The sequence below is a fragment of the Prionailurus viverrinus genome, chromosome B2, assembly GCF_022837055.1.
Source record: "Prionailurus viverrinus isolate Anna chromosome B2, UM_Priviv_1.0, whole genome shotgun sequence".
NCBI classification, from domain to species: domain Eukaryota; kingdom Metazoa; phylum Chordata; class Mammalia; order Carnivora; family Felidae; genus Prionailurus; species Prionailurus viverrinus.
The window spans coordinates 119886022-120030200 of record NC_062565.1 but is presented as its reverse complement, the minus strand read 5'-3'; the positions used below and the strand labels follow the sequence as shown (position 1 = coordinate 120030200).

At 38.9% G+C, this 144179-nt stretch overlaps 1 protein-coding gene and 1 non-coding gene across 3 annotated transcripts; both read left to right on the top strand.

Moving 5' to 3' along the window:
* The first annotated feature begins 39095 nt into the window (after window positions 1–39095).
* MOXD1 (monooxygenase DBH like 1) lies at window positions 39096–137024 on the top strand. 2 transcript variants are annotated; one of them, XR_007151997.1, is made up of 13 exons: window positions 39096–39426; window positions 62019–62165; window positions 63745–63912; window positions 64049–64132; window positions 108486–108665; window positions 109456–109558; window positions 111040–111206; window positions 112299–112490; window positions 113659–113718; window positions 117181–117323; window positions 128640–128808; window positions 129300–131728; window positions 137014–137024. XR_007151997.1 is itself a non-coding variant. In XM_047857718.1 (12 exons), the coding sequence occupies exons 1-12, from the start codon at window positions 39151–39153 to the stop codon at window positions 129468–129470; spliced, it is 1860 nt and encodes a 619-aa protein (XP_047713674.1). In that variant the 5' UTR covers window positions 39096–39150; the 3' UTR covers window positions 129471–131791. The 2 variants fall into 2 exon arrangements, 1 of the variants encoding a protein (XP_047713674.1); XM_047857718.1 differs by lacking the exon at window positions 137014–137024 and having other exon boundaries at window positions 129300–131791.
* LOC125166856 (U6 spliceosomal RNA) lies at window positions 98418–98520 on the top strand. Its single transcript, XR_007152565.1, has one exon. It is a non-coding gene; the product is annotated as a U6 spliceosomal RNA (small nuclear RNA).
* Window positions 137025–144179: the final 7155 nt, after the last annotated feature.

Sequence of the window (144179 nt, the reverse complement as noted above, 5' to 3'; positions counted from 1 at the left end):
GAAAAAAGGAAGGAAGGAAGGAAGGAAGGAAGGGGAAGGGGAGAGAGAGAAAGGCAGAGAGAAAGAAAGAGAGAGGAAGGGAGGAAGGGAGAAAGAAAGAAAGAGGGAGAGAGAGGGAGGGAGGGAAAGAGAGAGAGAGAAAGAGAAAGGAAGGAAGGAAAAAAGAAAGAAAGGGAGGAAGGGAGGAAGGAAGGAAGGAAGGAAGGAAGGAAGGAAGGAAAAAAGGAAGAGAAAGAAAAAGAAAGTTCGAGGACCCAGAGGCAGGTAGGAAGAAGTCTGCCAGTAAGGCGTAGGGAGAGAAAGTGAATGCCCACAGATCATACTGAAGTCATTATTTACCCCGTGAGTCTCTTGACAAGCCTGTGGGCATGTGTTTAAGGTGCTGGGGATCCAGGTGCAGCTGGCTTTCCTGAAGGCAGAGCATCAGTTGGTGCAAAGCAACCAATGAGCTGTCTCCAACTGCAAGCAGCACCTCTCTCTTTCCTGGAGAATTCCAGACAGACACAAGAAAAAAGACTGAGATTTTGTTACTTGATAAATTGAAGCTATTTATCTATTCATCCATCAAATGTAAGATTAGAAGTAACCATACATGAGATACTACTGTTGGTGGGATTTAGAGGACCGTCAGATGACATATTTTGAATTGCTTTCATACTAAGAATTCTCCAGGAAGAGTCACCTCCACTGAGAGTCACTGGTTCCTTCCAGACCAAGAAATGACCAGCGGAATGGTCCTGATTCAGCAGTTGACAGCCTCTAAAGAGTAATGAGGAGATGCTAGTGTCCTGTTGCCCACAAGAGTCTTCGAGACATGTGGCAGGGATAAAGGGTGCCTTGGTGCTCCCATTGGCTAGCCAGCAGAAGGAGTGAGAGTAACAAAGCTCACACCTTCTAAAGGTTGTTTTTTTTTTTTATGTTTATTTAATTTTGAGAGAGAGACAGAACACAAATGGGGGAGAGGCAGAGAGAGAGGGAGACACAGAATCTGAAGCAGGTTCCAGGCTCTGTGCTGGCAGAGCCTGATGCGGGGCTCGAACTCACAAGCCACGTAAAGCTCATACCTTCTAAACCACACCATCAGATAAGTTATCGCTAGGTACAGAACAATAATGGACAGGAAAATATCTTTACTGATCGTCATGTTTATAGAGATAATCCACGCTTATTTTTAAACAATGTGAAAATCTAAAAAACAGAAAACTGAAGGTTTCCAATTATCTCCCTTCTCAAGAAACGTTGTTTAACACTTTGATTTATAGCCTTCCAGAATTTTTTTTATATAGATAGATATTTCACATCTATACGTATGTAACTCAAATCTTTCTAAGTTTTCCAGGATATTGGGGTCACCTTTTATATCAATAAGCAAATACAATATCAGCCTAAGTAGTTTGGGGATCTGGCATTTTCTCCAGTTGTTTTGGCCATTCCTGAGGAGGATGCTAATATAGTGGGTGATGGCTACCTCTGGATCCTGTTCTGAAATCAAGTGATTATTGATTTGTATCGGCTGTTCTTTAATGCCGCTGACTGCTGCAGCCTTTCTCTTCTCCTTGTTTTCCAAGGCCCTAGTTAGACAGATACTGTTGTGTGATCTAATGTTAGTGAAGGTTTGGGGTTTGGGAGAAGGTATAGAAATTAACCCTTGTGTATGTTGTGCTTTACATTTAACTTTTGGTTGGTTCTGGTTCATGGTCCTGCACTCTTTGTGGGCAATTATTAATAATTATCATTACAATACACAGGATCCTTAATGGCTAAATTCAGATTGTGCTTTGAGAGGCCTTGCATCGTGTTAAGAACTATTATGCATTACCTTATTTAATCTTCACATTGACCTGAGAAGCAGCTATTACCACCATCATTATTTACAGATAGGAAACTGAGATCAAAGAAGGTTAGCTTATCCATGGTCACACAGCTAACTTAAAATATGGATCAGTTTTGAACCTGGGCAGTGGGTTCGCAATCACGGTGCTGTTCTGCCCCCATACCTTCGTAGTTATCATAAACAGTATCCATCCTAGTAATTACTACTGGTTTTCACAGATATCAGTTTCACTGAAATTGCATCCTACTTGGTAGCTATGGACTTTCCTGTGGTCTATATCTTCATCTTGCGAAACTTTTCTTTTTTTATTGTTACAATCTCCCTCCAAACCAATCCCCCTTTTCTTCAATGGTCATTCTAGCCTTAATGATCTTGAATGAGCTTGAATGTCCCTTAGTTTTCCTTTAAGACTCAACCTTGGCATTAAGGCAAATCAATGTCTGCATTAAACTTCCTCAGCTCTGGGACTTCTCGATCATCTCTTTTTTCCTTGTTTTCCAGGCTGTAAACCTTTCTATTTCTATAAAGGCAGCTCATTGGAGGACCCTAGAAATCAGTATCTGTACAAAGCATGAGAAAACCTCAGAAGCCACAGAAATACCAAATGGAAGACTTTATATTTGATGTACTAGACATCTTTGGCAGTGCTGTTGACAATGAATGGTGTCTGTGCAGTGAGCTGGCTTAGTGTAGACTCTGGACATGAATGCTTTAGTGCTTTGTCACAGGGCATTTGTTTTCACAAATACACACTTATCATAAAGTGTTAGCAAAGTTGCAGTTATCTAGTGTGATAGACACAAGCAGCTGGTCTGACAAATCTTGTTTGGTTTTTTTGCCCCCTCTCTTTCATGGGGCATAAGAAACATTTCTGACTTCAAGTGAATTAATCAAAGTGTGGGTCCAGATGGAATGATATTAGCTTTCCTTCATAGAGTCCCAGGTACTTGCATATTTTGAGAAATCTACTATAATGTCACAGATGCTTTGAAACTGGATCCCAAGACTTATGAACCAATGTCTTCCAAAGAGGATTTTTAGGACAACTCTTTTGGACTACAAATGGAAGCATCTCCTTGAAAACATGGGTCAGGCTGCATTTTTTCTGAAACAACTCTCACCATTTAGCAGTATGTATCAAAATAAACAAAAAGGCGTGTGCCATTTGGTCAGGATCCCAACCTGTATTCTGGAACTTGTGAGAATTTAGCTGAGGAAACAAGAGAAGATGCTGTATCACCAAAGATTGTTAATGTAACAGCAAAAACTTTGAAGTGATATACTATGCCAACATAGTGGAGTAGTTATTTAAATTATTGAAAGCCTGCGTCGTATTTTACGTTATGCAGAACAGAAAGATTTTTTTTAAGTTTATTTATGTATCTTCAGAGAAAGAGAAATAGAAAAGCAGAGAGAGAAACCCAAGCAGGCTCCATTCTGTCAGCGCAGAGCCTAATGTGGGACTCAATCCCACAAACCATGAGATCATGACCTGAGCTGAAGCCAAGTCAGATGCTTAACCGACTGAGCCACCCAAGTCCCCCAGAAAGATTTTATAGAAGCATGAAATGAGGTAAAAGATGTGATGTAAGTAAAAAAATAGGATACAAAACTGTATGTTTCTTTTGCCTACAACAATGTAAATCCTGTAGTCATATGTTCTGGAAGAAGGAATAGACCTTGAAAAGGTTTTTCTCTGACTCCAATATTCTTCCTGCCTTGCCCTACTGTCTTGAGTTAGGGGGTTTTAACTCAAAGAGTGAAGAATGGTTAAAGCCACCATTCAATGCCCATTCGGTCAGCTTCACAACTTCTGGAGTATATGGACCCACATACTTCTCAAAGAATACAGAAATTGACCACACAGTAGGATGAGGGCAGAAACTTACATATACTCTGAAAACTCTGAAAAAAGGTCAAGTCCATGCCTTGTTGCCAAAAGACAAAGGCAGTGAACCTCTGATCCCTTGCACTAGTGTTTCCTGAAGTGTAGGTGATAAATCCTGGATTGGAATAACCTCTGGTACTTGTTAAAATACAGGTTTCTGAGCCTATACAAAACCTACAGTGCTTGAAACCCCTGTATTTGTGGCCAGAGAATCTGCATTTTAACAAACTTCCCAGGAAATTCCACAGGACTGCATGGGTTAGACCATCATCTTCTCGGATTGCTGTCCCTTCACCTTGTCTCTTACCCCCGCATTACTGGCACTCGGGCTGCCTCTGCTCCCTGGCCCTGGGCTCCCTGGCTCCGCGTCTCAGCTTTGCTGTCTGAAGCCTGTGATCATTTAGGAGCCCTCGGACTTCCGTTTTTTATACTTCCGTTTTTCTGCATGCTTCATATCACCACTTGACTTTTTTAGGGAGGAGGGGTTTGTTGAGAAGCTTTTTGCTGTTGCTCAACAGCTCTGTGGTTCAGTGACTCTTCCCCATCCACCATTCTCTCCCTAACACTCTTGTTCTTATCCTCAGCCTACCCACCACTGGAAGAGGCATAAAGAATTAGAGAGGAACAGAAGCATTCACCAATGCTTTCCTTGCTCCAAATCACCAATGTCTACATCATATTCCTCTCATGACGTATGACTCTTGTTCTATATCACTTCTCCCCAGCAAGGTCTAGAAAAGCAAAAACAAACAGACAAATAAATAAGTTAATGTTAAAGTCATCTTTTTAAATTTTAATTTACCAAAAATGTTGGGAAGAATCATATAACCTTCAGAAAAGAAAGCCTTTCCTGACTCTACTGAATCACCCATCCACCCATTTATTTAAAAGAGAATGCCAATGATGTTTCACAAATTCCAAATTGGCCTTACTTTTAAGGTCCCCCTTAAAAAAAAGCCATCATCAATGATCTTTTCTATTAAAAAAAAAAAAGAGAGAGAGAGAGATGGGGCACCTGGGTGGCTCAGTCAGTTAAGCGTCTGACTTAGGCTCAGGTCATGATCTCATGGCTGGTGAGTTCGAGCCCCACGTCAGGCTCTGGGCTGACAGCTCAGAGCCTTGAGCCTGCTTCAGATTCTGTGTTTCCCTCTCTCTCTCTGCCCCTTCTCCGCTTGCACTCTGTCTCTTTCTCTCTTAAAAATAAATAAATATAAAAAAAATTTTTTTTTAAAGACAGAAACCACATTTTGATTTTTCTACATTTATCTTCTACACTTTCAGAAATAAAAATAAAAGCACAAAAAAAGACCAAGATAACACTATACATTTGGGCAAGGAAATACATATTAGTTCGCAGGCATGTTCTAATGCATACCAATTCCAATCCAAGCATAGACCTTGGTCTACTTCACTGAAAGGTAGCCCTGACCCAAAGAACAAAGTGACCAATTAGAGACTAGATTCTCTTATCTGGATCTATGCATATATTTAGAAAAGCACTTAAATTGATTATAAGACTGGATGATGAGATTTTTCTCCCCTTGCACATATCCCTGGGGGTTCTTTGTGGTCGCAGTGACTAAGGATACGCAGCTCCAAATTCTTCCCCCTTGGAACAAAGGTTATTCGCTCTGGATTCTGTCTTGAGCATTCCCCCATGGCACATTTTTTTTTTTTTAAATAAACTCTATGCCCAATGCGGGGCTTGAACTCATGACCCCAGGAGTCACATGACCTACCAACTAAGCCAGCCAGGCCTGTCGCCCTGCTACACATTTTGTGAATGGTACGTGTGGGTGTGTGGTGTTTATGACATCCTTCTTGTTTGTTGGTGCTTGATTGTGCTTGAATCTTCATGGGGTTCATGAACCATCACCTCTCAAATAATAATAATAGCAGTAATAACTGACAGCTGAAAAAAAAAAAAATAACCAACATAGAATCAAACGCTTTGACTTAAATGGAAGACTTGGTTCCAAAACCTCAAAAGAGGACTTTCTTCTATGGAACAGGATTTCCCCAATGAGTTCAGCTGAAAAAAGGGTAGCTTTCCCTTCTCAGCTTCAGTAGAGGATCTCCCAAGAATTAAACAGATTATTGGCTCAATGGAAAGCTTCAGTGAACAGTGACTCTCCTTTCAATCCAAAGACCTGCCTGATGACGTCAGTGCAATAGCTTTTGTGTCATGTTGGCCCGCCTTCATTTGAATCTCTTTGAGGTATGCTTTTTGGCTCCTCTAGAGGTACATGACTGTGGATACATTTGGCCACGCTTACAGAGATTCATTTATAATCTTAGCATTGAAAGATCAGAAAACTTGTTTGAACTGGTTTATGGTTTTGAGGATATTTGTGTGGTATTATGGTCCTTCAGTATATCTATGTTTAAAGAATCAAGCTTGTGGAAGAAGAATGGGATAAGCCTGACACAGAATTAATACATATTGTACTTTAGAACAAAGAAGGGATTTCACAGAAAAAAGTGAATTCGATGAACTAGTCCAGGAATAACCTATCCAAATATTAAAAAGCATATAAATGAATAAATAACAGAGATATCAAATATCTAGAATAAAAGCAAAAGGATAAAATATTAGAAAATATCAAATTTGCTTTCTAAGCTTTTAGTGATGAACCTTTAAAGAGAATAGAAATAATACATTTTCTGTTTGTAGCCTCAGATTTTGTTTAAAATAATATTGCACAGTGATGACTACTACACCATTTGGCTCCATTTGAAGAAAGAACATGATTGAATGAGCAACTTTTGACATTTGAAAATCAACACTGTTTACATTTAAGAAAATTCACCATAGGTTGTTTTTAGTGAACTTAAAGTGATTTATACACAAGTAAATTTTTTCTCTGTTCACATTACCTCCCTTCGATTATAGTTTCCCTAAAGTTTAATAACTATAAACACTCTAAATGAAGGCGTATTTCTAGAGCAGGCAATGATCATAATTCTTTTCCATTGTACTTAAGTTCAAACCATTTCCCCATTTACAAATGACTTGAAAGGCCAACAAAAGGTGAAATAGTTGATAGGTTCATAATTAGGAAACAATTTAGGAGTAGGGAAAAAGAAGGCTGTGAATTTATATCCAGGATATACAAAGAAAAGAAACACAAAAAATTTTTTACTCAGTTAACCTATATTGACTTTCTGGTTACAGAATATGGTATTAAATCTTGTGCACAACAGAATACATTATGGATACAGATGTTTTACCAATCTGAACTTGGAACTTTATAACTTCAAAACAGAATGAGCTGTTCAGTTACAGATTGAGATTCATGTTTATATTTATGCTTTTCACCCTTTATTCTTCACTTCCATCTTCAAAAAAAAAAAAAAAACAACCACCAAAAACATTTATTGAGTGACTAATATGTAGTCAGTTGGTGCATATTTATCATTTTTGGTTTGGAGGGAGCAGCTGAGTGAGTTGGTCAGTGATGTGTCTTACACACTCATGTTCCAGGACTCCCAATTTAAAAGTGGGGACAGATCCAGGAGTAATTGACTCTTGCTGGGTGCAAATAGAGCCGGAGTAAAGGACTGCTACTCCATGGGTGAGAAAATAAACTTCTTTCTCTTGTATTTCAGAAGATGCCCTAAGCAAAAACATCTTGAGCTTTTCTCAGGCTTAAGCTTGATGGAAGCAGTGGCCCAGAGACCTAAAAGGTATGATATCTTGATGTTAAGCATTTGCCATCCCACTGTACCTGTGGTCTGGCGTTGTCTTACAACCTTTCCCCTCTTCAATTGCAATACTCCATCCCTTTAACAACTTTGCTATCTTTACATATATATATATAATATACTTTATATTTCATTTTATTGAAATATTTCATTTCATTTCATTTATTTCATTTATTGAGTACATACTACTGTGTCATATCCAGCACAGGTGCACAGGGGAACTTTTTCCAGGAAAATTACATACATTTAGGTTTTATACAAACTAAGTGGAAGATGTTCCAAGTCTTTTTTTTTTTAATTTTTTTTAACGTTTATTTATTTTTGAGACAGAGAGAGACAGAGCATGAACGGGGGAGGGTCAGAGAGAGGGAGACACAGAATCCGAAACAGGCTCCAGGCTCCGAGCTGTCAGCGCAGAGCCCGACGCGGGGCTCGAACTCACGGACTGCGAGATCATGACCTGAGCCGAAGTCGGCCACTCAACCGACTGAGCCACCCAGGCGCCCCCCAAGTCTTGAAAACATACAAGCTTGACAGCTTGATCTCAGGGCTTTAGGTAGAATGACAAATGAAAGTTGTGCTCATCTACTCTCCCTCTGTCCATGCCTGTTCACACACATGCTTCCATTTGCCCCTGTGTATACTCTGAAACACTTCTCTTTAGTGAATTGGAAACAGTCTAAACTCATTTCGGAAGGGGCAAGTTGGTCTCAGTAAAACAAAATATGACTCTCTCAAAGAAAGGGGAATTTGAGATGTTTTATAGGAAGTCATGAATTGCAAACATGTTCCATTTAAATTGACAATCACAGGGGTGCCTGGGTGGCTCAGTTGGCTAGCTGTCTCACTTTGGCTCAGGTCATGATCTCACAGTTCGTAGGTTTGAGCCCCGCGTCGTGTTCTGCACTGACAGCTCAGAGCCTGAAGCTCGGATTCCATGCCTCTCTCTCTCTGACCCTTCCCACTGCTTGTGCTCTTGTTCTTCATACTCTAGCCAAGCAAATATTTCCTAGTAATATTTATGAAGACAATATTGCTTAAGTTAAAAATCAACTGTTCCTCTGTATTCTTTTTAATACAATAAGTAGGTATGCTTTGATCAGTGTGCTGGCACAACAAAAATCTGTAAGAGCGAAAACAAGGAATAAGTCTAATTAGGTCACATTCTTGTTACTTAGAAACTCTAGCATTCTTCCCCACTCTAATACTTACAATAACAAACACAACTTTTCCTTTTTTAGTGAAGAATAACCAAATAAACATAATCTTTTTATGGAATTTAAACTAACATAAAAAAGACCATTTTGGCTAAGTATGCAAGGAAGAATAAAATTCTTAAAAGCCTTTGCATTGAGCTTCTTGCTGGAGTTTTCTAATGTTACTTTGTGTAGGAGTCTGATTTTTTAAGTTCAATATTAAGAGGAACAGGGCTCACAGTGTCTAAGTTAAAAAATTAAGGGAGGTAACAGAGAAAATGCTGGAGGCAGATAAAAGATCTGGTTGTGAAATTTATACCCCCTTTCTCATTTTAGAGGTCTGAAAAGGGTTGGTTTCAATATGGAAGTTTGTTCTATATAAATAAGATTTCTCAAGAAGCAGGTAAGAGATAGAAAACTTGCATCAAAGCAAACCCTATCTAGAAAAATGTGAAACTCAGGGAGATTACTAGCCAAACATTTTCAGCAATTAAGAGTCAGATGAGTGCTACAGACATTACGAGGAATAGAAATGAATGGGAGGGAGAACATGGCATGCTCCACCTCCAGATCTGGAGAACTGCGATTTCATGGCTGATACTACTGGGGATTATGAAAGCTTTGAGGAGATAGCAGACTACAATAGATTAAGGTTTTATCAAGATAATGTGAAAGAAGTTCAGTCTAAAATTTCATCTGCTTCTTTATTCATTCTACAAATATTTATTAGACACTTACTATTTGCCAGGCACTATTCCTGGGTCATGAGCCACAGCAGTAAATGAATCTGGACAAAATCCTTGCTCTTAATAGAGTGTATGTTCTAGTTGTAATACAGGCAATTTTTAAGATATAAATGAAATTATTAGTGTGTTCAATGGTGATGTGTTAAGGAGGGGGAAGAAAGCAGTAAAGGAGAACATGAAGTTTAAACAATGGTCTTAAGTTTTAGATAAGGTGACCAGGGAAGAGATTAGCAAGTGAAAAAGCCTTGAGGCAGGACGCTACCTGTGTTTATTTCATAGCTAATACTTCTGTTCTCAGAAATATGATGGACTGAAAAATTGTGAGCACTCCCTTTAGAAACATCTTTAAATGTCGGATATGATACAATAAATGCCACCTGTATTAGATCTGTATATGTCTACGTAACAAATTACCTAATGGCTTAAAATAATAGTAAATGTTCATTATCTCTCATAGCTTTGGTAAACCAAGAATTCAGGCGCAACATAGCTGCCATCTGCTTCCAAGGTGGCTCCCTCACATAGCTGGAAAGTTGATGCTGGGTGGAAAGCCTCAGTTCATCCCCCATGTGGCCCTCTCCACAGGCTGCTTGAATGTCCCTATGACATGACTCAGGTTTGCCTTCGGGCAAGCCATCCCTGAGAGAGGCCAAGATGGCAGCTGCAATGTTTTTATGACCTATCTTTGGAAGACACACATTGTCATTTCCACATTACCCTAATGGGCACATTGTGGCAACAATCATGATTGAATGTAGGAAGGAACTATACAAGAATGTCAATACCAGAGAGAGATATCATTGAAGGCCATTTTGGAATCTAGATAGAACACCACTGCCTATATATAGGTGTACACTCAAGAAATAAAAGCCTTAGTGCTAAGCTGCACTGAATTAATAGTTACCCCCAGGGGATTTGCCTACCAGTCTCCATCTTCCTGGGTCTGAGGCGTAGTCTAATTATAGCAGTTCTTTCTTTTTTAATTTATTTTCAAGTGAGTTAACAGATAGTGTTGTCTTGGCCTCAGGAGTAGAACCCAGTGATTCATCTCTAACATATAACACCCAGTGCTCATCCCAAAAAGTGCCTTCCTTAATGCCCGTTACCCATTTAACCCACTCCCCACCCTAACTACAACAGTTATTAATAACTAAGGCTTAGATTCAGAAAGATTTTGGAATAAGAATCTAACAGTATAGCTGGAACCCTGAATGTGTTATACCCTTAGCAAATGGGGAACTAGAAAAATCTGCCCACTGAGAAAGGAAAACAGTAAGTGCCATTTTTACTGGGCTGAGTTCTGGTGGAAAGAAATTGTTTCATGAATTTATAGCCACAGTCAGACCCTCACATAGCTTGAGGTTTGGATTTCCACTTCATGTAGGCACCAAGAACGCCAGACTAAAGAAAAGTTACAAAAAGTGGTCTTGAGTTAGTAGTGTTGAGGTGTCTGGCAGAATCAATTCTTAAATCCTCTCTAGAGGAACTGAGGATCAAACTATGACCTCCATGATTCCCATGTAGTATATGCTTAATAGATATGAGCATACATTAAAAAATTATAAAGCACACAAAGAAACAAAGCTTTATGAGTGACACTCAAGAGAAACAAAAGCTACAAAATTGAACACCCAGGATTTCAGATTCAACAATTGTGACAACAAAAATCTAATGAACTATTTTTATTATAGTAAAAGAATTTTAAAATGAAACAAATATATAAAGAATGATCAGTCAGGGGTTCCTGGGTGGCTCAGTTGGTTGAGCGTCCAATTCTTGATTTTGGCTCATGTCAAGATCCTAGTCTCATGGGATCGAGCCCTGTATTGCCCTCCACACTGAGAGTGGAGCCTGCTTGGTATTCTTTCGGCCTCTCTCTCCCTTGGCCTCTCTTTCTCTCTTTCTCTTTCTCTCTCTCTCTCTCCCCTAAGTAAAATTTTAAAAATGATCAGTCAGATTTAATAAGAAATACAATACTGACAAAGCTTTGTTTCTTTGTGTGCTAGGAATAAGTAATAATAAACTAGGAATAAATACTAATAATCAAAATTACAATCTCATTGGCCTCCTACTTAATGCATGTCAGAGTGAGGAGATAAGCGAATCCTGTCCCTAGAAAGCAACCATAACACTGGAAAAAACACCGTATGATCATTTCAATAAGCACAGAAAAGGCATTGACAAAATTAATACCACTTATTATAAAAATATCTCAACAGATCATAGGTAGAAAAAAATTTTCTCAGCTTGATAAAGGACATTTATGAAACACCTACAGCTAACATCATATTTAGTGGAGAAAGACTGAATGCTCTTCCCTAAGAGCAGGAACAAGGCAAGGATATCCACTCTCATTACTTGTACTCAATACTGTTGGAAGTTCTTATAAGAAATAAAAGACATCCACCTTGGAATGGAGAAGTGAAATTGTATTTATTCAGAGGACATGATCCTGTATCCAGAAAGCCCTAGGGATGCCCTTAGAATTAATAAACAAGTTCGGCAAGGTTGGACATAAGATCAACACACAAAATTCATTTTGACTTCTATATTCCACCAACAATCTCAAAATAAAATTAAGAAAACAATTCCATTCACAATTTTATCAAGAAGAATTAAAAACTTCAAAATAAGCTTAATAAAAGAGTGCAAGACAGGGATGTCTGGGTGGCTCAGTCAGTTAAGTGTCAGGCTCTCGATTTCAGTTCAGGTCGTGGAACCTACTTAAGATTCTCCCTCTCCCTCTCCCTCTCCCTCTGCCCCTCCCATACTTGTGTGCCACATGTACACACATGCAATCTCTCACAAAAAAAGTACCAGATAGGTAGATAAAAAAACAAAACAAAACTTGGTTTAGAAAATGTATAGCAGATCTAAATAAATGGAGAGACATTTCACGCTTATGGATTAGAAGACACAGTGTTGAGATGGCAATTTTCCCCAAACCCTCCCTAGCAAAAGAATTGCAGAAATTGACAACCTGATCCTAAAATATATTTGCAAATGCAAAAGACCAGAATGTCTAGAACAGTTTCGAAAAAGAAAAAAAGGAGTTGGAGAACTTAGAACTCCTGATTTCAAAGAATATATAAAACTACAATAATGAAGACAATGTAGTATGGGCATAATAATAGGCCTGTAGATTTATGAGACAAAATATGAAGTCCCATAACAAAGATTTACATTTATGGTGAACTGATATTCAACAATAGTGCAAAGGTAATTCCTTGGGGAGAAAGGATAGTCCTTTCAAAAATTAATGCTGTGACAATTGACTACATGCACAAGGAAAATCTAGACCCTTATCTCACACCACACACAAAAAATTAATTCAAATGGAAATGGAATTCAAATGGCTCACAGACCTAAATGTAAAAGACAAAATTTTTACTTTTTGCCCTATGTACGTTGTTCACTTAGTGTCCTATGTATTTGTCATATATCTATCCTTAAATTATCCCAGAAGTATAAATTCCCTCAATACCTTGAACACATCAGGTACCCTGTCAGTTTCAGAGTTTTGGAGGTTCTTCTGGAGGCTTCTGTTCTGTGCCAATGTGGATTGATTTCCTTCTATGACAGTTGTCATCTCTGGATCTCTCTCCATCAAATTCTGGTGGGGGGCGGGGGGTCGCCCTTTGTCTCTCCCGTGTCTCAGATTCTGATTCATGGCTCCATAACCATCCTCTTTCTCGTTTTAGATGCAAAGGATATGAATTTCTGAGATTCCTCAAGTTGGTAGGTTCTTTCTTGGTACCCTCATCCTTAACTATTCATTTGTTGGGTCTAATTTAGGTGGGAAATAATCTTCCATAAGAAATTTGATGGCTTTGCTCTAATGACTTCAGGCTTCCAGTCAGCCACTGGGCAGTTTGAACCAATCTGACTCTCACCCTTTTATGCAATGCTTCACTTTTCTCTGGCAATTTCCTTTTCCTTTTTTTTTTTTAAATGCCTATTTATTTTTGAGAGAAGAGAGCATGAGCAGGGCAGGGGCAGGGAGAGACGGAGGGGCAGAAGATCCCAAGCAGGCTCTGTGCTGTGACAGCACAGAGCCCGATGTAGGGCTTGAACTCAGAAACCATGAGATCATGACCTGAGCTAAAGTTTGATGCTTAATTGACTGAGCCACTCAGGCTCCCCTCTCTGGCAGTTTTTAGATTGTTTTCACCCCATGTTTAGTGACTTCATGATGATGATGTTTGGTGTAGTTCTTAGCCCAGTGGCCCCATGTCTACAGTTCTCAGATATTTTCTTTTCTTTCTTTCTTTTTTTTTTTTTTTTTAAGATTTTATTTTAAGTTTATCTGTATACCCAACATGGTGCTTGAACTCACAACCTCAATATCAAGAGTTCCATGTTCCACCTACTGAGCCAGCCACATGCCCTCTGGGAAATTTTCTTGGTAATTCTCCTCTCCAATCAAATTGTTCTCCTTTCTATTTCTGGAACTTCTATTATTCATATAGAAACTTCTTTGCTGATTTGGTGTTCTTAAAAATAGTTATTTAGCATCTTATTTTCATCTTTCTCTCTTTTTTTTTGTTTTATTTTTTTTCTAGGTTTTTTTGTTTTTTGTTTTTTTTTCAATATTATCTTCCAAGTCTTCTCTTGAGCTTTTCTTTTATGGTATTTTATTTTTAATCTCCCAGACTCCTTTTATTATCTGATTGTTCCTTCTTAATGGCATCCTGCTATTATCTCACAGATGCTATATTATTTCTTAGCTCTCTGAGGACATTAATGATAGATTTTTGTTGTATTTTGTTTTATCAGGAATAGTTTCAGTTTCCTCAAGTTGCATTGTTTTGATGATTTGTTTTGTTTTCTTTTTTTTTCCCTCCTTTGGTCTCTTTCATTTTAGAATAGCAGAGAATTTCCTCAAATACCCTGTGATCCTTTGCATTTCACTCATACCAAAAGCCCTGGAGTTCAAGTTAAAGTTCTAGAACCTAGCTGGATTTGTACACCATGGTCTTCATGGTGGGGTGATCTGACTGGGCAGTTTTACTGGGGAGTCCTCAACATGAGTATCTTTAGGCTGAATACATTCTCCAGTGAATAACCTTCTGTCTGGAGGGTTTAAGTCAGTTCTCAGGGTTCTAGAAGCTAGTGGAAAGAGGACTGTCATCTGACATTCTGCACTTCACTTATTCATCCTCTTTCCTTCCAAGACTCCTGCCCTCAGCACCGCCTGGTCCCCTCACCCCCTTCCCCATTTAGAGTTGCTCTGCTACCCTTTCTGCAGAGTAAACCTTCAGTATGGGGCTGGAGCAAAAGAGGGTCCTTAGGCCTGGCTGAGTGGAAGAGAGGGGATGTGGTTGCCTCCGGCTTCCAGAATTTGCAAACACCACCCTTCATAGTTTCACTGTTCTCCCCACCAGTCAGCTACACTTGCAGGAGTAACTGAAGTCCGTAGGGCTAGGCCATTTGGAGATTCTGGGGTTTAAGTCACCTTTTTCCTGGACTTTCTCTATTGCCAGGTTAGGTTTTAGTTTTCTCAGATCTGCTAAGTCGTTTCCAATGATTTAGATGCTTTATGGCTTCCACGAGTTGCCTGCTCTTTTCCCCCTTTGCATTCTCTTTTCCTTTGGGGGTTTAGGGCTTTGAAAAATTTGTGTTAGTGAGTTTCAGGAAGGAGGGAGTCCAGGCAAATCAAGTGTTCAGTTGCCCATATTCATCTGAAAGTGTTTTCTATTATTCTTTGTCATTTTGTGTGCCAGACAGCTTTCATAATTTAAATTAATTAATTGGAAAGATTTCATGCTTAGAAATGGAGACGTTCAGGGCAAGACTGGTGGTGGGTTACAGGTAAGGGGATTTATATATTCTAAGAGTGACACTGTATTGTCAGCATACCATAGGAAGCCACCAATCTCTGCCACACAGAGAAGTTACGTTTCTCCTGATCTCCTTTTCTTGGCAAATATATAGATAATAAATAAAAATACTTTTTGACTTTTTTTTCTTGCTACACATTTTACTCCTTTTTTTTGAGAATAGGCATTGAATGAATAGTGATTTAGTAAGTTAGAAATTAAGAAGCAATAAAAAAATAACCCCCAATATTTGCATTTTACATTTCCAGAATTAATGATTAGTTCAAAATGATTTCCTAGGTCCATCGACTTGTATTTTAACTTTCTTATAAATGAATATCTATTTCAGAAGTCTCTCAGGAACTAGATCTTTCTATCAGGTCAGAGGGCGATGCGATGCTGCTCATAGGAAAGTGAGTGTTTTGCAAGTGATGTCAAAAGCCTTGGGGGGGTCTGCAAGTCTGAGAGGGGCTTTATTCATACAAGTCCTACTCAAGGGTCTCAAGCAGTCGTCACTCAAGAGACAAGGGAATGTAATGTCTATCTCTAATTTCAGGGTGCGCCTTGATCCCAGGCAACTCCACTTGGAGGCTCGTCTGCCAGAGTTGGTGAAAATTCACACTTAGGGTCAAAGCCGCTGGTTTGGTTAGTCTGCTGGAAAATTATGTTAAACCCAGCTCATCCAGGGAGGTTGGGTGGGGCCCCTTCGTCTCCTCGGTCTTTCCCTTTGATGTTCTTTTTTTCTGGAACTCTTCACCTCTGTATTTACGGTTAACGACATGCTGGAGTAGACCACTTCTCTTGTAACCGTGTTATTGGAGTCAGCTGAGGTCAACAGCACCCTTTGCATGCTTTTAATTACAGGGTTTTTCAATGTTTTTTTTTTCAGCTCTCCTGTATTTTACTTTCAGTCACTTCTGCTGTACTTTTCTCCTTTTCCCTGCTACTTCTCCACTGACATCTAATTCAGAAGGAATACTCCCTTTCATTAACAACCAATGGAATGGAAACAGTAGGTAACTTCTGGAGTTCTTGTTTACCAGTGTGAATTAAATAGGCAAAAAGGAATCAGTTTCAATTTCTTGAGAAAGTATATTTGCCATGCAAGAACAGGTGCATTGGACGACAGAAACAAAAATACTGGGTGGCTTGACTAACATTCCATGGTTTTGTTCTTGGGAAATTATTTTCAGGAGGGAAGAATAGTTTTGTCTTTAGGTCTGTGAACTTGTTTTATTTAGCATGTACTTATATCATGCTTCCTAGTGCCAATCTTTAAGGGCTTTGTAAGTATGAGCTCAATCCTATAAGATAATGATTAATTTTACCCACATGTTATAAGTGATACAAGGTGAGACACAGAGGGGTGCCTGGGTGGCTCAGTCGGTTAAGTGTCTGACTTCGAGTCAGGTCATGATCTCATGGTTCCCGATATTGAGCCCTGCATGGAGCTCTCTGTTGTCAGCACAGCACCTGCTTCAGATCCTCTGTCCTGCTCTCTCTCTCTGCCTCTCCCCTGCTCACACGTACTCTCTCTCAAAAATGAATATTTTTTAGAAATGAGATACAGAGGGGCGCCTGGGTGGCGCAGTCAGTTAAGCGTCCGACTTCAGCCAGGTCACGATCTCGCAGTCCGTGAGTTCGAGCCCCGCGTCGGGCTCTGGGCTGATGGCTCAGAGCCTGGAGCCTGTTTCTGATTCTGTGTCTCCCTCTCTCTCTGCCCCTCCCCCGTTCATGCTCTGTCTCTCTCTGTCCCCAAAATAAATAAACGTTTAAAAAAAAAAAAAAGAAAGAGAAGGAAGAACGGCAAGGAGAGGGAAGGAAGGAAGGAAGGAAGGAAGGAAAGAAGGAAGGAGACAAGAGAAAGAGGAAGGACTGAGTGAGAAAGAAAATCATAAATAACAGTGATCAGTCACTGTCATCACAAGATGGGTTTATTCAATTTGATTCCACACATTTAAAGTCTGTACCATTTACAAATGCTTCCAATATCTTATATATGCTGCAAAGCAAACTGTACCTGTACTTGTAAGCAGTGAAATAATACATGAAATTCTGAATCTGCTTGATTTATTTTTTAAATGCTTATTTATTTATTTTTGAGAGAGAAAGAGTGTGAGCTGGGAGAGGCAGAGAGAGAGAGGGAGACAGAGAATCTGATGCAGGCTCTGCACTGTCAGCTCAAAGCCCAATGAGGGGCAAAAACTCACTCGTGAACTGAACCGTGAGATCATAACCTGAGCTGAAGTTGAATGCTTAACCAACTAAGCCACCCAGGTGTCCCCTGCATCTGCTTTAAACCAAACATATGAATTTGCTGAGTAGACTAAGATTGTGGGGGAATATTTTTCAGGATGTTCAGAAGTTTCTCAACCACTGGCTAAGGGAAAAAAGTGTATATTCGAAGAAAGGTTTCAGTTTCTACTGTGTTCCTAAAAATTATATTCTGTTTTCAAATGTAGTATCGATAACAGAGTTTTAACTTTTGCAAAAGTGTGTTAAATAGACATTAGAAAGATGTTCTCTATGTGTGTGTATTTTCTAGGCACATAGAGCTATTCATAACATATACATATTCTTAAATATGTGGTTATCAAATGCATTATGAAATTAGAGATGCCCTTTGTGTGTGTGTGTGTGTGTGTGTGTGTGTGTGTGTGTGTGTGTGTAGGAGGCAGGCGGTCTGGAACAGGATGTCAGGATGCAGAGGAAATAAGAGTCCGGAAGGGAAGCTGGAACGCTGGGACCCGGGACCCAAAGAATAATTGTGTGTGAAGAGATTTGAGTAAATATAAGACGGGAAGAGATGACAATATTTATGGAACAAAGCTAATAATTCAAAATGTCATACCCAAACATTTGTTTGGTTGACTGAATTTGCTTCCTAATAAATGAACTTGATAATTTAGACAGCTATACTTTGAGGTGTCACATAACAAAATTCATTAGCGTTTTAGACCTCTGTGAACATTATACGCTAGTCCTGCTCAGGACAGCACATCTCCATTTCTTCAGACCTTAGACGCATTATTTCTTTATGGTGGTTTAAACTTTGTGTCTTGGCACCACTAAAAGTATCTTGATGCAGTTCTCTCTTATATAAATACTCTTCCCCCAAATTTTTGCTTTGTTTTAGTTACTCTTCATGTTCCGATAATTCTTACCACATGGAGCAAAACATTTCAACACTATTTACGTAGGAAAACAGAGGCCCTTATTTAGTTCTTTCTTTTGATAGAGCTCAAAATAAGAAAGTGATAGTATTTGAAAAATGGTTTTATATTAAAGAAAAATGTGTTCTATAGCTATCAAAAAAAGGGGGGAGCTTGTCCCATTTTTGACTACGTAGAATTTGATTCTTCTGATGCTTCCTGAGTTACTTAAATCACTAAAATGCAAGCTCCATGAGGGGACAGGTTTTGTTTTTTGTTTTTTGTTTTTTTGTTTTTATTAGTTTTGTTCAGCGAGATAGCACCAGGGTCTAGATATGTAGGCACACAGGGTCTCAAAAGTATTTGTGAATAAGTAAGTAAAATAACATCCTGGATGCAATCTAACTAAAAAAATCACAAAGTTCAAACAAAAAGTATTTCAAGGGATTAATCCCAACGAATTAAAGAAGTGTTCTCTGATAAGGTTGTGTAAATATGATGGTTTCTTAGAAAGGTTTTGCTTCTAGGGCACCTGAGTGGCTCAGTCAGTTGAGTGTCCAACTCTTGATTTGGCTCAGGTCATGATCCCAGGGTTGGGGGATCATGCTCCACATCAAGCTCTGTGCTGAGTGAGGAGACTTCTTGGGATTCTCTCTCTTCCTCTGCCCCTCTCCTCCACTCACACTCTCTCCCTTTGTCTCTGTCTCTAAAAAAAAAAAAAATAAAAATAAAATAAAGAAATAAAAAATAAAATTTTGTTTTCTAGTACGTGTGAGTTTTCTTTTTATGTTCACTTATTTAGAAGTTCTCAGAAAAATCAGCTGATATAATAATTAAAAAATTTTTTTTAATTTATTCATTTTTGATAGAGAAAGACAGAGCACAAGTAGGGGAGGGGCAGAGAGAGAAGGAGACACAGAATCCGAAGCAGGCTCCAGGCTCTGAGCTGTCAACACAGAGCCCAAGGTGGGGCTTGAACTCACAAACCGTGAGATCATGACCTAGGCCAAAGTCAGATGCTTAACTGACTGAGCCACCCAGGTGCCCCTGCTCTAATAATTTTTAAACATTGGTAAGAAGCTTCTAAATCCTGGTAGCTATTCACAAAAAGCTAAATAAACTACCTTCTCCATTATAGAATGCATACTGTGAACATTTCTTTCTATTAAATATTTGAGGTGTATTTCTTCATTTTTAAACTGTTCTTTCTTAGACTTTCTGATTTTGAAGTTCTGGTGCTCCCCAGACTAAAATTTGTCCTATACATAGAGATCATTCTACTAACCAAACTACAGAGGAGATTGCTCATAAATCTCACTTCATATCTAACAAATACTTTCACATTTTATTTTGATCTTTAACTTTCCTTTAGATAAGCTCTACTCCTAGTCTCGTTTCTTTGCACCAACTTGGTTTCCCCCTCATCAATATCGTAGTTGGCTGGGGGAGAGTAGTCTTGGATAATCTAGTTAAGTTTCTGCTTTCTTTTGGAACATCCCAAGGTTCTACTCTCTGGGTTTAGAAAGAAAGCTTTCTATTTGTATTGTGAAAAATCACAAACTAGCCAAATCCGGGCAATGGCCATAATCGATGGAGAGTTATCTTGAAATGGGCTATCGAGGGAGGTGGAGACAATGCAGGCAGAGGCCATGTGCTTGATGTTGACAGGACTTTGGCATTTCCCTATCACCCTGACCCTTACGTCTCCCACTCCTCTGACTCATTCAGTGGGATTCCATCTGCTGCTTTTTCTAGTTCTCTCTTATTCCACTCTTTTTTTTTTTAAGACTTTTTATTTTTTTTTGAAAGAGACAAAGTGTGAGTGGGGTAGGTGCAGAGAAGGGAGACAGAGAATCCCAAGCAGGCTCCGCACTATCAGCAAAGACCCCAACAGGGGCTTCCACTCATGAAACCGTGAAATCATGACCTTATCCCAAACCAAAAGCCCTACACTTAGCCTTGAGCCACTCAGGTGTTCCTCTTTTTCCACTTTTGGTTACCAAAAAAACCATATAGAATTCACACCGCCTTAGACAAACACTTTTCAGGTAATTTCTTCATATTAAAGGGGTCATTTGCTTCCTTAGGTAATTCAGAATTGACAATAAACATGCTTTAGGAAATTTCTGCCATATTACTTATCAGTTTTCCTAACTTCGGTACTCTCAAATAACATGCATTTTATTGCATGGTGTTTGTTCTTGTTCACAGTGAATTAGAGAATTAAAATTAATATTCTTTCCTCAGTATTACTTATTATTTCCTTGGGAGATGTATTGATCCAGGAATTTCTTTTTTTTTTTTTTTTTTATGAAATTTATTGACAAATTGGTTTCCATACAACACCCAGTGCTCATCCCAAAAGGTGCCCTCCTCAACACCCATCACCCACCCTCTCCTCCCTCCCACCCCCCATCAACCCTCAGTTTGTTCTCAGTTTTTAACAGTCTCTTATGCTTTGGCTCTCTCCCATTCTAACCTCTTTTTTTTTTTTCCTTCCCCTCCCCCATGGGTTCCTGTTAAGTTTCTCAGGGTCCACATAAGAGTGAAACCATATGGTATCTGTCTTTCTCTGTATGGCTTATTTCACTTAGCATCACACTCTCCAGTTCCATCCACGTTGCTACAAAAGGCCATATTTCATTTTTTCTCATTGCCACGTAATATTCCATTGTGTATATAAACCACAATTTCTTTATCCATTCATCGGTTGATGGACATTTATGCTCTTTCCATAATTTGGCTATTGTTGAGAGTGCTGCTATGAACATTGGGGTACAAGTGGCCCTATGCATCAGTGCTCCTGTATCCCTTGGGTAAATTCCTAGCAGTGCTATTGCTGGGTCATAGGGTAGGTCTATTTTTAATTTTCTGAGGAACCTCCACACTGCTTTCCAGAGTGGCTGCACCAATTTGCATTCCCACCAACAGTGCAAGAGGGTTCCCGTTTCTCCACATCCTCTCCAGCATCTATAGTCTCCTGATTTGTTCATTTTGGCCACTCTGACTGGCGTGAGGTGATACCTGAGTGTGGTTTTGATTTGTATTTCCCTGATAAGGAGCGACGCTGAACATCTTTTCATGTGCCTGTTGGCCATCTGGATGTCTTCTTTAGAGAAGTGTCTATTCATGTTTTCTGCCCATTTCTTCACTGGGTTATTTGTTTTTTGGGTGTGGAGTTTGGTGAGCTCTTTATAGATTTTGGATACTAGCCCTTTGTCGGATATGTCATTTGCGAATATCTTTTCCCATTCCGTTGGTTGCCTTTTAGTTTTGTTGGTTGTTTCCTTGGCTGTGCAGAAGCTTTTTATCTTCATAAGGTCCCAGTAATTCACTTTTGCTTTTAATTCCCTTGCCTTTGGGGATGTGTCCAGTAAGAGATTGCTACGGCTGAGGTCAGAGAGGTCTTTTCCTGCTTTCTCCTCTAAGGTTTTGATGGTTTCCTGTCTCACATTTAGGTCCTTTATCCATTTTGAGTTTATTTTTGTGAATGGTGTGAGAAAGTGGTCTAGTTTCAACCTTCTGCATGTTGCTGTCCAGTTCTCCCAGCACCATTTGTTAAAGAGGCTGTCTTTTTTCCATTGGATGTTCTTTCCTGCTTTGTCAAAGATGAGTTGGCCATACGTTTGTGGGTCTAGTTCTGGGGTTTCTATTCTATTCCATTGGTCTATGTGTCTGTTTTGGTGCCAATACCATGCTGTCTTGATGATGACAGCTTTGTAGTAGAGGTTAAAGTCTGGGATTGTGATGCCTCCTGCTTTGGTCTTCTTCAAAATTCCTTTGGCTATTCGGGGCCTTTTGTGGTTCCATATGAATTTTAGGATTGCTTGTTCTAGTTTCGAGAAGAATGCTGGTGCAATTTTGATTGGGATTGCATTGAATGTGTAGATAGCTTTGGGTAGTATTGACATTTTGACAATATTTATTTTTCCAATCCATGAGCAGGGAATGTCTTTCCATTTCTTTAAATCTTCTTCAATTTCCTTCATAAGCTTTCTATAATTTTCAGCATACAGATCCTTTACATCTTTGGTTAGATTTATTCCTAGGTATTTTATGCTTCTTGGTGCAATTGTGAATGGGATCAGTTTCTTTATTTGTCTTTCTGTTGCTTCATTGTTAGTGTATAAGAATGCAACTGATTTCTGTACATTGATTTTGTATCCTGCAACTTTGCTGAATTCATGTATCAGTTCTAGCAGCCTTTTGGTGGAGTCTATCGGATTTTCCATGTATAATATCATGTCATCTGCAAAAAGCGAAAGCTTGACTTCATCTTTGCCAATTTTGATGCCTTTGATTTCCTTTTGTTGTCTGATTGCTGATGCTAGAACTTCCAGCACTATGTTAAACAGCAGCAGTGAGAGTGGGCATCCTTGTCGTGTTCCTGATCTCAGGGAAAAAGCTCTCAGTTTTTCCCCGTTGAGGATGATGTTAGCTGTGGGCTTTTCATAAATGGCTTTTATGATCTTTAAGTATGTTCCTTCTATCCCGACTTTCTCAAGGGTTTTTATTAAGAAAGGGTGCTGGATTTTGTCGAAGGCCTTTTCTGCATCGATTGACAGGATCATATGGTTCTTCTCTCTTTTTTTGTTAATGTGATGTATCACGTTGATTGATTTGCGAATGTTGAACCAGCCCTGCATCCCAGGAATGAATCCCACTTGATCATGGTGAATAATTCTTTTTATATGCCGTTGAATTCGATTTGCTAGTACCTTATTGAGAATTTTTGCATCCATATTCATCAGGGATATTGGCCTGTAGTTCTCTTTTTTTACTGGGTCTCTGTCTGGTTTAGGAATCAAAGTGATACTGGCTTCATAGAATGAGTCTGGAAGTTTTCCTTCCCTTTCTATTTCTTGGAATAGCTTGAGAAGGATAGGTATTATCTCTGCTTTAAACGTCTGGTAGAACTCCCCTGGGAAGCCATCTGGTCCTGGACTCTTATTTGTTGGGAGATTTTTGATAACCGATTCAATTTCTTCACTGGTTATGGGTCTGTTCAAGCTTTCTATTTCCTCCTGATTGAGTTTTGGAAGAGTGTGGGTGTTCAGGAATTTGTCCATTTCTTCCAGGTTGTCCACTTTGTTGGCATATAATTGTTCATAGTATTCCCTGATAATTGTTTGTATCTCTGAGGGATTGGTTGTAATAATTCCATTTTCATTCATGATTTTATCTATTTGGGTCATCTCCCTTTTCTTTTTGAGAAGCCTGGCTAGAGGTTTGTCAATTTTGTTTATTTTTTCAAAAAACCAACTCTTGGTTTCGTTGATCTGCTCTACAGTTTTTTTAGTTTCTATATTGTTTATTTCTGCTCTGATCTTTATTATTTCTCTCCTTCTGCTGGGCTTAGGCTGCCTTTGCTGTTCTGCTTCTAGTTCCTTTAGGTGTGCTGTTAGATTTTGTATTTGGGATTTTTCTTGTTTCTTGAGATAGGCCTGGATTGCAATGTATTTTCCTCTCAGGACTGCCTTTGCTGCGTCCCAAAGCATTTGGATTGTTGTATTTTCATTTTCGTTTGTTTCCATATATTTTTTAATTTCTTCTCTAATTGTCTGGTTGACCCACTCATTCGTTAGTAGGGTGTTCTTTAACCTCCATGCTTTTGGAGGTTTTCCAGACTTTTTTCTGTGGTTGATTTCAAGCTTCATAGCATTGTGGTCTGAAAGTAAGCATGGTATAATTTCAATTCTTGTAAACTTATGAAGGGCTGTTTTGTGACCCAGTATATGATCTATCTTGGAGAATGTTCCATGTGCACTCGAGAAGAAAGTATATTCTGTTGCTTTGGGATGCAGAGTTCTAAATATATCTGTCAAGTCCATCTGATCCAGTGTCTCATTCAGGGCCCTTGTTTCTTTATTGACCGTGTGTCTAGATGATCTATCCATTTCTGTAAGTGGTGTATTAAAGTCCCCTGCAATTACCACATTCTTATCAATAAGGTTGCTTATGTTTATGAGTAATTGTTTTATATATTTGGGGGCTCCGGTATTCGGTGCATAGACATTTATAATTGTTAGCTCTTCCTGATGGATAGACCCTGTAACTATTATATAATGTCCTTCTTCATCTCTTGTTACAGCCTTTAATTTAAAGTCTAGTTTGTCTGATATAAGTATGGCTACTCCAGCTTTCTTTTGGCTTCCAGTCGCATGATAAATAGTTCTCCATCCCCTCACTCTCAATCTAAAGGTGTCCTCAGGTCTAAAATGAGTCTCTTGTAGACAGCAAATAGATGGGTCTTGTTTTTTTATCCATTCTGATACCCTATGTCTTTTGGTTGGCGCATTTAGTCCATTTACATTCAGTGTTATTATAGAAAGATACGGGTTTAGAGTCATTGTGATGTCTGTATGTTTTATGCTTATAGTGATGTCTCTGGGACTTTGTCTCACAGGGTCCCCCTTAGGATCTCTTGTAGGGCTGGTTTAGTGGTGACAAATTCCTTCAGTTTTTGTTTGTTTGGGAAGACCTTTATCTCTCCTTCTATTCTAAATGACAGACTTGCTGGATAAAGGATTCTCGGCTGCATATTTTTTCTGTCTAGCACCCTGAAAATCTCGTGCCAATTCTTTCTGGCCTGCCAAGTTTCAAAAGAGAGATCAGTCACGAGTCTAATAGGTCTCCCTTTATATGTGAGGGCACGTTTACCCCTTGCTGCTTTCAGAATTTTCTCTTTATCCTTGTATTTTGCCAGTTTCACTATGATATGTCGTGCAGAAGATCGATTCAAGTTACGTCTGAAGGGAGTTCTCTGTGCCTCTTGGATTTCAATGCCTTTTTCCTTCCCCAGTTCAGGGAAGTTCTCAGCTATGATTTCTTCAAGTACCCCTTCAGCACCTTTCCCTCTCTCTTCCTCCTCTGGGATACCAATTATGCATATATTATTTCTTTTTAGTGTATCACTTAATTCTCTAATTTTCCCCTCATACTCCTGGATTTTTTTATCTCTTTTTCTCAGCTTCCTCTTTTTCCATAACTTTATCTTCTAGTTCACCTATTCTCTCCTCTGCCTCTTCAAGCCGAGCTGTGGTGGTTTCCATTTTGTTATGCATTTCGTTTAAAGCGTTTTTCATCTCCTCGTGACTGTTCCTTAGTCCCTTGATCTCTGTAGCAAGAGATTCTCTGCTGTCCTGTATACTGTTTTCAAGCCCAGCGATTAATTTTATGACTATTATTCTAAATTCACTTTCTGTTATGTTATTTAAGTCCTTTTTGATCAGCTCATTAGCTGTTGTTATTTCCTGGAGATTCTTCTGAGGGGAATTCTTCTGCTTGGTCATTTTGGATAGTCCCTGGCGTGGTGAGGGCCTGCAGGGCACTTCCCCTGTGCTGTGGTGTATAACTGGAGTTGGTGGGCGGGGCCGCAGTCAGACCTGATGTCTGCCCCCAGCCCACCGCTGGGGCCACAGTCAGACTGGTGTGTGCCTTCTCTTCCCCTCTCCTAGGGGCGGGATTCACTGTGGGGTGGTGTGGCTCGTCTGGGCTACTTGCACCGTGCCAGGCTTGTGATGCTGGGGATCTGGCGTATTAGCTGGGGTGGGTATGCAAGGTGCTCAGGGGCAGGAGGGGCAGGCTTAGATCGATTCTCCTTAGGTGATCCACTTCAGGAGGGGCCCTGTGGCAGCGGGAGGGAGTCAGATCCGCTGCCGGAGGTTTGGCTCCGCCGAAGCGCAGAGTTGGGTGTTTGCGCGGAGCGAGCAAGTTCCCTGGCAGGAACCGGTTCCCTTTGGGATTTCGGCTGGGGGATGGGCGGGGGAGATGGCGCTGGCGAGCGCCTTTGTTCCCCACCAAACTGAGCTCTGTTGTCAGGGGGCTCAGCAGCTCTCCCAACCTTTGTCCTCCAGCCTTCCCGCTTTCCGAGCAGAGCTGTTAATTTATGACCTCCCAGACGCTAAGTCGCGCTTGTTGTGGGAACACAGTCCATCAGGCTCCTCCGCTTTTGCAAGCCAGACTCGGGGCTCTGCTTGGCCGGCGAGCCGCCCCTCCGCCCCGGCTCCCTCCCGCCAGTCCGTGGAGCGCGCACCGCCTCGCCGCCCTTCCTACCCTCTTCCGTGGGCCTCTCGTCTGCGTTTGGCTCCGGCGACTCCGTTCTGCTAATCCTCTGGCGGTTTTCTGGGTTATTTAGGCAGGTGTAGATGGAATCTAAGTGATCAGCAGGACATGCGGTGAGCCCAGCGTCCTCCTAAGCCGCCATCTTGCCGCAACCCCCCCAGGAATTTCTGAAAGACCGAATTAAGGTATCACTTTTATTTTATTTTATTTTATTTTATTTTATTTTATTTTATTTTATTTTATTTATTTTATTTTATTTTTATTTTTTTCCCCATCTCTCCCCCAAGGTATCACTTTTAAAGAGGGTGGAAGAATGGAGCAGAGGATGGTCTGTTTTGGCTGATTATGTGACTTCCTACTTGCGGGAGGCAGGTCAAAGTGATCCGATAGGTCAGGTCAATTCCCTTTCCTGGAATACTTAGCCTTTCTAAATATTTTTTACATGAATGAGCCTACCTTACAAGGGTAGATATTTTTGAAATAGTTTCAAATCAAAACATTGGTTATGATTGTGAAAAATGCTTTTCAGCAGTGTAAGAGATACAGACACAATATTTTGATTTCTCTGGTTTATGTACAAAATTGTGGCAGTTTTTTTACTCTCCTGAATATTTTTTTTCTGACTTTACAGACCTGCAATAAAAGTAGCAATAATAAAATGTTGTCAGTTTTTTCAAAAAGCAAGCTTTCTTTTTAAAATTAGGCTTTCAAAATATTTAATACCCATTAACTGGTTAATGCTTTTAGTCACTGTCAGAATTATCTAAATTCCTTCACTCTCTAATGTCACTAGGAGTCACAAAATAAGCCTACAATTTGAAAAAAAAAAAAAATGTGACCGGGGCAATTTTCTCCATAACTTTTTTGCTGCTGTGAATTCCAAGCCCTGATTCCATACTTGAGAGAGCTTGATTTTTTATTTCTATGTTGTTCCTTGTGAGAACATTTTATCTTCTCTCTCATTTTATGTTGCATGAAGTTTGAGTTTTCAATACATCTACTTCTCCTTTTCCTAACATCTGAAGACGGGAGAAAAGTGAATTTATAATTACCATTCCCCCTAGCAAAAATAACTGAATTATCTTAAGGTGTGTGTGTGGGGGGGGTGGGGGTGGGGGCGGGGAGGAGTGTAGAAAGAAAATAACAGAGAAATAAAAAACAAAAAGATGACTCACTTCCTTCAATTTCACTTGAACTCACTTTACCTCTTCGCGTACGTCCCTCACCATTAAATTTTTATATGTTACATTGCCATAGGACCAATTTCAGTATATAACCATTCCTCTGGGGACACAGTAACCACACAAAATTTTAGAGATTTGTGTCAAGAAAAGCTTCAAACATCTGTAGCAAAATGGTTTTCTGGGTTTTTTTTTGTTTGTTTATTTTACTTTTTTTCATTAAAAATACTACCAATAGAGTGGTTTGATAGGAGATATAAAGAATTTTCTAAGATCCATAACAGTGTATGGTTATTAATAAACATTTAATATTATAAGGGGTTTCTTCCTTCACAATTGAAAGAAGATCCTATTTGTTGTCTTTGCTCTTACACACATCAAAAAGCAATTTTCTTTCTCAATTTCCTCCAAATAGACAACACCACTGACCTCATATAATTACTGTGAAGCTTAAATGAGATGGTTCATGTAACATACTTACAGCACTCAATAAATTTGTTATTATTGCTATGATTATCACCACTATTGTGGTTTTACTCCCAATGATTATAATACCTGGCTTTGTCCATAACCTCTCCTTAATTGTTATTCTTTATTCTTTAAATGTCTCAAGCTCGTTGTTGAAATTGGTTTTTACCAAATATTAATTTTCACAAACATGGTGGAAGGAGAAAAAAGTAGAGAGGAAGAAGGCATTGTGAATATAGTGCTGTTCTCCCCAAACCTAGGGCTCTCTAGAAATTACCCTTCTGGTCATACTCTTGCATTCTCATTATTATTGGTAGTTTTATTCCTATGGCTAATTTTTTTAATGGCCTGGGGTTTTAATAGACTCTGTTTTGGTAAACTCTGCTGTAAGTGAAGTGACAGTAATTATCTGGCCAATTATAGCAGTGACAGTCAATCTGATTGTTTAGTTTAAAATGGGTGATGGCTATTAAGGAGGGCACTTGCTGGGATGAGCACTGGGTGTGGTATGTAAGTGATGAATCACTGAATTCTACTCCTGAAACCAATATTGCACTATATGTTAACTAACTAGAATCTAAAATACAAATTTGGGAAAAAAAGTAGATATCAGCAAAAACAAATACATAAATAAATGCATAGCCTCTTAAAAGTTATCTAAGTAAGGGAAAAGATGATTTTCAAAGACCAAACTGCATTTATGTAAGGCTAAGTTATTTTTAGAATATTTAAAAAAAAATTTTAATGTTTATTCATTTGTGACAGAGAGTGAGTGGGGGAGGGGCAGAGGGAGAGAGAAGGAGACACAGAATCCAAAGCAGGTTCCAGGCTCTGAGCTGTCAGCACAGAGCTCGACATGGGGCTCAAACTCACTAACTATGAGTTCATGACCTGAGCTGAAGTCAGATGCTTAACCAGCTGAGCCACCCAGGTGCCCCTGTAAGGCAAAATTGTTTAATCCTTCATTTCTTTAACATATGTATCTTTTCTTAAATAAAATTTATCTATTTTGAGAGAGAGAGAGAGAGAGAGAGAGAGGGAGGGAGAGAGAGAATCCCAAAGAGGCTCTGCACTGTCACTGCAGAGCCTAATAGACTAATCTGGGCCTTGAACTCACAAACTGTGAGATCATGACCTGAAATGAAATCAAGAGTCTGGCATTTACCTGACTGAGCCACCCAGGTGCTCCTAATATGAACCTTTAAATGAAGACATTTCCAAAGGATTAAGACTAAGCTTCCATTTACAAATGAGCAGAAATAAAATCTTGCAGCATAGGAGGTGAACATACACGTTTCTCCTCCTCCTCCTCCTCCTCCTCCTTCTTCTTTTTTACATACATATGTGTATATATATATATTTTTCCCATGAAAGTTATCTGGCTCATAATAGATTCTTTGTGTTGGTTATATTGCTGTAATGATTTTTAATCATTTTTTAAAAAGTTTATTTATTTACTTATTTTGAGAGAGAGAGAGAGCAGGGGAGAGTTAGAGAGAGGGGGAGAGAGAGAATCCCAAGCAGGCTCTGCTCTGTCAGCACAGAGCTTGACACCGGGCTCGATTTCATGAACTGTGAAATCATGACCTGAGTCAAAACCAACAGTCAGACACTTAATCGACTGAATCACCCAGGTACCTCTGTCAAAGGGATTTTTAATCAAAGGGATTTTTTTTCATGTTTATTCATTTTTGAGAGACAGAGACAGAGCATGAGTGGGGGAGGGGCAGAGAGAGAGAGGGAGACACAGAATCCGAAGCAGGCTCCAGGCTCTGAGCCGTCAGTGCAGAGCCTGATGTGGGGCTTGAACTCACTGACTGGGAGATCATGACCTGAGCTGAAGTCAGATGCTTAACCCACTGAGCCACCCAGGAGCCCCAGGGATTTTCGTATCCTTTGAGTTGGAGTCCTTCTGAGGGCAGGCACAGGGTCCCTGCCTGTCGTAGGGATGCTATAAGAACGGTATATGGAGTACTGCTCCTGGCTTCTCCCAAGTCCTCTTCCTCCTCCCCTCACCCCCACTACAGTCATTTCAATGAGTTTAGCTTTTCAAAATCAGAGAAGAGTGAAGAAGACCTGGGGCTTTTGATTGTTGGTCTTTGAGGAACAGGCTAAAATCTCTGTGAAAAGGGATTACAGGGGTGCCTGGGTGGCTCCATCCTGACTCTTGAGTTCAGCTCGGGTCCTGATCTCACAGTTCTTGAATTTGAGCCCTACATCAGGCTCTGCACTGACAGATCAGAGCCTGCTTGAGATTCTCTCTCTCCCTCTCTCTCTCTGCCCCTCGCCTGCACTCTCTCGCAACATAAAATAAACGTTAAAAAAAAAAAATTTTTTTTTTAACGTTTATTTATTTTTGAGACAGAGAGAGACAGAGCATGAACGGGGGAGGGTCAGAGAGAGAGGGAGACACAGAATCTGAAACAGGCTCCAGGCTCCGAGCTGTCAGCACAGAGCCCGATGCGGGGCTTGAACTCACGGACCGCGAGATCATGACCTGAGCCGAAGTCGGCCGCTCAACCGACTGAGCCACCCAGGCGCCCCAACATAAAATAAACTTTAAAAAAAAAGAAGAGGAATTACAATATCTAAATGAGTGGCTGGAAGTAGAACACGTAAAGCACAAGCTGCCACGTCAGCGCCATGAAGCGCTGCCTGCCTCCAGCGCCATGAAGAAAAAGTACAGGCTGCTATGAGAAGGTATAACACGTTATCCTTACGACAACTCCATGAAGAAGGTATGTGATGCCCTACTGGAAGTTATGGAGGTGGGGGGGCCTAAAGTAGGCTTCTGGGGGTGGGGTGGATTTAGACACACAGACTTCTTGGAGTAACAAATTAACACCAACTGTAAAGTACAATTTTGAGCACGACGAAAACAGCTCCACCAACCAAACGCACAAGTATTCTCAGCTTCACATTTCCTCAAGTCCCTACACAAGGCCGTGTTTTGGCATAATTGTAATCATGGCATACAGACTACTTTGCACGCGGCTTTTTCTTACTTCATGTACTACCATCAGCCTTTCCCTGGGTTTCCGTCTTTATAATTAGCATTTTTGACTACTGCAAGAGAGTCCTTTTGAAGTGGGACATAATTCGCTTAGATGTTCTTCTGTAGTTGGGCTTTGGTGCTTTCCAGTCTTTCACTATTGTAAATAAGGCCACACGGCAGCCTCCTCCAAGGAGCTCTTTACCTCTACTGAATCGCAAAGATGAATTTTAAGGTACCAGAAGTATCGTGTTGAGAGGCAATGTAGTAGGAAGACCATGGGGCTGTGGGCCATAAAGAACTGGGCTGGAATTAGGGTTCCATTTCCCTGTGGGGCTTTGTCCTCAATTCGGTTTTTGCAACCTCCGGCTCCAGTCAACCCCTCGAGACAGGGCCTTTGCATTTGCCGTTCCTTCCGGAAATCTGCCCTGCGGATCTTCCCCAGCCATCTCTCAGTCATCATCCAGGTCTCAGCTCAAAAGTCATCTCCTTAGAGGCGCCTGCCAGCACTGCCCGTCTCTCTGGTTCCCATGCTTTGGCCCTTTACCCTTTTCAATTTCCTTTCTCAATTCCTATTGCTTTCTGGGATGGTGTTGGTCCATTTCTTGTGGCCTGTTCACTGTCTCTGACAGACTTGTGGGCCCAGAAGGGCCGGGAAGCATCCTGTCCAGTCCCACCACTCCTCATCATGCCCAAGGACTCTGGCACCACGATGCTTCCCTGCTGGGGTCTCTGACCTGCCCTGTCGCCCTGCTGCTGCATTTTTTCCCATTATCCAAGTATTGATTAGAGAGCATCAAAGACTAATTTAACATTCATTCCCAGACTATGTCTTATATTTGCCAGTTTCTACATGGAAAAAAAATTGCTAATTATTCCAGTTTTTTATTTAAGGAAACCTCTTTTCATTATTATGCCTATTTTTTTCATTATTTACTATTTCATTATTTACTATTATTTTCATTATTATGCCTATTTTTTTATTATTTATTATGCCTACATATTGTAATGACTTCAATTAACTTTTTGGACAATTACATTTTCATATTTATATTTCTGGTCTTTATGTTTTTTTCATTATAGTACGTACTTCTTTAAGTTTTTCCCAAACCACGTGCAGAACTTTGGAATCAAGTGGTACTGAATCGTCTCATTCTTGGTGTGGAGCCAACTTCATATTCAGTTTTGAATTGATACTGGTTGCTCATTTCATCTAAGCACTTAGGCTTTTCGTTAAATTGATGTCCACAGAAGTATAAGCACGCTTACTTACATGCCAAATGCATCGCATAACCAGAAGGAAAATATCTAGGGAGCCCTAAGCCTGGGGAGAATAGCACTCATTCACATTGTCTTCTTCCTCTCTATTCTTTCTCCAAACATGTTTACAGAAGTTAGAACTTGGTAAAACCAATACCAACGTGAATTGAACACGAGACATCTAAAAGAACTAACTGTTAAGAGAAGGATGCGGAAGGAGTCAAACGTTGTTAATTGTGCCAGGCACCCAGCATCCTGCTGGCATCTATTAAAAAAGTTGTAACCTTGAACAACTCACTTCTCTCTAGGACTTACTTGCCCCAGCTGCAGGCTGAGCGTACTGACTAGGTTCCTTCCAAAACTGACACTCCTAGGATTAACTCAGCACATTTTGCCACTCCTCATTTTCCTCCCACCATCACTGACAGCTAATATGGCTTCCTCCCCACGGAAGGGCAGTTTGCCAAAATGTGAGGAAACGGTTATTTTCATTATGCTACGGATCACGCTGAGGAAGGGCATAATTCCACGGCCTAGTGCTGTCATCAGTACCCAAACAACTTTTTAAGCATGGCTTTATAATAATCTAGGCTAAAGACTAGTATAGATCATTTTCTTCACCGCATTACTGATAATACATCATGGTTCCCTATAAAGGGAAATACTAACAGATGGTCATTAGCGATAAAATAGAATATTATTTTTTTCTTTCACAGACTTTTTTTTAGTTGAAACAGTCGTATTTCAGAGCATAGTTTGTAGGTAATATCAAAGTGTAGGTTTTGCAGCAGAGAACGTGGTTGGCTTGCTGTGATTTTTGTTTTCTTATGTCAGAGCCTAATGGTGATTTCCAATGCCAACTGGCCCTCCACTTCAAAGTAACCTCAAGAAGTCCATTAAGGCCATCTCATTTTCCTGACAATAGAAGTACATGCCCTATAGCCTCACCTTTGTCCTACACTTCATAGTCATCATTACTTTCACTGCTTAGTGAAGTGAGGAGTGTATCATTGGGCTAATAGTGGATCATATTGTCTTGCCCATGTGAAAAATATCAGCTCTTCTGGAAGAAAATGTCATGGTGATGACCTGGTGGCTTTAAAAATTACTGTTTTTTATTGAAGGTGAGGTGAGAGCTAGAGAAAATATGGAGGTAAAAGGGAAAAAAGGAAGAAAGAAAGAGAAAGAAAGGGAGGGGAAGAGAGAAAGAAAGAAAGAAAGAGGAAAGAATAAAGAAAGAGAAAGAAAGAAAGAAAGAAAGAAAGAGAGGGAGGAAGGGAGGAAAAGAAAGAAAGAAAGAGAAAGAGAAAGAAAGAAAGAAAGAAAGAAAGAAAGAAAGGGAGGGAAAGAAAGAAAGAAAAGGAAGAAAGAAAGAAAGAAAGAAAGAAAGAAAGAAAGAAAAGGAAGAAAGAAAGAAAGAAAGAAAGAAAGAAAGAGAGGGAGGAAGGGAGGGAAAGAAAAAGAAAGAAAGAAAGAAAGAAAGAAAGTGAGGGGAGGAAAGCATGAAAGAAAGAGAAAGAAAGAATGAAAGAAAGAAAGAAAGAAAGAAAGAAAGAAAGAAAGAAAGAAAAAGGGAGGGAAAGAAAGAAATAAAGAAATGAAGAAAGAAAGAAATAAAAGAAAGAAAGAAAGAAAGAAAGAAAGAGAGGGAGGGAAAGAAAGAAAAGAAAGAAAGAAAGAAAGAAAGAAAGAAAGAAAGAAAGTGAGGGGAGGAAAGCATGAAAGAAAGAGAAAGAAAGAAAGAAAGAAAGAAAGAAAGGGAGGGAGGGAAAGAAAGAAAAGAAAGAAAGAAAGAAAGAAAGGGGAGGAAAGCATGAAAGAAAGAGAAAGAAAGAAAGAAAGAAAGAAAAAGGGAGGGAAATAAAGAAAGAAAGAAATGAAGAAAGAAAGAAAAGAAAGAAAGAAAGAAAGGGAGGGAGGGAAAGAAAGAAAAGAAAGAAAGAAAGGGAGGGAGGGAAAGAAAGAAAAGAAAAGAAAGAAAGAGAAAGAGAAAGAAAGAAAGAAAGGGAGGGAAAGAAAGAAATAAAGAAATGAAGAAAGAAAGAAAGAAAGAAAGAAAGAAAGAAAGAAAGAAAGAAAAGAAAGAAAGAAAGGGAGGGAGGAAGGGAGGGAAAGAAAGAAAGAAAGAAAGAAAGAAAGAAAGAAAGAAAGAAAGAAAGTGAGGGGAGGAAAGCATGAAAGAAAGAGAAAGAAAGAAAGAAAGAAAGAAAGAAAGAAAGAAAGAAAGAAAGAAAGAAAAAGGGAGGGAAAGAAAGAAAGAAAGAAATGAAGAAAGAAAGTAAAGAAAGAAAGAAAGAAAGAAAGAAAGAAATGGAGGGAGGGAAAGAAAGAAAAGAAAAGAAAGAAAGAAAGAAAGAAAGGGAGGGAAAGAAAGAAAAGAAAAGAAAGAAAGAAAGAAAGAAAGAAAGAAAGAAAGAAAGAAAGAAAGAAAAAGGAAGGAACCAAAGTTCTATTTCTATTTTTGGCTTTTCTGTACTGACTCACAGTATTAACTTGAACCAATGGATGTGATTTTGGAGTAGTGGTAGGGGTTCAGAGCCCACAGCCAAGAAAGAGAAATGTTGGGTGCAAACAGGGTGGTTTATTAAATCACAGGGACAGGACCTGTGGGCAGAAAGAGCGGCCCTGGGATTATTAGGAGGGACTGATTATACACTTGGGAGCTGGGAGAGGTTAAGGCAAGGGGAGGTTTACAAAAGGATTGCCATATGCTAAAGAAGACTTATAGGCTACTGGAGGCCTGGCTATTGTGAAACTAAGGTTGTTTTTCCCTCCAGCAAAGCATTAACATTAAGAGAGTGGGGAGTTCCTGGAGCAATGCTATATTCTGCCTGCCTCAAGTATTTGTCAATGGGATGCAGGTTATAAAGAAATTTAACTTTATCTATCATTTCCTTCTGCCTTTGTTTCCCACATCACAATGACCAGCTTTCATCCTCTGTTAACTGAGCCTATCCTCATAAGAGCGAGAAAATGCTTCAGTTTCCCTATTTGAAGCTGGAGAACTACTGAGATCACTTATATAAATATTTTTCTTTGAGTTCCCTAGAAGACAGGAACTTTATAAATATTTAGTATTATCGTTGCACCTTAGGTACAAGTAGACAGGAAAATTATGATACTCCCATATTTAAGGAAGAAATAACCTATTTCAGACAATTCCCATTCAGCCCTAGCAACTTTGCATTAGTTTGTTAGAGTCCCTTGGGCTTTTTTCCTGTCTCCTCTTCCCCCTCTTGCAGTTGATGAATGTGGAAATATAAATAAACTTCCACAGCAGAGGGTAGGAAGGTGAGGAGCTCAGCATGGGTGTAGTCATACTGGCTGATCTCAAGCTGTGTATCAGAATGGGTGAGGATTCAAAATAAACATTACATTTAAAATTCCTGATTGAAAAGTGTGAGCAAATGATTCATTTTAAGAATGAGTAATTTGGTTGAATGCTCTGTACTTGAGTAAGACCTTACTGAATCTCTACCGCTGTTGGTTCTGTTTCCTTTTTGGATACATGTGGAGAGAAGAGACCTAAAAAATGGGATTGTAACTGGCATGTTTAGAGTCTGTTTATTTCAAGTGGAGTCTTCCAAAATTAATTCACCTGTTTCTTCGCAAATTCTTGTCCAAGAGGCTGTTCCTCCAAGATTTTAATGGGACTAAGTTCCGGAATGATGTTCTCGGAATGCATACAAGGATTATTTTTGGATGGTGGACTTTCAGGTGATCTTTTTAGTTTACTTTCTTATTCATACTTTCCTGCATTTCCTGACTTTTTTCCCTCTAAGTAAGGAGCAAGTATCATTTTTACCAAAACAATAGTTAAAAAAAATAATAACACTGAAAGCCCTCACCACTGATTTCATTCTCCTCTTTGCCAAATAGTCCAAATTTGTAATAGACCTATGCTTTCACCTTGCTTTCCTTACAAATTGAAGACAAGAAGTTATATAGTAATTAACTTCCAAATTGGGAAAGTGAGTCCTCTGTGCAACTGAATGGGCAGTTAGTGCTGATCTAAGGTACTCAGGCAGCATATGAAGCACTTAGATAAAATTCATTTACTGAGGTAATTCAAGTCAAAGCAGAGTGGGTCTCCTGCATATGAACTATGCTAATAATGATGTGTTTATTGACCTAATCTCAAGATGATCTTATCAGTTTTAATATTTCTTGAGCACTCGGGGGTTTCAGATACGATGTCAGTTACAGACAAACAGAAGACAATAAACTTCACACTCAGTGATTTTACTTAATGAAATAATAAACACCATTTAAGACTTTCTCTTTTGTGCACCCACGTGTGGTCTTTTTTTCCTGCTTTTGCTTCAATACTAACGCAGAGCAGAACATTCAACACATCTAGGGGCCAAGCTTTTTCCCACTGTCCAAATTTGTAACGAGGATCCAGGAAGATCTGGAAATGCACCTATTCACTTTTTCTGCAAATACTTGTTAAGCACCTGTTGCATGATGGTCTACACTCTAAGCAATGTGTTTATAACCAGGAACCAGAAGCAGTTCCTGATCTAAGGAGGCTAATGGAGGAAAACAAACATATAAAGATACCGAGGTGTTAGGGCTGCAATCATGAAGTCTGGATGGAACATTGCATGAACACCACCATGGAGGGGCCAATGTCATCTGGCAGGAGCACGGGAGGAAAGATCAGAAAATACTTCAAAGAACAAAGGGGAGAAAAGGCAAATGTGGCAGAGTGAGCAACCTGAAAAGGCACATCTGAAAAAGTGATGGGAAACAGCAGGGCTCTCTTTTGAAAATTCTAGAGGTAGTTTTCATGTATCTAGAGGGTCTGGGGTGAGTGAGTGAGATGAGAGTGAGGGAAGGTGAGGCTAGAACACGAAACGGGGGTCAGGTTCTAGATGGGGATTTGGGACTTACAAAACAAACCTCAGGAAGCAGATATAGCTGTGTGTCCCAGGTTCCTCCATGCTAGGAATAACAGTAGGGTCACAGAGCAGGAAGTTGGCCTTTGATGGCTCTGGAATAATTGAACTTCCATGAAATCCTGCTCAGTGTGGTGAGTGTGCTTCGCAGGGTGCCAAGACCCATTCCTCTCGGCCCCTTGTCCACCATTTTGTTCCCCTCTCTCCACATTCGTCTTCTCTTCATGGCTGGAGCCAGCAGCACTAGCCAAGTCCCTGATGCTTGTAGAAACTCAGCTCTAAGATTGAGCAGTTCTTAGGTTGCTGCAGTTTCTCCTGCTGTCCCTGATATCTGGACAGTGCACCCCCACTGCTCCTGATAGTTCACGCTCTTGTTGCCTCAGGTCTTTTAAGGCATCTCAGGCTTTTTTATTTCTTGCCTTGTCTGACAGTTTCAATGGCACTCTTCTCTGTTGCTGCCCTATTGTCATTGGCTAAACCTGTAGACCTGTATTTCCTCTCTTCCTGGGATTGGCTCTTCTCAGGCCACTCCTTGAACTCTCTGGTGAGCGGATCCACTTGGTTTCCTTCCAGACATGGTGAAATATGCCCAAATCCTTGGGAGAACATAGTTTTGATGCAGACTGGTAACTTTGGAAACTTTGGAAAAGTTTTGGGAAGAGGTAACTTTGGAAAAGTTCTGGGAAAAGGAATGGAAAGAGAAAACAGGAGGAAGAAAAATCAGGCTGAACTACAAAACTTGAAGAGGGGGAACAGGATGTACGGGTGGCTTGTGAGGAGCCCCCAAATCCAGAGTTAATAGTACATATTTATAGTATTCTTCTTATACCTATTTTCATCTGATATCCTCTAGTATTTGATCTTCTATTTTACATTGTGTAGTTGTAAGCCACCTTAAAACTTCTTTTTTTGAAACATGACAGCATATAAATAAATGACTAAATAAAGAAGGTAATGTACAGTTGCCACACGGAGTAATCAGCGTTCTGAAGACAGGAGTGATGTGGTCATAGGTAGAGGCGAAAACACTTTTTGCTGAACCGGACTACGATCAAAACTTGAAATAGCAGGAAAAGAAGATTTCAAATTATAGCGTATCTTCTAAGTGATACTTTATCCCTGACCTACCCCACTGATAGCAAAGTAGTTTGCCAGTAGTTGTCCCATCAAAACCAAACTACACCAAACCCAGGCGGAAGGCAAGCATCAGAGAGCCGACTCCTGCCGTCATGAGCAAGACTTCCCCAACCTTGGGACTCCCACAGGGTGAAAGGGTGAGACAAATGTCCTGGGAGAAATGAACGGTGTTCCTCTGTGGGGTAGGGGGATCCCTGAGTACAATGGCTTCGGAAAAGCAACTGCAATGGATACAGGAATGTTAAAAGAGTTGCTCTGGCTGGGACTTTCCCTCATTTTCCCTCCATCAAACCCAGGATTATCCCTTTTGATCCCCCAACTCCTCCCCTTCTCTGACAGATTAAATTTGCCCTCCCTCACCAATTTCTCCTTTCCCCAGGGATTCACCCCGCCCCTCCTCCTCCACCCCCTCACCTCCCCCCCCTCCCCCGCGCCCTACGGTCCCAGCCAGCGCCCACGGTCTCCCAGAACCAGCCTGCCCTCTCCTTTCCCCTGGGCCCCAGCCCCCTTTTCTCTGCCTCCTCTAACCAGGACGCCCCCCTCTTCCCTCCCCACGGAACCTAGACCCCGGGGACCAAGCCCCGGGTGCGGGGCGGCAGGTGGATGGGCCGCCAGCCCGACGGGCCGGGGGTCGCCCGCGGCGGGGAGGGGGAGTGGGAGCGGGTGCGGCCCCTCCCCGCCGGCGGGCGCGCGGCGGGCCGAGGGGGCGGGCCCAGGCCTCCCGCGCGCGGCCGCCGCCCCTCGAGCCGCCTCCTCGCTCCGCCAGTCTGCGCGACCCAGGTGCCGGCGGGCAGGAGGCGCCCGAGGATGTGCCGCTGGCCGCTGCTCCTGTTGTGGGGGCTGCTCCCCGGCGCGGCGGCGGCGGCGGCGGCGGGGGGCTCGGGCCGAGCCCTCCCGCACCGCACCCTCCTGGACTCCGAGGGCAAGTACTGGCTGAGCTGGGGCCCGCGGGGCGGCGGGCTCGCCTTCCGCCTCGAGGTGCGCACCGCCGGCTACGTGGGCTTCGGCTTCTCGCCCACCGGGGCCATGGCCTCGGCAGACATCGTCGTGGGCGGAGTGGCCCACGGGCGGCCCTACCTGCAGGTAAGCGCGTCCCCACCGAGCCCCGTCCCGTCCCGCCCTCGGGGCAGGCGCGAGTACCGGCGTCCCGGGGGCCACCCGGTGTCCCCTGCGGCGGAGGCTGGACGCCACCGACCCCCCGCAGTCCCCGCCCGGCACGCGCTCCCCTGGACGGCCAGCTCCCGCACCCCCGGAGCCGAAGGCGCCTGCGGCTGGGCTCCCTGCTTCCGCCGCCTGGCCCCGAGTTTTCGCCCCGGGAAGCTGAGCACAGGTGACCTCGGGCAGCTTGTCTCTGAACACTCTCCTGTCCCCAGCACCCCACTTCATAGATCCCCTGCATACACACCTGCCACGCATCCCTATTCACCTCTAATGGGAAAGGAGAACGACCCTTTGGGGCTCTAGCAGGACGGCTCTCGGGGTTGGAGGGACCTGTGAGCTTTATAGCACTTTGCTGTCTTGCTGCCTGGGACCAGGATCCCAGAACTTCCCAAATCATAGCTATTCTGGGGTCCCAGGCACGGAGCTGGGGTCAGCTGCTTCATCTGAGAGATGAATGAAAGGCCCCCCACTAAGAATCTTTTAGGAACTTTGCTCTTCTGGGAGCCCGTTAGGATGCCGCATTCAGAGACCTGCAAAATCTTTAGTTTCCCCGGCAAAATCCTCTATTAAGTGGAGAAACTTTTCGCTTACTGTAATAGCCAACAAAGTTGATTTGACAGCTGCTGATTTGCTTTGAAAGAGTCAGAGTAGGTATGTTGCCTGTTCATAGATAACTTCATGCATAGGAGGGGGGGGGGGAGAATTGTGAAGTAACCATAATGATTAGGTGGTTAGGTCTTCTGGACATCTTTGTTTATCTGATCTTGACAACATTTGGACACTTTTCCACAGTTACATAACATCGTGGTGAGTATACTCTGTTACTTTTAAAAGTTCATCCCAAAATACTGCCCTTTGCTAAAAGTCTCTTCTTCCAAATGAAAACTCCTTGCTGTTCTGGCATTGTGTTAAGGTTTTGATGATATTAAAATCAAAGCACCCGATCGATTTCAAAGTGCATTTCTCAGTAATTTTATTCCTGACTTCTAAGTTTGATTTCCACAACTTTCTGGCTGAGATGCCATCCAATTTTAACCCTAATTCTGGCACTCAGCTATTAACTCTGGGTAGAAATAAAGAAAATGATAGTAAGAACAAGTTCAAAACCATCCTGTTGTCTGGTTTTTCATAAATTAGTCCTTTCCTCCCAAAATAAGCATTCCCAAGCTCCAATAAAATTGAGTTTTATGAAGATTGCGCTTTGTTGAGGTCACTGATGTATAAATTTCTTCCTGCAGCAGCATCTCAGACACTGAATTTGTAAACCATGAATTTGACCCCAAACACAGGCCTCACTAGCTGAATAACGTAACTCTCTTCTGATATGAAGTAGAAAATACCTTGTTTAAATATCTGTGTGAGCCAAGTCTTTGTGTTTGTTTGCTTGTTTTGGGTGGGGGGGGGGTACTATGCCTCTTAACTATCCTTGCATGTTTTGTTGAAAGGGACATGGAAAATCTTACTATGGTAATATAAAACAGGGTATACTTTATAATGTTTATTTTTGAGAGAGAGAGAGACACAGAGTGTTAAGTGGGGGAGGGGCAGAGAGAGAGGGAGACAGAATCTGAAGCAGGCTCCAGGCTCTGAGCTGTCAGCGCAGAGCCTGACCTGGGGTTCGAACCCAGGAACCCCAAAAGAGCATGACCTGAGCTGAAGTTGGACGCTTAACTGACTGAGGCACCCAGGCACCCCTAAACAGGGTATACTTTAAAGGATAACTTGATATTGTTTCCCGCCAGAGAGTAGCATTTCTAGAAAGCCCATCCAATTTGATATCAAATGAAAGACCAAGCGTAGTGTTTCAACATGCCATAACTGGCCCACCACAAAAACAGACTTCGTTAAACTACAGAGTGTTTTCACACTGCTGGTGATTCTCATAAAGACTGCATGAGAATTAACTAAGTGCTCTTTGGGTTGACTTTGAACCGTGGAACTTTTCTTAAAATAATCAGTGAATACCGATCACTATGAGATAAACCTTAGAAAATGGTCACTTCTCCCACATAGTTAATGAGAAAGCAATAGGATATTCCTTTTCAGTTTTATTCCTCAGGAGATAAAATCCTTATTTCCATATACAAATGGTAATTATTTTCTTAGTGGACTGACATCCTTTACTGGTCCATTTCCTTAAATCCCACTCATTACAGGACATATAAAATACAGTAAAAATTATGCTAGTCAGTTATATGGGAAAAAATTTATTAACAACCTCTTTAATCAAATGAAAGACACCAAACACTGAAAATAAAATGAAATGTATCAGTTCCAGCTGGGTCATCCAGGCTAGGTGATTTTCCAAAACTTGAAATCGAATCTTCTCTCTAGAAACTATCACCTTGAGAGTCTTTATACAGTGGTGTAGTAAGGCCCTCCTCAGCACCTATACCAAAAGGTAAATAGGGTTCTTAAACAGTGTATTCGATTCAGTTAGTAGACTTTGGATTTCAGGTAATTTTGCTCCCAGTGCAAACGAACTTTGCAAGACAGAGCGTTCATTGGCTTCTGGGCTCTCATGTATATGTAGCGACTGCTGATGGTTGCAGATGGCATGAAGCTGTATGGTAATAACCCAAGGTGACATCCCAGTCACCTCCCCTTGTGGCTTTTTTTCATATAGTTTATGAAATATATTTTTTCATATATTTTATGAAATATATTTTCATATATTTAACTTTCAAAACCTTGACCTTTAGGTATATATATTTTTTATTATTCTGACTTCTATTTTGCTGATTATCTTAAGCTTTTCTTTTCAATAGGATATGAACTCCTGGATAACTGTGTGAGAATTCATTCCAGCCAACCAGTAAAGAATTGTTGGTTAAAATAGATGCCACAAACCCAAATGCCTATAGAGGTCAGACAGCAAGTATAACAAAGTGATGGGCTTGATCTAATGCGACAGACAGGACAGAGGATTGAGGACAAAAAGAGTTTTTGTGACCAAATTACTGTTATGTGGGTGTGCAAATCAAGTATTGGCAGATCTTCTGTTTTTGATTTTGCTTTTTGGGGGGGAAGACAGAAATGTAGATGTGTGTAAATATGATCACTAAATACTGGCCACAATTCCATGTTGTGCAAAGCACCACATAGAGCACGCATGTACACACAATTCTAGCTGAGGTAGAGCTCGACTTAATCTGGGGTCAAGAGGGGAGAAAGCTAAGATTGGTGAAGAATCAACCCAGATTATGAAAAGCCATGAAAGGCAGAGAGGCAAGGTCCCATTTCTCTTCAGGCCCAGCTTATTCTGTGCCAAGAAATGTCCCGTGTCAGAGGGGACCTTGCCTTTTTTTTTTTTTTGGTTGCCTGTTGTGTAACAAACCACCCCAAGACACAGTGGCTCAATACAGTGACCCTTCGTTTTTCACACATCTGCAATTTGAGGAGGAGCTAAGTGGGGACAGATCTCTATTTTACTTGATGCCAACTCCAGAGTGAGTGGTTGGAGTCATCAGGAGGCTCCCTCAGCTACTTGTCTGACGCCAGCTGCCTTTGGCTCTTAGCTGGGGATCTCAGCAGGTGCCATGGTGGTGGGAGAGTGGCCACTCCATGCAGCTACTCAGATTCCTCACAGCGGAGTGGCTGGGTCCTAAGGGTGAATATCCTGAGAGGCCCAGGTAGAAACTGGATAGGCTTTTATAACTTAGCCTTTGAGTCATCTTCTGTTGTGGCCCTATCCCACTGATTCAGGAGGGAAGATAGACTCCACCTCAGTATCACATCATAAGGAGCTCACAGGGGAACGGAATATACAGGTGAGGTCATCTTTGCAAAATACCTCCTTTCACACCCATCCCCACTGACTAGTCACAGTCTCTTTCTTACCACCACTTTTGAGAGTCTGTCTATATGCGTCTAATCTCTCTTGATGCTGCTGAGACTGGGAGGCGATATTGACATTCACCTTCTTCCCTTGTAGTCTTTCACACCACTCACAAGGAGTGAGCGAACACTTAATTCTCCTCCTCCATACTCCCCTGCCAAAAAAGACCTGTGAACCTCTACAACCCATATTTTTCAGTGGTTGCCAATCACTAATTCAGGGTTGGACCCAATGAGAATACCTCCAGAGGGCAGTGTGACATTTGCTTGTAGTCCTGTGCAGTGAAAAATCAAATTTTGATTTCCTCGCCTCAGGCCAGTAGGTTTGGCCACCCTTAAAACCTATAGACCCAGAGATGAGGCATTATGGAAACTTGCCCTGTCCATTTTGTAACCCACCTGCCCAGTCTGGAGAGAGTTCCTCAAATGGTATATAACCAGGTACCATCAAATGAGAGAGAAAAATGTGGTTGGGAAGTGGAGCCTGTCTCCATCAGATACACTGTTGGAGAGCCGCTTGCTCTTGGGGAGACGTGACCCCTGGGACCCCTGGGATGCTGCCGTGGGTTTCTGCACTGTCTTTCACAGGATTGCCTGGGGAGGGGGTGGGAAGCAGTCTTTCCTCTTGCATTGGCTTTTGAAAACCTCACTATTTTGTCTCAATGAATGAACTCAACTCTCACTTCCCTGATGGATTCATGTCCTTTCCCTGTACTTTGCCCCTTTTTGACACAGTGCAATCCCACCCCCACCCGAACCACTTAGCAACTGAGTCCCTATTGGAGGCAAGTAATCCGGGTTGATGAATGCCTAGTTTGTGTGAGTTAGGAGAAGAGGGCAGCATTGTCGGATGTGCCTGTTGAATTTGCACAAAAATTGATTCACTCTTCCTTTGGGGGTAGAAATCGCTAGTGAATGGAAGCTGGAGCATATGTCATCATTTGTTACAGCCTTGTGGTGTTGGCTGTCTCTAAAACTGAAACATTTCTGTGCTGACAAGTAAGTCTTCAGCAGCAGGGTAATTGCTGCTGGGCTGCTCGCTGAGGAAGTGCTTGGAAATTGTGCTGTGATTTGAAATCACAGAAAACAGTGAGCATTCTTTGTGGTTAACGATGTGCTGCTTTTAAGTGCGCCCCAGCCAACGGCAACAAAGAAATGTTTGGAAAGCAAATTGAAAAGCTGTAAGGGAAAGATGAAGAGAGTGTACAATCCTGACACAGCTCAGCTGGGGCTTTGTTAAGAGATATTTATAAGTCTTCAGATTATGCCCCCCCCCCCCCCAATTTCCAGATGACGAGGGGATGTCTCCAAGCTTCGTGCTTTGTGCATTAGTAATAAGGACACATGCACGAATGTAATGCTTCACACAAGATGATACTCTTCAGCTGTGTGGTTCTCCCTGGCAGAGCAGATGATTTCATAATGCCAGCCTGAGGATACAGGGCAGACCTAAGAACCAAGGGTACAATGCACCTGAACTGACCAACAGTGTTCAAGGCTTCAAGCAACCAATGGCATATTTCTGGACTCTTGGAAGGGAAGGCAGAGTCCACTTCAAAGAAAGTGAATGGTGGCTTATTGATTCGTTTTTGTTTGTGTGTTTGTTTTTTGTAATACAGACCTCTTACAATAAAGTTGCTGGCAAAAGGAATGAATTCATTATATATCATCATGTTTTTGAAAATGTTTGATCCATATGTAAAAAAAAAAGTGCATATAGATGCCCCACAAGGCTGTTTATTGTAACTTAAAAAGATAACTAGTATAGAACTTTTAAATAGAAAGTTATTTGTCCAGGAAATGTCTTCCCAATCTGTCTTCCAAATTAAAAAAAAAAAAAATGATGCTCATAAGGATAGCATATAGCACATAAGCAGAAAATTCTATAAAAGTAACTTCAAATGGGTAATTTTCTTAACTGTAAAGTTGGAATTATATATCGAGGGCTATGCAAATAATGTATAGACCAGATTTAATCTGCTATTGAGGTCTTTCCTATTCATCTCCTATATCCAAAAATTATGAGAAAATCTTTAAACAGTTATTGCTTTTATGAGTTAAGTGTTGATGTTTTGTGTATTGCTGTTCTTAAGAGTTCAGAGTTCAAGGGTGCCTAGTTGGCTCAGTCAGAAGAACATAGGATGCTTGATCTCAGGGTTATGATTTTGAGCTCCACACTGGCTGCAGAGATTACTAAAAAATAAACAGACTTAAAAAGAGCTCGGAGTTCAGTTGATTCCCCTCAAATTTCCAAACTTTCCCCACACCAATTTTTACAGGTGAGGAGCTGTGTTTTTACTGTGAGTGTTAGGTACCTGTTAAATGGCTTGTTGGAGGCCATGTATATCAGCAGCCTGGATTTATTTCCTCTGAGTCCTGGTCTTCTGTTCTGTCTTCTCCTTCAAGTAAGCAGTTGCATACATAAAAACATATTCCAGGGGCACCTGGGTGGCTCAGTCATTAAGCGTCCAACTCAGGTTTCTGCTCAGATCATGATCTCATGGTTCATGGGATCAAGCCCCTGTGTCCGGCTCTGTGTTAACAGCATGGAGCCTGCTTGGGATTCTTTCTCCCTCTTTTTCCGCCCCTCTCCTGCTTGTGTGTGTATCTTCTCTCTCTCTCTCTCTCTCTCTCTCTCTCTCTCTCTCTCTCAAAAATAAACTTAAAAAATACATATTCCAATTTTCTTCCTTAATAGTGAAAGAACATGTATGATGAAATACATGTTAAAACAGATTGGCAAGACAAAATCAGAGTATTTCTCTTACTTTTGTTCCACTATAAATGTCATAGATATTCATTTCTATGATATGATTTTTCATTTACTGAGTTCTTCATATATGCCCTACATTTTGATAAGTCCTTAAAGTGTGTGATCTTCTGCAGTTCTCACAATACCCCTGTGAGAACAATGTCTTATTTCTCCCATTTTGTAGATGCATTAACTTGGGGCTCCAGGTCACACAGTAGGGGGATCACTTGACTCTCACATCACAGTGAGACAGTGAATATTGGGATGTTCGCTCACTCATTTAACCAATGAATGGTCATAAGGGTATAACATTAAGTGAGATGAAGGCAGTGACATCACGGAGCTCACATTTTGGTGGGGGATAAGCAGGTACATAAACAAATAAAAACACAAGGAAATGTTGAGAATTAAAATAGGGCGATGTGATAAGGAGTAACCATGTGGTTATTTCAGATAAGGATGCTTATAATCAAGACATGAAGTTAAACAAATGTCCCAGGTCTTAAAGGTGGCCTTTGGAGATTAATCATAGTGTTTACAACTCAAAATACTATATACTATGAAGAAGATGATCTGGCATGTGCATCAAAGAAGTTAGTAGACCTCGAATATAGGAAACTGCCTACCTGCAAGAAATATAATTAATGTTTTAACAAATGTCTGAACCACACAAGCTCTCTTTTCTATTTCTGTGGCATTGCTACACAGATGTTTAGTAAGCTCAACTAGAGTCTCTCGAGCTTTGATCTAGAGACTTGGTGATTTTATAGGAGTTTCTTTCTTAATTCTAGGTGCGAATGTTTTTCGCTTATCCTCTGTTCTTTCTCATCTGCAATAACATTGGAGACCCAAAGAACTTGGAGAAGCTAGATCAGCAAAACCACATGTGCCTGTAGAAGATTTCTATCTTTTAGGCAATTTTTAAACTAAAACTCTGAAATCTCAGTTTGTTAAATAAAACTACATTGCTGCCCTTTTTTTCCACTGCAAATTTCACGCACTGAAACTCACTCATACAAGGAAACTCATGGGTAGAAGCTAGGCCTGCTGGTACTTCGGACAACCAGGGCCAAAATGGATTCATGCTGTGGCAGATCATAGCCCAGTGATGAGCAGCGGAGCCAACAGAGAACCGGACACTGGGAAAGATACTTCTGATGCCAGAAGTTCCCAAACTTCTTTGCATATTAGCATCACTTGGGGGCTGTTAAAAAATTCCAACGTCCAGGTAACCGCCCTCCCTCTTCCATACCAATTAAATCACAATCTGAGGAGGTGGACATAGACATTAATAAATTTTAAAGTTTCCCAGGTGATTAGGAGCAGCAGACATGTTCAGGAACTACTGATCTTATGTGGTCCGGCTCTTTGATAGAAATCAGGCTACTCCTTTGTGGTAGACCTACAGAAGCTTCGAAGATTCCAGGCATTGGGCAGGGGGATACAAAGGAGAATTCCATGCAAAGTAATTCACAGTGCCTTTGAAGTGTGCTTTTTGAAGCAAAGGCTAGCATATGTTTGGATACTGACAATTATTTTATAAAATAGAAGAATAAAGTGGATTTCCCTAAAATGGAAACACTTCTGAGATGAGTTTAACAAAGCTATTGACAATTCTAAGTATATTTTCAAACTTACATGCTAAAACAAGAGTGGCAGTGGAAGGACTGTGGGTAGTGGTGTATTTCAACATGTGCTGAACCAGAAATCTGTCTCCTCCTCATACCCCTCTATCATTTCGACACACCTTTTGCCAGTTGGTACTAGCTGCCATATTTCTAGGCAACAAGAATATCTGCCCACACAGAGTCTAAAATTTATAAGTTATATATGGTTACAGGGCATCAAAGGAGCATTAATAAATGAAAGTTCCAGATAATTCTCGGCCTGTATTTAAGGCGAGGGACATGTTCTGCTTTAAAATCTTTTTATTAGAATTAACAGTAACACAATGGACTCCCTCTGTAATTGGAAAACTCTCAAGTGTCTTTCCAGTTATGTAAATAGATATATACGTTCTCTTCCTTCAAAGCTCCATTCTCTAAGGTTACTAATAAGCAGTGAAATGCCCTCAAGCCATCACCACAGAAGGGAGAGGGAGAAAAGATAGCAGGAGTGGTAGATAATTAGTATTTTATTAGGGTATGGATGGAACATTTACAAGTCGACGACTGTCAGTGTTGCCACATCTTCCTGAGGTACCAAGACCAATTCCATGTACTTGGCAGGTTGTCAAGAAATCCCTGATGAATAACTGCTGAACACCTAAAAGCAGGAATCCTTGGTGTGCATCCCGGCACTGCTTGCTACCTTTTGGATGTGTGGTCCTTCGCAAACTTCTTCACCTTTCTAAATGACAGTTTCCTTTATGAAGAAGGGACTTTTGATATCGAAAGCACGGGGTTTGGGTGAGGATTAAATGAAATAGGCATGTAAAGCTCTTACACAAAGTATGTGGCACATTGAAAGTGTGTACTAAATACAGCATATTATTATAATCAATCAAGCAGTCAGTGAAATGTCAGAATTGTCAGAAGATGACACGGAGACAAATATGGTAGCTTTTCAACGTGGGGAAAAGGTATCCGCTAAATGTAAAGATGGGGAATATTGATAGCAATTTTTAAGAAAACTTGAGGACAAACTTTGGGCAATTGATTTGTGAATACTTTGCAACCATTAGTGACCAGAGACCAGCCTGGTTTCAAAAAACACAGATTATACTGACAAGACTGCATTTTCTCTTGCATTTGATTTGCTGGATGTGGAGTTGGAGTATTAAATAAATGGTGCATCTGAATGATGATAAGGTAATTAGCAAGGTTTCTCATGATTTCTTGTATAGGATGGACTAATAAAGTTGAATTCATTATAATCATAAATATTTGAACATTCATACCCCAAATATGTTGATAACAGACTGTCTACATTAGACTACAGGATAAAGACTCAAAGATAGTATATATTAAAATAATAAGAGGAAACTAAAAGGTAAAAATTCACTGAGAATACAAATAGAATTAAACACTTGGTTAAAAAATGTATAAAGTTGAATTTAATTGGAATTCATATGGAAAAGGTCTAACTATTAGCTCATTTTAACTCAAAACATATGTTTGCTATACACACAGATGCAATATTAACCTATAAACTCTGCTGTTTACATCAAGGAAAGTGATATTGACATAGTACTCTGTACAAGGCTAATCGCATCAGAAGATAGGTTCTAGAATAACATTTTTAAAAAGATTCTAAAAGAGGATTACAAACATGGTTGAAATCTCTGGAAATCAGGGTTACCTGGGCAATGGGAAACAGTTGTCAGTGTTGTGCCTGGAGAATAAAATGATTAGAAAAGACGTGATCATTGTTTTTGAAATAGTGGACAGTCTTCCGCAAGAAATAGGGATTAGATACTCCATGTTAGGCTCCAGAAGGAAGAAAAAAGACCCAATTAATACACATTAAAGAGTAGAAGATTTTAGCCAATATAACAAATGTATTTCTGACAGTGGGAGGTCTTAAAATTGAACAGATTGCCTTGTGAAGTTCTAAATTCATGAGCTTGTCACTGCAGGTATTAAATACTGTGTAATCATCTCTTTAAAAATATTTCTGAGAGAGGGGCACCGGGGTGGCTCAGTCGGTTAAGCGTCTGACTTCAGCTCAGGTCACGATCTCGTGGTTTGTGAGTTCGAGCCCCGTGTCAGGCTCTTTGCTGACAGCTCAGAGCCTGGAGCCTGCTTCAGATTCTGTGTCTCCCTCTCTCTCTGCTCTTCCGCCACTCACACTCTGTCTCTCTCTCTCTTAAGAATAAGTAAACATTAAAAACATTAAAAAAAAATGTTTCTGAGAGAAATCCTCCTCTGGTGGGAACTAGGATCAGGTGTCCCTCAGATTGCCTCCAGCTTTAATGAGATGCTGAAAATAACTTTATTCTGCATTCATGCTTTTAGGTTATTCAAGAACTTAGTAGGAGAGAAGATATTAGCAACTATATTGGAAAGTGTCGATGTTGTTTTTTAACCTGTCTCAGGAGTTGTCCTGTCTCTGTGGGTGGGTGGGCCCTAGGTCGTTACAGTGTCTGAGAGAATTTCATTTCTCTCCCTACTATGTATTTCACTATATTTGATTTATGTTTAGTGAATGTGTATTAGTGGATGTGTATTTGAAATCTGAAAAAAAAAGAAAGAAAAAGAATGCTTCGTGATTTGTATATAACTCAGAAGAATATGGAGGGCTTCATGAGGGAGGCTGAATGTGAAGTTGGTGAATTTTTGAAACTTGGTGGCTGCATTATTTTGGTTTCTCTCATACCAGTCTGCATGTTCTCTGTCTCCAGACCTTCCCACTGGGATATCGAGGTAGGCCTCTCAAATTGAATCTTATTCACCCTCAACCTGTTTCTTTCCCAGCCTTCTCAATCTCAGTAAATGGCACCTCCTGGTAGCTCCTGTCAAAAATTAGTAGTCATCCTTTTTTCTTCTCTTTGCTTCACCCCATGTATGAAACACATCTTCAGGTTCTGTTGACTTTTCCTCCAAGCTCAATCTAAAACTGCCAATTTCCCTTCAGTTTTACTATTTGCACTCAAGCACCGACCACTGGGACCACTGCATGACTCCTGTCTTCTGACCACCACTCTTACTTCTTGGCATCCTCAACATGGTAGCCACAGCAATACACACACACACACACACACACACACACACACTTTTCATGTCAATCAGAGTATATCACTTGCTGCTTAAAGCTGGGATGACTTTTATATAAGCTTAGTATTAAATTTGAACTTCCTACACTAACCAATAAGGTATTACGATGTCCGGGGCCTCATTGGATTCCTGTTGACCTCTCTCCTGGAAGCTATACAGTTCAACCATCCTGGCTTTTATTTGCTTCATCAAAATGGATACCCAGCCCCATTCAAGTCCTTTCCAATAACTGCTCTCTCTTCCTGGAATCTACTTCATCCATACTTCTCATGGCTGGCTCCTAATTGTAGTTAATTTCTCAGAGTAAATATCATAGCCTCAGTGGTGACTTTTCTGATAACTCAACCTGAAGGCTTTCCAATCCTTCTCTATAATCTGTTTTATTGTCCTCTAAGTATTTATTATCTAACCATTTTGATTATATTATTATTAATTTTTTTAATTGTTTGCCTCCTCCAACCCCAAATTAAACTATAAGTTTCATTATAGTGTGGACTTTGTCTGCTATCCTGTATAGTCCTGTGCCCTCAGCCCTGCAACAGAAGCTTAGGAATACTAGCTGCTCAATGAAATATGTGTTGGAAGAAAGGAGAAGTGGGAAGGAGGGAGGGAGAGAGGAAGGAAGGAAGGAAGGAAGGAAGGAAGGAAGGGAGATTTCTTCTCAAAATTTATATCTTGCATTCACTGGTCATAGTTAAAAGAAGTCATGTAAACTTTCAGAAAATTAAGATAGTGGAATAGGATGAAATGATGGTAAAATATAGTTTATTTCTATGATAAAATCTGAAATTGTTTTTTCCATTGAAGTTTATTGTTAGACCTAAAGAGTCAAAATGTTAATTTTGCACTCTATCTCTGATAATTCTATAACCATAGCAAAGTATTAAATTACTCTACATGAAAACTGAACTGAGGTGATTGGCTATAGGGGAAAATGCAGGATGTGTATTTTCAGAAGGTGCCACTTAAAGGACTGACAGATTGCTCAGGTGGGCCCCTCATTGGAACACAAGCTAACAGGGTTCCTATTTTGGCATTCCAGTAGCTATTCACAGATCTCTTATTAGATGTAAGGAGTTTCAATTTTATCTGAAGTGGTTTCTAGAAGGCACGCCCCTTCTGTTTTGACATTCCTCTCCAATTTCTGAGGTTAGTGAAGAAATGACTTCTTAAAACCAGCTGACGCTGAAATCTGAAGATTATGTTTGTATAGTTTGTTTATCCAGTTTGGGATTTTTTTTTTAGGATCAAAGATTCTCTTTAACACAAAAATATTTATTATTATACTATCAATATTATTGAACCACCATAACACTTATTATAGAAGCTGATATTACAAACAGAAATGTTTGAAGTAACAAGGCTTTTGAGATTTCCAAAAAGAGGAAAAACTACAAGCACCTGTTGAAGAAAATGATGACAGATGGTAACATTTTTCTCAAGGTTCCCTTGCAGCTGTGCTTACATTCAGTTCTCCAGGCTGGGCCGGGTTTATTCATATCTTTTATTACACCCAGAAGGGTTTTCACTTCATCCTGTTTAACACAGTGCCGGTCGAAGCTCTTTTCTGTTGCAGAGATTTTATTCAAGAGAGAGAAAAAAGACTGACAATGCTTAAGAACCAATTTAACATCTGTGTAATCACGTTTTTTAACACGAGGTCAGAGCAATCTTGCAGATTATCGCAGCTAGCTTTTTAAGGAGGTTAGTTTTAAAGTGGCAGTCAGGATTCCTGCTGTTGTGCTAACTGATAAATGCCAATGGATGCTGATGCTCACTTACTTTACTATTGCCACACAGCATTTTGAAACCTCGATGCTGTATTTCATAATCTTTTTCAAAGCATGGTGTTCAAAAGAAACTATATCCTGTGAGAACATGTTTTGTTTTTAGGACACAACCACGGATTAACTTGATTGCTGGAGTCTAATTATCAACTCAGATTTTCAAGGGTAGCAGGTAATATTCTATCTTTAAAAAGTAAAACAAGCTAAACACCTGATTAAAATAATAGTAATCCACAATAAAAACAAAAATAATACCTCATTGGCAATTCATATTGAAGTTGATCTTCATGTAGGTAGCTGAGTTAGAATATGATTGAAATCCACATAACCCCATTTTTGTAGGGTAACATTACTTCATATTTCACTTTACAGAATATTAAAGCTGAATAAATATAAAGAAGAATGACTTCTGCAAATCAGCTTTTATATTTACATAATTAAAACATCTTCAAATTTTATTTTTAAGCTTTTACAAAATCTTTAGAATCATGGTTCTCTGTGTCCTCCTCAACCCTCTTGTCCTCATAAAGCCCGTTATTAATGATACTTAATTGAGGCCTACTTTTATTTACCAGTATTTTATGTTAATTTATATATATGCAATATATATCATACAATTAGATTTTTATAACGGCTGTGACATCCAGCTGTGGCAATGAGAGTGCACTGTGATCAATAATCCTATTTATTTTAAGTTTATTTATTTATTTTTGAGACAGAGAGACAGAGCACACAGCAGGGGAGGAGCAGAGAGAGAGGGAGAGAGAATCCCCAGCAGGCTCCACACTGCCAGCATGGAGACCTGTGCGGGGCTCGAACTCACAAACCACAAGATCATGACCTGAGCCAAAACCAAGAGTCAGATGTTTAACCAACTGAGCCATCCAGAAGCCCCCTATTTTTATTTTAAAAGTACTGGAATATCAGGCACCATAGGACGATGGCTGAGGAACGGTCTTTGCCATGTGTGTGTGACAGTGTTGCATCTGGGCTCTATTTGCTAATTGGGACCGGCAGTGGGGGCGACGGGTGCCATTCAGTTCTAATTGTAAAGGTGAAAACCAGGGAGTAATAGTGATCTGGGAGAATTCCATAAATATCTCATAAGTGCTACACGGTATGATTTGGTGAAAATAAATTTCTAAGTGCTATTATTGGTATCAGATTCTTAATTGGTCGGTGTTTTACTGTCAATTTCATTCTCCAGTTTATTTTTTCTCCAAGTGGATAATAGTACCAAATAATTATTCCATTTAATTACCTGCTCAGATAACATTTATCCCTTTGTCAAACTGTCAGGAAACCATTAACTTCACTGAGCGTACTCTTTTAGGTTTAGCCAATATGCATGAAGGATTTTCAAGATTGACTGTTCTTTGACTGACTTGGTTTCTTTTTATCTCTTTTTTTTCTCCCTCCCTTACTTCTTTTCTTCCTCCTGGCAAGAATAGTTGAATGATAGGAAATTAGGGATGCAGATTTTTTTTTTTGTTTTTTTTCTCTTCTCTTGCCTCACTTAATTATCCTTTTAAGGTTTGCCAATATGCCTTTTTTTTTTTATTGTATAATGTCGACACCATTAAGACTGTGTTTGGTTATAGTTCATGTATTTTCTTAACACAGGCTGAAGGAAGAATTAAGGTGCTTCTGGGGAATAATTGTGCACCTCCCAAGTTAATCTATTCTCATACCATTAAGATGTGAATATTGGGTTATGGTTCTTGAGTTCTTCTCTTTTATTTCCATAATTGTCCCCTTATTTAGAATTGGCAAAAGGAAAGGCAGGATGCTCCTTTTAAAATTACCTATATTTAATAAGCATCTGCAACATACAAGTCACTCGGGATATAAATTCACATTAGAAAAGATTCTGAAACACGATTTCTCTCTCTTAGATCTGTTTTTGGTTTTGGTTTTTTGTCCTATTTCTTTAAAATAGGTGGGGAATGCCTTCTTAGTGTAAAAGGATTTCAAAGAGCTGTTGCATGCATAAACTCTTTTTTCTAAATGAGGATGTCAGTTCCATAAGATTCATGTCCATTTAGGGGCTAAAAGGTTACAACAACGTTCCCAGATTTCAGTGCCAGATGTGTCTAGATGGCCGATCGTGCAGACTCAACTCATCCTAGCATCTGGTTAAGCACATTCCACATGGATCTCAACCATATGTAAATGTAATTGAGAGCAATTGGGAAAATAATCACTCTCCCTCTTTTTGTTCCATTTACAGTGCACACAACTATATTAAAAGTACAAATGTATAACTGGATTGATAAGGTTAGCTTTCTATTTTTAGGCAGTTACTACATGGTTGAGAAGATAATTCTATGTCTAGAATATATTACAGGCGACATGGGAATGCAAAAGAGGAGTAAGGATTCTAAGAGGGAATGATCACTTTCAGTTGGAATGATCAAAGAAAACTTCATAGAGCAGATAGAATCATGAGTCTTGAAGGGAAGAAAACATTTCAATGGAGTTAAGTTTCAATGGGTGGAGTTAGTGGAGAGGATTTCTCAGTGGGGTGAAGAGAGTAGGGAGGACAGAGAAGAAGAGTGTGAACAAAAGGAGAAGAAGGAAAAGGGCAGAATTTGAGGGGAATAATAAATACATAGTAGAGATCATGTGTTAGGATTAGTGATAGACACGGAAAATTAAGTTAGACTAAATTGTAGAAAAACTTGAATCTACAATGGAATTCTACCATATACCATCGAATAAAACACAGTGATCCACTGAGAGTGATTTTCAAGGAAAACTTTGACAGAAATAATGCAGGTGATAGTCTGAAGTGAGGTAGAGTAAGTTGTAATCAAGTAGAGGTGAAAGACGGGTTATTGTTTCAAAGAAGGAACTGACGGGTTCTGTGGAGGTATGAGTAATTGAGGAAGAAGTTAAAGAAGATTGCAGTTTTGAATCTGGATGATAGGAGAGTGGCAGTGTAATGAAAAAAAAAATCAGGGAAACTGGAAAATCAGGGAGACAGACAAAGGGTAAATACAATTTTGGATATATTGCATTTTGAAAGGACACTAAGACTTCCAAGTAGAGTTAGACTTTTTGGATATGTGATACTGAATGAAGGTGATGATTGGAAACTCTTGGAGTAGACGAGATTCCCAAAGGATGAAATACAAAGACAGAGGAGTATAATGTCAAGGAGAGAACTTTGGTGTATATGGTTAGGAATGGGAAAAAATAGAGATAAACTGTCAGAAATGGACAGTCAATAGTGGGGCTGTCTGGAAGCTGGCAGTGTGGACATCCTTGCCTTATACCCAAGACTTGTTCCCAAGTTTAGGGGAAGAATTTAGTATGATGTTTGCTGTAGGATTTTCTACAGATGCTCTTTATAAGGTTAAGGGCGTGCCCTTCTGCTGCTGTTTACTGAGCGATTTCACCATGAATGAATGTTTCAGATAGTTTTTCTGCATTTATTAAGATGATCGTATGGTTTTCTTTTTTAGACTTTGATATTATGAATTGTATTGATTGATTTTGTAATGTTGAACCAAATCTGCGTGCTAATGATATGTTATCCTTTTTTGTTTTTTTTTAATGTTTTTGTTTTACTTTTGAGAGAGAGAGACAGAGCAGGAGCAGGGGAGAGGCAGAGAGAGGAAGACACAGAATCCGAAGCAGGCTCCAAGCTCTGAGCTGTTAGCACAGAGCCCGATGCAGGGCTCGAACTCACAAACTGTGAGATCAGCCCAAGTCGGGTGCTTAACCGACTGAGCCACCCAGGCGCCCCTAAATGAATGTATTTCTATGTCAAAAATTTAGATAAGGGGCGCCTGGGTGGCTCAGGTGGTTGAGTGACCGACTTCAGCTTGGGTCATGGTCTCATGGTCAGTGGGTTTGAGCCCCGCATCACACTCTGTGCTGATAGCTCAGAACCTGGAGCCTGCTTTGGATCCTGTGTCTCCCTCTCTCTCAAAAATAAACATTTAAATTTTTTTTTAAAATTTAGATTACACATAAAATCTTAATAATGCATCTGTTTTATATAGAAAAATTTACTCTCACATATCAAAAACATCATGACCTGATCATGATCTGAGCCGAAGTCAGACGCTCAACTGACTGAGCCAGCCAGGTGCCCGATATATTATCCTTTTAAAAATATATCACTATATTTGCTAACATATAAAGAAAATTTGCATTTCAGCCCATGAAAAATACTGCTTTGTTCATTTTTTTTTGTAATGCCTTTGATTTTGGTATCAGGGTAAGGCTGTCATCAAAAAATGAGTTGGGCAGTGTTTTCTGTTCTTTATCTTCTGGAAGAGTTTGTGAAGGATTTGTATTATCTCTTCCGTAATATTTGGCAAAATTCCAAGTGGAAGCACCTTGGCGTAGCTTTTTTTTTTTTTTTTTTTGTAAGAATATTTTTACCCATGAGTAGATTATAGGGCTATTCAGAATATCTGTTTTCCTTAATAAATTTGACTGGTTTGTGTCTTTCAAAAACTTTTCCCTTCTCTCATCTAAATTATCCAAGTTGTTTATGTCTAGGTGTGCATAATATTATTAGCCTTTTTAAAAAAGTTTATTTATTTTGAGAGGGAGACAGAGAGTGCAAGTGGGGAAGGGGCAGAGAGAGAGAGGGAGAGAGAAAATCCCAAGCAGGCTCTGCATCACCAGTGCAGAGCCTGATGTGGGGCTCGAAGTCTCGAACTGTGAGATCATGACCTGAGCCAAAGTCAGAAGCTTAACAGATTGATCCACCCATGCATCTCCATGAAGTTATTAACCTTTCAATGTCTGTAGGATCTATTGTAATATTTCCCTTTTATTTCATTTATATGTATTTGTTTTGTACTTGTCCCATCTGCTCTTTGTTTTATATTTCTCTTCTCCTGCTTTCTTTAAAAAAATTTTTTTAATGTTTATTTTTCAGAGAGAGAGAGAGAGAGAGAGAGGGAGAGAGAGAGAGAGGAGCATGGGTGGGGGAGGGGCAGAGAGAGAGGGAGACACAGAATCCAAAGCAGGCTCCAGGTTCTGAGCTGTCAGTGGGGCTCGAACTCACAGACTGGGAGATCATGACCTGAGCCAAAGTCGGACGCCCAAACAACTAAGCCACCCCAGGTGCCCCTCCTGCTTTCTTTTACATTGAGTATTCCAAAAGAGTGGATGTTATTTGGGATGGAAAAAAGGCAAGATGTGGCTGTCGTGTGTCGAAACTGAAATTCGCTTGAAGTGAGATGCGTGATCATAAGCTGAGGGTGGGGAAATGTTGGCATCTTAAATCGAGAAGGTTAGAATATTTGTCTTGGGAGGCCTCCTGAGAAAACAGTAAGAGATTAACATGTGGATTTCTAAGCATTAGTAGGGGCCCAGCTTATATAAACATGTAACCAATAATACTGTTGTGATAGGTAAGGTACACTATGATCAAATTTGAAGACATATATTAAAATAGGCCTTAAGTACTAGAAAATGTGAACAAATTATAATGGAATTATGGTGGTGGTTAGGCTGTTTCACATTTCAGTTATAATAAAATCCATTCATGTTTTCCCTCCATAAGGTTGAAGATATCAGCATCTTTTAGACAATCACATTTTGCCAAGAGTCCAGAGCTTGTCTGGAAGCCATCTTTGTGAAATATTGGACACTCAGTAGTTTACACAGGATAGATGCACTCAAGGGATATTCAGTGAGACCCGAGTGCAGTTTCTTCCATATTCTCATAGCTAAGTTATCTGAAAAGCCAGAATAAGGTGGGATAGCTGAAAGGAATTGTTATTGGTGAGTAGAAATAGAAGGAATGGAATGTTGGGGAGCCAGCTGAATATTCTGTGGGACTAATGGTTTTGCAAGCATGTTTGCAACACTAGGATAATTATTCTGCTCTTCCGGCTGATTGCATTTTGTGTTGTGTTCTTTTTGTTTGCAAAAACTGTGATTGCTTGAATCATGTAATGAAATGTGAACTCAGTATAAAGGTGCAATTTATCTGAATCTCTCATTGTCCATAGGCATTGCTATCTCATCTACATATTGAAAATCTATGTGATCACAAGTGGGAAAATCACAATATGATAGGAGTATTTCATTTGAATTGTTTTCACAGTTACAGCCGGCTCTCAGAATAAATTTTTTGACAGCCTCCAACTTTACCAGTAGAAAAAGTAACATTTTACATGGAAAAAATGTTTACAGAAACATTTCTGTAGACAGAAAATATAAACTAACTCACACTTTTCCAGCAATGGCCGCTACGGTGTATCACGATGAAGAAGGATACAGACTGGAGTCAGACTCTCTGGCTTTGATACTGGCTTTACTATTTACCAGCCATGTGAACTTGACACGATGCTTAACTTTATGGTTTAGTGTCTTCATCGGTGAAGTAGGAAAATAATTTTATCTCATAGACTTGACGTAAAGGTTAAATGAGTTAACACATGTGCATGTATTAATACATGCTTAAACTGGTCCTGGTGCGTGGTATGTACTCAGTGAGTTGGTTGTTACCAGGGTGAAAAAAGCTTAGTTAGGCCCCAGCCATCACTAATAATGTGGGTTTTGAGCATGATCTGCATGTGAAATTTACATACGCTTGATAGCTCCCTTGAAAAGGTACTAGGAATAAAAATACCAAATGCCATCCATTTGAGTGTGACATTTACAATTTAAGGTTTTTTTCCTGTACACTTTATTTTTATTTATTTTATTTACTTATTTATTTTTGCAGAGCACGGCAATCATTTCTTCAAATGTAATTTTAATGTTAGTAAAAGTAGGTACAATTATGTTTTAGCATGCATTTTTTTATATGTATTTAATTTCTTTTTTTAAACTTGTTTTATTTTTTTATTTTTTTAAATTTACATACAAATTAGCATAAAGTGCAACAATGATTTCAGGAGTAGATTCCTTAGTGCCCCTTACCCATTTAGCCCATCCCCTGTCCCACAACCCCTCCAGTAACCCTCAGTTTGTTCTCCATATTTATGAGTCTCTTTTGTTTTGTCCCCCTCCCTGTTTATATTATTTTTGTTTCCCTTCCCTTATGTTCATCTGTTTTGCCTTTTCAAGTCCTCATATGAGTGAAGTTGTATGATTTTTGTCTTTCTCTGACTGACTAATTTCACTTATAATACCCTCCAGTTCCATCCACGTAGTTGCAAACGGCAAGATTTCATTCTTTTTGATTGCCGACTAATACTCCATTGTATTTACATACCACATTTTCTTTATCCATTCATCCGTCGATGGACATTTGGGCTCTTTCCATACTTTGGCTATTGTGGATAGTGCTGCTATAAACATGGGGGTGCATGTGTCCCTTCGAAACAGCACACCTGTATCCCATGGATAAATGCTTAGTTGTGCAATTGCTGGGTCATAGGGTAGTTCTACTTTTAGTTTTTTGAGGAACCTCCATACTGTTTTCCAGAGTGGCTGTACCAGCTTGCATTCCCACCAACAATGCAAAAGAGATCCTCTTTCTCTGCATCCTCGCCAACATCTGTTGTTGCCTGAGTTGTTCATGTTAGCCATTCTGACCGGTGTCAGGTGGTATCTCATTGTGGTTTTGATTTGTATTTCCCTGATGATGAGTGATGTTGAGCATTTTTTCATGTGTCGGTTGGCCATCTGGATGTCTTCTTTGGAGAAGGGTCTGTTCATGTCTTTTGCCCATTTCTTCACTGGATTATTTGTTTTTTGGGTGTTGAGTTTGATAAGTTCTTTATAGATTTTGGATACTAACCCTTTATCTGATATGTCATTTTCAAATATCTTCTTCCGTTCTGTCGGTTGCTTTTTAGTTTTGCTGATTGTTTCCTTCGCTGTGCAGGAGCTTTTTATTTTGATAAGCTCCCAGTAGTTCATTTTTAGCATGCATTGTCTGAATCAACCATTTGTGACTTTTTATTTTTTAAATACAAATTTTTATTTTTTTTAAAGTTTATTTTATTTGTTTTGAGAGAGAGAGAGAGAGGTGAGGAGGGGCAGAGAGAGAGACAAACAGAATCCCAAAAGAGAATCCATGCTGACAGGGCTGAGTCCGTCATGGGGCTCCATCTCATGAACTGTGAAATCATGACCTGAGCCAAAGTTAAGAGTCAGATGCTTAACCCAGACACCCCAACCATTTATGAGGTTTTAGAGATAAAATATCATCATGTATGCAAAGACCATTATAATTAAGGCAAACTTTGTGTCTTCTCTAAGAAATGAAAATTAGCACCGTGAATTTTATGACTCTTACTGTAGAAAGCAAATGGTAAATGATACAGGAAAATATTTTGGATAAAAACCAAATGATATTGCAAAGGGGGGAAGGAAATTAGTAGTAAATGGGCAATATTAAATAGGCAGTTCCCCCCCATATATGGTTTCATTTCTTTATCTTTCAAAATCCATAAAATAGATATGTATTATCCCCATTTTACTAATGTTAGAACAAAAGCTCAGAGTTTGACTTTAACAATTCTCCAAGGCTCTTTAGGGGTAGAGCTAGGGATCAGATCCTAGCCATTTTATTTCAAAACCCATGATCTCCCCATTGCATTTGTCTGCCTCCCAGAAGTGATCTGCATACCATTGATCAAGTTTAGTACAAAAATCATAGGTGATCCATAAAAACAAAATTTCTCCAGTTTTTCGATGTCTTATAATTCAACTAGTTTCATTTCTTTCCATAATTTTCCATTGCATTTCATTTTAATATGCATTTGCTATTAAAGCACATACTAAAATGGCCTATAACCTCAGATGGGGTCTCTTAGCTTTCAGGAGTGGTGAAAGGAAGTTCCACTTGCTGTAATAGTAAGAAACGTGCTTATATTGGGGTTGGTCCTGTCTTTATCACAAACTAGTCAATTCCATTTGGGGCAAGCCATTTCACAGTGTTGAAATTCCTCTTCTCATTTGTATGAATGAAAATCACTAAGTGATCTTGAATGTCTATTTATTCCATTTCTTTTGATGCTCTATGACACTATAAAATCCTTCCCACATTTTCCTGAAGGGCCAGAAATTCAAATATGGACCACTCTTTTAGGGAACTGATTTCCTAGTTGGGATGCTCCAGTTCCTTGAAAATTTCCAGGACTTTAAAAATGGCTATAGATACCATATTTTGTAGTGAGCAAATCCAGAATCAATTTTTTCAGGTTCTGCAAATATTTTTTTTAAGTTTTTAAAATTTATTTATTTTGAGAGAGAGAATGCAAGCATGGGACAGGCAGAGAGAGAGGGAGAGGGAGAATCCTAAGCAGGCTACACACTGTTAGTGCAGAGCCCAACGCAGGGCTTGAACCCACGAACTCTGAGATTATAACCTGAGCCGAAATTGAGTTGGACGCTTAATTGACTGAGCCACCCAGGTGCCCCTAAATATTCTTAACCTAAATTTCTTCCACTCTGAATTTGGGATAGTCTAATTTTTCTTTTTTATATTTTCCACAGGATTATTTTACAAATGCAAATAGAGAATTAAAAAAAGATGCTCAGCAAGATTACCACCTAGAATATGCCATGGAAAATAGTACACACACAATAATTGAATTTACCAGAGAACTGCATACATGTGACATAAATGACAAGAGTATAACGGTGAGTAGTCTATGAGTGAATGCCACAGGAATAAATTGTATGTTTGTTTACAGTGGTGAAAGACTTTATAGAATACAAGGAACAAATATTTAAAAATAACCTTTGAAAACAAAGTCACACAGTCTGTTTTGGAATATCTTTGAATTCTTTTTAGAAGCCACAGAAAATCTAAGACTATGCATTTCAATAAAGGCAATTTTTGTGTGAATCTAACATTTTGAAGGGCCATTTAAAGTGGGTATGATTTTATCTGTAAGATTTCTAGTTTTTTCTCCATAAAGTTTGAGACTATACAACAGATAAAGGTTGGAAAAAATGTATTACACAAGAGGGAATTATGATACTGAATTTTAGGGTATAATTCATCTGATTTGTGAGTGATTTATTTTTGTAAATTTCTAAAATCAAGATGAATAGCAGACTGATTAAAATTGCCTCCCGACACAAGATTTCTTATTGTCAGATTTCATTCAAAAATTAATATCTTTATGCATATGCAAATTAAATATTTAGACAGCATATAATTCATGTGGTACTTTGGAAATTTCCATGAATTCCTTGGATCAGTTTCATTTTGTATAGATCAATCAAATTATCTTTTTTATTTGATAAATCAAAGCTTTAAGAATGGGAATGTAAAAATATGAAGCCAGTTTTGATTAACATTCAGCATAAAGAGTAAAAGAAGAAGAAAAACACATGCAAAAGCGTGGATCACTTTTTATGTAATATACCGTGCAATTATACTTTAATGGGAAAAATAATTATAGTCATTTGACTTATTAAGAAAGAATATAGCTTTTAAAATAAATAGCTTTTGCTTTATTATTTATTTTCAAAGTTCTTATTACAGAGATCTGGCAAAGACACCTTTTTCTGTGGGAGGACTGAACAATTTCTTCATACCTCACCAAGCCCTCCCCCTGGCCCACCACCCCTCGGGCAATCTCTCCTGTTTGCTAAATGGAAACCAATTTCACCTGACAGTACTTTCCCTTGTTGGGATACCCTAGTCCCTTGGAAATTCCCAGGATTCATAAAATGACTAACGCTAGATTCTAGGATAATAAACCCAGAATCAGAAATTCCTCCTGTGTTTGCACTTTCTGTCAATTCGTACATGTGACGGGGCCAGTTCTGGGGAAAATCTATTGTGAATGTAAATGTGCTAACCTGGAAGGTGACTTTAGTTTTCCAGAATCCTTGCTTCTTAACAAGAATATTTGCTTGGCGACTACTAGTTGCTGGTGCGCAGACCTGGCTTGATGACAATTTACCGTCGCCATGTGCACGGAAGCATAACCTCTGAGTCAGTTGCCTTTCACTCTGCCTTGGAAGCCATAATCTTGTGTGCTAAGAGATACCGTTTCTTCCAAAAAGAAACTCACCTATCTGGACACTTAATGATTGAATCAAATTGACACAATTAATGCTAGAGACCATGTTGAGAGCTTCCAATGTCATTATTCTCTTTTTTTTTCACGTCTGCATCCTGCTTTAAATAGAATTCCTTAAACTCAGCTCAGTGGTAAGGGAAGTGCTCTCATGAGACATAATGGTGCCCATGTCTGCTCACTAGGAGAGCACAGTGAGAGTGATCTGGGCTTACCACCATGAAGATGTGGGAGAAGCCGGCCCCAAGTACCACGACTCCAATCGTGGCACCAAGAGTCTGCGGCTGTTGAATCCTGAGAAAGCCATCGTGTTGTCTACAGCCATCCCATACTTTGACCTGGTAAATCAGGACGTAAGTTTTTTCAGGTTTTATGATTGGAGGGGTGGGTTTATGGAAAGCGTGTAAGAGTTTTTATTTACACTTTTGTGTTTAATAGTGTGTCAAGAGAATGTGACTTTGTGTCCCCCTCCCCTTTTTATTAAGACAGGTCCCCATCCCAAACAAAGGTACGACCTACTGGTGCCAAATGTTTAAAATTCCTGTGTTCCAGGAAAAGCATCATGTAATAAAGGTATGTGACTCACTCACAGGCTAAATTTAATTTGCACAAATGGAGGAGAAATTGTTGTTAAAATGAAAATGATTTAAAAAATAGAAATGATTTTCAATTGTATGAAAGTTATTTCAAGAGCAAAGTAACTGGCTTCTCTGACTCACACCCTGTCTTACGAGTTACTGAATTTAGAGGGAAATCTTGGATTGTAGCTAGGATTTTGGCTTTTGGCTCCTAATTTTACATTTTAAGGTAAAAGTTAAAGATGCATTTGAATAGTGCTACCTATTTCCTAGGCAACATTGTGTACAGCTGGAATTGCTGGACTTGCAATTTAAATAATGTATTTGCATATTGATAAACTATATACAGGAACATTACATTCCCCACCAAGATTGTTTGAGAATGGCTTGTTTCATTGTAAACATTGGATATTGTAAAAAAAAAACTATTTTTACAGTGATTTTTTGAAAATAAGAAAATAGGAAAATTGGTGGATTCCTACAAAATTAAAAATTACAGAATTTGCCTGTGGCACCTAACTCCCTCCCACCTCCACCGGGAACAGCTTCCTAAAACTTTTGTATCTAGCTAGTGGAGAAACAGGTATTTTCAAAGAATTCCATGTCCTTGGTTCTGTGCTAGGTACTGCTTGGTAGTTTCACAGAGGCTGAATGTATAATCCATACTCTCCAGGAAACTATAGTAAGAAGGTAGGAGAAGTGTCCTTGACACAGGAAAGAATAAGATCGAATTAAATCATGCATACAAATACTCTAAACGTTCAGAAGGCCAGACATCGTCAGCTTTTTGTCAGTCCTCGGACTCTGTAACAAAGCAGTGTGGATGTGAGAAAGGAGAAAACGTGTGGATTCTAGAATCGAGAGGGAAATGCATGGTTTGACTCGCAGGTCGTCTCTTTAGCTCACCGCGTGCTCTCAGGTAAGTTGCTCCGGGATAATGCCCTGGTTTCTTCGTCTGCAGAGGGTGGTCACCATAACACTTCCCCTCTTAACCTCAAAACCTCTTGGCAGAGTTGGAAACACTGAGTACATTCTGTAAAGTGACTTAGATTTGTTAGTTTCTAATATATTTGTCTAGTGGCACAGAGCTGCCTTTTGCTTACGGATATGATTCATCACTACTTACAGAGGCAAGAAGAGCAGGGGAAGGGAATGTTTTTTGAATTACTAAGTAGTCCTAAATACTTGTGGAATATTTTTGCAATCAGAAGATTTACCAACCATGAGACTTTGGATAAGCCATTTACCTCTGTGCAATGTTATTTGCTGTTTCTTGCATGTGCCTTAATACCAGTGCCTAAGGCCTTCCCTTATGCTAATGAAAAGCCTTTCTCAGAAAAGAGGATGTTATATTCATATAGACTATGTGCCATATAATACGGTGTGTCATTCGCAGCAAATTTAGTGGGAACTCGGCTTAAGGGACAAATGTAAAACTACAGGTTCAGAAATAAAAGCCCATGTTTCACAAAATGGGTCCTGGATTCATTTTTCAGCAAATGTTAACGGATAGGATATAAAGCCCTTAACTACTTACATGAATGCATTTTTTTCTTATTATTAATGCTAATAATTAAGTCGAATGAAATAAAAGCATTTGCTCTTAAGGGAGGTCAGTATATGTTCTAACTCTGTATGTAGGACATTTACCTGGTATCCCATCTGAGAATTCTTAGCTAGCTTTCCCGGCACATGCTTTTAGAGTAATACTCAGATATGTGGGCATGTATTGAATATTTGGAGTTCTGTAGGACGATGGAAATTCTTTACTCCTAGCAAGAGGGGGTTTGGGGTACAGGCTGCAAGTCAGAGAGGAGGGGGTGGTTATACAAAATTTGGTTGCTTCAGGGGCAGAGGGTTGGTGGCTGGCATTTAAAATTCTATTATTACTTAAGAATACCACTTACAGAATAGATTCCTGAGCTTGTCGTTGAATCCTAAAGTATCCTAAAGGTCATCAAGTACTATGGAACATTTTGCAAAAAAAATGAGCCTAAATAGACTGGCTGGCCCAGTCGGAGGAGCATGTGGTGGCTCTTGATCTTGGGGTTGTGAGTTCGAGCCCCATGTTGGATGTAGAGATTACTTCAAAATGAAATCTTAAAAGAGAGAAGAGGAAGCTCTACTTGGAAAACAAATTCAAAATATCTATGTTGTAAAAAAAATTCAGGTTGTATACGTTTTGAGACAGTTTTTAAAAAACAGTTTTCGTTTGCAACTCATGCCAGTTTATAATAAAATGTCAATTCATTTCTAGGGTAGAATTCATAGATCTAAAACTTACCTTAAGAAATTACCTAATTCCCATTCTCTTTTCCTTAGCAGAGATGATTTCTAGTAATTTAAGACAAATATATCTTCTTTCCATAGAATCAAAGACGCCTGTTTTGAAGAGCCATCAGCTAGGTGCCTATCTTTATTCTGTATTTTATGTCCTGCGAGTCACTGTATCAAAAAGCCTCAGTCCTTCTCTGAGACAAAAACCAAAAAGTACTTTCCCAGAAAAAAGAACATTGCTTTTATATTGTATTATATTATGTGTCATTTGCAGCAAGTTTTAAGAACATTGATAATAGTAATATGGCGAGAAATCAATTTTGTTGTCTGGACTCTCATTTCAAACAAAGAAAAGTGTGTAATTGCAATTAAATGTGAATAGTGCTGCCAAACATACATTTCGTAGTTGTAATAACTATAAAACTAAGCAGATAAATGAAATATATCAGTGGCTGTGTGTGAATATATTTAATGTGAATGAGTAAACTTAAACATATTAATTACACTTAATTTAAATTTTAATCATATAATGATAAAAATTATTTACTACCAAAAATATGAAATAATAAGGTAAATAATTTCTAAAATTATAAAATAATAAAGGCAAATAATTTCATCCACAGGAATAATGGGATTATGATAAAAATTATTGGGGTTTCAGTTCAGTTGGGTTTCACATTTATTGATTTGTATTTTGGTTTTTGTGAAAAATGTTTAAAATTGTGATTTCAAAATATTGGTATTGTCAGATGACAGCATGCCACACTAGAAGACAGAAATGGAGATTATGAAAAAGAAAGCTCTTGGTAATTTATGTCGAAACCACACTCCTCGGGGCGCCTGGGTGGCGCAGTCGGTTAAGCGTCCGACTTCAGCCAGGTCACGATCTCGCGGTCCGTGAGTTCGAGCCCCGCGTCAGGCTCTGGGCTGATGGCTCAGAGCCTGGAGCCTGTTTCCGATTCTGTGTCTCCCTCTCTCTCTGCCCCTCCCCCGTTCATGCTCTGTCTCTCTCTGTCCCAAAAATAAATAAACGTTGAAAAAAAAAATAAAAAAATAAAATAAAATAAAATTTTTTAGAGAAAGTGATTCTTTCCGCTCTCTGTAGTCAATAGTAACATCATTATCACCTGATGGTGACAATTGGATATACTCTGCCAGAAGCTGAGGTTATCAACTGGTGTAACACACCCGTGTGTGTGTGTGTGTGTGTGTGTGTGTAGCTTTTATTGTCAGAGAATTCTCCTCATAGATAAACTAAACTCCTAACTCATCTGTTTAAGCATGATCTATCTTATTTGATTTAATAAATAATTGCTGACTGCCTATTATGTTAGGGTTAGGGTTAGACAAGAAAAACATACAAGCTGACTCATCATCCCATCTCCATCTTGCCTTAAAGGCCCACCTTTCTAGTAGGGAGACAGTGAGCCTCATGGTAGCATAGGTGGGTTCTGCACTCTGATGGGCCAGATTTGGATCCTTGCTTTCCATCATCAGGCATTTAACCATGGGTGAGTTATTTGTCACTCACATGTCAATTTTATCATTTAAATTTGCATGGTAACTTCCTTATGGAATTGTTTAGACTAAAGGTTAAATAGTAGTTAATAAAATTATATTACCACTTAGCACAATATCTGACACATATAAAACTCTTAACAACCCCAACTATTATTATCAGGCCATTTATTTTCAATGTTGTTGTCTGAATGACTTTTCATTGAAAACTGCTGTTTAGTAAAGAGACCCAGAAAAGCAAAGAACATCATGCTGAAAGGTTGACCATTGCTGAGTTTTTTTTTTTTTTTTTTTTTTCCAACATTTATTTATTTTTGAGACAGAGAGAGACAGAGCATGAACGGGGGAGGGGCAGAGAGAGAGGGAGACACAGAATCGGAAACAGGCTCCAGGCTCTGAGCCATCAGCCCAGAGCCCGACACGGGGCTCGAACTCACAGACCGCGAGATCGTGACCTGGCTGAAGTCGGACGCCCAACCGACTGCGCCACCCAGGCGCCCCCATTGCTGAGTTTTAAGAGAGGATTACCTTTACTTGTTGTGTGACCTCAGACAAATTATTTACTTCCTTGTGCCTCAGTTTTCTCGCCTGGAAAATGGGCATAATAGTCCTCAACTAATAGGGTTGTTAACAACTATTAAGTGAATCAAAGGAGTTTAACATATGTAGTTAGAACAATGCCTGGCACATAGTTTTAAATAAAGTAACTAAATAAAATTATGTAGATCACTAGCAATAAACACAACTGCTCATCTATTGATCATCTTGTTAGGTTTCTGGGTTGCTGAGGGATCCCAAGCCTGCCAATCCCTTCTAGAGAGTCAGAATTCCAAATAAAACCTAGATTCTCACTCTTCATGTAGGGAGGCCACCGTGAAAACTTTCTCCTGTGTAGAAATGTGAAGTGGAGATAAACAAAACACTATCATTATTCTATTCTATTCTATTCTATTCTATTCTATTCTATTCTATTCTATTCTATTCTATTCTATTCATCAATAGAATGAGATACTGTGCTGTCACTTGCTACTGAACAGAACATCTTTCTTGACTTGATATTAGATGCTGCTGTTTTTTTCCATTGGTGGCACTCATAAATCTGAATGATTTAATTTGGGGGAATGTTTCCTAAGACAAGAAAATCTAAGGATAATTGATATTGAATGACCATGAAATGTTCTTAAAGCCAGAGTACTGTATAGCCATGAAATAGTCCTTCAAAACTTTGATTTTCCTATCCTAGACACGTCGTATGAACATTTGGGTTTATGCACTATGTTAAATCAACATTGCTGGTCAGTTTCCCTATTGTGTTTATTTCTTGTTCTCCTCCTCTTTTTCTTTCTTCCTCTTCCTCTCTCCTCCTCCTCCTTCTTCCTCCTCGTCTCCTCCTCTTTCTTCTTCTTAATATAAGAACACCATCACATGGGAAACTTTAGCATTAACATATTCTGAAATGTCAAGTGTGATAGAGGACTTCTATTTCTGAAAATGTGTAAGATTTCCAGGTTAAATTTAGTAAATTGTAGGAATTTTCACTGTCAAGCTACATGATTTGACTATTAGAATGATCTCCTCTTTGTCAGTATATCGTCTTCCATTTTCTCCCCTGAAATCATATTTCAAAATATATTTTCACTGATGTGATTTTTTTCTTCCCTGATAGAATTGGTTTCTCATCAGGATGCATTTCCACAGACTCTATGCTTTAGTTCTCATTTTTTTTCATGCCTTCACCTTCAGTTTCCCTCTGTTAGGTGGCAGACTAACAGGTGTTTGCTATTGACTATTAACCAAATAGTTGTATTTTCACTCATTTACATTACAATTCTTTGGAACGTTTTTGGCTGACCAATGTTCCCTTTTATTTATTTATTTATTTTTTTACCAATTCAACCATATTTCACAAAGGCAAATCTTGGATATTTAGCTAGATCTATTTAGTATGTTGAAAGAAATTAACTTTCAAAGTATGCTTTTTGTGAAAGTACTTTCCATTCGTTTTAAATACATGGCAGCACTATATTTGGTTATTAAATTCTTAATACCAATGCATTACTACTGGCACCTGTGGATTTTGTCACCCATTGACAAAATGGATAATTCTTTATCTTGTAGAAAAATTATGCTGTAAAATCATAAGAATCATCCTTTGCCTTGGGAATTTGTCATCTAGAGTTTGTAATTATTAACATAATTATATATATTATATGTAATATATATACATGTATCAGTGGATCTGAAAGTCTATATGTATCTTTTATCCAAGAGATGAAGAATACTTGGCCATTTACTGTGGCTGAAATTATAACTTTGTACAGAAAAAAAAAAGTGAATAGAGCACTACTCCTGTCAATGATAAGTTGATTCAAATTAGCACATTTTTAAAGCTTGGTGACTTAGAATGTTCAGTGTTGCCAAGTTCTTTCTCGATCTTCTTGAGTTACATCTACTTCACAGAAACATTGGAGATCGTCTAACTACTTGGGTGTTCTTAATAGCCACTTGAGAGTACAAGGTAATTGAATTCACTTTGAAAGCATGCTTTTTCATGGAAGTGATTTATTGCTAACTCTGTCACTAATTAGCTTTCTGACCCTAGAGAAAGTACTTAACCTCACCCTGGTCCTCAGATTCCTTGTCTGTAAGATAAAGGGATTGGGCCCGATGATTCCAAATGGCTCTTTTTACTTCTAAATATCTATGACTTGCTAAAACTAAAAGTGAAATATGTGCTGGGGTTTGGATGCCCTGTGGTCTGAATTCCTGATATGCTTGCTTCTTACTATCCCTAGGCGTACCTGGGTAAAAATGCTTAGGACACCACGATTTCCCTTGAGGTTTAAAAGCCCCTTTCTTTAATCCCTTGGACCTGGGCTCTTCTAGCATGTATTTTGAAGCCTAGATTTCCATCTGTAAAGGGGATAATAATAGTACTTGTCTCAAATGGTAACTGCCATTATCAAATGAAATAATATCCATAGAGTTCTTATATGTTTGGCATATATTAGGTAGCTCATAAATACCGGCTATATTTCCAATTTACATTGGACTTCAGATACCTCTAAATCTTGGAAAATAATCTAAATGAAGTAAATCTAAGTAAACAAATAAGTAAATAAATAAGTAAATAGATAAGTAAGGAAAGAAAGAAACAAAGGAAGAAAGAAACAAAGAAAGAAAGAAAGAAAGAAAGGGAAGAAAGAAGGAAAGAAAGAAAGAGAAAGAAAGAGGACAAGGAAGAAAGAAAAAAAGGGAAGGGAAGAAAAAGTAAAGAAAGGAAAGGAAGAAAGAAAGAGAAATAAATCCAAATCCAAATCCAAATCTAAATCTAAATCTGAATCCAAATCTAAATCGGAATCTTGGACAGAATGTAAATTTTGAATAAGGATAGGACCTAAGAGTGCCAAGGCAAGCAAGGCTGACCGGTTGGTGCAGCGCATAGTATGGGCTCTGGAGATAGGTAGGGATTGTATTCCAACTCTGCTTTTCATTAGCTTGATGACCTTGGGCAAACTCAACTCTCAGAGTTTATAGCTTTACTCGTAAAGCAGGAAAAATGATTTCCAGTGAAGATGTAATGAGTACCAGTGAAAACACCTGTTGCGTAAAGGGCTCGTAATTTTTCGTTTTTTTCTCTTGATGGGGATTATAGAGACAGACGACTCAAACTTCATCCAGTATTTTCTCATACTTATCAGGGCTGCACTGAAACCACAGCAAGAAGTCAGTTTTTATTTTATTTTGAAGAAAAGGTTCCCTGGGAATTAGATTTCATAGCTTGCTCTCATTATTCTAACCCAAATGAAATTTAACCTAATTTCCTCCTGTTCTTGTCTGAGTAAGGATAAAAGCCAGCTGGTGACTATCCTCTGGGAAATATTCTTTCACATTCTTAGGTCACCCATTAGCCTTCCTTAAGTTGGTCTTAAATAATACCATTTTCAACAGACAGACAGAAAGAGATATTTATTTTTCTTTATTACTCTTCTATTGCCCAACTCTAATCTCAGTCTAGGACAGCTTTTTAAAGTAGTCTAAAACATTGAATGACAAAATTGAAAAGCATTAGCACATTTATTGATAATTATTGGCCATAAAAGTTGGTAAATCATTTATGAGCAGCATTTTCATCAAAAGCACTAACTTCATACTAAGATATTTATGTTGGATTCTAGGTGTTGATGGCAAAGTAGGTTTCAGAAGAAGTATGGGAATATTAAGATAGGAATGACTTTTACTTAAATGCAGGGAGATATGCAGGTAATATGTTTATCTGTTTCTTACTACTTTAAATAGCTTCTCTTGTTAGATGTTCACAGCCTCCCACAAGGCAAGTTGAATTACCACCACTTTCCAGATGAACACACTGAGGCATAGCTTGCATAAGTAACTTGCTTAACCCTATACACAAATTCTGTGACACAGAGCGAAGACTGAGCACAGATCTTCCTAGCAAAAGTAGTGGACCTTTCTCCATGCAATTCTACTAGCCCAAGCCTTCTAGCTGGTATATGTTGCAGTGACAAATAATTTGGGTGAGAGATGTCGGATAGCTTATATCCGGCCACAGGGCCTTTGGGTCACTTTCTCAGAGCCAAGGCTGCTTTTGAATCCTTACAGGATTGGTGCATAGGCCGAGGGCTATGTGAATAATCCCATCAGAACCCGCCAGAGATAACAGCTCAAAGATCCTGGGAATTGATTTAGACCTACTTGGGCAGCATTTTGAGCACACAGAACTCTGCTCTTTTCACACGTGGGGTTTGGAAATGCTCCTTAACAGGAAATGCCACATATAAAATGTCATTTGTGATTTAGGAAGTTATTTAAATAAGACGAGTTAAGATGATTAGGTGAAAGATTATGCACGTGCTATAAAAAGGCGCACAGTGTTAAATCTCACAGACGATGTTAGGGAGGTAGGAACTGGAAATAATTTCACTGAAAAGAGTGGCCTGCTAATCTTATGGGACACATCTTGTAGCATAAGGATCATTGAGAAGAAGACCATAGCCTCCTGTTTGAGCAGTTACAGTCCGTTTTGGAGTTAAGTGAAAATAATGGTAATGACCTATTTTATCCCCTTTCACTATAACTGTCTATAAAAAGGGACTTGTGGAAAGAAATATTAACATTTTATTTATTTTTTAAAGTTTATTTTTATTTCGAGGGGGAGAGAGAGAGAGAGCAGTGGAAGGGCAGAGAGCAAGGGAGAGAGAGAGAATCCCAAGTAGGCTCCACACTGTCAGTGCAGAGCCCGATTTGGGGTTCAGTCTCGCGAACCATGAGATCATAACCTGAGCCAAAATCGAGAGTCAGATGCTCAACCAACTAAGCCCCCCAGGTGCCCTGAAGTACTAACATTTTAATTTGGAAGTTCAATTTATGGCAAAATACCCAGAGAAAAGTACCCTAAAAATAAGAAGAGCTCCATTGTTGGAGAAAGAGCCAGAAGTACTGGCATCTCAGTGTGGCCTATGAACCAGCTGAGAGCACGGTTTTCATCCTATACTAGCCCTCGCTCAGCCGAAAGTTAATGTGGCCGCACCACAGCCGTTCCAGAGATTCATTCAGATCAATAACAGTTCAAAGACCATAAGTCTGTGTAACTGAGAGGTTGTTCTAAGCAGTCTTGTTAGCTCTTCAATTCTATGACTTTAGTCAAATATTGGAATTAAGAAAACCAGAAATTTATACAACAAATCTATACATTTGATATATGTGTAAAATTTATAAGATAAACTGTGATAAAAGGTTGTCCTAAAAAGTCCTGAAAGAAATGATAATTTGTGTGTGTGATCCCACAGGATATAATATGCCAATTTTATTTTGGTGTCTGTTTTCAATGTAAAAAATTATATACTTATCAAAACAGGATGACGTCCATTATTTCCTTTTTGATTGCAACAATGACTTTTTTTATGGTTTTTATGAAGGGGACTTCTAGTAATTAGCAGAAAAAGGTTATGTATGTGGTAGGATCTCACTTTAAATAAATGAGATATCTACTATTCGAGTTTATAAAACTCATAAATCAAAGGTTAGTTTTATATAATCCTTATCAAGTTATAAAGGACTGCATAGATGTGTTCTTTAATATCAAGCTTCTCTTGGAGCATTTAAAATGAATGTTTTATTTTTGCTTTATTTTTTTTAAATGTTTATTTATTTTTGAGAGAGAGAAAGACAGAGTGTGAGCAGGAGAGGGGCAGAGAGGCCCAATGCAGGGCTCGAACTCTTGGAGCACGAGACCATGACCTGAGCCAAAGTTGGGCACTTAACCGACTGAGCCACCCAGGCGCTCCCAAATGAATGTATTTCTATATCAAAAATTTAGATTAGGGGCTCCTGGGTGACTTAGTCGGTTGAGTGTCTGACTTCAGCTCGGGTCATGGTCTCACAGCCTGTGGGTTCAAACCCTGTCGGGCTCTGTGCTGACAGCTCAGAGCCTGGAGCCTGATTTGGATGCTGTCTGTCTGTCTGTCTCTCTCTCTCTCTCTCTCTCTCTCTCTCAAAAACAAACATTAAAAATTTTTTTAAAAATTTAAAAATTTAGAGTATACAAAAAGCTTAATAATGTATCTGTTTTATAAAGAAAAATTTACTCTCATGGATCAAAAACATTATGGTTGAATCTTGCTTCCTTGAATCACTGTACTTTTCTTGATTCATAACCTGGGATGAATCATCTTGATAGAATCTTTAGGGATGGAGCCCCTTATGTTGGTGGTGGTGGTTGCTGTCCTTTGGAAAGGTCCCCAAGTGATCTTGATACAAGCTCCTTGAGCGAGAATCATTGTTTTATGTTTATTAAAACTTCCAAGCAGATTGGGAAAGACTGTTTTTAGGTTATATTTTCTAGCACCTAGTAAAAGGTTCTTCATGTTAAGTAGCATCAATACTCATTTTTATAGTAATATGCTGTTTTATTCAACAAATATTGTAAAAACTGAACTCACACCGAGCATCTCCTACCAAAATACACTGCTAGCTGTCTGCATATGAAAAAAATTTAAGAAGTTTATGAGATAAGTCATTCCTTGATGCATTGCATATTTCTTCATGGAAGCAGAGAGGCAAAAACACCAGCTGTTTCCTGGAACCACAGCTGACTTTCATTATAAAATTTCAACATGAACTAATTCAGATATAAGGGATACTTTCTTCTATGAAGGGAGAAGATTTATGACCTACTGAAATATATACATCGAAGTAAACTCTATACATTAATGTTTATAATGTAATGGCTTCATTTTAGAAACTGTATACTGAAGGCGACCTTGCTGACTCTAAATGCATTCCATTACCAATAAAGAGCGATCTGTTTATCGCTGAAATCTCACAGAATTGGTCTATGTGGGACTTTAAATATTAAGTAAGGGCAAGACCATGTAAATAACTGTTAATGATTATGTAAATGCTGCCTAGTGCCTCTCAGGCTTTAGCTTGGCATGAGGAAGTCCTGAGAATATAGGAGAGGCCTTCTGTGGTATGTTTTAGAAATCAGTGTATTTAATATATTATGTATCATAATCAGCTGGAGACATCCCTTTGCACTACCCTCCCAATTGCAAAGAAGAATCAGAGTGTCTAATGAGCGCCTGCTTTGGACAGCACTCAGTACTAGGTCTTTTTTTTTTTTTTTTTTTTTTTTTGAAGAAACATTTCCCAGATGATATGTTGCCTCAGCTAAGTCTTTTTTTTTAATGTTTATTTATTTATTTTGAGAGCAAGCGAGCGGAAGAGGGACAGTGAGAGAGGGAGAGAGAGAACCCAAGAAGGCTGTGTGCTGTCAGCCCAGAGCTGGGTGCTGGGCTCGATCCCATGGATCGTGAGATCATGACCTGAGCCGAAAACAAGAGTTGGAGGCTTAACTGACTGAACCACACAGGTGCCCCCGTACTATGTCTTTTGTCAGATAGAAGGCAATATAAGACATAGTCTTTCACCCCAAGGACCTCCCAGTTTAGATGGGGAGAAGACATGCACATCTGAATAACCGAGAAACCCGAACGGTGGAAAGTGAACGTTGCTGTCAAAGTACATAGTATAGGCAGAAGAAAGGAGTGAAGGTCTGAGCACCATCTCAAGCCATATGGAGAGAACAATTTGGGGAAAGTACAACTAAATGGATCTTAGGGAAGTGGGAAGTAGGGATGTGTGGTGAGGATGCCTAGGACACAAATTCTGTTCCCATGCTTAAGCACGTGATAAAACTGAGAGCGTTGTCCATTTTGTGGATCACTAATCAGAAAAAAACTAGGAAGTAGGTAGTACTAATATCCTCGTTTTACAGAGGAAGACACTGAAGCCCAGAGAAGTTAAGTAACTTGCGCATTGTCGGTAAGTTTCCTGTTTGTATACTTCTCCCCGAAGAAGACAGTATATTTTTTTAAATAAACATGTATGAGCACTTTTGCTAGTTTAGCCTCAAAACATGACTTTTAGGTTTGCAGAGAGCAGCATTCATTGGCTCAAAAGTAAGACTCTTGCTTCAACGTTAGAATTCCCAAGTATTACACATTTGTCTGTGCGGAAGCTCCATCTGGTCCCACATGTGGTAGAGAATACAGGATGCTGAAACCAACATCTGCCTGTGCTACAGCCAGCTCACAGCTGCTGCCTAACATTGAAATCCATCCTCGAGTCGTGTCAGATTAGAATGCAGAATCTCTCCAGTTACTTGTTGTCAGGGTAACTGCATTTTCTGATCAGAGAATGCCTGAATCGTACCAAAGCCCCTAGTGTGAAACACTGAAAGGAACTGCAGACCGTGGCCTTTAGTACCTAAATGGGGTCACTGATTTTTATCTTGAATGATACCATTGTGTGGCTTTATCCCCAGACATGAACTTACCAGTTTCACTTAATGTGAAAACTCTGGCAAGTTGCGTCATAGTCTCCGAAATAGAAATCAAGGCTACCTCTTAATTGCACAATGTGCTGTAACCATTTAGTTCTTGAAAGAAAAGCTGCAGGCTCTTCCTGGGAAGAGAGTGATGGCCTTTCAGTTCCTGTGGAAATGAAGAGGACTTCCCTAGAGCTGCAGTCACTGTAGAGTGATTGACTGTTGAGTTTGCTGGACCTCTGTTCCCATTGTCAATGTCAGTTACGTGTTGTTAATAACTTAAATGTATGTAATGTGTGTGAGCTTCTTCATGGAAGAAGTTTGTATCATTTAGTTTTTCATTTTATTGGACTATGAGCCTAATGAAGATCTCAAGAGATAATTTACTTACGGTCCAAGATTAAAAAAAAAAATGTTGCTTAAAAACCATCCTGAAAGACATTTTACGGACTAATTTTTTTCTTCTTCAGCTTGAATTAATAATCATATGAAATTCATATGTGACATGACATGCTCAGGGAATGGCCTTTCACAATCCTGAAAAGAGACCATAACCATTAAATTTTATAACCCTTATCATTTGAAGACATTTTTTTTTTCATTTGCAGAAAATGAAGTCTAGTGAATAAAACTGCTTTTCTCTTCCAGTTAACTAATTGAAACTAGGCTTCAAATTTAGATGATGATATTTATAATTATTAAAATTTTCCACTTTCTAAACTCATCTTTATGAATAAAATTGGGTATGTCCTTCACAATAGCTGGTTTTAACTTCATGACTTCAAGGCAAAATTGGTCCTTTTGGATGGAAACTGAACATCGTTGTTTCACATTATGACAATCAGGACCATGTTATTGAACATGCCCCTTTGCTTTTTTCTTACATTTTATCTTGGTAAGACTATATACGCATATGCAGAATGGAAATAACAACTCCTGTCTTCTCAAGATTGCTCTGAAAGTGCTTTAAAAACATTGAATTTTAGAAAACAAGTATTTGTTGGTTACTCATTATGTAATAGACACTGCTTTATTTACTCCTTATGCCATTTTGCAGATGAGGAAACTGAGGCTCAGGAAAAATCGTGTTTTACTTAACGTCATAGTGTACTTAGTATTACAAAACATCGTTCACGTAGTCTAGCAGTGGGAACTTGTACGATTCATTTAATTTATATGAGCCTAAGTTTGGAGGTGCCTGTTTGCCTGGTCACCTAGAGCTGTTTTCAAATCCTGGCTCATTTACCACTCATGTGAACTTGGGTAATTTCAACAGAACTCGGAGTTTTAGTTTCTTCACTGGCAAAATGGAGATCCTGCCTATTTAGAAGATGGCTGGGAAAATTATCTGAAGATGTTTTTATAAAGCATCTGAAGCATGGTGGATGTGAAATACTGTCATTCTGCAGTCACTTTCTTTTTACTCTGACATTCTAAACCTGTTTACTTTTGGCAACATTTTATTTCATGGTTGCAGAAAGTGAAGTCTAGGGGAAAAACTCTGCTTGTCTCCTCTAGTTAATTAATTGAAACTAGAATTCAAATTTAGGTCATAAATTCCAAATTGCTATTACTTGTCTATTTTTTTTCAACATATGAAATAGAAAACAATTTCAAGATAAAAAAAATATAGCCAGATATATATCCCTTTCTGCTCTGTCATTTTAATAATCTATAATGAAATAACTTTTAAAGCTTTTTCAAACTTTAAAAATTACTTAGATATAATTATCCAGTAATTTAGAGCAGTCGTGAAACTCATTTTGATTTCATTGACTTTTTTGAGACATTAAAAAGGGAAAGCATTGAAATAGATTTGTTTATATCCAACTGGGTTTTGTATGGTATGTTAGGTTTTTTTTTATATCTTGGATTTCACTATTTTACTATCTTTGCTTTTTATTTCTATATTCACTTTTAAGATATAAAGCTTAGTTCTTTTAAGAGTGAGCCTGCCAGATACATTTTATTTGTTATGTAAGGCAAGGTCTTATTGCAAGAGGTTGTAAGATTTACAACTGAATTAAATTTGCAAGGTTAGCGAGCTCAGTTCTTTTTTTTAATGATAAACAGGAAATGTCAGTACTGAGTAATATTTTCCACTCATATAGCAAATAAAATTTTCCAACAGATTGTTGGTTCAGTCACATTATTTCAAAGCATATTTATTCCAAGTTGCTAAAAGATATTTTATGGAATAATTGATGTGTTCCTCAGCTTGAATTAATAATCATATGAAATTCATATGTAATATGAGGTGCTCCTCTAATAATCCTGAAAAGAGATCACAACTGTTAAATTTTTATCCCTCATTGTTTGAAAAGTTAAGGAGTTTATACTGTGCACTAATTTCTTTTTTTTTTTAATGTTTATTTATTTTTGACAGAGAAAGATAAGGCATGAATGGGGGAGGGGCAGAGAGAGAGGGAGACACAGAATCCGAAGCAGGCTCCAGGCTCTGAGCTGTCAGCACAGACCCCAATGCAGGGCTCGAACCCATGAGCCATGAGATCATGACCTGAGCCGAAATCGGACGCTCAACCGACTGAGCCACCCAGGCGTCCCAAGACCGTACACTATTTCTTAAGGGAACGCTTAGGCTTTTCTCTCCTGTTTTTTTTTTTGTTTGTTTGTTTTGTTTTGTTTTGTTTTGTTTTGTTTTGTTTTTTGAGTTTATTTATTTTGAGAGAGAGAAGGCACACATGGGTGTGCACGCAGGGGGAGAGAGAGAGGGAGAGAGAATCCCAAGCAGGCTCCTTGCTGTCAGCAGGGAGCCCGAGGTGGGGGCTCAATCCCCCAGAATAAACTGTGAGATCATGACCTGAGCCTAAATCAAGAGTCAGACGCTTAACTAACTGAGCCACCCGGATACCCATTTTTTTCTCCTTTTTTTAAACAATTTTGTACGAAGCCTGTGTCTACCTGCACTGATTTGACATAAGATTTGAAAACTGTATTTATTAAGTGACTTGGTGTTCTTTTTTTAAAAATTTAAATGCTGGGGGCTCCTGGATGGCTCAGTCGGTTGAGCGTCCAACTTTGGCTCAGGTCATGATTTCACGGCTTGTGAGTTTGAACCCTGCGTCAGGCTCTGTGCTGACAGCTCGGAGCCTGGAGCCTGCTTCGGATTCTGTCTCCCTCTTTCTTTGCCCCCTCTCGGACTCTCTCTCTCTCTCTCCCCCTCTCAAAAATAAATAAACATTAGAAAAAATTAAGAAAAAAAATTAAATGCTGGAAATTTACAAAAGTATTATCTAACGTGTAATTGTTTCATTTTTAATGTGACATATGCTTATTACAACAGGAAAAAAGGTGAAATGTGTATAATAGTGGTGTCCCCATTTCTCTAAAATCCAGCTTGGAGGTGCCCAATGTTAACACATTTATTTGGGTCCTTCTATAATCTATGTTCAAGAAAACCCTTACAAAATTATATAGGATTTTACTGAGTTAATCACCCTTCTTTTTTTAAAAAAATGTAGGATTACTGTCCATATTACTTTGAAATTTGCTTTTCCAAATTGCCACCCATAGAAGTGCAGCTCAAAACATAATAACACCTTTATTTTAATATCTGCATAATGAAATCCCCTAATATGTATAAACCACATTTTTTTTTGGCAGCCGGCTGTAGCTGATTCACTTTCAAGGTGATTTAATGTTTTTGCTGCTGGAAACAATGCTTTAATAAATATTCTTTTATATGTATCCTTAGCGGTTTCATTTCTGTAGGAAAGATTTCTAAATGCATTGAGTTAAGGTTATATGCATTCAAAAATTTAATATATTTGTCAGATTACCTTCTAAAATTTACACACTAGCAATGTGTGAATATTTCTTCACTTCCTTTCAAGCCTGAGTATTGCCGTCTTTTAAACTTATTGTCTACCGATGGGTGAAAACTGATGTTTATGATTGTTTTCACTTGCTTTTCTCAGACTACCAGTGAGACTGATGCTCTTTTTATTTATATTTCCTCTTCGGTGAATTTCCTGTTCAACCTAAACATTTTTTAAAAAACTCTTTTATTGAGTTACATACATAAAAATTCACAAAACACTGGTATACAACTCATTGGATTTTCATAAGGTGAACTAACTCATGGAATCAGAATTAAGATCAAGAAATAGAACACTACCAGTCCACCAAAAGTGGCCCTCAATATCCCTTCCAGGTAACTACCTGCCTCTGGACCTAACCCCTATTCTGACTTTGATCTCTACTTGTTACTTTTGCCTGTTTTAAACTTTATGAACCTTAGACTCTTTTGTGTCTGGCTTCTCTTGCTCAGCAGAATGTGTGAGTCTACCATGCTTTTGTGTGTCAAAAAAATGTGTTCATTTTCATCTTTTATAGAGTTTAATTATCTGAATATACCAGAATTTTTTATTCATTTTGTATCAGCCATTACTGTGCACTGAACCACCCAACGTTCAAAGCCTTTAAATACATACACACATATTGCAGTTTACAGATCGACCAGGGGGTTCTTCTGTTTGTCGCTTTGCTTACTCCTATGTGTGTAACCAGCTTGGGTTGTGTAGGCAGGTTCTTGAATGGTGGCTGGGCTTTCTCGTATGGTTGGGAGTCAGCAGTTTGTAGGTGGGGCTAGGAGTCCTCAGCTGAGAAGTGGGTTCTCCTTTATAGTATGGGGCATGTTCTGCAGATGTCTAGATTAAACTTGTTCAGATGGTGGTGGCAAGGTTCCAAATGAGAGAGAAGAAACTCTAAAGCCATTTAAAGCCTGGTCTTAGGACTGGCACACCAGTACTCTTGCCCCAAGAAGGAGTTCTAACTCAGATACAGGACTGTTTTCCATAATAGTTCATTCTTTCTATTGTTGGATAGCATTCCATTGTATGGATATAGCACAACTGGTTTATCCATTCACTTGATGGATATTTGTGTGTCTTTATTTTGAAGCTATGACCATTAAAGTTGCCGTGAACATTTGGGTACAACTTTTTCTATGAACACCTGCTCTCCTTTCCCTTGGATGTATACCTTGGAGTGGAATGACTGGGTTGTATGCAATGCAATGTGTTTAACACTTTTTTTAAAATTTTTTTAACCTTTATTTATTTTTGAGACAGAGAGAGACAGAGCATGAACAACGGGGAGGGTCAGAGAGAGGGAGACACAGAATCTGAAACAGGCTTCAGGCTCTGAGTTGTCAGCACAGAGCCCGACGCGGGGCTCAAACTCACGGACCGTGAGATCATGACCTGAGCTGAAGTCGGCCGCTTAACCGACTGAGCCACACAGGCGCCCCTGTGTTTAACACTTTTAAAGGCTGTCAGACCCAGACAGTTTTCCCCAGTGTTGCACTGTTTTACATTCACAGCAAAAATAAGTGAGTTTCAGGTGCTCCATATATTCACCGTTGCTTGGAATAGTCAGTCTTTTAAAATTTTAGTCATTTTAATGGTTGTATCTCATTGTGGTTTAAATTTGCATTTCCCTACTGACCAAGGAGGTTGAGCACCTTTTCATGTGCTTATTTGCCGTTCCTCTATTTGCTTCGGTGAAACAAAACCTCTTCAAATCTTTGTCCATTTTTAAGATTGGATGTTTGTTTTCTTATTATTGAGCCTTGAGTATGCTTTAATATCCTGGATACAATTTGTTTACCACATATTTGATTTGCAGATGTTTTGTCTTAATCTGTGGTTTGTCTTTTCACGGTTAACAGTATTTCTGGAGAACAGAAGTTCTTACTTTTGGCCAAGTCTAGTCTATTTTAAAAATTTTATGATTATGCTTTTGGCTTTATAAGACATTTTTGCCTAACTCTAGGACATGCATATTTAGTTTGATTTCTCTAAGCAGTGTTTTTAGTTTTTAACGTAGGGTTTGTATACGGCTTTTGTCAAATTCATTCCTAAATATCTAATATTTTGATGGTATTTTCGATGGTATTCACCTTCACATTTCATTTTCTGATTATCTGTCACCAATGTGTACAAATGAATTTTGTATGTGGATCTTCTGGCCCTTAAATGTGTGAAACACACCTATGAGTTCTAGCAGCATTGCTAGAATTCAGTTGGATTTGCTGCAGGGATCATCATGCCATTTCAGAATAAAGACAGTTTTACTTCTTCCTTTCTGATCTGATGCCTTTTCTTCTTTCTTTTTAAAATTTTGTCTTTATTGCATTGTATAGAACCTCCAGTATAATGATGAATAGGAATGGTGAGAGTGGATTCCTTGCCTTTTCCTTCCCTTAGGATAAAAGAATTCAGTCTTTCATCTTTAGGTATGCTGTTAGTTATAGGTTTTTCGGTTATTCCCCTCTTATGGTGACTCCAATTGTAAGTATATCAGGCTGTTTCAAGTTATCCTGCAACTCATTTGCATTTCATTTTTTTAGCCTGCTTTGATTTTGGGTAGTTTTATTATTCTGTCTTCAAATTTACCAATCTTTTCTTCTTTATGATCTACTCTGCTCTTCATACTATGCACTGTATTTCTCACCTCAGTCATTGTAGTTTTAATCTCTAAAATTTAGATTTAAGTATTTTAAAAGTATCTTCCATGTCTATACTTAACATATTCAGTCTTTGATCTATCTTTGGGAACATATAAAATACAGTTATAATATCTGCTTCTTTCATTTGCGTGAGTTCTGGGTTAATTTGGTTTGAATTTTGTCATTATGGGTTTTATTTTTCTAATTCTTTGTGTAACTAGTAATCTTTTGTTGGATGCCAGACATTTTTAATTTACCTTACTGGATGTTGGTTATGTTTGCACTTCTGAAAATAGTTTTGAGCTTTGTTCTGGGACGAGGTTAACTTACTTGAAATCAGACTTTTCAGATCTTGTTTATGAGCTTTGTTAGACCCTCATTTTACCCACTGCAAGGCAAGCCCTTCTGAGTACTTTTACCTAATGCTGTGTGAATTACAAGATTTTCCACTATGTTGGGGAAAGGCTCTATTCTCTGCATTGTGATATTTCCATCATGGTTTCTTTTAATCCTTTAGAATAATTTTTACCTGGTCTTGGGTAGGATTTTTTAGGGTGATTTTACCTGTTGTGAAAGGATCAGTATTCAGTAACTCACCTGAAGCAGACTTTATGTAGGTGTCCTGAGTTATCTCTCTGTGCATCTCTTCCCTTCCCATATTACATTCTGTGAACTGTAACCTACTTGGCCTCACTGGGCCAATTCAATCTCCACAACTCAAGGAGAATGGCAGGTCCTGCTTCAGTTTCACTTTCCCATGCAACAGCCTGAAAAATCTCTCTATAGACAGCCATCTGAACAACCCACAGGACTAACCTCACTTGTTTCTTGTTTCTCAGAGATCAGTGTCCTTCTCTGCCTGATATCAGTCCGCTTCCTTGAGACAATGCCCAACATCATTACTGATTAAGGAAGTGTAAATTAAAATCACACTGGGATACCACCTTTAAGAATTGCCATATGGAAATTAAAGGGTTGGCAAGATGTGGAACAACCGGAACTCTAATATACTGCCGATGGGAATATAAAGTGGTACACCACATTGAAAAATCATTTGGCAGTTTCTTAAATAATAAACATACATTGTCATTTACTTTAGCTATTCTGCTATTAGCTGTGTATCCAAGAGTCATGGGAGCGTATGATCATACGAAGACTTGTCAAAGAGTTTTTGTAGCACCTTACTTTAGAGTAGCTAAGAAATGGAAACAATCCAAATGTGTATTAATCGGTGAATGGATAAACAAATCATGGCGTATATGTACAGTGGAATACTACTCCGTAATTAAAATGGATGAACTATTGATACATAAAACCAACATAGATTAACCTGAAAATAATTATGCTGAATGAAAGAAGCCAGAAAAAAATGACTACATATAATATGATTCTAGTTTTTATAAATTCTAAAAAATTCAAGTAATCTATAGTGACAGGAAGCCATGGAGTGGTTTCCAGGGATGAGAATGAAGCAAGGTGGGAAGACAATGAGGGGTTGGCAAGGGCCCTGGGGAAACTTTGGGGGACAATGTGCATATTCATTATCTAGCCTGTGGTTTTATGAGTATGTACATATGTCAAAACAACAAATTTTATACTTTAAATATATGCAGCTTAGTGTATGTCAAATTATACCTTTTTTAAAAAAAGTGTTTATTGTTGAGAGAGAGTGTGAGCAGGGGAGGGTTGAAGAGGTAGAGGGGGACAGAGGATCCCAAGCTGGCTCTGTACTAACAGCAGAGAGCCTGATGCGGGGCTCAAACTCACAAACCATGAGATCATGACCTGGGCTGAAGTTGAACGCTTAACCGACTGAGCCACTCAGGTGCCCTTGTCAAATTACACTTTAATAAAAGTGAAAGAAGTGTTGTCTTGGAGAAGTTTGAGGTCAGAATATTTTCACATTTAGTAATTCTTCCTTAAATTGTTTTTTAATGTGCTGTTTAACTCACCCATAGAGTTTTAAATCCCAATTATTTTTTATTTCTAGAAATTCTATTTTGTTCTTTTTCAAATATGCTGATTCAATCTTGATATTTCTTGCTCATCTTTTCAAGCTCGTCTTTATTCTTTAACCACATAAATATAATGCATAACATTTAAAAAATGAAGCATACATAGTTATTTTTGATTTTATGTTTAATAATTCCAATGGCTCAAGTCATTGGGAATCTAAATATGTCGTGGATAGTCTCTTGTTTCCCCAAGTGTTTGCTAAGTTTTGCCAAGTTAATGTCATCCATGGAAATCACAAGGTACCGGAGGAGAGGATGCTCCCTCCTGGAGGTATTATATTTATATTTACTTTTGCCAGATGCCAGGGGATGGCAACCCATGAGGGATCCTTTATTTTCTTGGTTTGGAATTTCCCCAACCATACAGGACTATAAATGCAAATCTTACTGTCTCATGAGGCTGGACCTTTGTTTACACACCTCCAGGGGAGAATATTGTTATTATTTTCTTCTAACCAGGTCTTATTCAGCTCTAGCTACCATAACAAAATACCATAGACTGGTAAATAGCAGACATTTATTTCTCACAGTTGTGGAGGCCAGGAAGCCAAGATCAAGGTTCTGGAAGGTGGGCTTCATTCTGAGGCCTCTTCTCTTGGCATATAGACAGCTGCCATTTCACCGTGTGCCCATATGACCTCCTAATGCGTGAGGATGGGGTGCAGAGGAGGAGTACAGCAAGCTCTCTGGTGTCTCTTATAAGGGTATTAATCCCATCATGAGGGCCCCACCTTCATGACCTCATGCACCCTAACTACCTCCCAAAGATCCCATCTTCAAATACCATCCCATTAGAAGTTAGGACTTTAGCCTATAAATTTGAAGGGGGCGAGGGGACAAAAACATTTGATCCATAATAACCCAGAACTGTGGCAGAGACAGACAAGTTTTTTCATCAGCTGCCTTTGTTAGCAGTTAGATTTTTTTTTTTCCTAGTTCTTCACTTTACTGGATTGGTATGAGCTCGGAGGGTTCCGGTTCTGTATTTAATTGAGGGGTGTGGGAGGGAGAGGTGTGTGTCAAGTTGAGTCCCACATCATTTGATGATCCTATCCTGTGACCATTATTCCTGGAGACTCTAGAATCATAGTATGTCATATGTTCCCACGGGAGCCTTAGTTTCTGTTTTTATCAACTTTGATTTTGACTTTATATTCTTCTTCTTTTACCTTTGGTCTTCCTTAATTTCTTACTGAGCTTATCAATATATTTCAAGACACATTGTTTTAAGTTTTGAAAATCATGGAAATCATGAAAATCAGTCTTCCAACTGAGAGGTGTTCTGAACATTTAGTTTTCCCACTGGAAGTACAAATTCTGATGGATACAATACAGTTTTGCCAGGTTCAGGATGAGAAGGCTGGAATGCCATGATCAAAGACACTGAGAACACGTATTCCTAGTAATGTTTGGAGATCTTGTGAAAGGACCACAGAGAGCAGGAATTGTAAGCCAAGAAGTGAGTTTCTCTTGAGGCAACGTGGGACTACTGGGTTTTGGCTGGAGAAATGGCATGATTTGTTGTGGAGATTTTAGAATACAGAGGATTAGAGCCAAGAGTTTAGCCTGGACATGTTAGGAAAATGTATGTGAGAGGAAAAGCAGCCTTATTTGGGAAGTGTCTTTGGAAATAAGGAGAGAATGCCCACAAGGGTTGTTGTGGCAGTAGAGATGGAAATCCTCCCCACTCGCTTGATGTTAGGGGTGAAGACTTTTAAACAAATCTGAAAGAAGTGATATTTCATGGGGGAGAGAAGATGGTGTGTTCCCTTTTGGAACTATTATCGCAACTCAATTTATCAGATCCTTTTTAGGTTTCTTGTTTCAGCTGCCAAGAAAGGAGGTTGGCCACATTTCTGAAACTGCAAAATTCTCTTTGAATATCTACGCAGGTTGTAAATTATGACATTTCGGTTGAGTGTGGCTTTTATCTGATTGAGCAAATATGGAATAAATCACCCATGCTTTTTATGTTTCCTTCATAAGTAGATCCCTTTTGAATGTAATTTCTATAACTGCAGACCTGAGACTATTTAAACTGATAAAAAGTATTGAATGGAAAAGTTATTTTAGGTTTGATTTAAAGGAGTTGGCTGGCATGTTTAGGAAAAAAGGCAAATCAGACTTGTTAAGACTAAGTACCTGAGTTTATACTTGGCTCTCACCTTGATGGTCAGGTTGGCAATTGAGGTCAACATGAGCACCTAGAGGGAACAGAGAGATGTGCTGGAGTAAGTGGGGACAAAGATGGATAGCAAAGTAGGAATGACAAGATGTTAACTAGCTCTGGATGGTTTTTATATGAATAATGTTATATTATTTTCTCTGTATATAAACTTTTCAAAAGCGAGCAAGCAAATGAATAACTTCAAAGATTAATAAAACATTTGCTTTGCTTTCCAGAAACCTACATCTAGAGGAGACTTCTTTATTTAAATAGCTGGAAGGCAGCAGGAGACTTAAAGGCTTTGAAAAGGTGAATTCAGTGTGAACCTGTTTACTAAGCTGAGCAAAGGCTTCGTGGATTAGGGGTTATCCACCCAGACTGGAGACTCACCCACAGAAGACCAGTGTTTAACTCAGTCATAGTCTGAACACACTTCAGTTTTTTGTTTCCCCATTTTCATGGAATTGCCCTGCAAACTAAGACTTCTTTTCATGGAGAACTCATGTTTGAAACACATAGAAAATAAGAAAGGAGCCAGAATGACAGAAGCCATCCACTGATATTCATTTATTTGCTTCACTTTCTTGAAATATAAAAGACTGTATTTCTTAATTATAGTCATGGCTAAACAAATTGGATGAGGTCAAGCAAAAATAGTCTTTTTCTTTTTTCTTTTTTTATTTTATTATCCCTTTTCCAACCAGACAGCAAAACTCCATTTAAAAAATCAAATGGAGGGGCGCCTGGATGGCTCAGTCGGTTGAGCGTCCGACTTCAGCTCAGGTCATGATCTCACGGTTCGTGCGTTCAAGCCCCGTGTCGGGCTCTGTGCTGACAGCTCAGGGCCTGAAGTCTGCTTCGGATTCTGTGTCTCCCTCTCTCTCTGCTCCTCCCTTGCTCACACTCTGTCTCTCTCTCAAAAGTAAATAAAGATTAAAAAAAAAAATCAAATGGCTCTCTGAAGCATACTGTTACATTAGTGTACAAAATTATTGAACTGACTTCAGCTCCCTTCTAACCATCACTGCCCTTTCACACCTCCACGGCAGATCACAAAGGCAGGCACGCTTTCCCAGAGAATGGTGCTTAGCGTTCAGCCCCCGGTGCTGGTTCAAGCCAGCTACACAGCAGCCCTGCAAGTTTGCTTGGTTTACGTAACTGTGCCTCAGTTTCCTGATCTGGGCAACAAAGAGAGTAATACCTTTCTCCAGAATGCAGGAAGATGAAATGAAATTAAATGTGTTGATATGTGCAATGTACCTGGTACACGTAAATGCTCACCAGTGGTAGTTATTATTGATGTCATAACACCCCCATATTGGCTATGGGACTCCTCTCTTTACCAGGCTCTCTCCCATTGGGCCAGGCACGTCCTTGGATTTTCAGCTCGGGGTGCACTTCCTGATAGTGGTGCTTAGTGAGTGCTTGTTGGATTAATGACTCGAATCTAGACTTAATTCAATTATGGTGAGTTGTAAACAACGTTCTGAAAATCTATCTTATTCCCAGGACAAAGGAATTTTGCGTGTGTGACACTGTGGAGTCTGTAACTAACTTAAGTGCCAAACTGAACAGTCCTGCTGGGCTACTTTATAGAGAGGGCCAGAATTCAATAAAATTAAGTAGGATTTGAAGACCTGCATTTATTATCACTTCTAAAGCAACATTGTTCGATATCATAGAGAAAAACACTCAACATCAGTTTCTCTTTTCATTACAGGATAAAACAACATACTTTACATTCAAATTTAATTTAAAATGAAAGAGCAGTGAATTCAAGACCTCTGGATAAAAGCCAACCAAGAATTCTGCATGAGGCAGTGTTATTAATTTGTTGCCTACAATTAGGTCTAATATTTAAATTGTGCCTGAGGGAATAAGAAATGTCATTCAATGATGATTTCCCTACTCTTAGAAGAAGACAAAGATGGTTCATTTATTAAATTTCTTCAGGAAGTATAATCCTTAAATTATGACAAATAAATGTTAAAATAATATACTTTATTTAAAACTGCCAAATTATCACAGTAAATTATATACAAACACAAGTACTGGAAGTTTCAGGATATGAAAATAAGTTTAAAAAATTTTTTAGTGTTTATTTATTTTTGAGAGGCAGAGAGAGACAGAGCGTGAGCAGGGGAAGGACAGAGAGAGAGACACACACACAGAATCGGAAGCAGGCTCCATGCTCTGAGCTGTCAGCACAGAGTCTGACGCGGGCCTCAAACTCACGAACCACTAAATCATGACTTGAGCCGAAGTCAGACATTCAACCGACTGAGCCACCCACATGCCCTGAAAATAAGTTTTTAAAAGTTAGTTTTACTATAAAGACATTTAAATTAGTTCCTTTTATGTGTAAGTTGTATTGGAGTAAATGAAAAATGAAGTTGTTTTTCTTTCCTCTAACTTGGGGTTGTGACATTTTATCATAAGGATCATCTGTTAGTAATTGAGTTCTGTCCTTTCATGGATGGAATTATTAGTCCTTTAAACTGTAAAAGACAAAAAAAATCACACACAACAACAACAACAACAAAAACAACAAAAAGCAGACTAGCAACCGTTACTTCAAAGGAGATTACAAAGTGAAAAACAACCCAGAGACAGAAAACGTTTGATGCAGAACCAAGGAAGGTCTCAATGTCTTTGTGGGGACCCTCCCAGCAGCAGCTGCCCCTAGTCACATATACTCACATCTGCCATTGGGCTATGAAGTCTTGACAACAGGTTTGGGGTAGAAAATTCTTCTGGTTATTTTTTTTTTTATTTTTCTTTTTCTAAGAGCCTACAAACGCAGCAGATATAATTGAGTTTGCAGAGGATCAACATGTTGTTTTAGAAACCTAGCGCCAAATACATCCTGGTCAATTATTTCTCTAAATAACAGATTTAATTTAAACAAAATAGATTATTTTGCATTGTGTAGGGAAATAAACAATTTTGAAGGTTCTTGGAGACTTTGTTTTATATGATTAAGTATATAATAGCATAGCATATATCTACTTCATATGTAATACCGTAGATAGATTATGCATAGGAAATATGAAAACTAACATTTGATGTATACTTTGTATATACCATGCACTGTGAGGGGTTTCCCGATATCTTATGTAATTCTCAAGATCACTTTGTGAGGTAGGATGTAGATAATCTCTGTCTCACATATTCATTAACTTGTCAGGGACATTGAGCTCGTAGGTGATGAAAACAAAATTTAAAAAATATATTATAAAATTAATATGTGTTCACTGTAAAAAATTCAAATACAGAAGGCCATGAAGTGAAAATCAAAAAGCTCTGACTTCTACCATTCAAGTTCTACTTCCTGAAAGCCAAATTAATATTTTCTTGTATTTTTCTGAAATTTTTTTGAAAAAAAAAATTTAATGTTTATTTTTGAGAGAGAGAGAGAGCATGAGCAGGGGAGGGGCATAAAGAGAGGGAGACACAGAATCTGAAGCAGGCTCCAGACTCTGAAATGTCTGCACAGAGCTTGATGGGGGAACTTGAACTCACAAACTGTGAGATCTTAACCTGAGCCAAAGTCAGATGCTTAACTGACTGAGCCACCCAGGTACCCCTGAAATTTTCTATATGTATGCAATCATGTACCTTTATGTTTATGTTTACTTCTGTGTATATTTTCATCCATCTTTCTTTATATTATATATATATATATTATATATAAGTATATATATATAATAAGTATACTTATATATAATATATATAATATATATATTCTTAAAGTATATATAATAAGTATATATATATACTTATATACTTATATAAGTATATATTTATATACTTTATATACTTATAAGTATATAATATATATTATATATGTATATAAGTATATATTTATATAGATATATGTGGTTTTTCTTACTTTTATTTTTAGATCTCAGGATCATATAGGAGACAATAGTGTCATCTATTTTGACACTTGCTTTTTACATTTAACGGTATGTCCTGGAAGTGTTCCACTACATTATGTACAGACCTATCTTATTCTTTTATGATTGTCTGGTAGGCCATTGTCTAAATTTAATATAATTTAATAAAGAGCAACATTAAATTATTTTCAATTTTATGCCATTTACAAATTTTCTGTATTAGTCTGCTTGGGCTTCCATAACAAAATACCATAGGTGAGATGGCTCAAACCACAGAAGTTTGTTTCTCATAGTTCTGGAGGTGGAGAAGTCTAAGATCAAGGTCCGGCAAGGTAGGTTTTATTCTGAGGACTGGTATGTGGACTTAGTAGTTATGGCTGTCTTCTCCCTGTGTTAAAGGAACCGGCCCTTTACTTGACATCAATGTTACAACTCTTCTCGTCTTGGTTTTGGTAACGTAATGTTTACTTATCTTTTTGCTCAGGTGCACGCTGCTTCCAGTTCTTTCCTCTGTTAACCTTTAATTCACTTCTCCAGGATAAGAGATGGGTCACATAAAATAAAGTTGTACTGTCTATGCATTTTTTTGCACAGATCTATCTCCTCTGTCATTCTGTGATGAGCTATGTTCCCATGAGAAGTTCCCCGTTTCCTGCATTCTTATCCTATGTAAAACAAGTTGATCTACGCGTGTCTCTCTGCTCTGCATAGGATTGGAAGAAATCCATATACACTCATACCTCTGATATACATATTGCTGCATTGAAAGTCATGTGTTGAAGTAATAAAATGAGTTCAGAGAACTTTATTTCCTGCAGCGTGAAACAATAAAATCACATCTACTTTCTATGAACCTTCAATTCCATGAATTGCCGTGCAATGCAGATTAACCTGAAAAACAATTCAATTTATCATTTAAAAACAGCTCATACTTATAAAGAGGTAAGCAAGAGCATACCAAAAAATAACTAGCAAGATTTAGTCTTGATGTTGTATTTTCATTACAACAATCATCGCAAATAATAAAGGCCTTGAAAAAGTCTGCTCCATGTAATGAATTGTCAACAAGTTAGCAGAACAGTGAGTTGCTACTCCAAGTAAGAAGAAAAACTCTTATGTAGGCACTAATTACATTCGATAAAAAAGTACTAAGTTGTACAGAACTGAGGATCGTTTTCAACTGCTTGATACAAATGATTATGTGCTAGACACATTTTCTCCTTTACTTTTTATAATGGATTAAAAGTTGATTCGTGTTTTTATTTCGTAAATAAGAAAACTGAGTTTCAGTAAAGTTAAGCAATCTGTCTTAGATCACACAGCTAGTAAGTGCCAGTTGTTGAATTCCAAACCAAGTCTTTGGCCTCATGCTACCACACAGTACTGCCTCCTGAAAGAAGCTTAGAGAAGCAAGGCAAATGTCTGCCAAAGTAATCAGAGAAGGCATCCAGGGGAAACAAAACCTGGGCTTTCAAGAGCGAGTAGGAGGACATATTGGGGGAAGGAAACACGGAACGAAACCATGGAGGTAAGAACAACATGGTGTGTAAAAGGAACGGGTCCCTGTGACTGGGAATTCATGCACAGGGCACCGTGTAGGTAACGTGCAGCAAACCACATAGGATCCTGAATGTCAGGAAAAGAAGTGTGGACTTGATCGATATAGAAAGGGTGGTGTGGAGCCACTGAATATTATCGGTCAGATGTCCAAGATGAAAAGTGATTTGGGAAGATTGGTTGGGATATGGGGTGTTGTCTGGAAAGCTACCCCCTAAGCATCCAAGAAGATTAGTTGGTGGCTATTGGTGGAACCCAGGTGGGATGTATAGAAGTGGGGACTGGGATGAATGCCGTGCCTAGAGTGTAACATGAGAAACATTTTGAAGATGAGAAATATAAATTAGGATGAATCATATTGCTTTGGCATGCTCTAAGTATTCAGTGTTCTCATGAAAAAAATGTGGTTTCCAAACACATTACAGAACACAACTAGTTATTTGGGGAACTTCGTTTTGTGTTTTTCAGAAATCTGAATTAACAAAGCTTCTGACTTAATCCAGGTTTGGGTAGTCATCTCAGTTTTCATGGACTAAAGAGGGGAAAGAAACCAAAGATGACTGAAGAAAACAACTGTCATTGATAATTACTATCAGCACCGAACTTCTTTTTGTTTCAGCTGAATGTCACTTGGGTTTATTTCAAGCAAATCCCTTTGTCCAGAGATTTATGATGTTTCAAGAGCTACAGCTCCTTTTGAGCTTTGCCCTTAATATTGTTTGGGCCTCAGCCTTAGGCTATTTTCCCTTATGGTAGAAAAATGACAGCCCAAACTCCCTGAAATAGCACTTTCTCTCTTACTTTGGGAGGATAGCTCTTCTGCCAACCACTACTTGAAAGTCGTTGCGATTTGACCAATCAAGATTGGGACCACATAGATGGGTTTGGGCCACTTAAGAGAAGTGGGAATCATTCTTAGTCAAAGAGTGTGGCTAAGCCAATTCAGGATCCTGGTAGTTCTTCTGGGGGAACTGATGCTGGAAGGCAACCAAAAATTATCATTCTCTGGTCTTAACTTCTCTACCTTTCTAGAATATAAACTGTATGATTGTCAGACCCGTGTTTATTTACTTCTTGGCATCGGATAAAGAACCAAATAGTTGGGGTATTTTTCCTTTAATTAGTTGAATGAATAAATGAATGAATGAATGAATGAAGAATGAATGAATGGAATGGAAGACATCTCTTTGAGATGAAAAGATTTTCAGAGCAAAATAGTAAAGGAAATGTGTATTCAAAACTGTGCATAAATACACACGAGAAGTGTCAGTGTAGGGGCGCCTGGGTGGCTCAGTCATTTGAGCATCTAACTCTTGATTTCTGCTCAGGTCATGATTCCAGGGTCATGAGATCAAGCCCTGTGTCTGGCTCAATGCTGAGCATGTGGCCTGCTTAAGATTCTCTCTCTCGGGGTGCCTGGGTGGCTCAGTCAGTTAATTGTTCAACTCTTGATTTCAGCTCAGGTCATGATCTCATGGTTCTTTGGATCGAGCCCACATTGGGCTCTGTGTTCACAGTGTGGTTTTGCTTGGGATTCTCTCTCTCTCCCTGTCTCTCTGCTCTCTTTTGTTCATGCTTTCTCTCTCTCTCTCTCTCTCAAAATAAATGAACTGAAAAAAAAAAAAAAGATTCTGTCTCTCTGCCCCTCCCCCAGCTTGTGTGCTTGCTCCCTCTCTCTCAAAAAAAAAAAAAAATTAAAATTAAAGAATGAAGTGTCAGTGTACCTATGTTTCTTTTAGAGGAAGGGGGGAGGTCATATTTCAGAAAAACTTCTCTGTAAAGAACATACTATTATACAAATTAAATCCTAAATAAATTGACATGTCACACATAAATATATATTTCATATGATTATGTATTTTGCAATACAGCATGTGACCATGGCAATATTTTTTTTGCCTGAATATGTGTAACATAAAAGTCTTAAAGTTAGGTTTTGAAACACTGGACTTTGTGAATAAATTACCAGTATAGACGTTATTTATTTGGGTGCAATGTTAAAATTGTATTTAAAACCCAGAGTCCAACTTTTAATAAATATACTCACATCATTCTTTGAACACCTACAAGGCGTCTGTTGCTTCTGATGCGTCAGCTATTTGATTCTCAAGTAATTTTATAAGTAAACCTTATTGTCACTGATTTACTGGTAAGGAAACTGAGACAAAGACAGGTTGAGCAACTAGGAAAAAGAGATGGAAAAATCACATAACTATCAATTCTTTTTTTGTGGTAGAGATAATTAAGACCTAGTCTTTTAGCATGTTTGATGATCATATGATGATCATATTACAGTATATAAATGTTTCTTTTTTTAAGGAGTTTATATTAAGACAATTTTTTAATGTTTATTTTTGAGAGAGAGGGAGTGAGAGTGAGGAAGAGGCAGAGAGAGAGGGAGACACAGAATATGAAGCAGAGTCCAGGTTCTGAGCTGTTGGCACAGAGCCCGATGTGAGGCTCAAACCCACAAACCGCAAGATCATGACCTGAGCGGAAGTCAGACACTTAACCAACTGAGCCACCCAGGTGTCCCTGCAGTATATAAATGTTTCAAATCAAAATGTTGTCTGTCCGAAAATGTACACAATGTTACATGTCAAATATACTTCAATATAAATAAATAAGAAAATAAATACATAGAAAATAATGGGGCAAGATTTAAACCCCCCAGATTAGATTCAAACCCCAAAACATGTGGTCCAATAAAATGCTCTTCCATTATGCTACTTGTTTTATATTGGGTTCTCAGCTGCAGTCCTTTGAGAGAAGGATGTGTGTACAAATGACTAAGGAAGTGCCAGGAGAAAACACGAGGCGGGAGAGTAAGACTGAGGAAGAGAAAGCCAAGCAAGGGTGTTATTGCACTGTACTTCCAGCTGTAACCTAATCCCATTGTCTTAGTCCACTCGGGGTGCTTTAACAGAGTACCATAGACTGGGTGGCTTATAAACAGCAGAAATTTATTTCTCACAACTCTGGAGTCCAAGATCAGGATACCAGAAGATTTGGTGTCTGGTGAGATCCACTTCATAGACAGCCGTCTTCTCACTGTGTTCTTACATGGTGAAAGGGGCAAGGGAACTCCATGGGGTCTCTTTTGTAAAGACACTCATCCCACGCATGAGAAATCAGCCATCATGACTTAATTGTCCTCCAAAGGCCCCACCTTCCAACACCCTCACCTTTGGAGTTAGACTATCCATACGTGAATTTGAGGGAAACACAAATATTCAGTCCATAGCACCCATGGAAAACAGTCATTTTGTTTAGAGTTGTCCATTTCACTTTCTTCAGACTAACGTACATTTTGGGGCATTTTTTGCTCCTTACAAAGTGAGCCCAAGATCGGGCCTTTGAGGAAAGTTACAGGTGCAAGTGATTGGAAGTAAGGCCCCCAGAAAAGGTTAAAGAAACCCAAAGTGACCTTGGTGGAGCACTGACACTGTCTCATTCACTCCCCTGCCATTCAAGATGGGAGTCAGTAAGACCTTGGATTGCGAGTAAGCTGTTCTGTGAGTGTTCTGCAAGATGAGCAAACATTTCTAATACATTTTAACTTGATAAACGAATGATGTCTTGCCATATGAGTAGTACGTGATGCCGAATGCCACATGATCACAGCTGAACCAATGCTTCTTGTCTCTGCCTCTGTCTGTCTCTATCTCGCTGTGGGATTGTGGGCGGTTTTCTCCCGTGCTTGGATGCTCCATCTCAGGCCGAGGTGTTTGGTAGAAATCAGTGATTTTTCAGAACGTTGGAAGGTGCCCACAACTGGCGCTAGTGAATTTTTTGTCACTTCAAAGCACCTATGGACAGTTCTTTGCTTTTCCATACAAGAGTCAGCTTAGGAATGCTTTGCTTCATTCTGGATCAGGCTGCCTGCAGATATAGATCCTTTGCTGCCTTATTGCCAGTTACATTAAATACAGTATATGTTAAGAACTTGTTAATGCTGTACCGTGCTCAACACCTGTGTGAATGTATACAATGGCCCCCATGCAGAAAAAGATTCTATTGAGCCTATGGGTAGCAGTGATTCCATTAGTAGTAGTGAAAGTCGTCCTACACAATAACCCTCCTCTCTCTTGTTTCCCTCACACCAGCCATGAAGGCTTTCAAAGGTAGATGCAGGTTAATTTGTTTATTTTTCTTTATATTTTGTATTTTCTTTATTATTTTGTATTATATTCAGTATTGTAATTGTTTTTATATGAAAAATTTTGGGTTGTGGAAGGAATCCTTTGAGTTTCTTATAGGGAAATTTGCTTTGATATACAAGTGCTTTGGATTACAAGCATGTTTCCAGAATAAATTATGCTCGCAAACCAAGGTTTTCCTGTATATCAGCATGCTGGTTTAGGGGCACCAATTCCTGATCCAAGTCACCAGTGGTGAGATCCGGGCTCTGACAGTTGGATAAATTTTTAAACTTACATGTGCGTTATTGTCTGCATTTATAAAATAGGTGATAATTCTATTACCTAAACTCATGAGCTTGTTTTGAGAATTAGATGAAGGCATATATATATATATATATATATACACACACACACATATGCAAGTGCCCTTGAAAGAGTTAAAGAAGTTTTATTATATATAATTAAATATATGTGTATCTTACTTTTGTTTTTACATTTGGAGGGTAAAAAAAAAACGTGGGTGGGAAGGGCAGAATGTCCTTCTTGACTTGTCCAAGTATACTAGCTTGGTGTGAGAAAAATAGATTATTAGAGCTCTTCAGAGCTCCAATACATATATAAATACACACACACACACACGCACACACACACACATAATGATGGAAAAAAAGCCCGTGTGCTATGACCTGCTGACCTGCTCACAGTCATGTCATACAGCTATTTAGTGACACAGCCAAGAAGGGAACTTAGTCTCCTGACCATCAGATCTTTCACTATGCCTTGTGGGTCGTATTGGTATTAATGTAACATTTCTTAGAGGAGCTAGGTGACCTCTAGTTTACTGAATATCTACGTTAACTGAACATTAATATTTGTTAATGTAAGGCTAAAAGCAACCTTAGAATTCATGAATAATCTATTAAAAATTCAAAGAACAGTATACATATTAAGAATGCTGTTATAAACTTTCTTAAAAGTAATTTTAAAATATTTTATATTTCTGTATTTTTATATTCTTGAGGTGTTTGGCAAAAAGAACCTAATCAATTTGGTGTGCCTGGGTGGCTCAGTCGGTTAAGGGTCTGACTTCAGTTCAGGTCATGATCTCACGGTTCATGGGTTCAAGCCTCATGTCAGGCTCTGTGCTGACAGCTCAGAGCCTGGAGCCTGCTTCAGATTCTCTCTCTCTCTCTCTCTCTCTCTCTCTCTCTCTCCCTGCTTGTCCCCCACTTACTCTCTGTGTCTCTGTCTCTCAAAAATAAAAAACAAACATTAAAAAAAAGAACCTAATTAATTCACATTCAGAAGTTGATGACTGTAAATCATAATATTTTTAACTCTCAAGGGTACTTGCATATTCATCAAGTAAAACAGCTTTAATAGTGCTTCAGCCACACACATACTAAAACTGGAACGGTACAGAGAAGATTGGCATGGCCTCTGTACAAGGATGACACACAAATTTGTGAAGCGTTCCATGTTTTTAAACAATTTACTTTGGGCATAGAGGATTAGTAGGAATGTAATTCATAAATCTGTGGCCCGTCCTGGTATTTTCTTGTGACATTTAAAGAAACGCAGAAATTGTAATAAAGTCCTGGCTAATAATCAAAACTCACATGGTTCCATACCAAATGCCTCTTCTTGAATAACACATTTTGCATCCAATGTAAAGAATCGACAGATTTCCAGTGTTAATACAATACCACCAACAAAGCTGCCAATATCAAATTTTGATAATGTATTTTCTTTAGAATTAATAGTTGCTGTGATTAGAAGAAAACAAAAAAAGTATGCTTTGGTGATTTTAAAAAACATCATACTAAGCTAAAACTTTGAATTTCTACATAAGAATGCTGAATGGGGGAAGAGGAAGTCTCATTGTAGAAGGTTGCTCTCCAGCCTGCTTGGTCTAGTGACTGCTGGGTTCTAGTTGATCTAACACATCTCCCAATCACCCCCATCCCCAGAACTGCAACCCCAGCATCTGAAGCTATTTGTGATGCTGAACTTAGATCGCCTACCACAACCTCAGAGGCAGTACGATTTGGGGATTTTTTTTTCCCCTTATTGGTCCTCTTAAGAGTTAGTGCCTTAACAATAGGTCCGCACAACACAGGTCTAATCTTGCAACTAGATCTAATCTGAATAAATGGTTCTAACTGAAATTTCTCCTTTTGAATAAATTGGAAATTGAAACTGTTTTGGTTTTATCGCATCAAGAGACCTTGAGAAATTAGTTGATTTAAAATACAAATTGTAGTAATAAAACTGTGGATTAGAAACATATGAAAATACACAAGGGGCGCCTAAGTGGCTCGGTCGATTGAGCATCCAGCTTCGGCTCAGGTCATGATCTCAGAGTTTGTGAGTTCAAGTCCCGTGTCAGGCTCTGTGCTGACAGCTCAGAGCCTGGTGCCTGCTCTGGGTTGTGTCTCCCTCTCTCTCTGCCCCTCTCCTGCCCTCTCTCTCTCTCTCTCTTTCTGTCTCTCTCAAAAATAAATAAACAATTAAACAAATTTTTAAAATACACCGAAAATACCATAAAGTCTGCTGTTATCACGAATGTAATAACTAGTTTTTAAGTGGAACTGAACTTTGAATAAGTTCAAAAGAAAATGTTGAGGTTCTGAATTTGTAGTTTCACAGGCATTATGTTTTTTAAAAATGCAGAAAATGAAGAGTGCTGATACTCTGTTACTACACTGTATCTAATACCATTGGAAAATATCTTTATGGCACATATGAATGAAAACCAAAGCTAACCATTTGGTTTAGAACTAATGTAGACTGAATGCTGCCTAATTCTGTTGTCTAATGAGGGGCCCAGGAGGGAAAGGTGTGGCACATTTCAAATCATATCCAAGTACAATTCCCTGGTAGGACAAGTCACTTATTCACACTCATTAGCAGGCCTGATGAAGTTGGAAACTCATTTTCCACAGGGACAAGAATACTAGGATCTATACCATTAATTTATTTAATATGACATCATTTCTATTTTTTCAGAATGGAACAAAGACAAAAATGTGGCATTTAACAACTATTTTCAGCATAGGAAACAGGTCAGTTTTGATACATCTTTGTTACTGCTGAAGTAACAGATGTCACTGAAGTGTTGTGGGTTGTGGTCATTGTCGATGGCATCTGGGGTATATTTTGTGAAACTGAGGTGGTGAAAGTTACATTTGTTGAGAACCCTGGTGTTGTCATTTTAAATATTGCTGTAGGTGTCAAGATGGTGACCGTCCCAGTCTTTGAGACTGAAGAAAATAGAATTGTTGACTGTTTCACAGTGCTGGTGGAAGACTCATTTGTATAGCTGGAAATCACAAAGTCATAAAGCTGCATGACTATGAAGAAACAGGGGCTCATGGGTTTTGGCCCACATCATGATCTCATGGTTCCTGAGTTTGAGCCCCGTATCAGCAGGTCAGGTTTTGCTTTGAACTCTGACCTTTTTCAGAGTGGATTACCTGTGAGACAATGATATCATTTTCTTGCTCAATTTGGTTGTCTCCTCTCATAAGTTGGATATATTGTCATGCTAAAAGAGCCCTCCCCATTGGGGATGAGGATAAGGAAAGAGGGACAGGTAGATACCATCTACTATCCTATCCTACCATAATCCCATGAGCATATATTAGCATGATTTTGTAATTGTCTGTCTACACTGCTAGTTTGGGCTGAAATGTTCTCATAGGCAGCATTGCATTATGAACCAGATGCCCTTTGGATAACCTCTGTCAGAGATGGTTTCCTGGCTTTTACCTGGACAGCAACCTGTGCCTGGGGTGTGTATGGAAAGCAGGGTGCCAAGAACAAGAATGGGCAGGAAGAAAAGTGATGGAGATTTACCAGATTTCCAGCTCATTACAGATTTCACCCATCACCTCTCTCCTTTTGTTTTAATTTTTAATTTATTGAATTGCAAGTTGTTTTTGGAGAGCTATGCTCTACTCATGTTTCAACAAGCAACATCTTAAATGGGTAGACTTGGAAGAATAAGTGTAGGAAAGTTGCTTATAAGAGCTCTAATAACCTCCTGTTTTTCTCACACCTGTTTTTCTCTCATACTTGGACAAGTCAAGAAGGGCATTCCACCCTTCCCGCCCACTTATTTTTACCCTCCAAATGTAAAAACTAAAGTAAGGTACACATATACTTAGCTACAGATAATAAAACTTCTTTAACTCTCTCAAGTGCACTTGCATATTTATCAAGTAAAATAGCCTTATGACTATGTAAGTACATGGAATTATACAACATCAATCATGTAAGGGGAAACAATGTATATTTGTAATAATTTTTTGTCACAAACAAATGCAGGGATACTCATGACCTAGGTAAAAATGTACAAATCTGTGAATTGTTAGTTTATGATTACAACAATTGAGAGCAGATGATGTATTAGCTTCCTGGGGATGCTATGATAAGTGACCACAAGCCATGTAGCTTGAAACAGCAGAAATTTATTTTCTCACAGTTCTGGAGGCCAGAAGTCCAAAATCAAGGCATTGGCAGGGCCATGGTCCATCCAAAGTCTCTAGGAGAAAAATCCTTCCTTGGCTTTTCCAGCTTCTGATGGTCTCTGGTTTTCCCTGACTTGTGGCAGCTTGAGTCCAACCTCTGTGGCCATCTTTTTTTTTTTTTTTTTTCAACGTTTTTTATTTATTTTTGGGACAGAGAGAGACAGAGCATGAACGGGGGAGGGGCAGAGAGAGAGAGGGAGACACAGAATCAGAAACAGCCTCCAGGCTCCGAGCCATCAGCCCAGAGCCTGACGCGGGGCTCGAACTCACGGACCGCGAGATCGTGACCTGGCTGAAGTCGGACGCTTAACCGACTGCGCCACCCAGGCGCCCCTGTGGCCATCTTTACATGGCCATCTCCTCTCTGTGTGTGTCTGAATCTGAATCTCCTTCTCTTTTCTGTATAAAGACACTAGTCATTGGATTCAGACCCATCCTAAGACAGAGTAACTTCATCTTAACTAATTACATTTGCAAAGACCCTCCTTCCAAAAAAGGTCACATTCCAAGGTTCCAGTTGGGCATGAATTTTGGAGGGATACTATTCAAATCAGCACAAGGGAAGTAAGTAAAAAATCTATTTCTTGGGGCGCCTGGATGGCTCAGTCAGTTAAGCATCCAACTCTTGATTTTGGCTCAAGTCATGATCTCACGGTTTGTGAGTTTGAGCCCTGTGTTGGTCTCTGCATTATCAACGCAGAGCCTGCTTGGGATTCTCTCTCTCTCTGCCCCTCCCCTGCTCTCTCTCTCAAACTAAATAAACAATTAAAAACATACATATTTCTTAATTTTAAATTTATTTATTTAGTTTGAGAGAGAGAGTGAGAGCGAACATACGCGCGTGCAAGTGAGGGAGGGACAGGAAGAGAGAGAATCCCAAGCAGGCTCCACACTGTCAATGCAGAGCCTGACCTGGAGCTTGAACTCACGAACCATGAGATCATGACCTGAGCCAAAATGAAGAGTCAAATACTTAACCAACTGAGCCACCCACGTGCCCTTGTATATATTTCTTTATTGTTATTGTTAAGGTAGTTGTTATTTGACGTTTGCAAAAGCATGTGGATTCTTCAGTTTGCCAATGCTCAGTGGCTTTTTGGGAGAAGTCCTTTTGGAACTGAATCAGTTTCACAGTAGGTGCAGGTACGAAACCATCAGGCAGGCACAGTTTTGTCAAGGACCCCAAATGTTTTACGTCAGAAAGATAATATACATTTCCACTAAGCTTTTCTTACCTTCTATTCTGATACAGTGGTCTTGGTTCTAGGTTCTAAGGATTTCTGAGACACTTAGGAACTTTTTTTCTTATCCCCATCTAATCCTATTCTATAGACCTAGGTCACACCGAGTAAAATTCTTAGCCTCATTTCATTATATTATATAATTTTTAAAAATTTCCAACCATATTGTGTCCTTTGTATCAAATTCCACCCCAACTCTGCCCTCATTCAGTGACAGAGTGAACTGAAATTCTTTCCTCTCTTACCAAAATAATTGAGTCATTTACCAAGAGTTGATTAGCAAGTATACATAGATTCTAAAAGGTTTGCATGGGAGCAAACTGCTTTCATTTTCTGAAACGTGTGCCCTGCACCGAACAGATTATGCTCATCCGTAGCCAAGGAACAGAACATGGCAAAATAAAGAAAGATTGATGCCTGGAAGTACAAATGTGAATCCTGACTTTTGAGCTCTTAATGTTGTGCAAGCATCTTCAGTATCCCAAGTAGAGGATCAGAAGGGGGAGATTACAGGATTGATCCGCAGCTGTGAGTGTCTGAGTCCATTGTGAGGGGCTGGTGCACAAGTAGTTCAAGTAGCCTCCTGGGAAAAAGTGGTATGTTGAGAGGCTGGGGAGGCGTGAGAGAACCAACAGAGCAGGAAAAAAACACTGAAAGAGAGTTTCAGAGGAGCACAGTCCTGAGTGGTTCTAAGTGAAGGCTGGGATGGTGGGATTGGGCAGCTGAAGTGGGGTGCAGGGTAGGTCACTGGAGTTTAGACAATCAAGAAATTAGGAGGCAATAAATTTGATGATTCAGTCTCATTCATGGAAAGGCTTCATTTCCATTCAATAAATAGTTATTAAGCAGTCTGCGTGTTGCAGTGATTATGCTAGACATATTGACCTGGATAAGGAGAGTAAGAGAAGGTGATGAGGTCATGAGAACAGTATAATATTTGGAGCTTTTCAATTCCCAGTTTTATAGTTGATGTTAATTTCCACCTTGGTCTTGACTATGCTTAGTAGCTCTCTTATTGTTTGCTTTTTTCCTGCTAAGTCTTCTCAAGAGTACCTCAAAGGTCCAGTTATCTGAACTGACTGGAGACTGTTTTACTCTTTTTTTCATTTTAATTTTTAAAAATTTATTCAAAATCAAGTTAGTTAACATATAGTATAGTATAGTATTGGCTTCAGTAGAACCCAATGATTCATCACTTTACATATAACACCCAGTGCTCATTCCAACAAGCACCCTCCTTAACACCCATCACCCATTTAGCCCATCCCCACCAGACTCCCTTCCAGCAACCCTCAGTTTGTTCTCTGTATTTAAAAGTCTCTTATGATTTGCCTCCCTCTCTGTTTTTATCTCATTTTTCCTTCCCTTCCCCTATGTTCATCTGTTTTGTTTCTTAAATTCCACACAGGAGTGAAAGCATATGATATTTGTCTTTCTCTGACTAATTTATCTTGCTTAGAATAATACACTCTAGTTCTATCCACGTTGTTGCAAATGGCAAGATTTCATTCTTTTTGATTGCTGAATAATATTCCATTCTATCTATCTATCTATCTATCTATCTATCTATCATCTATCTATCTATCTATCTATCACATCTTCTTTATCCTTTCTTCAGTAAATGGATTTTGGGGCTCTTTCCATACTTTGGCTATTGTCTATAGTGCTGCTGTAAACATTGGGGTGCATGTGCCCCTTCAGATCAGCATTTTTGTATCCTTTGGGTAAATACCTAGTAGTGGAATTGCTGGGTCATACATAGGGTAGTTCTATTTTTAATTTTTTGAAGACATAGGGTACAAGAAGAGACCATTTTACTCTTAAGAATACTTCAGGTTGAAGGCTTCCTCCTCACCTCCCTTCCACCTGTGGTTTCCTTTCTAGGCTGTTCCTTTACTAGGCACTGGGGCTAACAGGTAACCCACAGCTGCCAGGCCATCCTTGCCTGGCCTCTATTGCATATGAAGGTGGGTGTATGGAACTGTCATCCATTCTGGTCTGTAAATGCCACCTGTGTACAAGAACACTGTAGTTAATAACACAGTTTAATATGTCATCAGGTGTTTGTGTCATTGCCACCCACTTCCATATGCACTACTTTCGATTCCTTTTTATTTATTCCTTCTGCAGTCATACAGCCGGCCTAAAAATGAAATTGAATGTTTGTTCCAGTCTCAGAAATACCAATTTATCCGCATTGGTATGCTTTATGTTGCCATGACCTCCTTTGGCAATTTCTATAAGTTTAATTTTTGTTTTAATAGAGGCAACCTTTGGCATTCTCATTTAGATTGTGATGACAATGTGACATCTCTGAAGCAACCAAAATAAGTCGCCCTTTTAAAGTGCTACCTCTTACAGCAGTGATTCACTACACTATAGCTTTATTTGCCTCAGAAAGGTTTTTAATGTGAAAATGTATAACACCACCATTATTTCAAATGATGCAATGATGCAAAAGGAAAAGTCTTTCTCGTGCGGACAATTACCGAATATCCAAGAAAGAGCAGTGTTTAACCTCCTCTAGTGCCCTCTGGTCTCTGCCACAGCCTTATTTGGGCTAAAGAAGAATGTCACAACAGGTGATGTGACTGCTTCGAAGATTTGTGGAACTGGTTGAGGAAGCAGCAGATAATGACCAGCAGGCTTTTGGGGGATGGGTAGCTGTGTGCTGGCATCACTATGCTCGGTCAACGTGGCAGGAAGCTCTGTGGGAAATTCTGTTCCGTGTTGGGGCACCGAGAGCCAGACCCATTCTGGTCAAGGTGCTCCCGATCCCTGGAACGTGTCCCCTGCACGGAGCAGGTTATGCCTTCCCATAAGAATCTGCTTGGGGTTCCCCTTAAGTATTCTACATGGTCATCTTAAAATTCCTTCTCCAAAAATTCTTCTGTTCTTCAAGAATTTGGTAACCTGTGCTTTTCCTCTGACATCAGTGGCTCCTTAGTTCAGTTGTTATCCTTCTGGGGCACTTCTCTTTCTCAGTCTGCCCTTTCATTTCCCACATCCTCTCTGTTTTGCCAAGAGCTTTGCTTCTTCACGGTCTTCTTATTTTCTCCTGTGATCAGTGCTCAGGTTTGCATGCAGAACGTTTTCTTGTTGTTTTATACATGTATTGTGTTCTTAGAAAAAGCCTCCAGACTTGACCCTCAGTTTGTAATCTGGAGGTCAGATTACAGTTTAATTTTCTTTGAAGACCTTGCCAGGTTTTGAGGAGAGACCTTGCTATTTGCTCTCCTTAGGAAAGAACATATTGAAAGGCCACACTCTGTCTTCTCTCCCTAAGGGCCAAAGGACACGCGACTGGGGTGAGGGCAGGAATCCCCCCCAGACATAAGGCTCCCACTCTTTCCTCCCCCCGCTCACAGGCAGAAGCTTCCAGGTCCCGAAGCATCTCCAATGTGTCCTCCTCCAATGATGTATTGCAGTGGGAGGAATACTGACTTTGGGGTCAGACCTGCCTAGTCTCAAATCCCCATCTACGATTGCCCGGCTATGGTATTTTGAGTTTGTTACTTAATCTTCTGAGTCTCAATTTTCTCATCTGTAAAACGGAGACAATAATATTTACCTTATAGATTCATTGTAAATATTAAATGAAATGTAGCAAGTGGCTAATACAGTGGTTGGCAGATAGTAGGTGCTAAGTAAAATGCAGATGTTACTATTATTATTCCTAGAATGCATTGGTAGTTGGGAAGCCTGGGGTTGGTTTCAGCGTTTCCTATATTAAAAACAGCAGCAACAACAACGCATGCTGTTCAAAGATTCTCTCAAGAAGTTTAGTGATGCTTCTTCAAAGCAGGCACCACCAGCCACACATAATTCATCATGCACATTCTCAGCTTTCTCTTGCTGTGCCTCGATGAAGACCGTCTGTCTTTGTAGCTGCCTTGGCAAGAGCCAGCTTTTCTTTAAAGCCCTCATGGCTCCTTTCTAGGACCTACCTTGTGGAGCTCAGTGAAACCTACAGGCTCTGCCAGAACTGAAAAGGCACTTGGTGAAAATGCCTCACGTCCCTCTCTTACTCTGGACATATTAGCAGTGCCCTGTTCCCCTTGGAGTGCTGAGGTGCCCGAATAAGTCAAGTTTCACAAGAGAGCTCAAACTAGACACGGAAACTAAAATCTAATAGGCATCCTAGGTTGCCCTTCTGTGTAATGTGTTATGCAACCATGCTTGAACAATAACTGTTGTTTTCAGGCAAAATAGAAAATAGGTTCTGCCTTCAGGGCACGCAGTCTTTTAGAGATGAGAGACAAGTGCAAACAAAGCCATGCGCAGTGTCATTGCTGTGAATGTGATGTTAAAATGTATGTGTGGGCTAGCTATGGCACGACTCACTATGTAACACAAAAGCAAGCTGGATTTAAAAAGTCGAACCCCTGGCTGCCTATTCAGATCTCTGCCTACTACCTACCGCTTCCCTGTTTGGCTGCTTAGATTCTCTGATTTAAAAACAAGAAGGAAAGAAAGAAAAACTATGTAGAAAATCAAAGTGGAAAGCCTTAGGAGACAATAGCTGACAACACTTCATCTTCATAAGCACGTCTAAATTGGAGGACAAGCAAGGGTTTCAAAATGCATTCGCCTGCTTTTGAGTAGTCAGGGCTAAAGGTGGAAGGTGTTGAGCTCTAAGACAGGTCAAGCCTTGGAAATTTAGGGACAGACCATGGTTTCTTTAGCAGATGAATGGAGCGTTCAAAGAACCCTGTGGCTGATGGCAACACCTGTAGCCCAGCTCCACTAGGTACAGACAGGGCTCCTGTACGTCCTCTGCAGGTAAGGCACTTTGGGACCTTAGGATGTGCTCAGCTCGCTGTGAGTTCCCTGGGCTGAGGTGTGCAAGTGTTATGAAGGGAGCTTACAGAAAGGACAACGGAAGGAACGTGTTCATATGCATTGTGCTGTCAAGATTAGAACCCACTTTACTGCCCCTTCTCTGTTCGCTGGTTTCTACCTTCCCTCTCTTAATTTCAGCAGTGTCACAGGAACACATCATTACCGTGTTATTTTCTCTCCTAAATTTTAATGGTAAGATTCTTATTACAATTTGATTTTAATCACTAGAATAAAAATATCCATTATTGAACGCTACTTTGTGCCCAGCACTATGCTCAGCACCGGGTAGATATGTATATGATAGATAGGTATTGATAGTTAGATAGGTAATAGATGAATAAGGCATCATCTACTGCCTTCAGTAGGGATGGATAAAAATATTTTGAGGTGGAAGAGAGTGAGACTGAGGGAGTTTATGCCTGACTAGAGCCTTAATTTCTTTTTTTTTATGTGTGGGGCGGGGGGAGAAAAGAAAGGAAAAAAAGGAGGGGACCAAGGGCAAAGTATCCTGGAAGAAAGCAATTTTTGAAACAGCTGCCATGCAGAATGATCAGGAAAACAAAAGTGAGTTCAAAACACAAACAGATTAGTAAATCCTATGATTCTTGGAGAAACAGGTTATCATCTCGTCTTTGCCGTTGCTATTGTTCCCATCTCCATCATTGTTTTCATATCCAGAATGCATCATACTTGAACCCCATCATAACCTTTACATCGTTGAACAAACGATTCCTTCGCAAAACTGCTAATGCTTTATGCTAGTTTCATGCTTACCGTAGGGTGTTGTCGGGTGGTTGGATTTATCACATCCTCCCTCTCATTTGTGCTTGTTTAGGTGGAGCCAGTGATACAGAGAGGCCACGAGAGTCTGGTCCACCACATCCTGCTCTATCAGTGCAGTAGCAGCTTTAATGACAGCGTTCTGGACTATGGCCACGAGTGTTACCATCCTAACATGCCTGATGCGTTCCTCACCTGCGAGACTGTGATTTTTGCCTGGGCCATTGGTGGAGAGGTGGGGCTAATGACTGATTACGGAGATGTGACACTATTCATTGATCATGTTTTTCCCCTACGGTTCTCATACTTATAAGTAAAGCTTTATACACTATTTCTTCTTCTTTTTTTTTTTTTTTTTTTTTTTTTTTAATTTTTTTTTTTCAACGTTTATTTATTTTTGGGACAGAGAGAGACAGAGCATGAACGGGGGAGGGGCAGAGAGAGAGGGAGACACAGAATCAGAAACAGGCTCCAGGCTCTGAGCCATCAGCCCAGAGCCCGACGCGGGGCTCGAACTCACGGACCGCGAGATCGTGACCTGGCTGAAGTCGGACGCTTAACCGACTGCGCCACCCAGGCGCCCCTCTTCTTCTTCTTTTTTTTAATTTTTTAAAATGTTTATTTATTTTTGAGACAATGTAAGAGACAGAGTGCAGGCAGCGGAGGGGCAGACAGAGGGAGACACAGAATCTGAAGCGGGCTCCAGGCTCTGAGCTGTCAGCACAGAGCCCGACGTGGGGCCTGAACTCACAAACCGTGAGATCGTGACCTGAGCCGAAGTCGGTCGGGTGCTTAACTGACTGAGCCACTCAGGCACCCCGCTTTATACACTATTTCTGATATGAGGGTAGCTTATTTTTCTTTCCCCTGGCAGGGATTCTTTCCTTAAGCCCCTTTATTTTATCCACTATAGATTATGGGGTTCTAGAATGTTGAAATATCTTTGAGAATGGTTGGGGTTTTTGGAGGAATAGAGCTTGTAAGGACTTTCATAGGGCACATCTCATGGAATTTTCCTTATTTAGGGTTTTTCCTACCCACCTCATGTTGGATTATCCCTTGGCACACCGTTAGATCCTCGTTATGTGCTCCTGGAAGTCCATTATGACAATCCGACATATAAGGAGGGTGAGTTTATTCTTCGTGTATTCTACCTCTGATTTTTAAAAGTTTTAGAACACCTAATTTAACAGAGTTGAAACAAACTAGCATCATTGTTAGAAAGAATTAACCTATATATTTGTCATCCAAATTAGGATACTCTTTAGAGCGAAAGAGGGTACTATTAATAATTATACTGGGACAAAAGTGATTAACCAGCACTGAACCAGGCAAATGGGCATGTGTGGTCACTGATCTTAAAAAAACAATTTGCATGCTACTTTCCAGAAAGCAGAATAATGGATTTTTCTATTTGCGATGTAAATTAGTCCTAAATACACAGTGTTTATGAAACATTTTCTTTCTAACTGCACATATGAAAAGCTGCCATTCATCACTAGATAATATTAAGATTTTGTTGTATGGCAGGAAAACCATAAATATGCTTAAGAAATATTTATGCAGTGACACTGCGTAATATGATATTGAAATGAAGAGATGAGCGTATTTACATTTGATTTCTAAATCTACTTTTCTAAATTGACTTATGTAATATTCCAAAACCAAAAAGTTGAAAGGTTCAATATGAAGCTATCAAAAGAAGCAAATGAAAGTTACTATTTTCCATTGATTTATGCAACTATTCAGCAAATACTGAGCACCAACTTTGTCATGGGTCTGTGCTTTATGATACAGACCAAACCACCCTCATGGAAATTATAGTGTGGTGGGAAAGAGAAACAATAAAACTAATCACACCAATTAATATAAATTTATGTATATGTCAGTTGTTCCAAACCGTCATTTTGGTAGTCACAGGTAGGTAAGTCAACCCTCCAGAAAGGAGTCAATTAATTCCTAAGTCAGTGGAACAAATTTATGAAGGGTTTGGGTCATACTTTCCCCTCTGTGAAAACTGTCACAGTAAGGAATGTGTCTTATTCATCGTTAATCCCCCCATGCCTATTATCATGCATGCTATTCACATAATAGATTCTTACTATTTTTTGTTGATTGAATGACCGTGGTTGAATGATTAAAAGAATGGTGGCAAACTATAAAGAACGTTATCACTAGTAGTTTATTCTATTAGCAGATGGTTTCTAGACCAAGGGGTTTCTCCCTTTATAGAAATGGTACTGAACTTTACCTGAAAACAATATAAAATAAAACTTTTGTTGAGTTATTCTACATTCTATTGAGTGACTTTAGAATTTCCCTTTTGTCTTTATGTTAGATAATTGTGGACTATATCAGCTAGACCACACAAACATTTTTCCCATGGTATGCTCTGGAAGTCAAAAATGGTTGCAGACAGTATGGCGACTTGTCTTTTAATTCCCATTTGTGAAACTGAATGTTGTATTTCAGGGATCTTTACTTGTAATTCTTTCCCTTATGAAGTTTTAAGGAAAATGAATAAACCCATTTCAACTGAATGTGGAGAACCTTTATTTTTATTTTGTTAAGAACTCAAACTCACTTTTAACTATATGCTCGCATTCCAGGCTTAATAGATAATTCCGGACTGAGGTTATTTCATACAACAGATATAAGGAAATACGATGCTGGGGTGATTGAGGCTGGCCTCTGGGTAAGCCTCTTCCATACCATCCCTCCAGGGATGCCTGAATTTCGGTCTGAGGGTCACTGCACTCTGGAATGCCTAGAAGAGGTATGTGGAACATCTGAGTCTGCGAGCTGCCACTTACAGAATAATGCTCTTAGAAAACTATGTTTGGAAAATCTCATGTTTATTATTACCACTCTTTTTCTTGTTGTCATGTTTTAAAGCCATTATTTATCATCGTGGGAAGACATCTGATGGTTTTTTAAATCTTGAAGTCTATAGGAGTAGAATTCTGGACAAGACTAATATCCAGGATGTTTTTCTTCCTGACCTACTTCCTTTGTTTATTTCATATTGGACACTTTATTTTCTCTTTTACAATTTCTACCTTTGGTTATCTAGTGTCTTTTGCATTTCTCTACCTTTCATCTACATTTGGTTTTTTTTTCCATTATTCATTTTCAATTTTTTCTCCTTTTCTCTGTTTATAGTTTCCCTACTTAAACCAAAGAGCAAGAATACCTAATATAAAAATACATATTGGATAAGAAAAAAAATATTTTAAGTATTTAATAATGGCTACTTCCATTTATAGTTCTTCTTTTCTTAAGCAAACATATTTCAATCATATTCGATCATATTCTTTATGAACCATAAAGAATTGTAGACAGATGGCAGATGGATGAAGTGGAAAGATTGAGCCCTTTGAGTTATTTAGACCATGATGCAAATTGCCATGACATCATTTACTAGCTGTAGGACCATGGACAATTCACATAATTCCATTCTTCCACTTGGTTTTCTTATCTTAAAAAGTGGGAATGACTTGTGCTTTTAAGAGTTTCCATTTACAGGTCACTAACATACTGGAGTCTTTTTGCCAGGAGCTTTGATTGACTCTTTACCTCCTAAAAGAAGGAAAAAGAAAGATAATATTTAGGAGTGGTTCTGTAGGTCCCCAGTAAGCATTCGTTGCCTTTCTTCTCTCCCTACAAACGTTACTTCACAAAGCTAATAACCCTGCTAGGAATAAGTCATGAAAAAATCCAAGTTCAAAATGTTTGGCTGCTCAAGCATTCACTTAAATTGCTTTAGATTTTCTTCTTAGTTGTTCCTCCAAGTCTCTTTTACTGTGAACTGTCTGAACATGTGCTTGTTTGGGCTAATTGTGTCTTCCTCTGTGTGCCCTGCCCTTAGGCTCTGGAAGCTGAAAAGCCAAGTGGAATCCATGTGTTTGCTGTGCTTCTTCATGCTCACCTGGCGGGCAGGGGCATCAGGCTCCGTCATTTTCGCAAAGGGGAGGAATTGAGATTACTGGCTTATGATGATGATTTTGACTTCAATTTTCAGGAGTTTCAGTATCTAAAGGAAGAACAAACAATCTTACCAGTATGAATGCTTTCTTCTCTTTCACTGAATATTAGAAAAGTCAAGACATATATCAGCTGAGATTTAGCAAGGTTTCTATGTGTAAAATGAATTGCTCATCGTATTCACATTCTTTAAACCACCCACTGTGGGTGTTGCACAACCCAGATGGAATGTGTTTGATCTCTTTTCCAAAATCAAAACTCATTTTTCTTACTATTCCCACGGGCAATTCAAGTTGTTTTAAGAAGAAAATGAAAACTTGGTTTCTGAGTACCAAACATTACTCTTTTCTTACTTAACTTTCCAGGAAACCTTTGCATGGCAATTCTGGTGATGGGAAAAATCAGAGATCTTTTTTGTACCATAGGATGGTTTGGGGAAGTTACAGTTCAGTGAAAATGAATATAAGGATAATTCTTTCATCTGACAAAGTTTTTGGACAGAACTAATTACACTATACTCTGTAATCCAGCTTGCAACAATACTTGGGTTTATGGAAGAGCATGTGTTGAGATATTGATCTCTGCACCTTCTGAGCAGTAGGCCAGGGAGAGCAAATCTAGGGACCAACACCCAGAGCGAGCTGTCTTTGGTCTATGAATAGCCGTCTGTCCATTTACCTGAGGGGTGAGCCATAACAAAAAAAATTATTTTCTATGCGTACTGAATTGTTCAAAAGGGTAGAAAACACTGGAGCAATAAATTACTATTATTTTGCTTCAGAATTCTGTTGTAAGGAAATAAAGACATGACTAAAGACTTTTAAAGAAAACAATATAAACGAAGAGGTAACACAATAACTAGTATCCATGGCTAACATTTATGAAATGTTTAATCGAAGAGCTAAGTGTGTGTTGTATCATTTAATCTCCTCACAACAGCTGTGCAAAATAACAGTTATTTTATATATTACTTTTTAAATAAATAAATTGTGCCCAGTTAATTCTTTTCTTATTTAAGGTCATTCAGCTAGAACATGGTGGAGTATGGCCTGAGAGAGCCTTATTTGTTTGCTTGCTTGTTTATTATACTAGTATTCTTAGAATTAAGTAGATCAAAGGTCTCCCTGAATCAAATTGCTTAATGAATCTACTCATGTAGCAAATAAAACTATTGGCCTACAAATGGATTACATAAATAAAGCAAACTAAACTCCAATCTGAAAGCTTTTATTTTTATGTTTTAGGGAGATAATCTCATTACCGAGTGTCGTTACAACACAAAAGATAGAGCCCGGATGACTTGGGTAAGAAAATGTTTATTGTTATTAAAATTCATTTGTGGAGAAGGAGAAAAAGTAAAAAGCATTCCAATTTAGAGGCAAAATTCCTGAACCTCTTGAGCATGAAACATCATAAGAGAGAAGTTAGAGCTGTTTTAGCATTTTATCAGGTTAACTAGTGACACTATAGCAATATTTGCAGTAGAATTTATTTGCTCTTTCATGAAAAGCTATCTCTAGTCTTTTAGTTTTTCCTCACCAAAACTTATTAAAGACCTGTGATCACAAATGACCATCTGCTTGAGTCTGGACTTAGAAGAATCAAGACTTCAAAAGGAAGAATGAATTGCATGACCCTAAGGTCGATCTTCTGACCAAACAGATTGACTGGGGAGTCCTGACAAACATTCATGCCTTACCCAGTCTCTTCCGGAGAACATCTCCCACCAACTCATTTTATGAAGTCAGCATACTCTTAATACTAAAATTTGATGATGACAGTATGAAAGAGGTCAGCAACATGCGCCTGATGGAAATATCTTTGACAGAGTATTGACAGACCAAATTCTGCATCATATTAAAATGAAATGTTAGAGCAAATTTGGGATTAATTTAGCTAAGGAAGGTAAAGTTGTTTTAAAATAGAAAATATATTAATACCATTCTACATTAAGACATTGAAGGAAAAAGACATGTGACCACGTCAATAGGGGCAGAAAAAGACTTCATAAAATTTAAGTCAGTCGTAAAAAAAAAAAAAAAAAAAAGAACATTTCACAAACCAGGAATAGGAGAGAAGTGCCTTAACCAGATACAGCTTACCTATGAAAAATCGGTAGCAAATATCTAACTAAATGAAATATTGGAAGTACTAATTTAATATCAGGAAGAAGATAGGTATTTATTATCACTATTTCTATTCAACATATTACTGGGAAAGAAAAAAATATCTATGGATCAGAAAGGAAGAAGCAAAGGAGCAAAACACAGTATTCACAGACATTGTAATTTTCTACATCAAAAGCTCCCTGAAAATTGGTATCTAAAATTAACCGTATTTTAGTATATAAGAAACTATCTCAAGAAGTTCTATAGAAATAAAACCTAATATTTAATTAAAATCTAATATTACTTGGTCTCTGGAAAAAATTATAAATCATGATTGCCAAACACTACAGTACACCAAAAGAAATGAAGAGATACTATGTTCATGGATAGAAAAGCCCAATAAAGTAATCTTTCTGTTCAAATTGGCCTAAAAATTTGATGCAATTCCAATAAAAAATTCACAGAAATTTTATGACTTTAGATTCTTGTATCCTAAGAAATCTTTGCCTAGTCATAGTTACAAAGATTTTCTCTTTTTAAAAGATGTATTTCTAAAAATTTTAGTTTTAGCTTTTATATGGAACCAGTTGATTCTAAAATCTACCTAGAAGAGCAAAGGTTAATAATAGGCAAGACACTACTAAAAAGTAAAAGGTGGAGACAAGCCATTGGATATGAAGACTATTTTAAAGCTATGGTGATCGATAGTGTACTTGGGTCCAGAGTTAGAACAGTAGAACATAATAGGAACTTTGGAGATTGGCCTATAAACCCCCTGTACGGAAACTTGGTTTAGAATAGACATGGCATTGATTTAAGTGGCAAAGGATGGAGTTTCCATTAAAGAATATTAGCACATCTGGGTATACAGATGAGAGAGAACACTAGCAGGGGAGAGACAGAGAGTGGGAGACAGAGAATCTTAAGCGGGCTCCATGCCCAGTGAGGAGTCCCACGTGGGGCTCAATCTCACGACTGTGAGATTGTGGTCTGAGCCAAAATCAAGAGAAAGACGCTTAATTGACTGAGCCACCCAAGAGCTCCTATAATCCCAATATCTTTTTGTTTCTTCCATCACTTATGACGAAATGTCATCTGTCATTTTTATTATTGTTCGCCTGTATGCTATGTGTCATTTTTCTCTTGCTGCTTTCAAAATGTTCTCTTTGTCTTTCATCTGTATGACTGATGTGTCTAGGTATTGCTCTCTTCATATTTATCTTTGGCAATTTGTTGACCTTCTTGGGTCTGTAAGTTCATGTTTTTCACTAAATTTGGGAGGATTTCAGCCATTATTTTTCCAAATATTTTTTCTACCCTTTTTTTCTCTTCCTTCTCATTGTAGAATTCTAATTAGATGTATGTTAGAACATTTAATATTGCATTTTGAGATATTTTCTGGGATATTTTCATTTTCTATACTTTTTTTTTCTCTCTCTGTCCTTTGGATTGGAAAATTTCTATTGATCTATCTTCAAGGTCACTGATTCTTTCTTCTGCCATCTCAAATTGGCTGTTAAACCCATCCTGTGACTTTTTATTCAATGATGATAACTTTTAGACAGACAGATACCATATGGTTTCACTCTTATGTGGATCCTGAGAAACTTAACAGAAACCCATGGGGGAGGGGAAGGAAAAAAAAAAAAAAAAGAGGTTAGAGTGGGAGAGAGCCAAAGCATAAGAGACTGTTAAAAACTGAGAACAAACTGAGGGTTGATGGGGGGTGGGAGGGAGGGGAGGGTGGGTGATGGGTATTGAGGAGGGCACCTTTTGGGATGAGCACTGGGTGTTGTATGGAAACCAATTTGACAATAAATTTCATATATTAAAAAAAAATGATGATAACTTTTAACTCCAGAACTTTTATTTTGTCCTTTTTTATGTTGTCCTTTCTCTGGTGCCATTCTCTGCTTATTTACTCATTTTTAACGTATTTGCCTTTAATTACTTGAACATCTTTCTTTAACTCTTTAAACATATTTATATGTGTTTTTAAGTTTTTACTAAATCCAGCATCTGTATTTTCTCACAATCAGTTTCTGCTGCTAACTTTTTTTTTTTTCCTGAGCACAGATCACAGTTTCCTGTTTCTTTTTATATTTAATAACCTTTGGTTGAAAATTCAACACTGTGGATAATATATTGTAGCAACTCTAGATTCTATTCTAGATTCTGTTCTTCTGAGAAGCTTTGATCTTCTTAATTTCAGTAGATAGTTTATTACCTGGATGCAAAATGTGAAACATGTCTCCCTGTGGTATGCATCTGCTGATGTCGATACACATGAAAACAAGATTATAGAAAATTCAGTGCAATAGGGCAAAGATTCCATCAAACTGACTGATTCATAACCTGTTTGTTAATCAAACAGCCCCATAATCCTCATTGTGTTGAGAAGTTCACATCATATGAATAGAACTTGAAAGAGATTATTAGGTTGTTAAAGAAAGGCAACTTTTAAAGAGATGGAAATAATTCTATTAATTTTTCAACGTGTGTCTACCTTTTTTAAAGATCAAATTGTCAAGGAGATTATTATTTTTCAGGTTTAAGATTTATTAAAGCTGGATGGAATTGTATGACATTGGTGGCTTGGGTGCTGTGTCAAAGTTGGTGGAACATATACTTTTCTAAATAAAACATTTCCATTTTCAGGGAGGATTAAGCACCAGGAATGAAATGTGTCTTTCATACCTTCTTTATTACCCAAGAATTAATCTTACTCGATGTGCAAGTATTCCTGACATTATGGAACAACTTCAGTTCATTGGCGTTAAGGAGATCTATAGGCCAGTCACGTAAGTAGTAAATGGATTTCGTAGTGGGATAGTATACTTCAGAGAAGGATGGGCTTGTCTTCATATTGGATTTACCACCATGTTATAGAATTTTTTAAAGTCCTATCCTATTTAATTTTTTTTTTTTAGCTGGTGACAAGGTGAGCTTCTTGGTTGGCATATCCAGGTCCCCAAGACTCCTGCCAGGTTTAGTGATTTTCTAAAAGGACCAAAAAGATTCAGCCTATTACTGTGTTCATGGCTGACATTTATTGCAGAGAAAGAATACAATGCAAAATTAACAAAAGGAGAAAGGTTATGGGCCAAGTCCAGAGGAAACCCAGTACAAGTGTCCAAGGGGCCTCTCCAGTGGAATAACACAGAATGTACTTAATAACACTAGCATCAAAGTATGACAAGATGCATGAAATGTTGTCAACCAGAGATACTCATTGGATACTCAATACTCAGAGTTTTTATGAAGGGCTGGTTACATAGGTGTTCTATGCCTAGTAAGTACCAAAATCTAGACTCTTAGAAGGAAAGCAGATGGTCAACATAAATTGCATTGTTTGTACAAATACTCTAGGTGCAATGAGTCACTCTTCATTTAGAGAAAGTTTTATATCAGTATAGGAAATTGTTTACTAATTAAGTTCCTTGACATCAGCCAAAGGCCAGCCTTCCAAATGGGCATTTCTAAGGATGGAAGTCTCAGGCTTGCTAGGTTCACTCTGTCTGCACAATTGCACATCATAGAAACTACTTAAGATAAATAATTAGCAAGATACATATTATTCCTGCCCTCTTGGGAATATACGCTACAGAGGAAGAGAGGAAATAAATAATATAAATATAAAATTTTAGATATTAGTAAATGTTATGAAAATAATTGAGACAGTGAAGAAGGTATGTAGCTGTTGTCAGTAGGGTAGTAAAAGCCTCTCTGGGAAGGTATCTCAGTCTGTCCAGGCTGCTGTAACATAAATACCATAGACAGAGTAGCTTATAAATAGAAATTTTTTGCTCACTGTTCTGGAGGCGGGGAAGTCCAAGATCAAGGTGCCAGCAGATTCAGTGTCTGGTGAGGACTTACTTCCACGTAGATGGAGATGGCCATCTTCTCACTGTAACCTCACATAGCAGAGGATGCAAGGGAGGTTTCTCAAGCTGCTTTTATGAGGGCACTAATCCCATGAGGGCTCTGCCCTCATGAGCTAATCACCTCCCTAAAACCCCACCTCATAATACCATCCACCTTGAGTGTTAAGATTTCAACATATGAATTTGCGGCAGGGGGTCAGGGGCGGTGGTGGTGGGTGGGACACAAACATTCAATCCATGGCAGGAGGTGATGTTTGAGCAGAGACCTCAGTGATGAAGAGCCAGCCATGGAAAGATCTAAAGTGTACTGTTTGCAGACAGAAGAGCCACTGTAATGACCTTATGGTGGGTATGAAGGTAGCATGTTCAAAGAACAGCCAGAAAGCGAGTTTGGCTGGAACAGAGTGAAACACGGCAGAGAATAAGTGAGGAGGTCTGACTTCAAGTGGGATTTTGTAGGTGACACAAAGATCATGTAGGACTTTATAGGTGACATAAAGACTTTGGGTTTTAAGTGCAAAGAAAACGCTATTGGATATAAACAAAATTGATTTAGCTGCTGAATTGAGAAAGGACTCAAGGGGGACCAGATTGGAAATAATAATACCAACCAGGAGACTGTTGTGATTGCCCAGTTGAGAGGTGAATGTGTCTGGGACCAAGGTGATGGCAGTAGAACTAATGAGCAATGGTTGCAAGCAGGTTACTTTCTCAAGATAGCACACACTGGACTTGTTGGTTGATGGCATTTCAGGAAGATGATGAGGGGAAAAAAAGAGGAAGGGGAAAATGAGGATGTGTGAGTGCTGTAGGGAAACAGATTTGAAGCAGAAATCAAAAGTTCTGCTTTGAATATATTAGGGCTGATGTAGGAAAAATGATTTTATTCATTCTTGGTAATAGCGCAAAGAAGAATTAGAGTGGCTGGTAGAAATTTTGGAGCATAGATTTTGTTTTAATATAAGGAAGAATTTTCTAATGATTAGGACTTTTCAAAATAAAAGAGACTGATGAAATTGGGCAAAAGAAACACATAGATCTTTGAGGGAGTGTGTTTAAGGATTAAAAAACCCTTAATGAGAATGTGGTAAATGCACTCACTGAGTCGAATATAATTATGGTCTACTTTTTTATTCCAAAATATTATAGAGATTGTAGATTATGAACTAAGAGCATTCTTCTTTTGAATTATACTTACTATCTGTGAATACATTTTAGTGAGTTCCTATCCAGACAACCCAATGACCGTCAGAAATCTGTATCTACTAAAATACAAATAACAAAATGCTTGTGTAAATTAGTTTGTAGTTTATAAAGTATTTCCGTATGTATAATTTCGTTTAATTTGTTTTCACACACTTCCAATAGGTAGAGTAGGGCTTACAATCCTATTTTTATAGAAGAGGAAATGGAAATTCAGGGATTAAGAGGCTGTTCAACGTCATCTACATAAGCAATGAAGGAGCTAGTGTTTGCATTGTTCGCCTACCTCTGGTAGGTAGCTAGATATCTGCCTGTTTCTTCAAAATAAATAATTACATATGCAAAAAATAAAATAGTAGTGACTATCCAAAGAGTATGCAAAATGTCATTCTAAAAACACTAGGGGATAGTCTTGTTTAAAATATCAACATTATCTCTTACAAAGACTTGGTAGTCTTTTTTTTTTCCCTTTAGAATATTGGTTTTTGTTTTGTTTTGTTTTTACATATTGGCCAGAAACTTTTCCTATTCAAGGGTTAATCCGAGAGAATCTTGAAAACGCATGGACATTGAAAGCTGTTTGTTTTACAAGGCGATGAGGTTCAAAAGTGTATTCTACGGCCTCATTATTTTCTTTGGTGTTCAACTTGTGTAGATCCTCTGAAAATGCTCCGCTTCCAAGTTACAGAGAGCTCTGAGTCCACACCTTTGGTCTCCCCCAGGAAATATTGAAGCTGGGTTTTTCATTTCTTAAAAAGACAAGGAGAATTGCTTCACAGAACAGGACCAGTTTTGAGATGTCATTGCCCACACAGAACCATTTAACTACATGGTTAAATTTAGGCATTCTTCAAAAATACAAGTGAAAAGGAGGCTCTGTTATAAAATTATGTTTAAGCTTTAAATCAGTCTTTCAAGTTAGCTTATCACATTGACATAAATGTTATTGAAAGCCAAACCAACAAGGTGCTGGCTAAAAGATCAGAAAGAGAGACAGTTGGGGTGATTTTGTTTTCTGTTTTATTTAAGAGAATGTTGTGAATTTGGTTTCAGGATATAGTATTCAAGAGGAATATCACTTAAAACGTAGCCCCAAATCTCGTATTCTGTGCTTTGAATATAATGATTAGTTAGGTGCTTTGTCTTATTTCAAACATTCAGTAACAATCCTAGGATTAGAGGAGGAGCTGATAGAAACATAGAGACAACTACATCCTGTCTCAGGATTTGTCTGTTCTAAGGGATGCAGTTTTTCTCTGCCTCCTACAGATCTGACGAGGCTTAAGGAAAAACAAAACACTCATAAAGATCAGATAACAGAATAGATCATGAGTTTAGATAAATTCTGTATTCTCTGCTGCACCACACATCAACACGATGTAGTTCCAGTGAGGCTTATGTGATGGAAAGTTTGAAATAATTTATTCTATTTCTAAAAAAGAATCAAGGGTCGTGTTTGTATTTTTCTTTGTAGGAAAAGTCACTTTATGTTTACAATGTGTAAAAATCCCACATGCTTATTATAGGGCTTTTAAGGAGTGCAGAAGAAAAGGTTTTAAAAAAAAAGACACAAGCAATCATCTCAAATTCTGTTAGAAATAAACAATACTGGGGCTCCTGGGTGGCTCAGTTCAATTGAGTGTCCGACTCTTGATTTCCGCTCAGGTCATGATCTCATGCTTTGTGAGATTGAGCCCTGAGACAGGCTCAGTGCTAGCAGGGAGGCTGTTTGGGATTATCTCTCTCCCTCTCTCTTTCTGTCCTTCCCTGGTTTGCTCAACATGTGCACGTGCACGCGCCCTCTCTCTCTCAAAATAAATAAACCTTAATACATAAGAAAAGAATAAACAATATTAACATTAATTGAAGGTTATTACAGATATCTTTCTATGTAGGTGTTGCTATAAAGATGAATAAATTAACTGTAATAAAGATTATAATTTGTGCACTGTTTAAAATAAAAACATTAAATCGTGATTTTGTTTAATTTATATGAAAACACTAAACTAGGGGCGCCTGGGTGGCTCAGTCGGTTAAGCATCCGACTTCGGCTTAGGTCATGATCTCGCGGACCGTGAGTTCAAGCCCTGCGTCGGGCTCTGTGCTGACAGCTCAGAGCCTGGAGCCTGTTTCAGATTCTGTGGCTCCATCTCTCTCTGACCCTCCCCTGTTCACGCTCTGTCTCTCTCTGTCTCAAAAATAAATAAACATTAAAAAAAATTTTTTTAAAAACCACTAAACTAAAACTGAACAGTTGTTGAACTTCAGATGAATGCTGTTGCTGCTGTTGGCTTTAGCCATAAGGGGTAATATTTTGTAAACGGGTCTTAAATGTTGAGAACATAGATTGTAAAAGACATTAAAATGTCCCACACACTTTACATGTTTCGATTTTAGATCATAAAAGATGAGGACATTCATACTTTTATATTTTCTCCCACGTCCCTTTCCGTACTTCCAAGTATTTATTACTCATATTATAATTTTGTATTTGCAAGGTTTTAAATTTATGCATCTAATTCTCAAACCAAAGTCCCACAATATTTAATGGAAATTTTAAAGTTAAATAGATTCAGTGGTAATCCCTAATCTTATAGGATTTCTGCATTTCTGAGTTCTTTCGTTTGATTCATCAGAATGTTATCTGCAAGTTAGTTAATCAAGAGGGGCTTCCAGATGCTTTATGACTGGGGCTTTTTGTTTTGTTTTGTTTTGTTTTGTTTTGTATTTGAGAATTTCTGCATTTATATTTGGACAGCATTTGGTTGGATATAACGTTTTGCGGTCATACCCTCCCCTTCCCTTGGGAAGTCTCTTTGGATGAATGCGAACATTCTTCGTCTACCTGTAGAATTCATAAGTTAAACTGAACATACTTCAGTGTGGAACATCTGCATTCAATTTTCCTGAAACATGAAATGTTTTTCATATATTCACTTATTTTTTTTTCCATTTCAGGGAAATTTTCTTATATTATATCTACAAAGTTTTTTGAAAATCTATTTGGAATTTTTCACAAGTACTTTCTCTTGTAGTTTTTTGGAAGGGTTCTTCTGCTTCTTGCTTTTTCTGATTTATTTGGTGTTAAATTTGGTTTGTCCTAAATTTATTTCCATTGGTCTGATATCTCCCTTTTCATCTCATTCACTTGTTCTAAATTCTTGTATGCGGGCTCTTATTTAATTCAGTTCATGTTTTTATTAAATAAATTTACAACATGAAACACTTATGGGAATTCTCTCCAGTATCACTGGTTTATATTTGCTACTAGAGTCAACTTTTTCTGTCTCTTTTCATGAAATGTAATAGAAGTTCTTTACCCTATGTTTGCAGGGTTGTTATGTCATTTCTTGCTTATGCTGAGTTAATTCTGTCTAACCCTTCTCTTTGCTCTGCAAAAAAATGTGAGTGAATTCTTGTCTACCTTCTAAACAAATGTGACAGTAGCTTTCTATCTTTCTACACCACAGTCTGAGGTTCAGCTCACATATTTTATGTACACACCTTACTATATTTTGAGGGTAAAGGGCTGTGGGTATAGAGGTGGGACTGTTAACTTTGTATTACAGTGCATGGGTTATTCCTTCCTCGGATGTTTTTTAGAAAATCTACTGAGGAAGGCTTGTTTCTTTCTTTCTTTCTTTCTTTCTTTCTTTTTTCTTTCTTTTTTTTTTTTTAAGATTTTTATTTTTAAGTAATCTACACGTAACATGGTCCTCGAACTCACAACCCAGAAATCAAGAGTCACGTGTTTTACCGAGCGAGCCAGGGGCGCCCCAAGGAAGTTTCCTAACTGGTTGGGATTGAATCCCCTTTCACAGAGGAACGTCTGAGGCCTCACATCATGGGGTCTTCTCTACAGTTAGGGAGACAACTTTACTGTGGGCTTCCCAATATTCACATATTCTTGGGGTGTCAAAAGGATTAGAAGTTATATCTTGTTAGGTCAGACTTCCTGGCTTTCTTCTTTAACAATTAGATTATAAAATGTATGGCATTCTGTCGCTTTTTTTCCATCGGCCTGTTGGTATGTTTTGATTTCTGTTTTCTTATTTATTTTTTAACGTCCAATTGCTACAGGTAGAACTTACGACAAAATGCACCTGTTTTAACTATACTGTTTTCTCAGATGTGTATACCTACTTGACCCCAGCACGGACAAGATATAGGACATTTTCATCACCCCCAAAAGTTCTATTCTGCTATCTGGAGACAACCCCACTTCCCACACAAAACCCCAGGAAACAGCAAACTGGCCTTTTGTCGCCACATTAGTTCAATCTTTTCTAGATTTTATAAAAATGGGATCTTATAGCATGTACTCTTTCATGCCTGACTTCTTTGATTTGGAGGTTTTTGAGATTCATCTATGCTGGTGCACGTGTCAGAATTCCATTCCATTTTATTGCTGAGTTCTATTCCTTGGTGTGGACACACCAAAATTCATTTATTGACTCACCAGTTGAAAGGCATTTGGGGTCTGGGGCGCCTGGGTGGCTCAGTCAGTTAAACATCTGACTTTGGTTCAGGTCATGATCTCACAGTTCGTGGGTTCGAGCCCCGCATTGGGCTCTGTGCAGACAGCTCGGAGCCTGGAGCCTGCTTCCGATTCTGTCTCTCTCTCTCTCTCTCTCTCTCTCTCTCTCTCTCTCTGCCCTTCCCCCACTCATGTTATGTCTCTCTCTCAAAGAGTAAATAAACATTAAATTAAAAAAAAAAAAGGCATTTGGGTTGTTTCCAGTCTCTGAAAGCTCCTATGAATATTATTGTATTAGTCTTTGTTATGGACACATGTTTGGCATTTTCTGAGCTAGCACGTAGTGGCTGAATCACTGCATTGGATACTAAATTTATGTTTACCTCATAAGACTCTCAAAATATTCTCCAAAATGATGTACCTTTTACATTCTCACCAATAATGTAAGAGCTCCTATTGCTTAACATTATGCCCAGTGTTTTATATTATTGATATTTTAGATTTTATTTATTTTAATGTGTATGTAGTGGTGCCTTATTGTGGTTTTATTTTCCATTTCTCTTATGACTAACAGTGTTGAGCCACTTTTCATATGCTTATTGGTCATTTATATATGTTTCTTTTTAAGTGTTCAGAGTTTTGTTCATTGTTTCATTGGGTTACTTGTTTTCTTTTTTTAAGTTTTTTAAGTTTATTTATTTATTTTGAGAAAGCACACACACAAGAGCAAGCGAAGGGAGCGGGGTGTAGAGAGAGAGAGACGGAGAGAATCCCAAGCACAATCTGTGCTGTCAGTGTGGACCCTGATGCAAAGCTCGAACTCAAGAACCATGAGATCATGACCTGAGTCAAAGTCAAGAGTTAGACACTTAACCGACTGAGCCACCCAGGCGCCCAAGTCCTTTATATTTTTAAAGAATTCTTTATACTTAAGATAGAAGCTTCTTGTCAGATACATTTACAAATAATTTCTCCTGGTCTGTGGAGATTTTCATTTTCATTTTTTAATTGTATTTTTGAAGACCATTTTATCATTTTTGTTTATTTTGTACTTTTGATATTCTGTGTAGGAAATTTTTGCCTACCCAAGATTTCTTTCTCCTGTTTTTTTTTTTTTGTAAAGAATGTAAAGAATGTAAAGGGTACATCATTTTGGAGAATATTTTGAGAGTCTTATGAGGTAAACATAAATTTAGTATCCAATGCAGTGATTCAGCCACTACGTGCTAGCTCAGAAAATGCCAAACATGTGTCCATAACAAAGACTAATACAATAATGTTCATAGGAGCTTTCTTTGGAATAGCCTTTTTTTTCCCCTAAAAAGTTTACAGTTTTCAGCTTTTATATGTAGGTTGATGATCCATTTTGAGTAAATTCTTGTGTGTGTTAAGAGGTAAATATCTAGGTTCATTGTTTTTCACATGAATATCAAGTTATTCAAGAACCATTTGACTAAAAACAAAAAAACCACAACCTACCTTTTTCCTATTGAATTGCTCTGTAATATTTGTTGAAAATCATTAGATCATATACTGGCTATTTCTGGACTCTGAATTCTGTTTCATTGATGTTCATATTTAGCCTTTCTCTTGTGTCACTCTCTGTTATCATAGTTTTATGATAGATCTTGAAATAAGAGCATGTAAGTCCCAAAATTTTGCCATTTTTTTTTCTTTTCCCCGAATTATTTAGGGTAGTCTAAGTTCATTTCATATATATATATATATATATATATATATATAGTTAAATCAACTTGTCAATTAAATTTGCAAAGGAAGACTTCTCACCCATAATAAATCATCATGTTAATATAATTTGTTTTTATCAACTACAGCGATATATAAATAATACCCTCTTCTTTATAGATGCATCTGGGTAGACATTTACACACTGCTCAGATATGCAGAAATGTAACTGAATTTCTAGACCATTCCCAATATTCCTAACCAGCTCCCGGTCCCAGGTGAGAGCAGAACTTTCTACTTCAAAGTTACCTGTTTCTAGTTTAAAGCTTAGTCTTTTAAGGAAAAATATTTAGGGGCACCTGGGTGGCTCAGTCGGTTAAGCGTCCGACTTCAGCCAGGTCACCATCTCGCGGTCCCGGAGTTCGAGCCCCACGTCGGGCTCTGGGCTGATGGCTCAGAGCCTGGAGCCTGTTTCCGATTCTGTGTCTCCCTCTCTCTCTGCCCCTCCCCCGTTCATGCTCTGTCTCTCTCTGTCCCAAAAATAAATAAAAACGTTGAAAAAAAAATTAAAAAAAAAAAAAGGAAAAATATTTACCTTTTCAGGATTTCTCCTCTTTCTGTCTCTTCTTCTTTTTTCTCCAGGGGTAATCAGGAAATATGGGGTAGCAGGCTGGAGAGGGTGGGAGGTTTGTTGGGGTGATGTCATTATAGAATAGAGGCCTGAACGACGTCAGCAGGAATGGAGAGGAGACAATAAATATGAGTCAAGCTGCCATACGAGAGAGGCTTGCAGCCATGTCCCGAGGTCACCAGCCCGTCATGCTGTCTCCACGTGAGCCATTAGGTTTGCCCTTTTCTAGATCCTTTTTCATATATTTACAGTAAATTAGCAAGTTTGCTGACAGCACTTCTGTTACTTTATGCTGTGAAATCTCAAAAAAAAACAACAAAAACCCAACAACTAGTTTCCTGATTTATTCTAGAAGCAAAGCTTTACGATTTCATCTACGTGTAATACTCTATTCACTCTTACCTGCAAGGCAGCAGACAGCGCAGCGGATTTAAGCCGCTTTAGCACCTTAGTACAGATTCCAGTGCCACCTTGTGGTGTTTTAGGGAATTACAGGCTGATGATTTCCTTCCAGCATTTCTCCCTGGTTGTGAAATTGATTTTCTTTTTTTCAAGAGAGACATCTTATTTTTTTGAAAAGCAAATTTTATTTTTAATGTTTAATTAAGTTTTTTAATGTTTATTTATTTCTGTGAAGACAGAGACAGAACGCAAGCGGGAGAGGGACAGAGACAGAGGGAGACACAGATGCCCAAGCAGGCTCCAGGCTCTGAGCTGTCAACACAGAGCCCAACGCGGGGCTCCGATTCATGAACTACAAGATCACGACCTGAGCTGAAGTCGGATGCCCAACCGACTGAGGCACCCAGACGCCCCTTTAATATTTGATTTTAAAACTTTTATTTTTAATAAAACCTACCTGTAATTTTTCGTGTGTTTAAAAGGACTTTGTATGTAAACATAATGGGCCCCTTTCAAGTTATTATTTTATACGAATTCTGATTGACATCTCTACAAGTCTTCACAGGATGTTTAAATTTTGAATGCTATAGATTTTCGGTCATTTCTAGCTGTGTTTAGTGTAGTGTGATGCCAATTGCCTTTTCTTTATTTAAAGTTAGGTACTTCAAGGTCTCTGTACAAAATAATGCATTTAAAACTCAACAAAGATATACTGCTTTTAATTACAAGAAAAAGGAAGTTAGAAATGAAGAATGTAAAGGTCCTTGTATATTACCCAATGTTTTACTCATTGTTTCACTTATTAGAGTAAGAGGGAAATAATTTTATTTTAGACATTGAAAATTTATTATCTCTAAAAGGTCAATAAAAGATGTTCAATTTAATTAAAAAGCTAATATTCCAAGTGTCTGAGTAGCTTGTGTGTGTAAGAGAGAGAGTAATTAAAGGCATAAATAAATGAAGAAGATCCAATATTAAAAGTGTAAATGCCTCAACTGGAAATTAATTGGTTGGTAATTACCAAAACCACTGAAATAGCTTCTTGGGATGTTGTGGGAGCCAAATACCTGCTGGTTACCCATGATAATCTCTGGGAAGACCCATGGATTTATTCATGTAAATCCTGGTGGTGTTCCAACACTTCCTTACACTTCTTTTTTTCAGGAATCAATAACACAAAACTTAACATTTAATCAAAGACATCACTTGAAGAGTATCTTTTCAAGCAGATTGTATCATTCTTCTGGGATTCTCTTCTTCCTTTCTTGGACATTAATGTGTTTTTTTAGAGTGGCGAGTAGAAGCAAGAGTATTTTTTTCTCAGTAGAATTTTTAGAACACTGGTTCAGTTCCAGATTTGTTACATTTATTATCTCTTAGGCAAGCCAAAACAAGGCAGCCAGCAGGGGTCAGGCTTTTCAACTGTGTGGAATTGAAATTTCTGTCTCTTACAAAAAAGCCTACAGATTTCTTCATTACGCCATTGGCGTTACATTCTACAGAACTGAACGTGTACTGAGTTACGTTGTTACCTAGAGCCAAGACACATAAGCAAGGAGTTGTGAGGCTGGGGAAGCTTTCTGAGTCAAAATTATTTGTCTAGGGTATTACCCATCTGGTACTACAATAAGGAATTTCATTCTTTCCAAAAGACTCCTTACTTGGCATGTATTTCTTCTGGCAATTGCTGATGGGTCTATCAATCCTTTGCGTTAGGTTTTCTATGTGTGTAAAAATGGACCAGCGTGAGGTCTATTTTAGAATGTTGAACAGTGATGGAAACGTGTCATGCTTTTGTTCTGAACCTGACTAATTGTGGTTATTTTAATTTCAGGACCTGGCCTTTCATTATCAAAAGCCCCAAGCAGTATAAAAACCTCTCTTTCATGGACGCAATGAATAAATTTAAATGGGCTAAAAAGGAAGGTCTCTCCTTCAACAAGCTTGTCCTTAGCTTGCCGGTGAACGTGAGATGCTCCAAGACGGACAATGCGGAGTGGTCGGTGAGCCCTACTTTGTTTGAATCTTCGGAGAAGCCAGATGTCACATGTTACCTAATCCCCTCCAGGCAAAATCTAAGGAACGGACAGATATCCATGAATCTGCTGTTTCAGTTGTCGTTTGATATGTCTGATAATTTACTTGTTCCATAACTGCTCGGGTTGACCGAAAACTCCTGATTCCACTCCCTTTGAAGAGGGAGATTGGCTGTTAAGCTAAGGCTGGAATGAAGCGGGGATAGGATGAGATGAGAGGTTAGAAAAGCAACAGAGCCTGGTTTGTGTCTCTCCATCCCAAAGGCGCATCTGGCTTTCTTCTCCACGTCCCTCAGAATCCCTCAGGCTCCAACTCCTTTGACCTTTGACTCCTTAAGCAGCCACCCATGCCACCCACCCCTTTTACCCTGCAGAAGTCGGGGGGGGGGGGGCATTGAGCGAGCCTGACCGCGAACCTGCTCTTCAATCACTGGCATTGTTTACTTTTTCATTTTCAGATTCAAGGGATGACAGCATTACCTCCACACGTGGAAAGACCATATAAAGCAGAGCCCTTGGTGTGTGGAACCTCTTCTTCCTCTTCTCCGCCCAGAAACCACCCTATTGAGCTGCTCGTGTGTTTCATGGTACTCTGCAGCCTGTTGCTCAGCACACACTTGTGGTCATAATTCTGTGCTGGGGGACAGTATTTTCTGTGATCCGAACGTGTCAGGTCAAAGACACTTTGGACATGAAGAGCAGAGCGTGAGGAGTGTGGAGACCTTCCCGTCACACACGCCCTTCCTCCCTACACCATCCTTCCCCGTCTACCCGAGAGATGCCGATTGGGTTCTCTTTCTTTTGCTCAGATACGTCTGATAAAATGTATCCATTGCCAATAAAGCAAAACTGGACTGACTTAACACCACCTTTTTAAAAATTCGGACAAAGTCAAGTGGAAGTGAAAGAGTGTCTGATTTCCTTCCATATTTCATTTTATGTAAACACTCATCATCGCCATTTCACTTTTTACTTGATCATTTGGCTTCTATATTCCTTTCTCAGAAGACTTCCATCTTAACAGCATAAAAGGAAGCACTCTCTCTTGCCGTGTTCCTTCCTCTTTCTTGTTCTTTGGGTGTGACTTCCCCAGGGCAACAAGGGTTCTTTCTGTGTTTCACTGTCAATCCAATGGGATTGGGAAAAACCAATGGGACACTTACCTCTGTGCTTTTTGAAGATGCCCATCCTAGTTTCTTGGTTTATTTGAGTCTCTTGGTACCCCCAAATGACCCCAAACCCATCTCAAAGCATTTCTTTATCCTTCCCTGCTCTACACTGGACAGGTGAGTTTATCTTGAGCTCTATCACTCTCTAAAAAGAAAGAAGCTATAAGAAACACGGAAATGGTATATGGTGGACTGTAGGCTGAGGAGAAAAGGTAGCTGGCTGCAAACCCCATGCTGTGAGGGGTCCTTTATGAGGTGTCAGGTCAAAGGGGGATAGTCTGAGCCAACCTAGGAGGGCGTGAGGTCCCTGCAGTACCTCCCTGACCACGTTGGGTGTCACACGTGCCGCATCCTGGCTCAATTTGAGTCACAGTTGCTGTTGTAGATTTATTTTTTATATTAGTTAATGAACTAACTTTCCTTAGTAGAATGTCACCAGTGGAAGATCTTGTCTCCTTTTAGGTTCCCTTGGTATAGTTCAGCCAAATGTTGTTGTGTGTCCTTTCCTCATTTCTTAAGCAAAGTCTTTTGGGATCGTATGAATAAACTCAATAAAATTAAGTTTTTATGTGGTATCTTGTATGCTCCTTGAGAGAAGCAAGAGATTCAGTACTGATGTTTCCAGCCAAATTGATTGAAAATGTTGCATTTTGTATTCCATTCTTTTAAGCCCTTTCTCTCCTGCAAACAATATCGTCTTTTGAATAAATACCGTATTTTAGAGTGTTTCCTTTCTGGTTGTCGGAATTTATCCACTTACTGAAATGTTTGTACTATTTATGAGGCGTATCTCATAGTTTACTTGTTTTTATTTCATAAGTGCTATATCGAATTCTGTGATTTTCCATACAGATATTTATACGAGGAACACGATAATCCCCAACTCTCCCTGTTTGAAATTTCGTGTTTATTTTACTGCAGAATGTCTGAATTTGAGATGTCAGAGCAAAGTGATTTCCTGTGGAACTTCCATAGCGATATGTTTGTTTTCAGTGTTCTGAGTCAGGAAGGTGAATCTACAGGCTAGAAAGGGATACACAGCTTTTGGCCGCTTGCGTTGGTGGAACCAGGGAATCAACTTCTTCAGCTGATGTTGCAAAGAATAAAGCTGACATTCTTTTTCTCTTAGGAATTCTCATGAATATGTATGTGTTTGAGGCACAGGACTCTCTCTTTGAAATTAGGATAGGCTATCTGTTGAAAATCTGGTAGGATTCTGATCAATTCTAAATTAGTTTGTTCTTACAATGAGCAGACCTTCCTGAACAGCCCCGGCTTTTTTGCTGCTGCCCTTGGTCAAGTTGCATTACCTGTCTCCTCGGCCAGCAGGAAGGAGTGCCTGAGACCAGTGGAGGATGGAGTGTCCACGTCTGGTGATCCCTGCTTTGATTCTTAATGCAGGAAGGGTGGGAAAAAACATGTGATAAGGCGAATATTCATCAAAGCCATGTGAGGTTGAGGGTTTTTGGGGGTGATCATTTTTTTTCTGAGGTGGTCTCAGGCAGGATCAAGAGAGTCCTAGTGATAATAAAACAGATGCAATGCACAGAGGCAGACCTGTTAAGAACTTTGAACTTCAATTTTAATGGCTATGGAGACCAATGATGAATAGCAAACAGGACGACATAGGGAAGCACTGTAAGTGCCCTGTACATGATGACACTGTACGATTTGCTCACCCAAACTCATTGTTGGACACATAAGCCGTCTGTTTTTCAGTATGATAAACTTTGCTGTGATTATAAGTATCTTCTTCCAATAAATTACTTTGAATGAAATTACAGAATTAATAGTTGTATTTTTTCAAGAATTTTAAACTAGTAACTGTGAGTTGAACTTACATGAATATTGCCAGATGTCTTCAACTTGTTTAAGTTTTTTCAAATGGTTCAGAGTTCTATCATCTATCTGTCTATATCTATCTATCTATCTATCTATGTATCTACAGTAAGAGAATGATAATTCAAATATAGTAAAATGATCACAATTGAAGACTTTGGGTGAAGGGTTTTTAAAAATCTCTTCTTTGGAGTTTGAAATTATTTCAGAATACAAAGTTACAAATGTGAATGAAATAATTAAGGATCCACCGACAGTACAGTGACCCAGGTGGTCTTTCTCCACTAGGCATTAGCCCACCATTTTGGAGAGGCGAGAAGAGAAGTTGGGTTGGGACTATTCCTCACATGCCGCTGGGGGATTATTCCTCAGTTTGCCGGTTCTGGCTACAGATGGGCATATGCCTAGTTTGGAGGTCCAGAACAAAGGGCTTGAAAAATCCAGGGAGTGAGGAAGGACCCCCAAAACAAAAGAGCAAGAGGTCTTGGAGTTTGGAATCATTCAAATATATTTATAATTTATTTGTGTTTTTCCCTGATTATAAACCTCATGTGTAATAATGCCTATTCGCTGAAGGAAATCTAGAAAATATGGTAACTTTGAAAAAGGAAATAGCAAAATCTGTTAGCCCTATTACCTAGAGAATTAACCTTTTGGTGCATATGCTTCTAGTATATGTCCATGAAAGGATATCTGTGGGAATCCATATGTTGATACAAGCTAGCACTAGCTAATGCAACAAATACCAAAATATGAGTGGTTTAACACAACAAGGTTTGTTTCATGTTTATTTAATAGTTCAATGCATGTGACTCATTTGGTAACTGACTCTACTTGTTAAGGTGATTCAGGTACTCGAGAGCTGGTGACTCCGTCAACCCCAGATCCTAAGGGGCCTGTGCATTCACCTTGCTAATGGAGAGATACATGATCTAAAAGTGACACAAATCACTTCCAGATTCACTCTGTCAGTTAAAATTAGTCACATGGCCTCACTAGGATGTAAAAGGGGCTGGGTGTATAATGCTTAATTATAAGCTGCCTGTAGCAAAATAGAGGAGAAGCGGTCTCTGCTGAAATACATATTTTTAGCACAATTGACTTTCATCTAGCTCAGTGATTCCAAGAGTTTTGAGTTGGAAACAATCAGACCAGTAGAGGGGTGCCAACTACACATTTTGTCAAATGGAGCACTAATCAGAATAACTGCTGTTTCACAAATGCCATTGAAAGCCTGCTTGGAACCAGGCTCTACCCTAGAGTGTTGGCCTCAGAACTCAAAAGCAGATATTGTCTCTGCCGTGATGGAGATGATAGTCTTGTGATGAGGCTCATAGCTGACTGAGTCAGCTAAAATCTCCCATCACCAACATTTCGCTTTGAAAAGCGGAAGTATTCAGAATAAATGCCAGTCCTTCCACTTGAATAGATTGAGCTTTGTGAAAAGCGTATTCATCATCAAGGACCATCCTTTTTCCATAGACTTGGACCATGAATCTAGTTTATATCTTAGTTTGATCATCTAAGCCCTACAAAATCAAGCTGTGTACTATGAAACATCTCCCAAGTCCAGCATAGTCAAACTGGTACTTCATGAGCAGAAAACGGATAATTGAATAGACTGATGGCAGCAACCCTTACTCCCCTGGCTAGAGCTGTGTTCTCTGGAAAATATAAAAAGTCATGGAAAACTATTTCAGGGTTAAACAGGCTTACAACAGAATTCTCCAGAGTCTTTAAAATATAAATACACAAGGGGCCCGTGGGTGGCTCAGTTGGTTGAGCGACTGACTTCGGCTCAGGTCACGATCTCGTGGTTCACGAGTTCGAGCCCTGCATCAGGCTCTGTGCTGACAGCTCAGAGCCTGGAGCCTGCTTCTGATTCTGTGTCTCCCTCTCTCTCTCTGCCCCTCCCCCACTTGCATTCTCTCTCTCTCTCTCTCTCTCTCTCTCTCAAAAATAAGTAAGCATTAAAAAAATAAAATAAAATATAAATCTACATTTGAAAGTCCAAGAGAAGCTGTGTAATACGAAACATCTCCCAATGTATCATGCTGTGGTGAAGCAACATTCACCAAGAAACATGCTTTGGGGCACACTACCTTCCTGGCAGAACATCTTCAGGTTTCTGTAACAAGTTTTTGGAAGATTCCAAACTGTTCATGGGCAACTACAAAACATAGCCCGACAGTCCTAGGCCTTTCATGTGTGCCCACTGGTCTATTCCTTCCTTCCGGTTCTTATTTTGCCAACACACAAACACTACATTTTTATCAATCTAGAGGTAGTATAATACATAGAGTTCTAAAAAGCAATTTAAGAGGAAATAGTAAAAGGAAATATACTAAAACGAATTACACGGGATGAATAAGGTATTTGAGAAAAGTTGACAAATAAGGCTGTCTGTCTTTGGAAAGTTTACGATCGATAGACATAGACTAATGGTGTGCAACTGACGGAATACAAAAAAAAAAGATATTGGAAAAGGTGGGGAATAATCTACAAGTGTAGGATGCAAGCCTGAGTTGAACCAATTGCCTCCTTAATAATTTTAAACAACCCTATTAAATATCCACAAGCAAAATAATGCTGTGCATTTATATAATGCTTTGGAACTTGCAGTGTTTTCACAACATTTCTCATTTAATTACAACTGCTCTTACAAGTGAATGCTTATATTCAGAAAAGCTAAATAGACAGCATGGAGTCATGGGAGACCCGTTTCAATCACTTTACAAACTACACGTGGATAAGTCAGACCCAAATTACTTGGACTTACTAAGTTTTTGTCTTCTCACTGATAAAGTGGGAATAATAAGATCTAACCTTATAAAGTTGCTTGTGGATTAAAAGTGGTGATGAAGATATAGCACCTGGCACACCGAGCTGTCAAGGTTAGTTTTCTTCCTCTCTTTTCAAGATCTCACATTGAGATGCACACTGTCAGACAAGAAATGGTGATTTTTTTTCTCTTACTTTTCAGATATAATCAACTAAAATTTGACTTTACCCAAATCACTTTGGCTGAGTGAATGATACTTAATCAAATGAATATTAGATATGAGTGAGTTTGACAATCACTTACTCATGAGTCTCTCATGACTCATGAGACTCTCTCATGACTGCTTGTTATGTCCTATGTTTCTGAGGAGGAAAAACATCATATTTTGCTTTTTTTTCCTCTTGGAAATAATATCTTCTCACTGAAATCCTAGTTCAGAGTTAAAATGAACCAGTTTACCTTTCTTGTCTTTCATATGATTAGTTTTGTATGTGAATGGCTATAAATTCTGCTCTTTTATTGCTTTGTGAAACGTTTTCTTCCATATTTGATTACCAGTAACTTCACATCACCTTGAGCAATTATTCAGTAAGTTGACTTCTTTTAATAGTGTATATCTGGAAAAACAGACTTTTCCAAACATATAGTGATATTCTGTTAAGCAAGAATAAGGAAAGATAGGGGAAATTAAAGAGTGGTGTGGGAGGGATCTGTATTACAAGGAAAGTATTTCTCTCTATTAGCCACTAGAGGGCGTTCCGTGTATCTGCTGGTCTTAACAGAACCTGGCCTGACTTTTCACACCAACTCTACTTCCTTCCCTATTACTTTTATTGGAGTTCTTTCTTTCTTCCTTTCTTTTTAATTATTTTTTGAGAGAGAGAGAGCGAGCAAGCAAGAGAGAGCTGGGGAGGGCAGAGAGAGAGAGGGAAACACAGAATCCAAAGCAGGCTCCAGGCTGAGCTATTAGCACAGACCTCACAGACCACGAAATCATGACCTGAGCCGAAGGTGGATGCTTAACCAACTGAGCCACCCAGGTGCTCCTATCGGAGCTAATTCTAACTTCAATTACCTGAAGCTTAAACTTTCTTTCTGAGGGTTTAGCTCCAAGATCAATCTTAAGTCTGTTAAGCTTTTACAGAGATGATTCTAAGCTTCCTTTTAAAATTTCCAAATTGCTGTTTTACTGTAGCTTGCCTTTCATACTTCACCTTCCATTTTGAAATCATTTGGTTCTTTGACCTTCTGTTCTCTCATTTCTCCCTTTTTTGGTTTTGTTTTCTAATTTAATTTCCACTTTTAATTTGGATCTAACCATCTTGATCACTACTTCCCAGTCTCTTTATTGCTTCGTCCATTAGTTCTTGGTTCTTTAAAAGTAAACTTTAACAGCTCGAAGCCCTTCAGCAGAAATCATGAGCAGTTGTGAGGATGCACTTTGCAAACAAGAGGCAGTGGAGGAATTTCCCCCCCTAAAACTCTCTGAATCTACATCACTGGCTCGGTGTAAAGGATTTCCCAGGACAGTTGAGGAAAATTCTCCAATGCTTAATGTCACAGATGCTAGAGTCATACATTCCATCACTCAGCACAGTGGATTTGTAGGAATGGTGTTGCTTTCCATAGATGCATTCAGTCCTCATATGAAGTACTCTGTTCTTTAAAACTCCATAGTCTCCAAGTTATGAAACCACAGGGTTTGGAGTTAATTTTGACAATTTCAGACTCTGGTCAGGAGCCATATACAGTAATTGCACTTGGAGAACTGGGCAAATACGGTATACTGAGCCTACTTCTCAGGCTGCCAGTTTTCTTCTGTTGCTCTTGTGATTCCTCATTAGCTACAGAAATTTTCTCTCTCCTTCTCTTAAAAATCTCTGTTTATGGTTAACAGAGATTTCCTGCAGTCCGTCTTTTCTTACTTGAGATGTGGTTGTACATATGGACTCTGCAAGAACTCTATGCATCGTTTAAACAAATTTAACTTTTCATCAGTCATATTCAACCTTGAGTCAGACACTTTGCTACAGACTTGAAATACACTGGTAAACAAAAAAAGCTGAAACTCAAATATAGTGAGAAAAACAGAGGTTGTAGGTTGGATTTTTACGACTCTAATTTTTGAGCCCCTTTTTATAGCTAATATGGCATCAATTCTGATGGCCATAGGACATAGTTTCTTTTCACCTATAGTACACATCTTTACTTGCAATATTTGATAGGTATATTGTATACGGCTAAGTTTTCTATTTCCCCTCAATGTGAGTGGTATTTTTAGAAATTTTAACTTATTTTTGGTATTATCTGTAGATGAATTTATTTAAATCAATAGTTTAAAAGAGCTTTCTTTGGAGCACCTGGATGGCTCAGTCAGTTAAGCATCTGACTCTTGGTTTTGGCTCAGGTCATGATCTCAGGGTTCGTGAGTTCAAACCCCACGTCGGCCTCTGCACTGACAGAGCACTGCTTGGGATTTTCTTTCTCTCCCTCTCTCTCTGCCCCTCCCTCACTCATGTTCTCTCTGTCTCTCAAAATAAATAAATAAACTTAAAAAAATAAAAGAGCTTTCTTTAAGTAAGATATGCCTGGATCTCTGATAAAAATTTTATTTTTCATGTGATTTGGTCCTATCCTCTTCTGTCTAGTTTATAAATTATATTCTTGAACACTCTACCTACCAGAATGAAAAGGGAACTGGGGGCCGGGATGTGTGAGCGGAGAGCCTGCAGGGGAGGAGAGATTGGACTGTGTCCCTTGGCCAATATTGTGCATGTACAGAAGACAATTGTGCATGCTTAGTCTGAAGCTCACAGTAGCTCTAAGAACCTATTTTGACGTGAGGAATTGACTTTAAATCTTTGCCTTACTTCATTACAATGAACAAAGGGTTGATTTTAAGGTGACCCAAGTACAATGAAAAAGGTATGATACAATATTGAATTTTAAAAAATCCTCTTTTGATGGTTATTGAAAAATCCACATCCACTAGACTGTAGAATGTGATTTAGCCGAAAAGTTTTTATCGTTTCCCTTTGTAACCCCTCTAGACTTCAGCACAGCGAATTGTGTTTAGTCCTTTCATTATAAATATTTGTTGAATAATTGTGAAATATGTAGATTACAGTTTCTCCAATTATGCTTTTTTTTTTTAATTTTTTGGAGCACCTGGGTGGTCAGTTGGTTAAGTGTCCCACTCTTGATCTGAGCTCAAGTCATGATCTCACAGTCATGGGTTTGAGCCCCTCGTTGGGCTTTGCACTGACAGTGTGGAGCCTGCTTGGGATTCTCTGTCTCCCTGTCTCTCTGTCCCACCCCTGCCCACTCTCTCAAAATAAATAAAACATTAAATAAATTTTTTAATCTTTTAAAAATTAAAAAAAATATTTTAGAGAGAGAAAAAGAGAGAGCAAGCAGGGGAGAGGGGAAGAGGGAGAAAGAGAATCAAGCAGGCTCCACTCTCAACACAGATCCTGATGCAGGGCTCAATCCCATGCTCCTGGGATCACGACCTGGGCTAAGATCAAGAGTCAGGTGCTCAACTGACTGAGCCACCCAGGCGCCCCTAAAAAAATTTTAAAGTAGGTTGCCAAATCCCAAGAAGCTAAATATATTTAGTATTTAAAATTCTAGAAAAAATTCTGAACTTAGAGTGTTTTGTACCAAATGTAATACAAAGCATGTAACATCAGACAAAATAAATTGTTTTCGTGTGAAGTTCTTTCATGGGATAGCTTATTTCTGGTGGAAAAACACAGCAAACAAAACTAGTATAAGGCCAGGTTTTGTAGGCAGGGCTCATTCTGTAAATAGGCAAAATTGATAACCATTCATGTGATCCAGCTTCATGAATTCGAAGGCATATGGGATGAAGGGAAAAACTCTGCCCCCCGGCTGCTGCCTAAAATTTGAAAAATAGAACATTAGTATTTGGTCACGGGGAAAATAATACAGCCAACCTCATTATTCCTTCCGAAAAGAGAAGGAATTCAGTAGGATGTGGTGGGAGTAAAAGGATTTGAGGAGATGTGCTGGGTGGAGGGGTCTTCCGGTAAAAGAATGAACATGTGTTCCTACAAGAGGTAACAGGCGCTAAAAAGGAGTCGAAAGCAAACTTCTCTCCCTTTTTCTTCGTCCGCAGTAGGTGTGTGCATAAGCCATACCCAAGGTTTGGCAAGATAATTAGCCCTTAATGCATCCTCTCCTGTCACCCACAAAAGCGGCATCCATATAAAACAAGAAGGAAAACAAGAGGCTTCTATCCTAAGAGGAGAATCTAGTGCAAAGTTGAAAACGGGCGCCCTCTAAACAGCAGGTGCATTGTCTTTGAGTCTGCTGTAAGAAGAAATGGCTTGACTAATAAAGAACAAAGTTACGGAGAGGGAGGTCAAGGGAAAAGAGGGGCTCCCTCCTGTCCCTTGGGGGTAGGTGTGACCTTCCTACCGAAGAACGGAAGGAGCCACATATTGTCGAAGGCCTCCTTTGCTTTTAAGGGACGTGGCCTCCACTGTGTGAACAGATGCCCAGCCAGCGACAGGAACATTCTCCATCACTGGGGGATCCAGCCATTTGAGCCAACACTGTGGCCCCTTAGATTCGTCATTCTTCTTCCCTCGTGATGTCTCCCCACCCTCCCTGCTACCTTCTACCTTAAACCTTCGGACTCCCCCTTCCTGTCTTTCTTCTTGTTTACCTCCTCTCAGCTGGACAGCACGTGTTTAGCACCAACTTGATCAGGCCAGAAACATGACAAATTTCCTAACTTTCTGGAACCGACCGCCTAATGGGTGAGAAACATAATGAACAACAATCATACAAATACCGCTGTCCATATGTTAGAATGGCTAAAATAAAAATACACTGGGAAAATGCCAATGAGGATATGAAGCAAAAATGTATCAATCACTCACACATCGCTGGTAGGAATATAAAATGGTGCAGCCACTTTGATAACAAGTTTGCAGTTGGTTTCTTATAAAAGGAAACATTCATTTAATATATAACTCAGCCTTCACACTCCTGGGTGTTTATACTAGAGACAGGAAACCTTGTGTTCACACAAAAACTTACATGAATGTTTGTAGCAGCTTTATTTGTATAACTAAAACCTGGAAACAACAACCCAAATGTTCTTTTTTATAACATTTATTTATTTACTTAGAAAGAGAGAGAACGAGCAGGGGAGGAGCAGAGAAAAGGGAGACAGAATATCAAGCAGGCTTTGCGATGTCAGCATAGAGCCCAATGTGGGGCCCGATCTCACCAACCATGAGATCGTGACCTGAGCCAAAATCAAGAGCGGGATGCTGAACAGACTGAGCCACCCAGGCACCCCAACCCAAATGTTCTTAAGTGGATGAATGGAAACACAAACTGGGGTACATGCAACCACTGTCAAAGCCACTCAGCAGTAAAAAGGAATGAGCTGCTATATGAGAACTTGGATGGTTCTCCACGTCATTATGCCCAGCGAATAAGGCAATCTAGAAAGGTTACACAATGTACAATTCCACTTATATAATATTATCAAAATGGCACCGTCATAGCGGTGGAAGAGAGACCAGTGGTTGCTAGGAATTAGGGTTGGGTGTAGGATTTGACTATCAAGGAATAAAGTGAGGATGTTTCTTTGTGGTGATAGAGTAGTTCTGTTTCTTGATTGTGATAGTTACACAAATATATACATGTGATGAGATCTCTCAGTCTATGTACCCTTCTCTTCCAAAAAAAAAAAAAAAGAAAGAAAGAAAGTTCATGAAAATACTGGCGAAATACCAACACTGTCTGTAGTTTAGTTCATTGTATTATACCAGCATCCATTTGCTCCTTTTGACAATGCACTATGGTTATATCAGGTGTCGTCATTCGGGAAAGCTGGGTGAATGGTACACAGACTATCTGTACTAATTTTTCATCTCCTTGTGAATCTTTAGCTATTCCAAAATAAAGAAGTGTACATGAAAAATTTTTTAAGTACCAGAAACATTTCACTGCGTGTTTGTTGAAGTCACACAAATAAATACTATTAGTATTGGGATCTGTCCTCCGTGGGGGAGTGCGGAGTGTCAGGAGAACGTTCAATTTCAGGAATGGGAGTTGAGGAACATCATCTGGAACGTCTGCTTTGCTCCAGCTTGGGGCCAGCTGCAGTTACGAGGACGGGGGCTGCTGTGCCCTTGAATTCAGCTGAACTCATTTGTGCCGCCTCTGTTGTCTGGTGACTCATCTCAGCTGAAGCTGCGAGGACCCCTGGTGTGTCTGAGAATGTTCCATGGTCTCAGCCTCGTTGCCAGGGCTGATGTGATTTTTAATGAAAACCTTTCCCTCCAAAAGCCAGACTTTCTCAACTTCTGTAGAACAGTCTTTCTTATTCAAAGATCATTGCCAACTTGATTCTGTCAGAGTGTACGGGGGCAAAATAAGAACGTTTTCCCTTGATAATGTCTGGACACCAACAATACATATACCGCTGCTCAGGTCCGCTCTCTCATTTAACACTCGGTTTCCTTTAGTGGTTGCTCTAAAATGTCACTATGCCCTAACAACACAACATTTTCATCTCTCCTACAGTTAGGAAATATATGAAACATTATTTGGATGATGTTTAAGGGACAAACAGAAGTCCTTAACAGAAGACACTTAATTGTAGATACTGTTTTTTTTTTTAAAGAACTTATTTTTATTTAGAAGACATTTTTTAATGTTTATTTTTGAGAGAGAGAGTGAGACAGAGTGTGAGCGGGGGAGGGCCAGAGAAAGGGAGACACAGAGTTGGAAGCAGGCTCCAGGCTCTGAGCTGTCGGCACAGAGCCCGACGTGGGGCTCGAACTCATGGACTGCGAGATCATGACCTGAGCTGAAGTCGGACGCCCAACTGACTGAGCCACCCAGGCGCCCCATAAAGACCTTATTTTTAAAGACCACTTTAAATGTTTACAACAAAATTGGGAGGAAGGTACAGACATTCCTCACATATTCCATGGCCCGCCCCCTTATATATTGTTCCTCACATAAATAAATTTAGTCAGCAGACTGATGCTATTCTTAGCAAAGTAATTTTCATTTATTTAGTTGATAATGGTTAGTGTTAGCATGGTGTTTCCGTGTTTGATAATGGTTAGTGTTAGCATGGTGTTTCCGTGTTTTTACTATTCCCTGATATGCGTCTTCATATTTAAAGTGAGTTTCTTTGGGGCAGTGTGTAGTTGGGTCTTGCTATTTTATTCAATCTGGTCATTTCTGTGTTTTAACTGATGTCTTTAGACCACTTACATTCAATATCATTATTGATATGGTTGGTTCCAAACCTATTACCTTACCGTTTCCTACTGGTTCCATCTGGTTTTTGTTCACGTTTCTCTCTTTTTCTGCCTTATTTTGGATTAACTGAATCTTATTTATAACTTCACCTTGTTTTCTTGCTGGCGACTTATGACTCTTAGTTATGTTGTTTTAGTGGTTACTGGAGGGGGTAGAGTGTGTGTCTCTAACTTTTCTCATTCTGCCTTCAAGTGATTTCTCATTACTTTGTGCACAGTGTGAGAACTTCTCGACGGTATGTTCCCATTTCTCCTCTTGAGACCTTTTTGTCATTGTCATATACTTCATTTCTACATGTGTTATAAACCCCATGATATGTGACATTAACAGTGTATTACCCTTAAAGAAATTTCGGTGATAAGAAAAAGCATTCGACCCATGCAATCAACATTCCAGTATCTTCCTTTCTTTATGTAGATCCAGCTTTCTATCTGGTATCATTTGCCTTCTGCTTGTCAGATTTCCTTGAACATTTCTTGCAGTGCAGGTCTTCGAGCATTAAATTCATTCAGCTTATATTGCGAAAAAGTCTATGTTTCACCTTCTTTTGGAAAGACATTTTGCTGGGTAAAGATTTCTAGGCTGTTAGTTTTCTTTCTTTTCTTTATTTTAGTGTTTTAAACACGTTGCTCTTGACATTACTTCTGACAAAAATGTACTATCATCATCTTTATTCTTCTGTGCATAGTGGGTCTTTTTCTCTGTTTTTGATTTATCACTAGTTTTGAGCAATTTGATTATGATATGCCTTGATGTATTTTTCAGCATGTTTTTTGCACTGGGGGCTTGTTGAGATTCCTGGATCTGGGATTTGGAGTTTTCATCCCATTTGGGGAAATTTTGGCTATTGTTTCTTCAAATATTTTTTCTGCCTTCCAGCCTCCTCCTTTAGGGACTCCAATTGTTTGTATATTAGGTTTCGTGAAATTGTACCACAGTGATTGGTGCTTTATGTATTTACCTTTTCAGATCAGTCTTTTTTCTCACTGTGCCTCATTTTGGTCATTTCCCATTGCTATGTCTTTTCAATAATGTCTTTTCAGTAATGTACACTCTATTAACTACTTCTTGTCTTTTTAAAACAATTTTTTAATGTTTATTTATTTTTGAGAGAGAGAGAGAGCGGGAGGGGCAGAGACAGAGGGAGACAGAATCTGAAGCAGACCCCAGGCTCTGAGCTGTCAGCACAGAGCCCGATGCGGGGCTCGAACTCATGGACCATGAGATCATGACCTGAGCCGAAGTCAGTCGCTCAACCGACTGAGCCACCCAGGCGCTCCTCTATTACCACTCTTTGTATTCTTCATCAAAGACATTGTAGTTTTCATCTCCAGAAATTTTAACTGAATCTTTTATATCTTCCATTTCTCTATTTAGCATGCTCTATCTTTCCTTTAGTTTCTGAAACATATGGAATAGAGTTATAACTATTGTAATACCCTTGGCTACTATCCCATGACCTTCCCCTCTCTAGATCAGTTTCAAATGATTGACTCCCCCCCCCCGCCCCATGGACTGTATCTTCTTGTATCCTTACAGGACTTTCTTGGCAGTAATTTTTGATTAAATGCTGGACACTTTGAAATTTGCTGTAGTGGTTGCTGGATATTTTTGTGTTATTATGAATATTCTTGAATTTTGTTCTGGATCACTCTTAAGTTACTTGGAAACAGTTCAATCCCCAGATCTTTTAAGTTTTGTTGGTGGAAACATCTAGCCTAAGGTTAATTTTTTCCTCACTTCTGAAGCAAGAAATGTCTCAGCATTTTAACCAATGCCCCCATTAATTATGAGTTTTTCACTCTGGTGGAAACAGACTCTAGCATTACTTTCAGTGTAGTGTAACCTCCAGGCACTATTCCCTCCAAACAATTCAGATGGTTTTTCCCCTGGCTTCAGCTGAGCTGATTAGTAGTCAACTGAATGCTTAATGAGGACCCCTGCAGATGCCTGGGGTTTTCTCTCTGTTCATCTCTTTCCTCTCTATACCCTTCCTGTGAATACTAACATCCTTGGCTTTCTTGTAAGCCCCGTTCTGTCTCCTCAACTCAGGGAGATTACTGGGTTCCTTTGACACTGAACAGGACAGTCTAGATAAATACTTAAGAAATTGGTAAGCTTATATGTCAACAAATCTCATTATGGGTTGATATCTGAAATGACTTGGTTTCTGCCTGAATTGTTACTTTTCCCACAAGGAAGGAGAAAAGCCTACCTACCTGGTCAAT

Excerpts from the sequence above, each read along its gene's own strand:
- MOXD1 (XM_047857718.1), top strand. The coding sequence starts at position 39,151 with ATGTGCCGCTGGCCGCTGCTCCTGTTGTGGGGGCTGCTCCCCGGCGCG. Across the intron at positions 62,166-63,744 it reads TAAATGACAAGAGTATAACG|GAGAGCACAGTGAGAGTGAT; the intron begins GTGAGTAGTCTA and ends TCTGCTCACTAG. Across the intron at positions 64,133-108,485 it reads AAAAGCATCATGTAATAAAG|GTGGAGCCAGTGATACAGAG; the intron begins GTATGTGACTCA and ends GTGCTTGTTTAG.